General features: G+C 37.7%; 7 protein-coding genes and 7 pseudogenes across 9 annotated transcripts in view; 4 read left to right on the top strand and 10 right to left on the bottom strand.

Moving 5' to 3' along the window:
• Positions 1-15294, top strand: part of LOC110051589 (DNA topoisomerase 3-alpha-like) — an 80366-nt gene extending 65072 nt beyond the window's left edge. Inside the window, exons 17-37 of the mRNA XM_089288630.1 lie at positions 1608-1667; positions 1768-1818; positions 2358-2432; positions 2670-2720; positions 2826-2904; positions 3597-3704; positions 3904-3973; positions 4230-4258; positions 4961-5019; positions 5552-5615; positions 5983-6079; positions 6562-6735; positions 11430-11515; positions 11900-12154; positions 12272-12308; positions 12416-12498; positions 13414-13557; positions 14213-14252; positions 14370-14429; positions 14756-14952; positions 15180-15294. Of these exons, the coding sequence (XP_089144756.1) occupies positions 1608-1667; positions 1768-1818; positions 2358-2432; positions 2670-2720; positions 2826-2904; positions 3597-3704; positions 3904-3973; positions 4230-4258; positions 4961-5019; positions 5552-5615; positions 5983-6079; positions 6562-6735; positions 11430-11515; positions 11900-12154; positions 12272-12308; positions 12416-12498; positions 13414-13557; positions 14213-14252; positions 14370-14429; positions 14756-14952; positions 15180-15214 (1854 nt within the window). The 3' untranslated portion in view covers positions 15215-15294. The remainder of the gene's footprint in view (positions 1-1607; positions 1668-1767; positions 1819-2357; positions 2433-2669; positions 2721-2825; positions 2905-3596; positions 3705-3903; positions 3974-4229; positions 4259-4960; positions 5020-5551; positions 5616-5982; positions 6080-6561; positions 6736-11429; positions 11516-11899; positions 12155-12271; positions 12309-12415; positions 12499-13413; positions 13558-14212; positions 14253-14369; positions 14430-14755; positions 14953-15179) is intronic.
• Positions 1-17724, bottom strand: part of LOC149112819 (adenosine receptor A2a-like) — a 45439-nt gene extending 27715 nt beyond the window's left edge. The window contains exon 1 of one of the 2 annotated variants that reach the window (XM_089288633.1): positions 16972-17724. In XM_089288633.1, coding sequence (XP_089144759.1) covers positions 16972-17597 — 626 coding nt within the window. In that variant the 5' untranslated portion in view covers positions 17598-17724. Of the gene's footprint in view, positions 1-16348 lie in introns of those variants that run through there. The other variant, XM_089288632.1, reaches the window with a different exon arrangement.
• Positions 17725-22775: 5051 nt separating this feature from the next.
• On the bottom strand, positions 22776-24470 carry LOC149112818 (beta-4C adrenergic receptor-like). The gene has a single exon (XM_089288636.1). The coding sequence runs from the start codon at positions 24355-24357 to the stop codon at positions 23500-23502; it is 858 nt and encodes a 285-aa protein (XP_089144762.1). The 5' UTR covers positions 24358-24470; the 3' UTR covers positions 22776-23499.
• A 4671-nt stretch (positions 24471-29141) lies between these two features.
• LOC149112817 (uncharacterized) lies at positions 29142-30368 on the bottom strand (annotated as a pseudogene).
• A 31751-nt stretch (positions 30369-62119) lies between these two features.
• On the top strand, positions 62120-71846 carry LOC149112816 (DNA topoisomerase 3-alpha-like; annotated as a pseudogene). The gene is made up of 21 exons (XR_016206987.1): positions 62120-62444; positions 62545-62595; positions 63139-63213; positions 63457-63507; positions 63613-63691; positions 64401-64514; positions 64714-64780; positions 65037-65067; positions 65766-65824; positions 66369-66432; positions 66800-66896; positions 67379-67552; positions 67928-68011; positions 68393-68647; positions 68762-68798; positions 68906-68988; positions 69905-70048; positions 70310-70349; positions 70469-70528; positions 70858-71060; positions 71288-71846. The product of XR_016206987.1 is annotated as a DNA topoisomerase 3-alpha-like (transcript).
• A 610-nt stretch (positions 71847-72456) lies between these two features.
• Positions 72457-73939, bottom strand: LOC149112815 (adenosine receptor A2b-like; annotated as a pseudogene).
• Positions 73940-79276: 5337 nt separating this feature from the next.
• LOC149112814 (beta-4C adrenergic receptor-like) lies at positions 79277-81107 on the bottom strand. Its single transcript, XM_089289969.1, has one exon. The coding sequence runs from the start codon at positions 81104-81106 to the stop codon at positions 80210-80212; it is 897 nt and encodes a 298-aa protein (XP_089146095.1). The 5' UTR covers position 81107; the 3' UTR covers positions 79277-80209.
• Positions 81108-82649: 1542 nt separating this feature from the next.
• On the bottom strand, positions 82650-83402 carry LOC149112813 (uncharacterized; annotated as a pseudogene).
• Positions 83403-111963: 28561 nt separating this feature from the next.
• Positions 111964-122143, top strand: LOC149112812 (DNA topoisomerase 3-alpha-like). Its single transcript, XM_089288644.1, has 22 exons — positions 111964-112119; positions 112220-112270; positions 112810-112884; positions 113128-113178; positions 113284-113362; positions 114072-114185; positions 114385-114398; positions 114616-114671; positions 114928-114956; positions 115657-115715; positions 116263-116326; positions 116694-116790; positions 117277-117450; positions 117826-117911; positions 118293-118547; positions 118666-118702; positions 118810-118892; positions 119807-119950; positions 120606-120645; positions 120766-120825; positions 121152-121354; positions 121585-122143. The coding sequence occupies exons 1-22, from the start codon at positions 111991-111993 to the stop codon at positions 121665-121667; spliced, it is 1983 nt and encodes a 660-aa protein (XP_089144770.1). The 5' UTR covers positions 111964-111990; the 3' UTR covers positions 121668-122143.
• An 860-nt stretch (positions 122144-123003) lies between these two features.
• Positions 123004-124177, bottom strand: LOC149112811 (adenosine receptor A2a-like). The gene has a single exon (XM_089288643.1). It carries the CDS (start codon positions 123979-123981, stop codon positions 123100-123102), a length of 882 nt encoding a protein of 293 aa, XP_089144769.1. The 5' UTR covers positions 123982-124177; the 3' UTR covers positions 123004-123099.
• Positions 124178-125723: 1546 nt separating this feature from the next.
• Positions 125724-127808, bottom strand: LOC149112810 (adenosine receptor A3-like; annotated as a pseudogene).
• A 2866-nt stretch (positions 127809-130674) lies between these two features.
• On the top strand, positions 130675-135184 carry LOC149112809 (uncharacterized; annotated as a pseudogene).
• Positions 135185-135433: 249 nt separating this feature from the next.
• Positions 135434-137531, bottom strand: LOC149112808 (beta-4C adrenergic receptor-like). Its single transcript, XM_089289704.1, has one exon. It carries the CDS (start codon positions 137399-137401, stop codon positions 136544-136546), a length of 858 nt encoding a protein of 285 aa, XP_089145830.1. The 5' UTR covers positions 137402-137531; the 3' UTR covers positions 135434-136543.
• A 2009-nt stretch (positions 137532-139540) lies between these two features.
• Positions 139541-141276, bottom strand: LOC149112807 (uncharacterized; annotated as a pseudogene).
• Between the last annotated feature and the right edge of the window lie 2903 nt (positions 141277-144179).

Here is a 144179-nt window from a genome sequence, read left to right as displayed (position 1 = left end):
TCAGTTGTGTTGGCATTTTACAGAGCCAAGCCCTGAAAACTGAAGGTGTGAGATGTTTACCAAGATAGGCACGGAAGGCGTGCTCGAACTATTCGGTGACAACACTGGGACTGTACAATTGTGTAAAAGCAAAAAATATAAACATATCAAAAATAATTCTGATAAATGTATTTAACATCAATTCTGTCTTGAATTCAAAACATGATTTGTTTCCCACAATGGAAGGATTTGAGTTAGAGACAAAACTAGAGGTCCAGAACAATGCTTTTCTCTGACTTTCCCTTGATAAAAATAAAATTTCTCTAATCAAATAAATAACAGATATAGTAACGAGTAGTAATAAGAGAATTAACCAAATACCATTTTGTAACTCAGACCATTATTTTCTTGTTTTAACTCCCCCACCGTAATAACCGAACCTCGCTTGCTCGCTTCGGTTATTACGGTGGGAGGGAGTTAAAACAAGAAAATAATGGTCTGGGTTACAAAATTTTATTTGGTTAATCCTGTTATTACTACTCCTCTTATTACTACTGTGAAGAAAAAGGGGAGCGCCCGAACCGAATTAAACGGGATAACCGGGGAGAGGGATTCACTATTTAGACATAACGCGACCTGTGTTATACTGTTCGAACACCGGACATGAGCTGTCAACTTTCCGAGGCCATCCAAAACCCCCCTCCAGAGCTTCGTGAGACAATTTACAAGGAGTATCTCGCAATAAAAAGGAGGCAAAAAAAAGGAAATGGATTGGGATGAGGTACATGATGATATTGAAGAGGCGCCCTTCTGTGAAAAACGATCAAGAATTGTAAAGGTCATGTTTTACCGTAAATGCAACTCCTGTCGCCTAAAAGGACATGTTACGAGTGTTATAAAAATGGAGTAAAACACTATCTCGGCTACCCCATATATGACGAGAACGACTACGCCGAAATCTTTCAGAAATTTTACTGAGCGGCGGCGATATTAACCTTCGTTGGAAGCAAAAGTTTTGTTTTGAAATCTGTGAGTTGCGTGACATTTTTCTCAGAAAGACTGGAACCAAATATAAATATTCCCCAGGCCCTTGGACGAGCAGTACTGAAAACATGGAGGACAACTAACGATTCTTTTGTTTGGGCGGAAAAACGAACCAGAACAGAATCACAAAAATACGCTCAGTCAACGCGCTGTAAGTTATTTTCACCACAGAAGATGTCGAAGTGAATCGAGCAGGAGAAAACGATAAAATAACAAGATTTGATCCCAGCGTTCGATCGATCGTAACATGAAATATTCCTTGAACAAGGGACTCAATCGAGCCCGTTTAAGTTTTCTCTGCTTCTCGCATGGCTTCAACGACTTGATATGTTATGTGTCTGGCCTCTTTCTGCCAAACGGGTGTAGAAAGTTCCATGAAAATAAAGCAAATCGCGTGGAAAAGCACAAGCATTTTGGCCTTCAGAAGTACTGTTGGGATATAATTTATTCAGCCAATCTCTAATTATAGTTCATGATATCTTGTGTTAACTACATGTAGATTATAATATTATGATATGTTATTTCTCTTGTCTACAATATTTATATATTCTGTAACTCAAAGGTACACTCCATTGTATTGGCAGGGTAATGAGAAAAGACTGTACGAGTTTATAGTGAGGCATTTCTTAGCCTGCTGTTCTGAGGTAAGAAATTTCACATTATGCTTTGCTAAAGATACATTAGTATTGCCTGAAGTTGTGAATTGCGAGCCATATCATAAACTGAACTGACTCTTTTTGTCAGGATGCCAAAGGTCAAGAGACAAACGTGGAAATAGAGATTGCTGGAGAAAAGGTGAGTTGACATCCTAACTTGTGAAAACAAATCATTTTGGGTTTACTGTGCCATGCATCCTACCATTACCACTTGAGAAAGTTTTTTCTTAAAGTTTGAATTTTTTTGATAACTTTTTGCTGGCCTCTGTTTGAACCAGCAAATCAAAACATGGGACTGTTGAAGGTAAAGATGTTAAATTGTGAAATTCAACATTTCAAAAGTCTCAATCTGTGAACATTTGAAACCAGCAGGAAGTTGTCACAGTTTGATATGCAGTTTCAAACGAAAGCCATCAGAAGTTTTCAAAAAGATGGCAAAAAGTTGTCAAAATCTAATCAAAAACTTTTTTAGGTGGCATAGTAAGGTGAATAGCATTGTAAAATAGTGCCCTAGTGTCCAGATATGCAGTAGTTGTTTTTTACACATAAAATGCTTCTTAACTCTTACAGTAAATATAGAGATGTACTATATTCAAAATGTACTAAATTAGATCTTATTGTTATTTCAAGTTGAGAATAAACTGATTATTTATGGATCTCTGTACTCCATGCTTTTAGTTCACAGCTACAGGACTCATGATAATTGCAAGAAACTATCTTGATGTTTACCCATATGACAAGTGGAATGCAAAGGTAGGTCAATTTTATTTCAATCGCGTTCTGTTTTTTGAATTCAGATCATTATGTCTGCACACATCAAGCGGTTTTTGTAATCAGGAGTGTGCAATGTAAATTTGTATATTGAGAACTGTTTAGATTGGTTTCATGATTGTGATTTCTTGAGCTTACATACATGTATTACAAACTTCTTTTACATATAAACCTTTTATGATTATCTTAGCATGCTCAAATCTGCTTTTGTCATGTTAGACAATCCCAGTGTACAACCAAGGTGAAGAATTTCAACCAAGTTCAATTGAGGTTTGTAATTACTGAGCTTGACGTCTGTTGATTAACGAGCTGTTGTAGGTCAGTAGTTAACATAGCATGAGTACTTGTGTTCTAATTATTTCAAACTGTTTGCAGATGGTTGATTGTGAAACTAAACCTCCTCCTTTGTTAACTGAAGCTAATCTGATCAGTCTAATGGAGAAACATGGTATAGGTAAATTGCAAAAGCTCAATTTGCAAACTTGTTCAAGATTCAATGTCAACATTTATTTTACCATACATTTTCAATGATAATATTCTCCGTGGATCCTTGAGAGGATTAGTTTGGAGTCATGAGTGATGAAAATTTTTTGATATTACAAGGAACAATCTCATTTTTCTTTATTTTACTTTCTATTGAAATCTAGTGAAATTATATGATTATGCAAAGCATACGTTGAATTTTATTCAAACATTTCTCTTATTTAATGTACAATTTTCCAAATATACACATATTGTAACCATGAAAATTCAAATTAATACAAGTTAACTCCTACCTAGTAACTTTTCAAGTCCATGCACTTAATATTATTTATAATTCACACATCAATGGAGTGGAACCTTGGCTTACGGCCTCCCTGTTATTTATGGCCACTTTATTCTGGCCCAAACAAAAGCTCAGTCAGTCATTTTTGTATTTAAAGAACTCCTTTTACATGTAATACAACCACCCGGTTAATATGACCAGATTTTTGTGGCCCGCTGATGACCGTTTTATCAGGGTTCCACTGTGTCTCTGTTTAGCATAATTAATGATTGTATTTTCTGTCTAAATATTTAAATAAAGGAGAAGAGAATTTTAGCGATGATCCACAGTTACAGACAAGTGAAACATTCTTGTTGTTCACCTTTTGCATACTGGCACAGATGCAACTCATGCAGAACATATAGAGACCGTAAAAAACAGGTGCTATGTGGGAGTGCAGCAAGATGGGACCTTTCTACCAGGCCAGCTTGGAATGGGACTTGTCGAAGGTAATAGCTTCACAAAGAGCTATTGAGTTGTAATTTATGAAGACTAATTAATCCTCAATATGGAATAATCTTCTCAGAAAATGTGCATTATTTTCGTACAACAGTCCTCTGTTACAATGTTGCTACTAGTGCTCTTAACTCTGCTATTTTGACCCAGAATCTGATCATATTTCCTTGCATTTCTCTTGTATTTGAAAAGGTTATGACTTGATGGGATTTGAGCTTTCCAAACCAAGGCTGAGGTCAGAACTTGAAGCTGATTTAAAAAGGTGAGTGAGATATACCGGTTACAGCAGCATTTTCAATAAAAGCTGATTGTCAAATATTTTATTCCCAGCTGTTCTCAAATGTAATCACATGTTGGTAATTCTGTTGGCTGTTAATAAAAGAGCAATTCTGCACACTTGTTTGCTCCATGTCCGCCCATATGATCATCAACATTAGACTATTCTAAATGGTGAATTTTCTTTTATTACTGTATTATTTTATTAAATTTAATGCCTACTTTATGATCTAACTTTGCAGAATTTGTGAAGGAACAAGAAACAAAGATGGTAAGGACAATTTACAGTACTGTGCACCTTATCACTGTCACCTGATCAAGTTTTTGATCAATTTTTACTACTAGCAAACTGGAATCTTTTTAAACAACTATTTGATATCTTCCAGTGAAAGTGTAACATGTGTGATAGGTGCAGTTGTCAAGTTTCTCATTCTCACTCAGTCTGTTGTCAACTGCCTCCCTCACTTGTTGCATTGTGATTGGCTGCTCAACATTTATTTAACAAGATGGCCACCATGAAAAATCACCCCCTTCAAGATTTGTTGCTGCCAAAACGGTCAAGAATACTAAGTAAAAGGGGGGAATAATTGCAACTCCCCAGATAAGAATGGAGATACAAAAACTCATTTATAAACAGATGTCTTTCTAAACTAGTGCAGATTTTAAATTGTTTTTATCTTACTTTTATTCATGATTTCGATTGTAAACTTACTGGTATGTCTGCTGAGTCTGACTTTTTCAGTGAAGACTTCATTAATACATTCATTCATTCAAAATAAGACAGATGTCATCAGAGAGTTCTCAGAGATATGAAACCCTAACCCAAAGTTGTCAAAAAGTAATAAAAAGAACATTGTCAAGTAGCAACAGCGTGGTGGACAGTATTTGAGACATGTGCATGACCAAGAAAACAAGATGTAGTAGACTTGCTTTTGCCATAAAATATCTGACAATTATCTTTCCTGTTGTTTAGATGTACTTGTTGAACAGATAGCCAAATATAAGGAACAGTTTGTTCACGCTGTACAAGAGGTGGGCTTATATGTATTCTTCATTTACATGTATTCAGATCATAATGGGACACAGTTTTCCTGTGATGCTTGAACCTTGTTATTGAATAAATTACCTTGGCCCACATTAGGCTTCATTGTTACAGTAATCAAAATATCATTGTTGGAAATTGTTTGGATACTGTAGGTATGCTTGCAATAAAGGCTGGAGATGAGACGTTTATAACTATTTACAGGTCTAATAGTTACTTCAGATATACAATATATTAAATTTTTTACATTTCCTGTACAATATTTCATGATCTAAAGAGTTCAAACCAATATATTCAGTCTGCACAAACTCTTATTTATTTTTGTGATATAAAGATTATCTTTCAGTGGCTGAAGTGTTTTGTCAAAAAATGGTGAAACTTGCTTCAATGTTACTAATTTGGATTTAATTGTCTTTGGCTGCTCAGTTTATAGTAGGTTAATATTCAAATCAGTATTACAGACTTCTTGGAATTCATCAATTTTGGTGGTTCGTGATTGGTTTGTTTTCTTTCTCCGTATAGGCAGTCAAACTGGATCAAGCCTTATCATCTTATTTTGGAGATCCTCAAGAATTTATCAATGAAGGTAAAACTTACTGTTACATACTGTTGTATGCGTAAATAGAAGGGGAAAAATGTTTGATTGAATGCATTGTTTATGTCACTGAACATCAAGCACAGGATAACTGAATGACAGAGTTTGTGAACCAGGGCATTATGCTCAAAACCGAATTAATGCTGATTACTAACTTTTTATCCTAATGCAGATCTACTCAGTGTGAAACTGAGAATTGATATTTTAATTTACTTTCATTCGCAACGGTTCAAGTATTGTAAGAAATCTTGCTCTTACTGTATAACCAAATTCTTGGTGGAATCTGGACTCTGCTCATGCCTTCCCAAGGTCAATCTAAAAACTTTCCAAACCTTTAGTGATTTTTTTATGATTACAGTTCTTGGTAATGAGGACGAGAGAGGAACAGAACCTCTTCGCCTTTGTCCTAGATGCAAAACTGAACAAATGGTGCTCAAGAAAACTAAAGATGGCAGGTACGCTGAAGTTGTTAAAATAAGTATACAAATACTTATGGCTGATGTACATGTAGTGACTGCAAATATTTACAGTGATTTTCCAAGTTTTGTCATGAAACCATCAGTTTAGAGTGTTTTAATGACTTTTCTCTGCTGCTGCTGTTAGGTGCCAAGTTGACCTTCTTTTTGAAAGTAGTCACCTTGTCCACTTTTACTTTCTTCCAAACTTACTCACAGGGTTTCATTAAGGGCTGGGCACCAAGCAAATTGAGTGGCTGTGAGGATGGTTTTGTCTGCCGGGTTAGGCCATCTGGAAAAAAGTTTTTCTTGGAGAGGAGTTCAGTTCAAAACGTTTTGCCCGCCTGTGAAAACCAGTTGCCTTCCTACTGAAAACATTAATGAAACCCCTGTAGCTTCCCACCCAGGTTTGTAATATTTATAGTGCCTGACTTGTTAAAATGCAACAGCCTTGTTACGTTTTTCTTCTTTTGACTCTGCAGCTTCATGATAGGATGTCAAGGCTACCCAAGATGCCGTGCCAGTGCCTTCTTCCCTAAATTTGTGGTTGAGGCTGCAGTTCATGAGTCTGTGTGTCAGCGGTGTCAACCAGGAGATGTACATAAAATCAGTTTCAAATTCAAGAGAGGTTCTGTTCCACCCATGATGCCTTTAGAGTAAGTTTTGAAATTTGCATTGTTTAAAGGTGGATGGAGGATTTGTGTGATTCACCTGTGTTTGCTGCATGCCTGAGTAGCTTGAAACATCATGCAGAACATGTTGGCTTTGACCCATTTTCCTAATTTACTATGAAAATCCAGCATTTCCTCAAGGCAAGCTAGGTCTGTGTCATCAAAATTTTCCCAAATGCTTATGATGAAATAATTGTTAACCTTTAATGTTGAAAGCGTGACACTATGTTTTCTTTTTGCTAAAACATTCAGTTAAGTGCTTAAGAGCTTCTGCCTGAGAGACCGGGGCAGACTTGGAAATGAAGGTCGGCCGATTTCGCTTAAAATTGGTACACAAAGTGGTTATGTGGACTTATGTAATATGCTAAAGTTTCAGGTTCAACGACCTTCTTTTAGCCGAGTTCTGGATATCAGCCCTTCAGGGTTCCCCAGAGACAGATTTTTAGTGTAATTTTGGCCACTTTTCAATCTCTCTTTTAGCAACGTACAATTAATTTCAGACAAAACCAAAACCATATTTGTAATGCCCTATCCTTAAGCTTCAATGGATAAAAACATTAGCTCACGGAAATATTTCGTGAGCCTGTGGCTGTGATCGTAACTTGCTCCTATTTGAAGCATATGGGAAGTAACCGGAAATGGTCTGTTTTTCAGACCGCATATTTTCCATGCCCATGTTTTATATCGTGAAGTCTTAGTATCCCTGCAAAGTTCAGCCCTTAGTTTAGTAATACCAAGGGAAAAATACTAAGGTTGAGGATTTTTTACTAAGAAAAAACTTACGAGTAGATGACTAACCGGGCCACTTCCGGTTAAAGTTTCAACAAAGCGTGTCTGTAAAAATGAGCCATTTGATTTCGATTAATACCTTTCTTTTCTTCTAAGTTGTGAATTAGAGACTCTGATCATGAAGTTAATTTTAACTGTAAAGACTTACCGTTAATCAGAAATTTTCATGTGATTTTTTTAGGACCGATCAGATTTCGGTCTGGCGGCGGTTATAAATTTTGTGGAAGAAGTCTTGAAAATTACAGATAATGGAGTCGCTGGACTTCTTTGCTGAAGAAAAACAACTTATCAGTCACTCTAAATGCAGTCACAACGTCTCTCATGACACTACTTGAAAATCTCTTTGAACCTTAAGGAAATATTGAATATATTTAAAGCTAATTGTAAAATTAAATGCAGTCTCACTATCCCAGTCTATACGTAAGGTGTCTGGATAAATTCACTTACTATGAATACTTACTTGGCTACTGGTGTAGAGGCATGCCCCTTTCTTATAATCCCTTAAAAGTGAAGCAACATTTAAAACCTTAGCCCCGGCGATAAATTGATCGTGAGTGCGTCGTTGCGAGTAATGAAAATTCAGGTTGATTCATACCGTACGTGACGAGTTCACGACACGCCAACTTATCTGAAGTTTGCTGGCTATGATTGTCTTGAAATTCATTTTTTTCTTGTCTAGATTTGTCTCCTTGATACACAGAGAATGATTAGGTATAGAACTTGCATGAGAACCTGAAGAACGAATGGATATGTTACAGAATATTTATTCATACCCAGTCCCCCGGTGCAAACGGCCTTGGTATTATAAATTGAGGAAGTCCAAGATGGACCGTTTTCCCTGCCAAGTCGCTGAATGTCTGACTAAATTACCAGAAAATTACTCATTGGCACACTTTCCCTTTCTCTATCGGGATTTTCCTTTTGTTGCTTTCTCAGTGCACAGAGATCCAGACTAAGTTGGTGTACTGCATATATCCAAAGATAGGGCAGGGGAGGAGTAGATTTTCCTTCAAAGACTACTGCTTATAGCACCCTAGTTGTAGGATTGCTGGCCCTTAGCTCCGATTTCCATAATAAGAAGCGATAATCCCCAGAACGACCAGTATGCTTGTTGTAGGTGGTATGGTAAGTCGTCACAAAGTCCAGTGCGTCATGCGTGCTGGAGTTTAAATTGGTTATTGCTCTTCTTCCTTGGACAGGATGATAATCACCGGCTTTAATTTATACATCTGGGTGGAGAGAGACTGTGAAAGAAACTTGCCTTGCCCAGGACGACATGACAACGCCCTAGTAACCAGGAGCGCTCGATCCGGATTCCAGCCCGCTAACTATTAGGCCGCGATCGTGCTATGTGCTAGGCAGTTGCCAGTTGTGTATAGAATCCGAACGCGTTACTACGTTAAATGTTTACTTCAGTCTGTCGTAAATTGATAAAATGCAACCGTGAAATGAATATATGGCCAGCACGTGGACATCTTGCTGGCTGGATTGTTTATTTACAAGAAAAGAAACTATCTGCGATCAATTTAATTAAATTTACTAAATCAATTCAGTCTTTAAGCGAATTTGTTTCATTTGAGTGTGCTTGAAAGGCAGAGGAGCGAAAAAGTCTGGCTATTACAATTTAGTCTCCTGGAAAACTGAAAACATGATTATACAGTGTCCCGTTTGGAAAGAAGATGACGTATGCGGGACACGAGATAACAAGGCGCCAGAGCCTGATGTGACTCTCCCATTAGCGACGTTAGATCGAGATGTTGCCCACCTACTGGTCAAATTAAAGTGGGCACTGATGGTAATAGACTGGCCACGTCCCATAGAGTTGAAAATTTCCCTGAATGGAAGTTAAAATATGAATTTAAGAAGATTTCCCACGTCACCGCCGAAAATTCAACCGTTTGAGTGACCAAAGTGGGCCATGTCAGCACCCTTTCCATCAAGGAGAAAAAAGAAATTGAAGACATCAAAGAAGGCTACCGCTGACGTTTCAGATAGCATATTTCAGGCGTTCGGCATTGTAATACCTATTGCATCCATAAATATCCAAGGTTAGAGTGACTGCATGCATGTTCATCAGACATAAATTTATTTTGCACGTTCAAAGATTTTTTTACACGCCTTAATGTCTTTAATTCGTTCCGTTGGCTCAAGGATCGTTGTTCCATCATCATCTGCATGCACATTTGAACATAATATCTCTAACTTAAAGTTGTCTACCCACCCACAATTCAATTTCTAACATTTTCGACGCCATATTGGATGTTGTTTCACTTGAAAAGTCGAAAGGGCTTGGAGATGAATTAAGTAGTTTCACATGCCCAATATCAAATCACAGCGGAGATGCTTCGCGTGTCATGCTCAAACAACGTAATCTCCTGGCGAAAATAGGAAGTAATTTGGCCCTCTATTGTATCACGAGGCTTACTTACTTGCAATCTCTATCGTAACGCTGGTATTCTTATTTAGAATCGATACCAAAGAGGAGCTAGGACGGAAGCTTAAAGGAAAGCACCTCTGGGTGCGTCACAATTAAGTCGGAAATTTCGGTACCACTAGTCACACAGGGTATTTGTGATCTTCTGGCAGGGGAAAGGAGAAAAAAAATCACGGCTTAAAATTCTAATCATGGTGAATAGTCAGCTATGAAGGCACGTGACGTTAGAATGTCATAAATTTCAAAACATCCGTCATATTGAATCCACCGGTGTGGATTTCATGACTATTCCATGAAATCAAAATATCGTTTTTGTCGGGTATAACAAAATTAAAAGAGAAGAGAAAGGGCACTAAAGGAATTAAAAAGGTGCAAAAAAACTATGTTTGTCCCAAGAAACCATGACAACGTCAATAAAAAACAGAGAATCAGATGAGAAAAGTCAAACTTAGGGTAATTATGCCTGACAAAGCAAGGTGGCCATGGAAACAAGGCAGAGTCCCATAAATAAGGCTTTTTTTTTCTCAGCTTTTCTCACCTAACTTATACACTCAGTAAACAACTTGTTTCATTGTATTTTGATTACTTTTCTTCTTATCAACCTATAAAGTTTCCCCTCACCTTCCAGTCCCCTGGGTACAGGGTACAAATGCTACATAAAATTTAGTTTCAAATCCGTCAGTAGGAAAATTAATTTCTAGTTTATGGTTTGAAAATATATATTTCCTTTAAATAATTTACTTTAGGATCATTGATTGTTTGTTAATTGTGCAGCTGGTGTCTAAAAATCTCTCCTAAAAAGTAATTAAGACAGGAAGTGCGTGGTAAGTAATTTCTCTAAAAGTGTTTCGTAGTAAAAAGCCTCAACCTTAGTATTTTTTTCTTGGTATTACTAAACTAAGGGCTGAACTTTGCAGGGATACTAAGACTTCACGATATAAAACGTGGGCATGGAAAATATGCGGTCTGAAAAACAGGCCATTTCCGGTTGCTTCCCATATGCTTCAAATAGGACCAGGTTGTGATCACAGCCACAGGCTAACGAAACGTTCCCGTGAGCTAATGTTTTTACCCATAGAAGCCTAAGGATAGGGCATTACAAATATGGTTTTGGTTTTGTCTGAAATTAATTGTACGTTGTTAAAAGAGAGATTGAAAAGTGGCCAAAATTACACTAAAAATCTGCCTCTGGGGACCCCTGAAGGGCTGATATCCAGAACTCAGCTAAAAGAAGGTCATTAAACCTGAAACTTTAGCATATTACATAAGTCCACATAACCACTTTGTGTACCAGTTTTAAGCGAAATCGGCCGACCTTCATTTCCATCTCTGCCCCGGTCTCTCGAGCAGAAGCTCTTAAGACTCCAGCGAAACCATTGGCTTTGTTGAAGGGGACCCCTCGTGCATGAAGCTTGTTTTGTTGGCCGCTGATGATTGTATCATTCTTACTTTATAGATATACTGGCTGCGTTGGTGGATGTGATGATAGTCTAAGAGAGTTATTGGACCTGAAGGACTTAACAAGGCTGCCGTCAGAGTCAGGTAAAAAGCTCTATCCAGGAAATGTTCTTCTTCATTAAAAGAACTATTGTTTCACCAGATCAGTCGGAAATCCAGGTTCAATAAGGGTAGCGTTTTCTTCTGTTTGTAGCAAAACATAGGGAATGTCTGAAATTCGATAGCAAGTGCTCTGAGCATACACGCAGGGAGAATTTCGGAAACTTAATCAGTTTAAGGTGCTTCTTCTGTATCTGTTGTACTAAAGGTGTAAAATCATGGCTTAAGTCATTCGTTGGTGATAGAAGGATCATGTATTTGCCACTTCTTCTTGCTGTCATACTGTTAGCCGTTTTAACGCAGTAGTTCTTTTTTTGAATTCTTCAACATGCATTCGCCACTGATTCTTATATCTGGATACCTGACCAGGTGGTTCAAATTCAGCTGGAAGAGGGAGACAAACTTCTCAGCCCAGCAACAGAGGAAACAAACATACTTCAGGGCGTGGTCGAGGCATGCCCAGCAAGACCAGAGGGAGCGGCTCTAGATCAGCTGCAACATCTCAAGTTAGAAGACCTTCTGTTCCAAGGGGAGGTATTACCTCCAATCAATCCAATAGGAATGCAGGGCGTGGTTATACACCAGCTGGTCAGAGTTGGGGACTCAGCTCATCATTTTCGGGAGGTACTTCCTCATTTCATTTTCAATTAACGCCAAACTATAAATTAACGATCTACAGTTGCAACATGAGAAGAAGTCAAATCTTCTTCTAAATGTGTGTGCTCCCGTTTTTCTTTTCAGGTTTCAACCAATTTCCTTCAGGTAGCCACACTGGAGGGTAAGTTTTACAGAAATCTTCATTTGCTGCCAGCCCTCTGCTTTAATGCACCATTACCACTATACTGAGGTCATTTTTTCATCCTATTTTGTTAACTTTTACGACAGAGATGACAATGAGAACTGTGTGGTTTGTACCTGTGGGCAACCTGCAACAACATTAACTGTAAAGAAAGATGGACCTAACAAAGGTAAGTAACACGAACACTAGTTCCAGTAGCATATAGATATATGAAGTGGCTCGCAGGAACCCATAAAACAGTGAAAGTCTATCCCATGCTAGGAGAGATCAGTAGAAGTTAATCTTAAATGGCATACTGGTTCTGATTAGCGCCAGGTTCTTTGCATGGAGCAACATACAATGTTATTATTGTATGAATATTGCTACTCCATTTTGGCAAGATGTTAGTCTGTCAGATTATCCTGGCAGTTTGTCTGGTTGCCCTACAAATTTGTTGTTACTCATTTTATGGGCGAATCTTAACTGACGTCTTTGTTTACATTTTTCCTCATTAACATACGACTTTGCGCATAGAGGGCATCATGCTAGACACGATTTTACTAAGAAAACTTAAAGAGCTTGTGAAACTTAGTAAGTGGTGAAATTTTTGGCTCTTTGGGTGTATTATTCGAGGAGAGATTGACTTTCAAAAACATCAAAATTTCTGGATGGCAAAAGCGCTAATGAGCTCATACATTCTTTGTAAAATTTTGAGCTTTTAAACCCTCGTCGCACAAAAAGTATTCAATACATCGCGCTCAAATTCCTTGGGATAGTTAATCGTGCTGTGCCCTTTCAATATTCAGTATTAATCTCTTTGTGGCTCCATCAGAAACTGTATCGCTTATGGTAATGAGGCAAATGTTGTAAACAAAGATTCTCCTATACACCTGGGTAGAGAGAGGCACAGAGAGTAAATTGCATTGCTCAAGGAACACATTACAGCAAACCCAGTCAGTGGTCAAACCTGAAACTCTTTGCAAAGAGTGCGATGGTTAACCTTCAGTAAAACTGAAAGGGACGTCATGTATTTGTCGCATAAGAAGGTTACCTTGATCAGGGAAGAAATAACAGTGCTGGTTTGATTTTAATTATTTACATTCAGGTCGACCGTTTTATAAATGTCCAAACAGAGATAATGGCTGTGGATTTTTCTTGTGGGCTGATGACGATTCAGGGAGTTCATCGTCATTATTTGGCCAAACTGCGCCTCTAATGACATCCAATAACTTCAACAGGAATAATGCAGGTACATGATCACTGTTGGTTGGTCCAGAGTTTTTTGTGCGAATTGAAGCTTTTTTCTATAAAAAAATTACTATCAAATAAACATTTTACGATAACTGCAGAAATTCTCGCGCGCGCATTGGCTAATCTTCATCGTCAATATGCGGACAGACACATGAATTTATAATTTATGCGATGCGTCAACGAGCGAGAGCGGACAATTTGACAATCTGTTATCTAAAAAACAGATTGACGTCAGTTTTTCATACGTCTGTCCTGTTATTGACAATGAATTTCATCATAACATTGTCAAAGTAGTCTGCGGATCCACGAGGCGATAGCCTCGTGGATCCACAGCTGCTTTGACAATGTTATGACGAAATTCATCGTCAATAACAAGACAGACGCATGACGTCAATTTGTTAAGTTTAACCAAAGTGGATAACACGATGAGCTAACGGTTAGATTATCACACGTCTGATTTGGCAGTCTAGGTTTGAGTGCTGGCAGGGGTCAGGATATTGTGTTCTTGGTGAAGGCAATGTAAGTTCCCCTGTGTGTTACTCCCACAATTCATTCCCTCTACTAAGGTGAAAATGGAAAATGTCTGCTTTTGAAAGTGCTCTTGTGTCTACATTGGGATCTTCTACTAATAAGTAAACTTTTCCTTACTTTAGGATTCAACTCTGGAAGAAACACAACTTTTACTGGAGTCAGGTGAGATACGATTTTTGATTAGACCATTTATACACGGGAAGTCAACACAAAATCTGTTCTGTGTCGTTTTTTTCTTTTTTTCTCACAAACTGCCTCATAATGTTTCTTTCATTGCAGTGGATCAATGAGAACAGACAGCTCTAATCCCTCTTGTCGCTGTAGCGAACCAGCTGTAAGGTATTACATTACACACTTAATATCTTTAGTTGTAGCTTACAACTACATGCATATGCGAACGTTCTCTGTTATGAAATACTGATCAACACATCGCCAATTGGACTACTAGTAATAAAGTAAGTAGTCTGGATAATTTATAGCAATTTGGCACGACGACAGATTAAAAATAGAGGTTTAAAGAGATTTGAGCAACATTTTCTTAAGAAAGCTTTTACTCTATTTTCACAGCAGCCTCACAATCATGCAAGTCCATCCATTAGCTTGTTGTATTCAAGTACCAATACTTGCAAGACATAACCAAAACTAACTTTCATTAAATTTCTCAGCCGCACAGTTTCCAAGGAAGGACCGAACAAGGGCCGGCCATTTTACTGTTGTGCTAAGCCGAGAGGGCAGGGTTGCGATTTCTTTGAATGGGGGGACACGTCATCAGGTGGCAGTAACGCATTCCAAACAGGACGATCAGCACCAACAAACAGTGGAGCGACAAAGAAAAGAAAGTGCGGCCTTTGCCACCAGGAAGGTAGGGATTTCTTTAATTTTGTTCAAAGAATTTTGCCTCTGCTCCAAACACAGTGCTTGATTGGTAATAAAGAATTTCTGGCAACCTCAACAGTGGTAACTTTGTGAAAGTTAGAGTGGAAAGACTTGAAAGTGCCTGAACTTCATTTATCTTATAAAAGCAATGAAGAGGCAAAGTGTATTAGCAAACAAAAGCTGTTGCTTCAGTATTTTTTTCCTTATTTGCAGGTCACACCAAGAGGACCTGCCCCATGAACAGATAACACACAGCCGGAGTAGATATTCTGTCGCTAATAATATTGATCTGTTAACGCACAATGCAAATAAATTCTTTTACATCTCATGTCTCTGACATGTGGGATGCCTCGATGAGTTCTTAGAACATTTCAGCTGTGGCTCAAAGCTTGATTCCACGTTTTACATCTTACTTTTATTACAATGTACATCCTGTAACTTCATGAAAGCACCAAGGACACTTATCAAATATGCATTATGCTTCAATGTACTTGCATTTCAATTATTTTAATGAAAACCATGTCTTATTGAACAATGAAAAAATGAGACGTACAAACTGGAGTATTCTTTTGTCTAGGATGAAAAATAAGTCGAGAATTCGGTTTATTGCTGATGCAGGTTAACCAGCAATCTGTAGGTACTAATAACACCTCGACGATGTTCCAATCTTACCTTAGGGACGAGGATTTTATGGCGAGCAAGCTCTATTTATGTCAGTCATGTGTCACGGTTGTATTAAAATGACATTCCTTTTTTTGGCAGATCCAAATAATGCAGGTCTGATTGTTTTACCCAATGGCTCCCATCTAAATGTTCACTTGACACTGATGATTTAGTACTTAGCACGGTCAGACTTTACCCTGATCTTGGGCTTGTCGAGCCAATCTTTGTACCTTTAGATGGTTCGCAAAACTGGGACTGAGTCAACTGTACTCGTCAAACTCTGTCACTCTACTGTGACTGAAATAGATAAGAGTAAGTTTGTCGCACTTGATCTGTTTTTGTTTTTGCAACTGTCAAATTTTAGGTTTATAAATGCGGAGGTCTCCAGCTCTTAAAATTATACGTATTGTAACAACCTCAGTTTCTGGATTAATAGTGATTGTTAATCTTGAGATGTACTCTCAGTCGTAGTTACTCCTGATCATAGGGGTGTACATTTGAGATAAACTTCGGATCAACTTTGACGAATACATCTTCCAACGACTTTCGCATGCGCAACGTAGAATTTCGAGAAATCATTTGGTTGCTACTTACATCCTACACAAATGCAGAGATCTCAATTAGAATGCATAACATTCCGAAAAGTAGCTACTTTTTCGCGCGAAATGGAGTTCTAACCCGCTACCTTTAACATGGAAGCAAAATGTTTCTAAAACACATTTTTGTTCGCAACGTTTATTGTTATTTGGTTATGAATCGGAATACACTGCAAAACGAAGTTACACAAAGATACGCCAGCAATTAATAATTCTGAAAACCATTAAAATTATAATACTTGAAAAAATGTTTGAAAAAAAAACCGAACGTTTTCGACATTATGTGATTGTCATCTTCAATATAATGTCAAACACGTTTGGTTTTTTGCTTTTTTAGTCTGCTAAACATGTTTAGCCTTGTAAAAATTTTTAATCGCAAGTAGATATTATGGACATCACAATACTTCTACATCATGTTTAAAAAGACCAGTTAAATAACAAAAAACCCAAAGGTTAATGTCTCTAGATAAACTGTTGGTGGTGATATCATTTACGAAGTCACTCTTGCGGCAGTCGTGGGATTACAATTTTGTCTTATATTTCGCAGTGTGTCTATGATAGCGTGTCGAATGTGTCTCATCTTCCAGCAGTAAATAACAGGATTCAGAGAGGAATTAAAGAACAACAGGGTCAGTGAGTATAACCACAGACCTTCTAAAGCGGTACTTGGCGCAGAGATCAAACTGGCAACTAGATAATAATAATTTGGCAAACTACAAACTAAAAACACAAGATATACGTAGAATGTACTGACGGCAGATTTTCTCTGCCTCGCAACACTTTCCATTTGGTTATTCTGTGCTACCTGTATTTGCTGGACTTGCATTTGTTTTGCGTGGCGTTGTACAGTGAAATAAATTTTGCAGTAAACAGTTGCTGTAATAATATAGCAAAAACTCATAATGATAATGGTGACGAGCATGGCGATTTCATTTGAGGCCCAAAGCCAAATTGATGTAAGAAATGCACTAAAAACCCAAATTGAGATCACCACAGCAACAACACGCTTGTGAGTCACAAGTTCGTGATATCTAAGATGAAGATGAATAGCCAAGAATCTGTCGACACTTATGGCCAAAACACTAAAGAACGAAGAGTAAATAAATACGTACGAGGCTTCGTGAAGCAGGGTGCTGGTGGAATTAGCAGGACTGACCATCCGTGGGATATACAAAGGTTGGGTCAGCAAACCAACACAAAGATCAGAAACAGCAAGACTCAGGAGCAATGTTTTCAAAGGCTTTGGTACCAACGTAGTTTTCCTCATCGCGTGTATTGTTAAAATGTTCAACATGATGGCGGTGTAGGCTGAGAAAGCGTTGAACACACAGTTAACGATGACCGATGAGTAGAGTGGGTTAGTTTCGTTCATTGTACAGCTTGAACTTTGAAAAATGAGCGCTGAGCAATGTTACAGTGAAGTTGTACCGTGGGCTGAGTTGTAGACGAGACGGTTTGATCAAAAAATGATGTGCTGTGTGATGCTACTTCCGGTCTAGGATTGAATGATATATACGGGTACTAAACTGGCATCTGTTTTAACGTAAGAAAAAACAACAACAACAAAAAAAACACTTTTCTGTTCATTTTGCGCAACACTATGACGGGAAAACGAAGATATCTATAGTAAAGTAATGAATGATACTGAACCTAAGGTATAGTTTAGATGTTCAAGTAGAGAATTTTGCGTTTTCCATAAAAGTTGTACGTTAAAGAAATGTGCTGAATTTGAATTTTCATAACAACGAACGTCACAAAGCTAGCTTCGCACGCTCTTCTCATTTCTGAAATCTGACTAAGTTCCCTTTTACCCAAAGCAGAAATTGCAATTACCAATCGTTTTGAACTTGAAGAAGTTAAACCAATATATTAAAATGGAAAATATCTGAAAGTAAGTCTTCATACAAAACCAAATGACTTTTCTAAACAAGCATCCTAATGATGCTCAGCTGGTGACTTGTTTACTTGTTTCACAAATAAACTTCCCTAACGTTATTCCAGTTTAGCTCAAAAACTGTTTTTGTCTTCTGCTCATCTCTTAATTTATTTTATAATACAAATTGATTATTTCTGCAAGAGAAACTATTTGTTCTTAAAGAAGAACGTGATGAGTAAAGTTCCTTGTTAGTTAATTAAACCTTTCGTGTCGTGTTTCTGTGACAACCTCAGTTGTCTGGGACCTGTCCATTGGTAAATTGCCTCCTTCGAATAGAGTTTTACGGGTCAGAAGTTCATACTATGAGTTAGTTATGGGTGCGTGTATACCTATTAATTAGGAAAACAAGAATTTCGTGCCAAAATGAAAATTATACAAGTTAGAAATTCAGCTGCCCTTTTATTTGCTCATTTCTCGTTCGTGTTTTCCGTATTTTACGAATATTTATATTTGCAAGGGGCGTTCACTTTTGTAAGAAATTGCAAATTGCAATAAAAACGTCGTTTACATTGTCGGTAAGTTTGATTGCCTTATTTAAAACAGGGGAAAAACGCATTTTACACGCAGACCATTTAGTCGCTCGTTTATTACACGCATTCTAATGAAGCTGAGATGGCCAAATATTTCGTTTTAGCCTAACGGAGCAGGCTACGCCGGTTATTTCAATTTTAGTGCAAAAATACTGAATTAATTATTTGAAGCTTTAACATAATTGTAGAGCTGCTTTTCGTGACAGGAGTAAATGCCTCATAAAACGTAAAGATGTTTTGTGTTTGTTTGCTTCTACCTGTCATGTCAAACAATAGTCACGGAACATCTGAAAATAAACTGCTTTAAGAAGAGTTATGCGGTTAAACACCAAAAGTTCGACTAAATTATGATATGATAGCCCTTCGTTCATTTATGCTTTATGAAGAAACTGGGAATTAAACACGATGCGATTACCAAATCTCTTCCAGTCTTGTCTATTCAGTTGCGTGCGAAAATTTCACCGTAACTGTAGTTTCCCTCTTCCACAGATCAGACAGGTGCGTGGATAATTGAAGATCTTTTGATATACTTTTATAACCCTGAAATTCTCAGGACGGTCAACAAAACAAATGCACAACAACGTGTTTGTAGACCCAGATAATACATGCTTGATTGTTAACCTTTAATAGCTTTTAATATATATTTTATTTTAAGAAGTTTTTACAAAGGATCCACGTCCTTAAACTCCCTCTCAGGGTGTCTTTTATTAATCCCTGAATAAAGTCTTGTATGTATAGTGACTATGTATTGTTTTATCCAATGGCTCCCATCTAATGTTTCTCTTTACTAATTACTCACTGATGATTTAGTACTTTTTACAGTCAGACGTCCTATCTAGATGAACTGTTGCTGGCGATATATCATTTATTAAGTTACACTTTACGCAGTCCCGGGATTACAATTTTGTTTAGTTTTGACTTGGAAATATTTGTCGCAGTGTGTCTATGATAGCGTGGCGAATGTGTCTCATCTTCCAGCAGTAAATAACAGGATTCAGAGACGAATTAAGGAATGTTAGTGTCCCTGCGTATAGCAACAGATCAGTTAAAGCGGAGCTCTGAGGAGAAATCACACTGAGCTGGCAACCAGAGCGCAATAGGTTGGCAAACAACAAACTAAAAACACGAGAAATACGTAGAATGTACTGACAGCAGATTTTCTCTGCCTCGCAGCACTTTCCATTTGGCTCTTCTGTATGTGCTACTTGTATTTGTTGGGCTTGCATTTGTTTTTTGTGGCGTCGTACAGTGAAATATATTTTGCAATAAGCAATTCCTGTAATAATGAAACAGACCCCGAAAATAATGACAACTGTGACATCGTTTTCATTTTTTGAACTCAAAAACAAAGATAATGGCCCATAAAGTACACTCAAAGTCCAAAATGCGATGACCACAGCAGAAACTCGCTTGTGAGTCACAAGTTCCTGATATCTGAGATGAAGGTGACGGCCAAGACTCTGTCAACACTTATGGCCACAACACTAAAGAATGACGCAACAGTGAATATAATTTGGCCGACGTTAAACGTAATGTGTGTGAAATAAGTAGGATTTACCATCCTTACGATGAACAAAGGTTGAGGGAGTAAACCAACACCAAAATCAGAAACAGCAAGACTCAGGAGTAATGTTTTCAAAGGCTTTGGTAACGACGAAGTTTTCCGCATCGCATAGATTGTTAAAATGTTCAACATGATGGCGGTGTAGGCTGAGAAAGGGTTGAACATACAATTAACGATTACCGATGAGTAGAGTGGGTGAGCTTCATTTATTATACAGCTTTGAAAAAGAGCGCTAAGCGATGTTATGTACGATGAAATTGTACCGTATGCTAATAGGCTGGCCAAGTTACTGAGCAAGAGATAGCTAGGTGAATATTGAAAGATGTATGGTTGGTTTGAGTGCTTTATTACGACTTACCGTCACAGAAAGCGAATAATATTAAAGCTGGCATATCTGTTTTCATGTAAAAATAAATATCAGTTGAAACCAGGTAATCTTTGGCATTCTTGTTTAAATTAATGAGTCAATTTTCGTTTTACGAAAACGAAGATTTTAGTAAAATGATATGTGCTTTTCAAGGTTTATTGGAAAAATTGAAAGTCTGGTTTTGCGTTTCTCATTAAAATGGAAGTTAGCAAAAGGTGTTGAATTTTAATTTTAATTTTCATAACAACGAGGCGAACTGTTTGTGTAAGTCAACTCGCCACCATTATCCCAAGTTCGTACAAAAATAATTTTCAACACTTTTTATTCTTTTTGCCTACCCCTCATTCCCTAAGTTTTATCATGATACAAATGAACGCTTCCTGCGAGACAAGTCATTTTTGTAAAAAGCATTTCGTGATGAGTAAAGTTCGTTTTTCATTAGTTCATCATGTTTTTATGCGCCATATGTTTTTGTGACAGCCTTTGTTGTCTGTGACCAGTCCTTTTGAAACCTGATTAGCTGCTTTGACTGGGGTTTGACGCATGAAGACAGATGAGTCGGTATTATTTAGCCAGCAGGAGTTACGAATAGACACAAAAAGTAAACAAGGAAAAACAGCAAACAAGCAAATTCCCTGCGGAAATTGGAATCGAACCTTACCAATTTAGACGCTCTTAGAAAAACTTTCCAAGCATATTTTCGCGCCAAATAGAGATTATTGTGATCATAATTTCCAAATATTTTTTCGGAAGACGCGAAATCTTTTCAAAGTTGGGAAATATCACTCGGATATTCCCCAATATTCAGTCACATCATGAGTTTAGACCAATCACCTGCAAGCGAAAATATTTGATGGATTATAATGCATGACAACGTCGAAAATGTCATTAGTATGCGAAACATTCTAAAACATAAAAGGAAAATATTTCTTAAACACATTTAGGGGGACATTACCCTTTTGCAACGTTTATTTTATTTGGTTACGAATTTAGAGGAAGAAACGAAGAAAAAAAGATGAGCCAGCTATAAATTATTCTTAGAAACATAAGCTGGTTATAATCTTTTTACATATCATCTGTGCAAACATACTATAGTTCAATTGATGAACTTACAATATGGAAATTATCTTTACTGACTTCCTCATTAATTTGTATTGCTAATCGTATGAATGCGAGTGGAATTAAGGATTTACACTACAACTGATATTTCAAAATTCTCTCAAAAGTGCACGAGCCTTTAGGCGAGTGTGATTTGAAAGAATTTTAAAATATCACGAGTAGTGTAAATCCTCAATTGCTCGAGCTCATTTATTATACAAGTGGGAAATTGCGAACGAGCGCGCGTTAATTTGGCCTGCTCTCAGCCGATCACAATGAGCTAATTTTCTCAGTTATATAATACATTGTGAAATTAGCTCGGATAACAGGTTGCTCTGCAGTACAATATCCTCCCTAAGATGGTAAGAGAAGAGAAGAGAAGAGAAGAGAAGAGAAGAGAAGAGAAGTGAAGAGGAGAGAAGAAAAGAGAAGAGAAGAGAAGAGAAGAAAAGAGAAGAGAAGAGAATAGAAGAGAAGAGAAGAGAAGAAAAGAAAAGAAAAGAAAAGAAAAGAGAAGAGAAGAAAAGAGAAGAGAAGAGAAGAGAAGAAAATAGAAGAGAAGAGGAGAGAAGAGAAGAGAAGAGAAAAGAAGAGCCTTTTCTTTAAGTCCCATCATCAGGACCTTTAATGAAAGGTAGAAACAAGAAGTACATATTATATATAAACACAGAAGCCGCTACGTCCTGCTGCTCACTATACAAGATCTTCGCGTCTTACTCGTAATTTATATTTTGCAAACTCGTTCATTGATGTTTTGCAAACTCGTTCCATGGCCCTGGAGTAGTTTCATATAGATTTTTCCTTTCACGGTCGTCTCCAATCGGTGTTTCTCAGTAATTCTGGTTCTTTCGTGTATGCCGGTGTAACATCAGTTCAAATACAACGTACTGATGTTCAAATGCAGCTAGTGTGTCTTACAGTTACGAATAAGCGAGTAACTGATTTACATACAGTACTCCGCTACAATTGCGCCTGGTGATTTGCTGATTGATAAGACTTCCGATTACGAGTGAGCGAGTGACTGATTTGCATACAGTACTCCGCTACAATCATCATCATCATCATCATCATCATCATCATCATCATCATTATCTCGACAACAATTCAAAACCGTTGCGTAGGCAATATTTCATTTTTTTGTAATTTAGATGTCATTTGCATTCTTTTAAGTTTATTTTTTCACACGCCTATGGTATTTTAGTTTCTAAATTTTTTCACTCTTTTGGTATTTACTTCTTTTCGCACAGAAACATATTTTATTCGTTAAAGACCATAGACTGATGGCCCGAAAAGTTCCAGGACTTTCGAGAAACAGACCCCTGACTACAGTAAGTTAACCTGGCTTCAGCCTGCGATCCAATAGAAAACCAGTACCTGGGCAGCGGCCAGCTTCTTAAAAAAACGTGTGCCAGACAAGCTTTAAACCTGAGCCCGCGATATCGTCACGTGATACTGGTGAGCGGATACTTTGTTTTGACAGTTGTCAATAGACCATAACATGGATTTCTAATATCAAAGATGTAGCTGTAAACCAAGGCTGCATGTTTCGGTCAACCTGCCAGAGTATGGCCGCCATGTTGCGCCTGCGTCGTCGTCTTACGTAGGCGCCCATGCATGAGCAAACCGCTAGCCATGATGACCATGAAAAAAAAAGCGATTCACGGTTTCCTATGAGTATGGTGCTCCGCTTGCTGGCCCTTCGTGCCGCCGGAGCCCTGCTATAAAGTTACTCTAACAGCAGTGCCATTTTGTTCGATCATTGTCCAGTTTCAATTTTGTTCAGTTTTGTCTTAGAAATATGCCTCGCAATGTGTTTATGATAGCGCGTCGAATGTGTCTCATCTTCCAGCAGTAAATAACAGGATTCAGAGAGGAATTGAGGAAAAAGAGGGTCAGTGAGTAAAAAAGCAAGCCATTTAAAGATGAACTTTGCGGACATATCAAACGGGCGACCCGAGCGCAAAAAAAGTCTGGCAAACAACAAACTAAAAACATGAGATATACGTATAAAGTATTGACAGCAGACTTTCTCTGCCATGCAGCACTTTCTATTTGGCTGTTCTGTGCTACCTGTATCTGTTGGCAATGAATTTGGTCTGAATGGCGTCGTACAGTAAAATAAATTCTGCAATAAATAATTCCCGTAATAATATAGCCAACACTTTGGGTGATGAGGTCGACGAGCAGGATGCCATCAAGGGGGATCCAAAACCCGATTGATGTAAGAAAAGCGCTAAAAACCCAAATTGAGATCACCACAGCTACAACACGCTTGTGAGTCACAAGTTCCTGATATCTGAGATGAAGATGAACGGCCAGGAACCTGTCGACACTTATGGCCACAACACTAAAGAATGAAGCACTAACAAATAAAGGTGAGATCATGTTAAACGCGGTGTTTGTGAAATAGGCAGGATTGGCCATTACAGCGATGTACGAAGGTTGAATCAGTAAACCAACACCAAGATCAGAAACAGCAAGACTCAGGAGCAGTGTTCTCAAAGGCTTTGGCAACGACGAAGTTTCTATCATCGCGTGTATTGTTAAAATGTTCAACATGATGGCGGTGTAGGCTGAGAAAGCGTTGAACACACAGTTAACGACGTACGTTGAGTAAAGTGGGTCAGCTTCGTTCATTTTACAACTTGAACTTTGAAAAAGAGCACCGAGCAATGTTTTAGTGAACTTGTAGCATGGACTGAGTTGAACATGAGATGGTTTGATCGTAAACGATGCAATGTTGGTTTAAGTCCTTTATTAACAAAACAATTCCCGCCTAATGAATACGGGTAATAAACAAATATCTATTTTCATGCAAAAATAAATGTCAGTATAAAACAGGTAAGCGATTGACATTTTTGTTTAACCTAATAACTTAATTTTCGTTTTGTGCATCGCTATTGCCAAGAAAACGAAAATAGCTAGTAAAGTGATAAGTAATACTCAACTTAAGGTATATTTTAGACGTTCAAGTGGAAAAATGGAGAGTCTAACTTTGCATTTCCCATAAAAATGTGAGTTACAAAAAGATGTTGATTATGAACTTGAATTTCCATAACAACAAATGTCATGATTCTTCACCAAGTTTACTTTCGCCTGAAGCAGAAAAAAGATTTTTGTATATAGTTGCATTTCACAGAGAGAAATGTTAAATTTCAATAGACCTTATTACGGTTTTGGAAGCCATCTTAATGGGTAGACAACACGCGTCAGATTTACAGTGTTTGAGAGCGAATCCGATGTAAAATAATTTCTGAACAATTCATGAATAGCAAACTTAAGATACTGGGCAAAGAATTGCATTCACCAAATTTGAGATATGTAGCTATGGTAAAAAAACGCCAACTCCGTTTTTAATTTTATTAAATTTGTTTTTGCAAGTTCGCAGGAAAAAAATATTATAGACAAATGATTGGAAAAGTGACACTGAACGTGACTGGGCGCTGCTACACCCTCAAATTGTTTTGTTTGTTTTGTGAGATAAATGTGCGGGTGTTTACATGTACAGTTATTTTGAGGCTACAGTGTTTCCATTTAACACGTAAGATAGCTTACAGATTAATAGATTAGCCTAATTTTATTTTTTCAAAGAGTAATGCTGTTTCAACAGCACAGCATCAAATGATTCGTTCAATAACAAGAGTCGTCAGACTTCTAGGCTGCAAATTTGTTGAACCTGTCTATCTGAAAATTAATTAACTGCTTTCAAACGCGAGTTTTAGTGATGCGGGCAGAAGGTTGGACCAAATTACAGGCTATAAATTAAGTGCAGTTCAAGGATGAAGGCAAGTTTTTAAAAGAGAAAAACACAATACAATTTGCGTGCGAATATTTTACCTCAACCATGTCTAGTTTCTCCTTACAGATCAAACAATGCTAATCTGACAGGTGCAGAGAAAAAGATACTTAATTGATGTAACACCAAGTTCTCAGAAGTATCATTACAAGAAATGTGCGGCAATCAGCCGGGAGAAAGTTTGGAATTCGAGTTAGTAACTTTTCATGGATTTGAATAAATGGTGAAATATAATTAGCTTTTTATTTTAGAGATGCAGGTAAGGCGAAGAACATAAGAAAACGTCTTTACTTTTCCTTGCGTGAATATGTAGCTGTATATTTATTCAAGGCATTTAAACTACACAGGGCACACTGTTGTTAATTCATTAAGTTAGAAACCTGTCGCGTTCAGTATCATGTTCGAGTCCGAATATACTGCTCTATAATGGATTAGGGCGTTTCTTATTTTTGCGCAAAAAGCCGATAGAACCTTGATATATCTATAGACGCACTACTGAGTTTTTAAAAATGTACATGTTGTAGCAGCAAGTACTCTGCTGTCGCAAAAACGTGTTGTGAAAATGTTATATATATGGAAAAAAGCGATGGGAGTCTAAGAAATGCAATTGTTGCCAAAATCGAGGTAAACAGGTAACGGAAGAACTTTATGTCGAAAAAGCCTACTTGCAAATTAGCTTTTTCTTCAATATCGCCGGGTGAAACATAATTAGTGAAATAGAAAATGTCTTGCATGATTAACGTGAATGCAAACATGACATTTTCCGTTTTGTAAATTGTGAATTCTGGAAACTCAGAAAGCTGCATACCAGCTGCAGTCAAGCACGACGAGTTTATAGAGGAGGTTTTTACTTGTAACAACAAACAAAGAAATTCCACATGAGAATATATCCCGGGAATATATCGTAGTAGTTTGTATGTTATATCTCAAAACTGCCGTTATATAAACAATAGCCTCCATTTGACGCGAAAATATGCTAGGATATTTGTCCCCGGACATCATCTGTTTCGAGAAGCGAACAGTTTTCCGAGAGCGTAGCTCGAGGAAAACTGCGAGCTTCGAACAAGTGAAAATCTAAGTCCAAGAATTTCACGAAAACGTTTTGTGTCCATAACCGTTTTCTCGTCCGAGTTTGCGGGTGGTAAGACCAGACCGGCAGACTGTACTAGGCACGAGAAAGCAAATAGGGGAAGCACGAGTGGGAATTCCTTTCTAACAACCTCCCTCTCTCTCCCCATTTGAGGCGCAGTTTGTTCCAGCCCGTGATTGGTATGTTTCGGTTTCCGACCACCTCGGGTTCTTTTTCGTAACTGAGTGAATAAAAGTGTCTCTGATATAGAAAATTAATTTATCATATGGCTAGCTCCGTGAGCGGGCAAGATGAATCAAATCCTGCGCTGTGATTGGCTACCCAAGCGCGCAAGATGGAGCTATCTTGCCTGCTCGGGACTACCCGCCGTGTCCCGCAAGAAAAATTTCCCCTAAAGCCATATAATAAATCCTTTATTGACCAAGCTTGTTTAATCAAGATGGCTGGATATTGGCCTCGTTCTATTTTTGCGAGTTTATGGACCGAGACGGAGTCAAGGTCCATAAACACGTTAAAAAAAAGAACTTGGCCAATATCCTACCATCTTGACCTCACACTTTATCAATAACCCATACTTATAAATAATAAAGCTTGAAATTAGAGTAATAATGATGCGAGTTAACTGATCATAAACACGAAGCAGCGGTAAGCAACCCGCTCCTTGAGCGAAAATATAACACCAGCTTGTCATTGTTGTGTTGGTTCCACCATTTATTGGAAAAAACAAAAATTTCCAAGTTTCAAAATGAGTGTGTTTTGAAATGTAAATAAAACTGAAAACAGGCGATGGTGAAAGAATTAATGAATGAAAGTGTCAGAAAGAGTATGCCATACATCAACAATTTTTTTTGCAACCATCTTAGTTTAATCAAAGACCTAGACAAAGAAAAAAACGCGATGATCTCTCATGTCCTGATATTAGGAAGCTTAATAAACCACGACGGTGACGCCGAGGACAACGTCTATCAAAAAATCATTTTGTAGTTTATCTCCGAATCTCTCGGTACCTAAAGTCATTTACTTTGTTTATCACTGTCAAAGCTATCCCGAAACTGAATCTGGGACACATCGATAAATTCGAAATAAAAATTTAAAAAATTAGCCGTCGTGGTTCATGTTCTCCAGACAACGCAGAATTAGGTCATTTCACGTTGTTAGGGAGCTTAAGCAACCACGACAACGACGCCGAGGAAGACGCCAAGTAAAAAATGAATTTATATTTTATTTTATTTTATATTTTGTTTAGATCTGTTCGGTACACTAATGGCTCTAAAAACGTGCTAAAGCTAAACACCCAACGACGGCGTTCAATTCCAGTGGAAATATCAGAAATTAGCCGTCTTCGTCCACGTTCCGTAGACGACGCAGAACTTGGTCATTTCCATTTTCCGTTGTTGTTCTGGAGAGGACGGCAAAGAAATGTACGAAGAATTATAACGTACGTGTACAGCCATTGTTCTCCTCATTAAGGTGGCCAAACACAGTTTTGGCGCGCGCTTTTGCTTATGCAATTCAGCGCGCGCACAAGTATTGCAAAAAACAAACATGCCGTCAATAGAGCGATCAATTTACTCAATACTCGCCTTAACTGTGCTATTTTTCTCTATAATTGAACGCAGTGTATTGATGGCTTTAGTCTTTTATTACAAAGATATGTTAGAAAAGGTAGCGATGCAAAGAACCCAGCAATTCTCAGCTTTTTCTTTGTTACCGAAAGAACCCAGTTAAATGCAGCGCATGCGTAGTAAGTCAAAAAATTGCGATTGAATGAAAAATTGCACTCTCGGTCTCTCGGAAATACGCCTATTTCACGAGAACCGCTGATTAGAATTTCACGAAAGTTTGCAAGAGAATACTTTAGGAAATAAGTAACTGGAGTATTGAAAATAATTGAAGTTTAACAAAGGAAATTTGAGATATTCCAGTGAACCTTCAACAAGGGATAATTAAAGATCTCTCTGTTAAATTATTAGCAAAATGGTGTCAACTTGTGAGAATCGTTACAAGCTTGTTGCATGCAAATTATAAAGAAAATCTAATGACTAGTTTTTCTACAAATAAACAAAACCGATTTTAAAGGCCTGTTTATATTTATTCATGTTGCCATGGCAACGGCACATACGTCAGCTTAACCATCAAAAAACCAAAGTTTGTGTTGTTAACTTGCTGCCATTTTTGGCGACCGAGGGATCAAGGGTTTTGGAGAAAAAGGTGAATGAAACACAGGTATCAAAACTGTGTTCAGCCACCTTAAACTTTTTGTTTAGCGACGTTGCCGTTGCCGTTGCCGTCGTGGTTTTCTTAAGCTCCCTAATATACGTGTTTCCCTAGACAATAGCCTCAGTTTTCAGAATAAAACCTAAGGATAAAAAACGACGTTTCGATCTCTCTGAGATCATTTTCAAGTTGTAAAAAAAGCGAATGAAATATACATATATAAGTACAAATTAGGGCGTGAGAACGGTCCAACGATAAAATATGTTAATACAAGCGCTAAAATGTAAGTGTTAAAATAATGAATATAGTACAAAAATACTATATAAATAACTTTGCACGAATTGAATCTGTCTGTTTGTTCAAAGTTGGCTGAAGCTCCTTTATAAAGAGCATTTCGTAGATCAGGCAGTCGAATATACTTTGGCACTGTCTCAAGATCTTAAAATCACGAGTTGCTGGTTAATGGTAGACGGCTTCTTTTCTTTTGGTTTGATCTCGTGTCCGATCTTACGGCTTGTTTACACGGGGCGACTATCAATTCCAATTTTGCGACCTAGTTCCCCAAGTTGCCTTCGCGCGGAATTGACTGAACTGTTATCCTTGAATGGTAATACCATTCTGACAGCGACAGGCGCTTCATTTACGTTACATGCTCGTGTGGAAATTGGATCGCCGGAAACTTTCTTGGTGACAAAATTACTGATGGTCGATTGCAGAAGTTAGGCTGGATACTGAAGTTGGGAGAACGTCTGTTTGAGACGATCAAATTCCAGGTGGAACAGTTGCCAGGTAGACGACACTTTAAAGGCACGATCCAGCATTGTTTTTAGCATTGACTTCTTGTATCTAACATTGACGTGGCTCTTGTAATGCGGTGTCAGTTGGTTTTCTGTACACCCTTGTCTCCAGGCGACCATTGCATTTCCTGATCTCCGTTCACAGGAAAGGAAGTTTACCATATTCGCCAAGTTCCATGGTGAAGTTGGCAGATGGATGGCTTTCATTTAGAGAGGAAAGGAATGCTTCCGCTGTTTCGGTGTCAGGCATTATGCTCAATGTGTTATCGACATAGCGTCTGTAAAACTCGGGTAACTTGCCTTGGTCCCGAAGTCGATCTTCGATACTGCGCATAAATGCGTTGGCCATTAGGGGTCCAATTGGCGAACCCATAGCAACACCATCGGTTTGTTCATACAAACTCCCCTCAAACTGAAAAAGCTGGTTCTTGGTGGCAATATTAAGCAACTCCACCAAGCCTGATTTTGTAATGTTGAGATTATGCTGCTTATTTAACCAGTCGTCCTTAAATACTTTTTCAGCTAGAATTTATATCGTCTCATCAACAGGGACATTGGTAAAAAGTGAAGTTACGTCATATGAAACAAGGATGCTGTTATCGTAAACTTCCATGTCATGGAGAGCATCCACGAAATTAAAAACATTACTGATGGTGTGATCATTGACTGATAGAGGTTTAAGCTTTTCATCAAGCCATTTTGCCAACTTGTAATTATATGTCCCGGTTGCCGAGAGCATTGGTCGCATTGCTAATTGTCGCTTGTGGGTTTTTGGCAGGCCATAAAGATCGGCTAGTCTCGAACCATTCTGGATAACTGTGCCAGCAACTGCCTTGGGAATATTATTTCCACAGTGGCAGGGAGCCTCAGAGAGATCTAAACGTCGTTTTTTATCGCTAGATTTTATTCTGAAATGAGTTTCAAAAAAACTACTTATAAGAATAACCTGAGTTTGTGGATAAGAAGTGATTGTTAAAATGGCGGCACAATGATGTCAAGGAAATATCGTGATTTATTTTTTTCCCAAGAGGGCACGGTAACGAATCCTGCAATCTGATTGGTTCTTAGTGCGGTCCGGATTTTCCTATCTCTGACCACGGTCACGGTACCGGCGGGAAACCGCGCGGGTGAAATTGTCGCGTTGGTCAATTTTCCTGAGTGAACCGGCGGTAATCGTTCATCTTTCGCCCTTTTTATACTTCAATCGACGATTAACCAACGAAAGGTTAGCTCTATTCACTTTTAAATGGCAAGGAAAGTCAGTGTAAGTAAATTCAATTGAGTATTTCGAAGTTGTGAGAATTTGTTTGGTTGTTTGTAGCTCGGCGCTGTAATGGCACTTAATCCTGTAAAAATAAATATGTTATTTGCCGGCTTAGGGTCGGTCCGTATAGTGAAAAACTGTCACCTCGGGCTTGAAACTGCTGCCCTCGGCCTGCGGCCTTAGGCAGCATTTTCAAGACCTCTGTCACGGCTTTTCACCATACGGACCTCCCAGCCGGCAAATAACATGTATGTATTTTCAAGAGAGATCCAGATAAATACCTTGATCTTCTCTTGATTTTCTACCAGAATTACTCCTGATCATGGGGGGTGGGGGGGGGGGGGGGGGAATTGTACTCATGAAATAAATTTGAGATTAATTATACGAATGCATCGACTTTATAGGGACGATAGAGTTCACAATTCCTTAACACGAAAAATCATTTGGTTGTTGAAGATTCACTAACCCGGAGATGCCTACCCCATGCCGCTACCTTAGAAAGGGAACCAAAATATTTCTAAAAAAACGATTTTTCTTGTTACAACAGATATATTTTATTTGATTACCAATAGACTTCAAGAAAGAAGTAAGATAAGAATGAGCTAATTGTTATTCCGACATTAAAAACATTGATATTTTATATTTGTACATCATATATTAACAGGCGTCTACCGGGTGTACACAGATTATGTTCTATCAGTAAAAGCAAAATTCCCAAAAAGTATTTACGTGGTCGAGATGAAAAGTTAGTCATTATAATGCTTCTAAACTTATTCTTACAACAGCACTGTCTAGTAACTACAAGCTTGCTTGGTTATGTCTTTGTAATATATTTCGCAGTGTGTCTATGAAAGCGTGTCGAATGAGTCTCATTTTCCAGCAGTAAATAACAGGATTCAGAGAGGAATTGAGAAATAACAGGGTCAGTGTGTAAAACGACAGACCTTTTAAAACTGAACTTGGTAGAGATATCAAAAAGGTAAATCCAACGTAATACTCTGGCAAACAACAAAACAAAAACATAAGATATATGTATGACGTACAGGCGCGGATCTAGGGAAAATGTTGACCGATTTACTACAAAAGGTTAGGGTTAGCCGAAGGCGCAAGCTCCTAGGGGGGTCCGGGGGCATGCTCCCCCAGGAATTTTTCTCAATTTCAACTACCGAAAGTACCCTTTCCTGGCTTTTTAAGTCACTCAGACAATATATTTGCCAGTTCCATTCTCCTTGGATGAAGCCTTGCAAATCTGCGAATTATTTCGTCAAAGTCAATGTCCATGTTGTAATGAATGTGCAGCAAGGCGAGTCCTGTCAATCTCGTCTGTAACATCGTGCTTCGTAAATATGTTTTCAGTCGCCTCAAAGCTATTGCTAGAACGAGTTTCCACTGCAAAGATAAATCTTTTGTTCAAGTATTAGAAAGAGGAAAAATTTCAGCCCAGACAAACACGTCTGGGTATCACGTTAGCCAGACGTGTGCATACCGAACGAAAATAACTTTTCAGTAAATTAATTTGTCCACTCTCAACCATTATTAACAAAGACCCGAACTGACCTTTTTTCCTGACGTAGTCAGTAACTTGTGACATCTTGACGTTGTTATGTATTCCACAGTCTTGTTGAAGTCGTTGTCCAAAGACGTTGAATGATCATACAGGCTAATCGAGTAGCAGAATTGCATAAATCGCCCGGGGAAATTGAATTTTGGTCTAGACGCCCGCGGCGATGACGTAATGGCGTGACCGCCGTCGGGAGACTAGTGATTTCCCGGCTGTAAAATTTTGCCGCCAGAACGTGCCTATGACCCTTGTCTATTTCCGGTAATTGGCAAAAAAGAATAAATAAAAAATAAATGTCAAAACTATTTTCGAGATTCAACTTGCAGTTTACTTTTATTAAAAATATATACATATCTATTGATTTTTTTTTATTATGAAAATTCTGACCGATTTCCGTAAAACGGTGGAAACAGGTATGGATCCGCGCCTGCTTGTTTACAGTCTATCGAACTTTATCTCTGGCAATCTTTGTTAATCTTTCCTTTGTGTACTTTTGCAGTGAAAAAGCTGGTTCACCGCGTCAAATGGACAGGATAAACCTTCAGATACGGAGGGTTCAGGAAACCTGAAAAATAACAGTTTAATAAGATAGAAAAACACCAAAGACATAATGATAAGCCATAAAGGAACAAGGATGGCTAAGGATAGAGAAGATTAACACGGATTGCAAACGACGAATTTAAAAAATTAAGGCTAAACTTTTCAATATACGCAAACGGTGACGGAGCTCCTTTAAATAAGCTTAAATTTGGCAATTTCCGTAAAAAAAAAATCACGGGAAATTATGAGAAGTAAAGAAAATGTTAAAAAGAAACCGAACAAATGGCTAGATTTAAATTCTACAAAGAAACTGAATTCTAGATATAGAAGCGCTAAATTAAAATACCGTAGTGCAGCACGTTCTTTCCAGCGAACTTCGTCCGCAGGAATTTTTACGGTCAAAATTAAAAATGTTGGTTGTATCGACGGTTAGATCTTCATGCGATTGCGTAAGCTTATTCATTGTCAGAGAAAAGTTTTTCTTCCAAAGATATTTTCCAAAGACGTGAAAAAGAGGTAAGAAAACTGAGTATGCGTCATAATTTGCGTGCGCATAATTTTCGTCATTATTAAAGTCGAATTATGACGCAACTGTAATTACTTAGCTGGACCAAACGTACGTTTTACGACACTTCACCGCGGTGTTCTTGTCTGTGAGAGTTTCGACAGTTAGAGACCAATTTCGATTTATTAAATGTCTTACTTGGCTCCGAGGCTTAGGGGAATAAAACAAAAGAGACCGCCTCGGGTCTAAGGGATGAATAACTAACTTCTTTTTTATTATTAAGCCTCGCGGAGCCAAGTTAGAATTTTAATATATCAAAATTGGCCTATTAACTACAAACATAGCATATTCGGATCAAAATTCCTTTCAGGTGAGTGTTTTCCTCCCAAGTTGCTCATTTTTCACAATTCAAAGCACACAATCTTAACGTGGGATGCATTTCTTTTGTTCAAAGCATATTTCTCGTGGCTGTAATGAATTTTAATGTGGGTATATATAAAAAAGTGTAGAATGACACCCATTTTAGCGTCGGTCGCCGTTGCATCGAAGGCGAGGGCGAAGACATCTTAGTCGCTGTGCTCCCTTCAGGCAAGTCCATATTTTCTTTATTTATTGCCGCCGTTGAATTGAAGGCAAGGGCGAAGATATCTTAGCCGATGTGCTTCCTTCAGGTAAGTCCACATTTTCTCTAGCTAGTTACGTGTTCTAGCTGTTTCCCTCGTCTTTCAATTTGATCATTTAATGGTAAAATTGAAACTTTCCTTAATGCTGTGGAAGCTTCGAGGTGCATGTGGTTTTCCTTGACACCGAAGACCGTATTTAGGCGAAGTTGAAAAACCGAATAGCAAACATTTCTCTTGTGAGCAACTGAATTATTATTTTTAATAAAATGTTTGTTTACGGCTTGATAATCTGCTTGGTTTGCCGTTTGACTTGTCGTTCGCAATTTGTTTCGTCACCTCGGAACGCTACCACGCACACTCTTTTTAACTGTTATAAAAACAGAAAATTCCAACCGCCTTTGCTCTGATACGAAGAGAACAGTTATGTAGTTATATCAAAACCTATAACTAATCTTCAGTTCGTTCCCACTGCAGTGCACCACGTGCACTTTGTTGGTAGTCGTTTAAAAGTGTTGTTCCACATTTTGAGGGCGTTTTGTTAAGTGCAAGGCCGATAGATGTCCGTTAACTGATACTAATACTCATTCAAGTCCGTTTTGCTTGAGCAAACACGCGAAAAACTTAACCAGGACTTTCCTGTTTTTTCACAAGAATTGACCAGAGGCAGCAAATTGACACGTATTATTTATTTCGTACTATTAAATTAAAACATTTTTCATTTATCTTACAAATACAGGAAATCGAGTACCGAGTCTAAGATCTTACGATTTGGTGACACTAAAGTTTTACTGTTTTTTTTTTTTTTTTTTTACATAGTCCATTCGTAGAATGCTTCAGTTTATCGTTCCGCGATCGTGTTTTTCTGTTTTAAAAAACCTTTTTTGAAATCCATAGCAAGAATCTAAGAACTTCTAACTTATTGACTACACTGGCAAATTCGTTTATTAATTCTAAAAAAAAAATTTATCTGAGCTGAAGCCAACTGATGAACCTGTAGGCGTAGTTCAATGAGAAAAATGAACAAAAAATAGAAAAAAATTCTCAGCGCAGGAAAAGATTTGCAAGCTCGTTAGGCTAGCTATATTATTATTTGTTCGCCAACATGAGAGCAGTTGGCTTTTGAAACAAAGAGTTGTTTGGTTGTAGAAAGTTAAATTCAAAACAATTGACGTCAATGTCTGCATGCAGTGAATATTGCTCTTTATCGCTGATCCGTTGACAGAAAAACTTATTGCCAGAATGTTGTCATGGAAATCAAACGCAGATGAATCCGATGGGTTGACCACACACTTTCCAAGGTTGCCTAGAGATGGACACCAACTGGCAACAGCAAACCTGGTTGGCCAAAAACAACCTGACACCTGCCATGAGCTCAATGAGCAACGACATATCGTAAAAAATAGAGATAAATGTAGATGGATTGTGGCTGCTTAGTGTCCCACAGAGAACGAAGAGGATCAATTAAAAAAGTAAGTAAATCTCGTATCAACCTTGCAGCAAGTCTTTTATCGTAAATGGCGGCTATCCTTCATTATAAACTCATTCTTACACTACCAAGTTGAATAGAAATACATGAAAGATGAAGAGTTGTTCCAAATCGATTGTTTTAATTTGAGAGGGCCATTTATTATGGTTCAACTTTCTGACCACAACATGCGAACAGGTTTTTGGGGTGAGCAAGTTATCTGACCATGAAATAATCATAAGTAAACCTAGGTGATTAAATAACTTAAGATGCTGCCGTTTGCTCTGCTATCTCCAGGATGACCAAAGATGGGTTAAAGGACAGTTCACGAGTTTCTGGATTTATTCATCAACCTTAATTATTTGAATTTCATCAACGTTAACTGAATCCTGGATGGCAGTGTGCAGATCTTCACTTCTGGCGTACGATCGATGACTATTGGAAAAACATCTCATCTCAGATAAGTAGATAATGGTATTCCTATCTTTACACTCCAAAAGTGTTAAAAATCGTGATTCCGATTGTAAAATTGATAGATTTTCAAGTTTCGTGCCATTGCTGCATGTAAGCGTACGGTTGTCTTGTTGTCCACAAAATGCCATAATTTATATCAGTACAATACACGTGCACTGTATTATGTTCGATAATGATTGTAATGAGACTACCATTTGTTTGGAAGGACTTTGGGTCGAACTTTTGTTGGCTCAGATCATTTTCGCCTGGGGGGTGGAGTTATTATGTGAAGGAATTGAACATCTTGCGCTTTTCTTTTCATGTTACGTTCTTGGAATTAAGCGTCTGAAAACGTTTAGGTGAAGAGGAGAATACCTCGACGTAAATAGTCATAAAACAGATTCTTTAATAATCATTAAATCCAATTTTAATAGCTAGCTTATATTATTAACCAAGTTAGAAAGCATTATCCTGGATTCTTAGAAGCGCGAACAATACAACCCATCATTCTATTTCATTTTTGAAGGAAATGCTAAAATTCGAAAACACATCAAAACACTACTATTTTCTGCATTTACATAGTTATCAACTGTATCTGACACTGCTGTAAATTTTTTAGTTGACAAGGTAGTGTTGATTAAATATTCTTTTTTCTCTGTCTCTCTCGCTCCATGCGGCTGATATATCATGGTTGACAGAAAGGGCAGCCATCTTGGATCGCAATGTAATGTTGGACTCTGGCACAAGTTGACTATTGGAAACATCAAATCTCAGATAAGTACATTATTTCTACTCTCGTTAACTTTTAACAGTTTCAGTGTAAGAATTATGGAAATCTCAGAAACTGATTAACTAGAAGATATTGTCTTGATGAAGAAGCAAATTCTTAGAATTAATATTAACAACAATATGAGAAAATCAGTAACGAGAATATACATTTTTGAGCATGGGATGTACTTAAGAGTTACCACTTTGAAAAACTAAATTCTCAGAGTTAACATTTAAAACAATATGAGAAAACATTTTGAGCATGGGACGTGTTAAAAGTTACCACTCAGTTCGTTATGCTGAAGGTCAACCTGAAACTATCGAATATTATTTCTCGCAATTCTTGTTTTTTTCAAGGTATTGATGAAGACCATAACCAAAAGTTGCGGAAATGCAGATAAGAGAAAAAATATTTTGCTTAATTGAAATCAATGGTGGTTTCTTTTCGAGAAAAATTTAAATGAAGAGGAAGGGGTAGTAATTAAGACATGACCGCGGCTTGTCAATAAAATCAACTCGTGAATGCTCACTAGTTTTCCCATTAAGCCTGAGATGAATGATACATGGAATTGTTGTTTTGCCTGTATGCATCCTTTACATTTGAGCAGTATTCTCGAGAATATAAAGTGAAGTATCTTAATTAAAAGGTTTTAATCTTCCAGTTCGTCACTTCTCACACATCGCAAACTACTTGTAAGAGTGCTGTTTGAGTACAACCTTATTAAAGTTACTTTTAAAATTTAAAATAAGATCGCTCTAGAAAGGGTTTCTTCTGTTTTGCTTGTGTTTCTGTCGAGTAAAGAAGGATTTTGAATCTTCACAAAAATTTTGGAAAGGCTGTTTTGTTTTTGTCGAGGAAAGAAGGTTTTGAATCTTGAAAAAAATCATGGGCACAACTAGTCAGATATCCGGACTACAATAGATCGTTTTTACTGTCATGTCATAAAAAAAAAACAAACAAGAAAATGCGATCTTATAGAAGATAAATAAAGAAGGTACCTGCGGTTTTAGGTCTATGTGCTATCCCAAACTTCAGATATTCGCGTGAATGTTTTGCGCAAATTTACAGAGCCCAGTATGGTGCCGCCATATTGGTCTACCTACGTGGTACACCAATAAGCGAATCTTTGTTTACAATATTTGCTCCATAAGTGATACAGTTACTGATGGATCTACCAAAACACTAGTTCTGAATATTGAAAGGACATAGCGCGATCAACTGTGTCGAGGAATTTGAACTCGATGTATTGCATACTTTTTGAGCGAGGCGGGTTTAAAGGCTCAAAATTTTACGAAGAATGTATAAGCTCATTAACGCCTCTGCCACCGAGAAATTTTGTAGTTTTTGAAAGCCAATTTCTCCTCGAATATTTCAGCCAAAGAGCCAAAAACTTCACCAGTTATTAAGTTTCACAAGCTCTTTAAATTGTTGTAGTCAGTTCGTGTCTAGCGTGATACCTTCTCCGTGCAAAGTGGTATGTTAATGAGGAAAAATGTCGGCACAGAAGTCAGCAAAGATTCGCCAATATGGCGGCCGGAAAATAGTGCGATAATCTGGAGCTTACTTGGTTATCTAGGCCACTGTTTGCCTGCACTGCACAAACCTATAAATTAACACTTTACTACTACTTTTTTATTGTACGAAGGGCTAACAATCATGAGATAAGTATAAATTTTTCGACAAACGCGATCGTAGCTTTATGTCCCGCACTGCCATAACTCTAAAATTCAAAGTGCATTTGTTTCCAAACGTAGGACGTTATTCTGCTGAAATGTTGCGAAGACATGTACTTTTCGCACCTCTTATGCCTGATGAGGATAGAAACTCAGATGGCTCTTTAGGTTTGGATTTTAAAACTTGATGACGTCCAATGAAAACGTCCCATTGAATTGAGCATAGAATAGAATCTCCTTATTCAGATCTAATCAGTAATTAGTTCTACAATAATAATTAGGACAAAATCCGAGGGGAAATTGACCAATTTCAGTTTTTATTGGACAAAAGGCTTCTTCCAGAATATTTGTAAGTATATTAGTCCTTTTTGCATTTTCTAAAAGTTTGAGGTGTAAATAGTTGCCTGAAATAACACCGAAAACAATTTCCCATGGAGACGTAAGAAAACAAATTTCAAAGTTCAGAGAAGTTGTGCAAACATGTCAACAACAGTTTCATTTCACCAGTAATTTCAAGTGTTTCATATGAACTTCAAAATCTGTTTTGGACATTTGGTGTTGTTAGAAATAACTTCCTTTGAGAAGATATTGAAACAGTCGCACAGAGGTTTGCTATACGATGTGAATAATCTCGGTACAAAGTTGTTTTCCACTTGTTACTCGAACGTCTTGTGGATTCCTTCTTAATTACTTGGAGGGAGATTATTAAATGAACTTGGTAAGCAATTGTAAGAGGATACCATGAAACAACTTTCATACTGTCACTGGACTTTTTTAACACAGGATTTGGCAATATGAATTCTACCAATACCACAGTATACAAGCTTATTGAAGTGCCTTTGAAATTAGTTCCCAACTTATTTTTTACTTGCATAATGTTTACATCTATGGAGCCCTGAGTAAATTTTTTCCCCTAACGTCATGCCTATGAAATCACGTAAGGATACTTTTTTGAATACTGCAACTGACCCTCTCCCGCCACCCTACCCCCAAAAAAGAATGAAAACAGCCAAAATAGTGACCGTTGATGGGGGATTTCAGAATATATTTAGACACTGGCCCTTCAAAATCTGTACTATGCCTTCTATGGAGGATTAAATCTTTCCCAGATTCGTAGATAGATCAGAAAGAGCGAAAAGTTTCAAAAAACATTTTTATGACTTAATTTAGGTCTACAGGTTAAATTTCTCGAGGAGAACGTTTTTTCGCAATTTGCGGCGACGAGTTCTCTTTCTAAGAATAAAGTTTCTCTCATCAAATTTCCGTGATACAATGTTAGCTGAAAACTGAAGTTCATTTCAAAATTTAACAAAAGAAAATTGTACTTACTTGGGAAAAAACGTTTTGACTGACATTCCGATGGGGAAAGGAGCACTGTTGACAGGCCGTATTATCTATCGGAGGGAACTTTGTGCTAAAATATTCAGAAAATATTAATTTTAAAGAATACATCATGAGTTATTATAACTGATCATAGAAAGAAAATTAAAACTGTGTTAATACATCGATATTAAAGACATGATAAAAGGTCAGTTAGACGTGGAACAGTTTATATAATTAATAAATGGAATTTCCGTCGTTTATTGAAATCGACTTAAAAGATCATAATTCTTGGCTGGTTTTAAACTCATTACTTTGTTTTCAATTTCATTAGAAACTGCATGCGAAAACCTGTGTTTTTCATACATGAAAGAATGAATTTTGAGTTGTGGATAGGAAATGAAATAGTTAGCTTAAATAACGACGATACCTACGCCAGGGACGACTCCTGGAAAGAAAAATGATATTTCTAATCTCTTAACAATCTGGATATCTGCTCCGTACGCCAATCAGTACTTAAAACTTGCTCAAACTAAATATGTAATGCCAGCGATCCATTCCAAAAAGAAATACAAAAAATTTGCCATCCCGACCTACGTTCTTCAAAATGCACAGAACCTGTTCATTTCACGTCACGGCTACAAAATGCACAAAGATTTAAAAACGCACGTGCACAGCCATTGTTCTACTCAATAAATCTTTTGTTTGGTGACGTTTTCGTTGCCGTTTTATGTTTTTTTTTCTTCATTTGGGATTTTTTTATTTCCACAATTACATCAATTACAATTCTTTTTTCAACAATTAAGTTACAGAAGAACGAATAAAGTTTGGTTTACAGAAGTTAACAATGACACCATTTTGAATTAATTAAGAAAAAAGATTTTGTCAATTCTTATCTTCATACTTATTTAAAATAACGATTTTCCTTAATAATAGCGTTGTCTACTTTAATTATTAGTTAAAATTGTTTCCTCAAAGATATTCTATTCTTTAAACAAATTCGTTTTATTCGATTTGAAATATGTGTTTTTCGGTTTCATATTTAATTGCCTAAATTCTTATGAAGTGGCTCAAGGAAGGTAATGTTTCTCTACATCGACAAGTCCAAGAAAGATTTTCCTAAAATTACTATATAATTAAATAGATCCATCTCCTGCTCAAAAGACCCAACAATAACATCGCAATATGTAAGCGAGAGGCTCCTGCAACCCTTGATTTTAGTCAACTTTTTTTCATTAACCTCATGCCAAAAAGAATATGAAAAAGAACAACCGAACAAAATATGGGATATTGTTTCCGTTAGCTGATGACAGGTGCAGTTGGGATTAGAAACGTATCCTATTTTACACAGGCGGTCAATAGTATACAGAACAGAATTCAACACTTTGTACCGAAAGGAGCGTAGATACGGTTCATTAGCAGTCCTCACTGGCAGAAGAAATGCCTCTGAAACTTGCTTGTCATCAAGGCTAAATTCTTTCTTTAGCTTGACCCATTTACTTGGCTTTTCCAATTTTTGTTTTATAGGAAAACAATAGTCAAAGTCACATTAGCGCTTGCCTTCACTGTGCTGCGCAATGTAAGAAGGTTCGAAAAAAAAAAAAAGCAATCATTATCAACACAATATTTAGATTAATAAATTTCTACGTGACTTAGACTGCCCTTCCGTCCAAAAGGTTTCGTTGCCGTTGCCGTCGTGGTTTGCTTGAGCTCCCTAATGTCCGGAAAGTTAGAACACACGGGTAACTGGGAGCGTAGGGCGGTGTTTCGTAAGACATTCCGTAAATTCAAATTTATAATCACATTACCTTTGTGAGATAACTGCTTGCAAATGATTTGTTTCTCCGCCTCTTTTAGCGTAATTCCGAGAGCAGTTAACGCAATTTTCCTATGTTATCTTTTTTTCTTTAGTGACATCTGACAATAAGTGTTTCTGATTTTCGTGAGCGGATAATTTCCAGCTAGAGCTGATACGAAAAGTAAGTGTTCCGCCCATGAGTGGTGAATTCAATGTTTGGGCGTTAACAGGGTCTGAAGACAACTGTCAGCGAGGCATCAATTCTAAACCAAACCCGGTTGTTCACTGCATCACATGACTAAAAAATAAATGTATTATGGCTATGTTTGACAAAGGGAAATTGTGACAGGCGAGAGAGTTTACAAAACTGTTTGGTTACGTATATACCAGCAGAAGGGGAAATAAATAGACGGCTTTCTTGCCAATTTAGAGTTGAAAACTGACTCTTCGTACATCACTTGCACAAAAAAGTGACTTGACTCAGCTCGAAAGCTCAATTCAAGGGCACACCTTTAAAAATTGCAAATGAGCCAATGGATAATAAAGTTATAAAATTGACAGTGGATCAGCAATTAAATCTCTTTACTGAATTAAGACATTGCCAAAGTAGTCAGGTGATGAGAATAAATAATACATCAACTATAAGATATTGTCTTGATGTCAAAATTTACAATATTTATTGCCAAATATTCATCTTTTGCATATAAAAATATACGAGAAAGAATGTAGCAACTAAGTATTGAATGTTTCATACTTTTAAGTGGAAAAAATATCAAACGTAAGATTTTGTCAAATCGCTCGCATTGTGGGCTGAAATAGCGCCACAAACACCAGCAGCAGATTGTTTTCAGTCGTGTGTCGTGACGAAACTGGCTCTATGCATTGTTAAAGAGGAGGCTTGGTAGAAGAAATGTACAATTTACAAGCTCTTTGCGGCGTTCTTATTGGAAAAGATCAGAGAAAAGAATTGGAATTACGTGTTTGAAAACTTTGTTTAAGTTCAATCTTGACACCAAAATTGCAGTACATGCTCAAGAAGGGAAATCACTGCTCCCAAAATAACCATTACGTTTGATTTAGGAATTCTGACTTTATAAATTACCCACAGACAGGTTGTAAGAACTGTTCTTGTGGCATATTGTGTAGATTTCATCTTGATACAGTCGTTTTTTAGAGCATTAAATGAAGCGGCTGCAATTTGTGGCAGCTCGACTTAGCATGTTTTTTTTAAAAACTAAATGACGACTAAGATGTTCAACAACAAAATAGGAAAGAAATTCCAAAGTAATACCAGGAGTGCGAATTTAATTCCTTGCATGGTACAGTCACATGAAAAATGATAAGGAAAAACAGTACTTTTGTTTTAAGCGTCCTGTACAAAAAAAGTTAAGGTTGTGAAGTTCTTAACTGGTGATTTGTAGAAGAAAAAGTGTTGAAAAACTGTTGAACTATAATTCAGAGGTGGATTGTTTATAAATTCAAGAGAAAGATATCTTTGCGATTTCGATGCAAACGAAGATGTGATTTTCCAGCATTCTCTCCGCTCCAGTTTTCACTTATTGTTCCTAGAAAGCGATAACAAATTCAAGTTAAAAAGTCGTTCATCGCTGAAACGTGTTATGTCGATTATAGAGATGAACTCTATTATTTCCAAGAAATAGTGATCGACAGCTCATTTCTCCTTTCTGCAGATGATGAGAATTTCAATTAATTTCAGTTAATTACAATAATATTAATTTCAATAAGATGATGAGAAAAAAGGAAGTCATCAACTTTGGATCATTGTCTTGATGGAGCGGTGAATAAACCATTTCCGAGTTTACGTTGTCCTTCTCTTTGAAAACGAGTTGTCGTGCAAAACCACTTTTGCGATGGAAGGAAAATTGCACTCTCGATTTCTGATTTTTTTCTAATTTCTTTGTGTACGATGACAATTAAAAAGTAAGATGTTCAATATGCAGACACGTGAGTTAAGTTATAATTATCCATTTCAAACGTTCAATAGTGCTGCCCACTTTGTTGTAAAGTAAACAAGAAGTAAAGTTATATTATTCCATAATGATGATTAGTTTTCGATTTTCCATTATTTTATTGTAACCACAAATAATTTGGCAACACTCTGTTAGAAATGCTGCGGGATAGCTTAAGGCATTTTAAAATTATTCAGTACCTTTAAGATTCCTGGAAGGAATATAGCCTGGAATAATAAGATATTTCTGTTTGTCGTGAACGGATATTAAATTTTCCAGTTAGTACCGATAAAAAGTAGTAACTCCGTGCATGTTTGGAGCGTTTCTAGCTACGGTCTTGAGAAGAGGTGTCGGTGAGGCATCAAATTCCCCAACAAACCCGTTCTCTGTATAAAATGACTTACTATACACGACAAGTTCAGTGAGAAAATAAACGCAGTCTGTTTAATATGTCTGACAGTGGGAAACTGACAAGCGAGAGTTTACAAATCTGATTTTGCCATCAGTCTCCAAAACGAAATAGAGCTTTTTCTACCAATCTTGAGTTTAAAATATGTTTCTTCACACTTCAGTTACACAAATAAACAGCAATTTGAGGTTCACTTAAAGAATGGCTTGATTTAGCTCGAAAGATCATTTCATGGGCACTTTATAAAATAGTAAATGAGTCAAGTTAAATGCTTTGTCTTACGGATAATAAAGGTTTAAAATTGACAGTGGAAGAGCAATGTGTTTGTCACGTAGAAAACAGCGGCCAGGTAGAACTGAATGAACTTTTCAATTCCCAAGAACTTGAAATCAACATACAATTTCTCCTAGCTGTCTTAAAACATTCTCAAAAGGTCAAGTGATGAGAATGAAGAAATAAAGCAACTGTATAGGACATTGTCTTGATATCAAATCTGACAACATTGCCGAATTTTCTAGTATAAGTTTAGTCAGTGTATGCATAGATACCGTGTGTGTTCCTTGCTGTTTTTAAGGTAGCTGAAGTAGATCTACGGTTCTTGTTCATTTTAGCACAACACGTTGTTAACTTGACTTTCTATAGAATGATAATAGAATCCTGGTTAACGGATTTGGCGATAAAGTAGCACCCAAATATTGATGGCAACTTATCAAACCTAAAAGATACGATTAGCTTGTGTATAGGAAAAGAAATTAAGAAAGAAAAACTTGACATAGAGATTTGAAATTGTTGCGCTCATTCTTGTTAAACTAGTACGGTTGGTAAATTAGCATATAACCTCTCAGGGCACGTATTTTCAATTGTCTAGATAGCACTTACACTTGCCTTCTAACCGATCAATAATGATAATTCTTGTCAACAGGTTCACAGAGATTAGACGGATCCGTTATGAAAATGGGCTGGAGCACTTATCAATATAAAATTCAACCACCTCAAAATAACGTGTTAAAAAAAGGAGGTGAGCAAGTCTTCGAAAAGAATTAAGTGACTTTTTGGGAAAACATTACTGAATTTTTGAAAGCTATTTAATCAATAAACAAGACTTGCAAGGTAGCTTTCATCAGCATTTTCTTCCCTGAAACAATGTGAATCAAAGTACAATACTTAAGTGAAATTTCGCAAAGCCTATCCTAGTGTTAAGAAGGTGTAAGGGCTAATTAAAGGACTCACAACAAAAAGCTCTTGAAACCTTCTGATCCGTTAGAACATTAAGTAACGAAAAAACAGATGTATAAACAAGCCGCAAACTAAGTTTGCAGCCAAATCTTGTGTCCTTGTCCATTAATTAAATACTTAAACAGTATGTTAATAAAAAAAGATCTAAGCCCCTTTAAATGATCGCAACATGTCAACCTCACATATCCCAACATTGTTGTGCGTAACATGTTGCGCGTGCTTGGCTACCCTGTTAAGATGTGTTACGACATATTACGTGCTGGCGGCTCATATTTGACCAAAACACCAAACATGTCGCAACAGGGTGGCCAAACACGCACAACACGTTGGGAGGAGGAGGTAGTCGGGAGCAAGATGACTCTTTTTCCCACCTTCCTCCTCCCCAGAGGAGGTAGTCGGGAGCAAGATGACTCTTTTTCCCACCTTCCTCCTCCCCAGAGGAGGTAGTCGGGAGCAAGATGACTCTTTTTCCCACCTTCCTCCTCCCCAGAGGAGGTAGTCGGGAGCAAGATGACTCTTTCCATGGTTAATTTATTCATTTATTCAATTTAGTTAATGACCCCAGGAATCGTAATAAATAAAGTGCAAATGTTTTTTTTATTAACAGTGATTATCCTCTACCTTGCTTGGAGGGAGAATTACTTTGCTTTTAAATTTAGTTTAATCCAAGGTAGACTTTCTATTCTCAAAGTGGAGCGCAGTGCCTCAAGAAAATTGTCAGTGAGAGATACCCCTACACGATGTTTTGGGCTCAGTGGTTTATCTTTTGGCTAAAATTCCCCACTATCTTACTGGGGAATATTGTTCGAAGAGCATTAATTTCTGTTCCTCAAACCTCCACTCCCCTGAATGAAACAATCACGCGTGAGGAATAAATTTCTTCCATAATCCTTTACTTTCCTAGGAAGGAGATTTGGAGGGAAGTCTTAACCATAATCTCTTAATCTTTCCTTAAAAGTCAAAAGTGGTTACCGGTTTGAGTAAAACTTCCTCCCGAAGTAATTTTCGTTAGGACGGTCAAGGTTTAGGAAATGGCTGTAAGACTAGACTGCTTATTTATGCCCATAGTGTCGACACAGTGTAGTTTAGTCTTACTGCTACTTCTTAACCTTTAACCCTCTCAGAGGAAAGTACTTTGGGAGGAAGTCTAACTCATATTACAACCCCTTTTTGAACTTTAAAGGACTAGTGGAGGATTATAGATGAGAGTTAAACTTCCTCTCCAAATATTTTTTCTAGGGAAGTAAAGGATTATGGACGAGATTTAATCCTCCTTCGCGATTGTTTAATACAGGGGATTGGCGGTTTTGGGGGACAGGAATTAAGACTCTTCGAGCAATCTTCCCCTGTAAGATGGTGGGGGATTTTTGGCCGAAGATAAACTACTGTGCACAATGGGTCGTGTAGGGGTATCTCAGGATTTTTTGATTATCTGATGATTTTTTTCTGGCATTGCCCTCTGCTTTGGGAATGAGCAATGTTCATTGGATTAAACTGAATTTAAATGCAAAGTAAAGGACAACGACACAGGTTTAACCGCATTCACCTTTCTGGTTCTGCGGCATATTTTTTTCTACAGTTATTTTCTAAATAATATTTTATCACAGGAAGGTGTAAGAGCTTATTGGAGTCTAGTCTTTAATTTGCTCTTTGCACCCTCCATACATCAGCTAAGTTTACTTTCGTTATTTGCGAAAATCTCTATCTTTTTATTCTTCCCTCATACAGACTTGATATTATATATATTCACGTCCGCTTCATTTGTTAATCAACTATGAGGATCGACAGATTTACGATAAACGGAGTACAGGTGCTTTTGTTAAAGTTTATTTCCAAGCTCAAAGAGAGTTTATTTGAAAGTGTTGCTGCATTTGTCTTTTTTTAAACCAGTTGTTCGCTGTGGTGTATCATTGTTCACTTTCTTTACTATTCCTCAGGCTACCTGTTGATGGAATCAAATATTAACAGCTCATCAGAATGTGTCACGCTGAATCAACATGTATTATTATGCGATGAACTGTCGAGGGTGCTGCTGCGATACTCTTCTACTTGTTCTATATTTTCTTTCCAAATAAAACTTACGGTGCTTTCATATATGATGAAATGTTCACAAGGTAACGCTAGCTTTTGGCTTCAGAAAAAAATAAACAAATACTAAGCAAAATAAACTAGTTGTTTAAATATAGAACTCTTACTAAATGACTGCCAATTAAATCTCTGCACTTTAAAACGTCACCATAGTGTTATCGAGCGCAGAATGAACTGTCTTTTGAGTCCATCTTTCAGCTTTTTCCGAACGATTATCATTTTTTGCAGACAATCTTCAACCACTGATTAATAATGATCGTACAAGATATACCTTAGCCAATCAGAATGCAGTATTGCATTAGTATAATCCGGTAGATTTGTACTAATGATAAACAGATTACTGTACCGTTGTCAAGCACAAAAACTGTTGGTTATTAATTCTTACATAATGATCAAGAGTGATCACAATAAAACGTTTTCATGAAATCTTTATGAAGACTATTTGATTTTGTGAATTCGTTTGTTAGAAAACATTTTTGGACCTAGAAATTTTAAAGTTAAAATTTTAAATTTAATTTTCAAAGTTAAAACTTTAACTTTGCAGCAACTATTTACTTCTGCTGGCATATTGACACGACCTTGTTTCCTTACTTATGATCAACAACACGCTCTGCCTCGATCTGAACCAGTAGGGAAGAAATGTCTTGCATTTAATGTCTTTTTTCAGGTTTTCTGAACTGCACTTAACAAACCTTAAGAAAGAAACTGACATATTCATTTCCACTTGTCCTATTCGCATCCTTGGATGGGCTGTGGCACAATATTTCTCTGCAAAAGAAGTCGAGTGATACAAAACTTAAGCCCTGCAAAGGATAGACTAACATGGTTAAAATTCAAAAGGTTTGTTCAAAAGTTCCAAAGCAAAAATTAAGGCTAAATGATAATTATGTCTTGAAACCTTTACTCAGTAATACTGCTTGTAAATACTTCTTGTAAAATCACGGTTCCTGTAAGTAAGATTAGTTTTAAGCTTCTGATATATAATAACGTTTTCCAATAACTTCCCTAATCTTCCCTATGTCGAATCGATGTGAAAATTATACACTGATTTGCTAAAATGAGCTTAGATCAGGAGCCATAATCGGGGAGGGAGACCGTAAGCGCCCGCTATTTCCAGTATTGGGGTTGTTCCTATCATATGGGACAATTTTGCTATTTTTAGAACAAATTGAAACATCGCCCGCGGCACACGCGCGTACATGCTGCGAGGTTTTTTGCGGATGTCGCGCGCGCAGGAAATGGCGTCTGAAATTCTCGAAATTTTTAATGCTTTTGGCCCACAACTCAGCGGGTTTATGTCTATTCAAATTTTGCTTAAGTATTGTCGTCGTAAGGTGCACCAATTTGACTGAAGTATTACACACTGTCGAATTTAGGTGTGTCCCGTTTTATATCACCGACCAAGTTGTGTTCCGCTGCTTCTTTTACAAGAGCTCCACATTACTCCACTCTAAACTTCAGATATGTTGAAGATTAATAGCTTTTCCGATGCGTGTTTTGTACAGTCAGTAAACATGGCAAATTGGACTTCCGCACTTTCGAGTGAACATCGAACATCGAACTCATACAATATCTCTAGTTTTTAAATATGTTTCAGGTTGATAAATGTTTAAGAACATATTAAAAGCTTAGCTGAAAATATGTGAATACAGCAGAAATAATCAGCAAAGTTACGATGACGCTTTCTTTAATCAACTCGAACAACGATTTCGATTCAGTGTTGGTTGAGTTATGTATTTTATTTTCGCAGTATAAAATTTCACTATCTTCAAGAAACACACATGATGTTGGTAGCTTTTTGGCGTTGGTGAAAATTGTTGCAGAATCTCAGCACAAAAGATTTGTTGACAAGTGAAAACACCGGCGACTCGGACTTGAAAGTGCACGCCCTGAAGCTACTTGTACGCGTCAGACTTTCCTTCCAAAAAGTTTTGCAAACTTGCCAAACGAGCAGAAACAATAAGAAACTATCAAAAACAGGTTTTGGTTATGATTGTTTGAGAAATTCACAAATTACCTCGATACCAGAGTGGAGAGTTTTCTTACGTAAGCTTTATTCTTAAGTCAGAACAAGCAAAAGCTTACGTGAACAACTAGCACGAGAAAATATTTTTCATTCACAGCGCGAAATTGAAGTCTGATCTTGTTTTCGATCCTGAAAAAAACTCACCTTTTCCATTAGTTCGAACAGAGCATGAAACTACATTTAAGCGCCCTGGTTCTTATTCCCTGTCATCGCTGTGAAAAATCCGCAACAGAATCTCACAACTCTCGCCTTTTGATCACGCAACAAGGCAACATCTGTCACAATATTGCCTTCTATATTCTTTATTTAACAACGCAACGGGTACTACACGACAACACGAGCGGACAATGTGGCGGATACCAGAGGTTCTACTTCAAGCTCCCGAGGCCCGATGGGAGCACGTGGCATGACGTAATATGACAACATCCACGCGAGAACCCACGAAATGTGCGTAGATCCGTACGGATATATGTCGTCAGCTGGCGCAATTTGTTCTAAAAATAGCAAAATTGTCCCATATCATTGGTGCGCGCAGATCCCAATACTATGACTCCTCCTTAGATTGAAGATTGTTTATTTTTACGGAAATCGACATTCCAAGGAAGCGGCAAACTGGGCGCGCATCAATTAACAGACTATGTAAATTCAAAGCTTTCTAAAGTTTTCGATTTTATCTATTTTCCATTTCATTATTACATTTCATATGTATAAAAGTAGCTTTGACACCTTTTGACCTGTGTACTTGTTTTATTTATCTATTTTCTCAGGGTCCATTTTTGTTTGCTGTTTTGTTTTAAAATGTATCGCGACCATTACTTCAATTTATCATTTCAGCTACCCTGTGAGAATAGCGTCACATATTTATTCTAGCTGGAATGTTATTTGTTTGTTGTTTGTTTGAATACCGACACCAAAATTTTATTCACATGGAACAAACTGTTGTTTTCTTGAGAAAATGGAAAATACTCAAACTACACTTTGAAATCCATGTCAGTGAAACATCGCTACATCGAAAACATGACTTTTCTCTCAAGGCTTGAGTGCAGTCGTGCTCGGACACAGGCAAGTAGTGAAACCAAACAACGCTCGTAAATATTTTCAGCCACCTGAAAAATTAATTCTGTTGTGTCTGTTCTAAAAGTTAATGTTCATATTAAATGGTGTAGCAAGACACTGAATTGCCCTAGTCGATGATATTTTTTTCATTCACTTCCATGTTTAGCATTGTACTTATATCAGTTATACAGACGAAAAAGTAGTGCATGTTTATATAGATTTTGGTCAAGCCTCGAACATAAATGACCAAAAAGTGATCGTGTTTACCAAAGCGCAGTTATAATTGTCACGCCGATAAAGTCATGAGCTCTATCAGTCGTTATAAAATTAAGTTGCTGTTCGTTCTTGAAGGTCTGACAATACTATTTTAAAACACAATTGATTTTGAGCAACTCCTTCTCTAAATTAAATGAATCGCCTTTAAAGTTCATTTGCGGCCTCGTATAAGGAAAGCATTGTTCGCATTGCAAATTATCATTGTTCTATTAAACTGGAATTGTTCTCGTAAATTGTCGTCAATGGTTGTCTGTCTGCAGCGTAAGTGGAACACTCCCTTCTTAAATCTTCGTTCGCAAAGCCAAGCCGAGAGTAAGCTGGAATGCTACTTTAGAATCGTTGTTTTTCACAATGTTTATATAGAAGTAATTTTGTAACAGTTACTAGTACCACCAGGTTTTTGTTCTGTTAAATTTGAATTCAAAATGTCAGGAAATAGGACTTCAAATTTGCATTGCGGAGAATATTCGGCCGTTTCAAGTTGTCCCTTAAAATAACAAATTGCGTTGTTCAACCTTTCAATTCAGTCTCAAGCTCAAAATATTAATTTTCCCCGTTGATTGTCACACGTTTCTTTAGTTGTTATTTCTATGAATTTGGTAACATTTTCTTTGGAACAAACTTGACAACGCAGAGAGGTACGTTGAGATTATATTTTGATCACTCTTGGATTGAACCCGTTAATGGTAAACGACTTAGTCTAGAGAAACAAGAAAACGACTTATCTGAAGTGAGATATTTCCAGGGTCCAAGAGCTAGCACACTGCAATCCAAAATGACTACATATTCGTTTGAAAGGACCCTTAACCTGGAAGAAAAAAGGAAATTACACATCAACAAAAAAGCTGGTTGTTATATTGACTGTATCGCTAAACACTTACCGTTTCACAATGTTCTTACGAAAGTTACAATAATTAATGATTTCATTACGTCGTTGGACAAGTCTTCAATCTTCAACAAGTAAATTTAGATACCGTAAATCCTCGAATTAGCGCCTCTCGTAAAATAAGCGTCCCTTCGAATAAGCGCCCCTCCTATCGGCCAAAATAAGCGTCTTTCCTCGAATAAGCACCCCCCCCTGTCTTCTCCTAAATTTGAAATGAGCTCCCCGTTGCGCTAAATCGAGGATTTACGATGAAACAGTTTGGTGGACAGTTGCCGGAGCTCCCGCAAAAATCAAACTGGCGACATTTGCGAGTTCCTGTGTCACTGACAGAAATATCACCTCACAAATTAAATTCTTCTTACTGATTACAATATACCCTGATTCCAGTATTTTCTCCCCAAGATGCTTAACAAGGGTCAGCAAGGCATTGATATAGTCAGACTCTGATCACTCTTTGAACTGAAACCGTTCAATGGTAAACAGAGAAGAAAACGACTTATCTGCAAAAGGGTGTTTCCAATGGCTGGAAACTTGAACCAGGTTTCAAGAGCTCATACACTTTGATCCAGCAAGCTACACTTTCTATTGAAACGGTGTTTGCATTCAACCTGGTGATAAAAAGAGCAAAGAGCAACAAATTACGATACTTTTCAACGATGATCGAATCTCCAGTTGTGTTAATTTCGAATATTTGCCCCTAAATACACATTTACAGTGCTTTTCTAAAGCATTACGTTATTGAAATTAATGAACAAATCTCTCGCAATCGTGTTACTTTTAAGAATTCGTTCGGACATCAGAACAATTCCTCATTGCCCAACCGGTATCTGAGAGTTTATGGGTTCAAATCCCGTCATGGACTGAGATGTTCAATTCTTTGCCACACGCTCACCACAGGATCAAAATTTCATCTTTCAGTACTCCCGATTAGATTTCTCTACAGGATTACAGTTATTAAGGTGGTCAACGACAAATTTAAGTAAAATAAAGAAAGGGTTAACTTATCTGAATTAAAAGATTTTTTCCAATATGTCATAGTGCACCAGCGTCCAAGAATTACACACTGCAATCCAAAATGGCCACACTTTCTCTTCAGTATCCGAGTTCACCTGGCAAAAAGGAGATTAAACATAAAACGAGCTATTTTTTCATGAACAAATGCGAGTCGTGTTTATAAACTTAATAGCAGACAATTCTGCGGTGACTTCTTAAAGCAGGTATCAATACTGTATGATATAATTATTTAAGAAAACACTACATTTTTGTTGGCTGGCAAATCTCAAATAAACTTCCTGGTTCTGCCGAGGACATTAAAATAGTTGAAAATTTTCCCTGCAAGATACTTTGAAATGTACTGACCTGGAAGGAGATTTTATTAACTTTGGACTGAAACCGAAAAAAACGGAAAATTTGAGGTGCTGGACTTATTGTGGAGAAAAAGTAGTTTCCAGCCATTAGCAAGCAGTGAACTACTGATTGAAACCACTGAGTCCAAGAGCCAACGAAGTTGCTTCTCTTGCATTGGAAAATTTTCAGTCCTTCGTTTCATAAATTTGCCAGAAATCAAGAGAGGCAAGTTGAAGATAAATTTCTAAAACCGGCAAAAAATATTTTATGAACGTTACTACTGAGCTTTTGGTGGTACATTTAGACAACATTTCTCAGTTAACGAATAGAAAACTGCGAAGATAATATCTGGTCTATCTGAACCAAGATGTTTGCAATACTTAACTTGTACCAAAGGACATTAGGGCCACGCACTGTCTTACAAAATGGACTTGTTTTCTCTCAGCATATCTTTCTTAAAACCTACATGAAAAAGAAAAGAGGAAGCTTTGATATACTGACTTAAATTGCGTTAGGTTTAGGAATTTGGTCAAAAACAATGCAGAGCTAGCGGTTTACAGAGACATTTAAAGCATAAATGTTACTCAGGCAGCGTTTGAACGCACAAAGCAGTATAAAATTATTATGTTTTTGCTACATTTTCCCTCAGGATGTACTCAACATGATAAAAGAAAATTAATTATTTTCTTTTTTGGACTGAGACTGTAAATGATATACCGGTAAGACAGAAGAGGCTAGATAAGAAAATTATGACGAGCTTACCTGTTCAGATGTCGTCCGCTTGCATCGAAGGGTAACACACTATAATCCAAAATGGCTGCTTTTTCCGGGTTCAATGCATTCTGTGTTCAACCTTGGAAAAAAGAGAGATGTCAATAAAAGAAGTTCTTCTCCTTTTATTCAATAGTACAGTCTTGCAATTATTGTACAATTTTTCTATTTTCAGGCTATTATATTGTATTCGCTAGCCTGAAATCAAGACAATAGAGAAATGCACTTTATAGTGGTTACTGGCTTTCTTTTTGCTTAGAAAATTTACTGCGTACAAACGTGTTAGTTCTGAGACTCTGGGGGTATATTGTATTTCCTGATCAATATTGCTCTGAATTAAATCGTTTACCAGGGAAACGACGAACAAATAACAAAACTACAATGTACTTATCTGAAATCAGTCATTTCCTGTGGTCAACTTCCAGGTTGCGCTAGAGCCCAAGAACCACAACCTACAATCCAAAAAGATTTCGGTTACGTTTTAATTTAAACTACCATACACTAGAACAAAAAAAAAAAAAAAAAAAATAGAATTGTAGCAAGGGTCAAACTGAACCATAACAATACATTTATCGTGATAGCTACTTGTTCTTAGTCAGAATTTTTAAGTCAAACTTTGCTATAAGGTCAGATCATACTTGTAAATTAAAGATAAAGTAAAACCTAGAATTTACCTGAAATTAGAGTTGATCGCAACAAGCATAAAGAGGCTGAGAAGGAGAGAACGGAGCTCCAAAGGTGAACACGGCTGCTCATAATGGTTACATTTCCTTTGGATACCCCTCTGTTCGTTTAGTGCGAGGCGGGAGAGACGAAACTGGCAAAAAATATATTCAGTAGGTCAATCAGTTAGGTAGTTAGAAACCGGCCATACAGCGCCGGTCAATATCGCCTGCATTAACAAACTTCTTAATGTTCTCTTAGAAGTATTTTATTTGGAGTGAGATAGTTTTAATGTTTCCGCCAGAATTCAAAGCAAGTTTGTTGAAAATTGGTTCTATATTCGTCAAGTAATTTCTGATTTCACGCAAATTATGAAAACATGAGGATAAATAAACAATAGCCACAATGCAATTATAACTCAAATCTGCCTTTATGTCTAAAATTCTAACGAAATGTTTTGATATTACTTACCCGAAAGTGTATCAGAAATGAATCCTGGAGAAAAGGACAAGGATGGCTGTATAACATCTCAACAAAGTCGCGCCGAAAGTAAAACCGCCTAAATTAACTCCAGTTAAAAACTTCACGGGGAGTTAGTTCAGCGATTGTATTGAAACAAACTGTTCCTGCATGAGAAAAGAATTTAAATCCTCAGGAAATATTATTGACGTAATTTTAAAACTGTTGATATTAAGTCAGTCAGATCTTCATACCCTTAGCAACTCAGAGCATCGGAGCAATGGACAACAAGCCGGGTCTAAAACACAGGTCACATTCCACAGGTCAAGAGTAGAAATCCCTACTCTACTGATGAATAACTATGCCAAAAGTTTCCCCTCGATCTAAAACAACATTTTCGCAAAGTACTAGGGCTAATTAGGGCTAGGAGACTGAATCTTGGTGCTGTTTATTTATCTGAAGCACAGTGACCTGTACTCTGACCTGTGGAATGTGACCTGTAGTTCAGACCCGCCGTGGACAACATAAAACAGTTACAAAAACGACGAACGAGAGAGCTAGTAAATTAACTTATTTCTGAAATGTGGTATTCAGTAAGAAACTTTCAAACCTACTATTCCGAAGTGCTTGTCTAAACGCACTTGGTAATTCTTTATTCCGAAAGTTTCACACCCTCCCAGTATTCAACAATTTCTTCAATGTGTGGACGTAAAAAATTGCTCATCGAAATGGTTAAAGTGCACCTAACCCCCAAAATTTTTTTTCGCTAAAACGAATCTACTTGTTATTTGAAATAGTTCTGCGAAAAAATTTTTGGATTCCGTTAAATCCTCGATTTTCTGTGCCCCGACGAAATCTCGAAAATAGCTCCAAAACACCGCCATTTTGTTTCACGACCGAGTTTGAGGAGAATGGGTCTAGCGGCTCTTGTGACGTCTACCCAGGAAGGTTGGATATCTCACGTCCTCTCATTTCCTTCAGGATGGTGCAATACACATTCGAAAAGTGCGCAGAAACGCCTTCCAGAGGTGCTATCGGCTGTTGCAGCAATATTCCAGATTTAAAGAAAGATATACTGTACAATTAACTGACGATGATCGGCTAATGGTGCAACAAAGACGTAAACGATGGTTGATTTTGTCGAACCGAAACAAGCGAACTGAATCTGTGAGAACCATTGAAGAACTCTCACTGGAATTTGTTCCGCAGACTTTCGAACGCTATTTTCATAAATTTTCTGCTTAAAGCTAACCAGCAATTTGTAGAAATACTACCTACAACCTATATCTTCCAATCCCGCAGTATTTATAACATACAAAGTTGTGTGATCCGATCATGATCAAGAAGCGTTATACTGATATGTAAATAGATCGCAACTGTACGCCGCTAACCAACACTTATTTCTCTTTCGACTTAGATGAAAGTCGAAGATTAATCCTTTAGAATTACATGATAACAAAATTGTTAGACTCACAGGGTTTTTCGAAGGTTTGGAAATCAGCAGTGCGACAAAGATTCTGTGCAATAGCGTCGAAAATATGACCGCGTAACATTATGTGCGTACCGCTTAGGGAACACATCCTTTTCGCTCATCCTACGAATTTCGCTGCAAACTTTGAGAACAATTTACATTGGTTATTTGGAGTTACGACTTAAAACGTGTGACAATGTGAAATCGGTAATTGTATGAAATGTTTCTTTCCGCCTTGCTTCCCGCAGCTTCAAAAATACAGGTCCAAACAATACGATTTTCAATCGATCGAGGCCAATGTTTTGGAGGTCATCAAGTCTCGAAAACTGCGACACGTACGTCGCTCTTATAAACATGAAGCATTCAACTGAAAGTAAAACACAAGCTGGATTTAACAGAACAATCACACCTTGATAAAATACATTCTCGCTAAGGACAAATGTAAACGGGCTATAAACACGCGTGGGAATCTTATGTTTAGTTGACGAAATTACCATCCAAAGCAGTCCTTGAGTTTTCTTTCCTGCTTTTCGTTTGCCTGCTCCTCCACTTCGTATCTAGCTTTCCATTCCTAATGTACAAGCAGCTCGTCCGCAAAGAAGTCTTCCCCTTCGTCGCTTGAAATATTGTAAATTGCTCTCAAAGCTCTAAGCAGTGAGTTCACAGTTGTCGAACGTGCTCGATCGAAGTTTATTTCGGAGTCTTCCGAATCGAAACTTAACTCTGACTCCAGTGACGAAAAAGAAATGATTCTGAGACAAAACTTGGACGTTTTAGTCCCAAAATACATCGGAACGATTACTTTTGTGTTCCATTTTCTCCAGCAAATACAGAGAGTTGACTGAGGCGCCACTGTGTTTGGTTCCTGGGTAGACGTCATCAGGTACCGCCGCCCCAGATTCCCTGAAACGCGGTCGTGAAACACTTCAAGCGCGACTTTGAAAGGGCATAGAAAATCGAGGATTCGACCAAATTCAAAAGTTTCTTCGCCCAAATGCTTCAAATAAAGTCTAGATTCGTTTTAGCGAAAAAAAATTTTGGGGTTAGGTGCACTTTAAACTAAACCACTAAACTGCGGATAAGTGCAGGCGTAGCGAAAAACGAACAAGGACATGAAAAGAGAAAACGAAAGCGTAGACTTATCTGCGAAGGGGAGTTCGTACATCCACGAAGATGCTGCTTCACCTCTACATCACACGACGGTTTCTGACACTAAAATGAACGGGATGTCCTTTGAGACTTCCTTAAATACGCGATTGAAATTCATTCCACCTACTAGAAAAGTGTTTGCTGCATCAGAATATTTCATTGAGATTTCTGTGCGTCAAACAATAGAGCATACAGTGATATCATTAAAAGTATCGAATAAAGCACGCACTCAGTCGTAAGTTATTTTCTTCTAAAAAAGCACAGGTATTTCAAATGAAATTCGTTGAATAGTTTTCAAGAAGTTGACTCTTGAAGTCGTGTGTGATATCTTTAAAAACCCCAAGGAAAGACTGAACATGTGTCTTCGGGAGCTTGAAATTCATCGCCGCGTTTTAAATGCACAACGTGTCTTATTCTCAGTTGTGTTGGCATTTTACAGAGCCAAGCCCTGAAAACTGCAGGTGTGAGATGTTTACCAAGATAGGCACGGAAGGCGTGCTCGGACTATTCGGTGACAACACTGGGACTGTAAAATTGTGTAAAAGCAAAAAATATAAACATATCAAAAATAATTCTGATAAATGTATTTAACATCAATTCTGTCTTGAATTCCAAACATGATTTGTTTCCCACAATGGAAGGATTTGAGTTAGAGACAAAACTAGAGGTCCAGAACAATGCTTTTCTCTGACTTTCCCTTGATAAAAATAAAATTTCTCTAATTAAATAAATAACAGATATAGTAACGAGTAGTAATAAGAGAATTAACCAAATACCATTTTGTAACCCAGACCATTACTTTCTTGTTTTAGCTCCCCCACCGTAATAACCGAACCTCGTCTGCTCGCTTCGGTTATTACGGTGGGAGGGAGTTAAAACAAGAAAATAATGGTCTGGGTTACAAAATTTTATTTGGTTAATCCTGTTATTACTACTCCTCTTATTACTACTGTGAAGAAACAGGGGAGCGCCCGAACCGAATTAAACGGGATAACCGGGGAGAGGGATTCACTATTTAGACATAACGCGAGCTGTGTTATACTGTTCGAACACCGGACATGAACTGTCAACTTTCCGAGGCCATCCAAAACCCCCCTCCAGAGCTTCGTGAGACAATTTACGAGGAGTATCTCGCAATAAAATGGAGGCAAAAAAAGGAAATGGGTTGGGATGAGGTACATGATGATATTGAAGAGGCGCCCTTCTGTGAAAAACGATCAAGAATTGTAAAGGTCATGTTTTGCCGTAAATGCAACTCCTGTCGCCTAAAAGGACTATGTTACGAGTGTTATAAGAATGGTGTAAAACACTATCTCGGCTACCCCATATATGACGGGAAGGACTACGCCGAAATTTTTCAGAAATTTTACTGAGCGGCGGCGATATTAACCTTCGTTCGAAGCAAAAGTTTTGTTTTGAAATCTGTGAGTTGCGTGACATTTTTCTCAGAAAGACTGGAACCAAATATAAATATTCCCCAGGCCCTTGGACGAGCAGTACTGAAAACATGGAGGACAACTAAAGATTTTTTTGTTTGGGCCGAAAAACGAACCAGAACAGAATTACAAAAATACGCTCAGTCAACGCGCTGTAAGTTATTTTCACCACAGAAGATGTCGAAGTGAATCGAGCAGGAGAAAACGATAAAATAACAAGATTTGATCCCAGCGTTCGATCGATCGTAACATGAAATATTCCTTGAAGAAGGGACTCAATACACCGATTCCAGAAAAAACCGGAAGTTGCACGTAAGCGAGGCTTAATAGCCCTCGAGCTTTCAAAATGGCGGACGAAATGCTGGGGAAGAACGAAAAAATTCGAATGTATGTAAGTTAGAGCTACTTGTCTGGAGCAAATGTGGTAAAGAAAACGAAAAGAGTTGGATACAAGTGTTGTGCGGCTGCAAACTCTGATAATCGAAGCAAAAACCGACCTGATTTATCATTTCCACGACTGAGTTTCCTTCGGACAAGCTAGGCAGGTAAACAAAGAAGAAAAAAGTGGGAAATACTTATGCAAAGGGGAGATATCTATTTTACCTCGGTAGGAAATAATTTTTGTTGTTCCGAGCACTTCTTGCAAAGTGATTTTAAAGTGAGTACACTTCTTGAAACTGGAAGCCGTACCCTCGGCTTTCCCAACGGCAAAAGTTGATGAGGAATCTCTGTGTAGAGCGAAATATGTGATGCATCTGAGTCTGGCATATGAATACCCATCAGCTTCAATCAACTTAGGAATTAATCAGTTTTCATGTCTCTGAGGTAAACAAAAAACGTTTCCCAAAAACAATGTTGAATGTGGAAGAACATTAGTGATTTAAATACAGCCATTGATGAATTTTGAATATTTTTTACTCGCTTAATATTTCAGCAAGATCTGGCTTTTAGGTTTAATGTTTAAGAACTAGCAGTGTCAGATAAATTATTGCATGGGCCAATTTCCTGCACTTGATGTTGCGGAGCCAGCCCATTAATTATTTACCTGAAGTTTTTTTAGGCTGAATTTTAAAACATAAGGTGCAGAATAGACTGCAGAGAGACAAAAGGTCAGACACCCAAGACCTGGACAGCCAAAAGTAAACTTCACTCTGAATTTAAGTCTCACAACACATTTTAAGGCCTTGTAAGAATTTTCCTTAATGTTGTAGATTTGATAGACAGCTTGTACTGGCAAGCAGGAAGGTTATAATCTTCATCCCTTCTATGCAACCAAGTAAATCAGAACTGACTATAATTTTAATACCAATTTTCTAAGGAAGACTGTTTTCCAACCATGAACCAGAACTGCAAATGTAAGAATACAAGCTTAAATGGCTATTAGGAGAATAAATTTGATGGCATATATTTGAGGGTGTAACTCCACTAAGGTTGTGTACAGTTGTTAATCAACCCTGGATAGTGAGCTATTTGCTTGTAAACTGGCAGAAAAAAACGTTATCTGATGTTTATTTTTCATTTGGTAGTGACTTTAAACAGAGTACATGATATTGTTCATCAGTGGTAAATAAATATTTGGTGATTTCCACCGTACTGAAATTGTGCATTATGTGGCTTCATGTTCTATTTTATGGCACAGGGTGTAACATAGAAGGACACATGGTAGAGCTGGTGTATAATTTTGACCTCATTGAGAATTTCCTACATTGTATGATCTTATAGATTCCCAATTGTTTTGAACTATTTTGAAATATTCATTCAAATATTCATTACCACAGAAAAACTAGAAGTAGCTGAATTCTCTCATATTAGATGCTGGACAAACTTTTTGGACCTTTGATATACATTATTTATTCTGGCTTTAGCAATAATCACATCGTGTAAGGCCATCTCTAAGCATTAGGTAAGCCAATTCATGTATAATATATTTATCATAAATTGTTCAATATTCTTTAGCATCTCCTTCCACCATTCTATGTCCAAGGCAATTTGCTCATTAAAAATTCGCAGTTACTTCCAATTTATAGCCAGGAAATTCCAAAGTCTGTTCACAACAAAGAGTAGTTGTTGTACACGGTACATCATAAACTGAAGTTCATATGACTCTTGTTTACTTTTAAACCAGTGACAAACATTTTGCATATTGAGTTTATAAGGCAGTCTTTCATGGTCTCACTATCCATAACAATGACATTCCTAGCCTAAATTATTTCATGGAGATTGCTCTAACTTGGGTCTGTAACCTGAGTCCAGCTGGGGGACCTTGGGGAGGCCCCCAAAATTTCCCTTTTCTCTTGAACAAAAAGAAAAGCATTTTGTTACTTGCACCTTCGTCTATCCCTGTTGATGCATTATTTCGGTGTACTTGTCCATTACTAGTTGCTAGTTTTCTAGGCCATCTTTCATGGCATGTGACCGATAGTCTTTGTTACACTGTAGTACACTTCACTGATAATTTCATTAGTGATTTGACTGATGAATCAGCTTTGTGATTGCGTCCTACCCTGTAACACAATGATGCTGTCACTCTACCGAACCCTTGCTTATACCATTCTTGGCGAGTAGATCGCGGTCTTGTTTGATACTCTGATTAGCATCTTTTGAACTGAAGGATTTCCCTTTATTCTCCAACACCGATTGTTAATTTATGAAGAGAGATTGGATGTTCTCTAACTTGAGAAGACTGAAGTCGTCAGTGAAAAATGAATCAGCCGTAGGAAATTTGTTCAAGTGTTTTGTTGCAATGTTCCCGATATCCGGCACAATTTTTAAAATTACTTCCCTATGTTCTTTCGAGCTCTTGCTTCATCAGTTTTACTACTTTAAGCTACTTTAGCTTTAGTAAAGTATTCTTCGGGTCAGGGTCGTAAACTTTTACAATTTTCAATTCATTGAGATTCTTTTTCCTAAACCAACCATGAACAAAGTTCTTTTAGGCAATAAAAATGGTGAGAACAGGTTGTTTTTGCGCATATTGGAGATCGAGACAATCGAAGGATGGGAAACATACCCGTCTAAAAGTTCCTTTATTTTGCCCCTTTGATTTATACGGCGACTTTTAAGCCAGAATTTCGATTGGCTGAGTGTCAATTTTTCAATGTTCTTCGCTCACACTGACGCCGGGAATATCATCAGAAGAGAGATTGGCCTTTCTTCTTCGTTCGCCATGTTGCTTTATTTACCGCAAGGGCTACTAAGCCTCGTTTCGGTGCAACTTCCGGTTTTTTTCTGGAATCGGTGTATTGAGCCCGTTTAAGTTTTCTCTGCTTCGCGCATGGCTTCAACGACTTCATATGTTATCTGTCTGGCCTCTTTCTGCCAAACGGGTGTAGAAAGTTCCATGAAAATAAAGCAAATCGCGTGGAAAAGCACAAGCATTTTGGCCTTCAGAAGTACTGTTGGGATATAATTTATTCAGCCAATCTCTAATTATAGTTCATGATATCTTGTGTTAACTACATGTAGATTATAATATTATGATATGTTATTTCTCTTGTCTACAATATTTATATATTCTGTAACTCAAAGGTACACTCCATTGTATTGGCAGGGTAATGAGAAAAGAGTGTATGAGTTTATAGTGACGCATTTTTTAGCCTGCTGTTCTGAGGTAAGAAATTTCACATTATGCTTTGCTAAAGATACATTAATACCGCCTGAAGTTGTGAATTGCGAGCCATATCATAAACTGAACTGACTCTTTTTGTCAGGATGCCAAAGGTCAAGAGACAAACGTGGAAATAGAGATTGCTGGAGAAAAGGTGAGGTGACATCCTAACTTGTGAAAACAAATCATTTTGGGTTTACTGTGCCATGCATCCTACCATTACCACTTGAGAAAGTTTTCTCTTAAAGTTTGAATTTTTTTGACAACTTTTTGCTGGCCTCCATTTGAACCAGCAAATCAAAACATGGGACTGTTGAAGGTAAAGATGTTAAATTGTGAAATTCAACATTTCAAAAGTCTCAATCTGTGAACATTATTTTGAAACCAGCAGGAAGTTGTCACAGTTTGATATGCAGTTTCAAACGAAAGCCATCAGAAGTTTTCAAAAAGATGGCAAAAAGTTGTCAAAATCTAATCAAAAACTTTACTAGGTGGCATAGTAAGGTGAATAGCACTGTAGAATAGTGCCCTAGTGCCCAGATATGCACTAGTCTTTTTTTACACATAAAATGCTTCTCAATTCTTACAGTAAATATAGAGATGTACTATATTCAAAATGTACTAAATTAAATCTTATTGTTATTTCAAGTTGAGAATAAACTGATTATTTATGGATCTCTGTACTCCATGCTTTTAGTTTACAGCTACAGGACTCATGATAATTGCAAGAAACTATCTTGATGTTTATCCATATGACAAGTGGAATGCAAAGGTAGGTTAATTTTATTTCAATCACGTTCTGTTTTCTGAATTCAGATAATTATGTCTGCACATATCAAGCAGCTTTTGTAATCAGGAGTGTGCAATGTAAATTTGTATATTGAGAACTGTTTAGATTGGTTTCATGATTGTGATTTCTTGAGCTTACATACATGTATTACAAAGTTGAACTTCTTTTACCTGTAAACCTTTTATGATTATCTTAGCATTCTCAAATCTGCTTTCTTCATGTTAGACAATCCCAGTGTACAACCAAGGTGAAGAATTTCAACCAAGTTCAATTGAGGTTTGTAATTACTGAGCTTGACGTCTGTTGATTAACGAGCTGTTGTTGGTCAATAGTTAACATAACATGAGTACTTGTGTTCTAATTATTTCAAACTGTCTGCAGATGGTTGATGGTGAAACCAAACCTCCTCCTTTGTTAACTGAAGCTGATCTGATCAGTCTAATGGAGAAACATGGTATAGGTAAATTGGAAAAGCTCAATTTACAAACTTGTTCAAGATTCAATGTCAACGTTTATTTTTACCGTACATTTTCCATGATAATATTCTCCTTGGATCCTTGAGAGGATTAGTTTGGAGTCATGAGTGAAGACAATTTTTCAATATTGCCAGGAACAGTCTTATTTTTCGTTATTTTACTTTTTATTGAAATCTAGTGAAATTATATGATTATGCAAAACATTGATTGAATTTTATTCAAAGATTTCTCTTATTTAATGTAATTAATATGTTTTTCCAAATATACACTTATTAAAACCATGAAAATTCAAGTTAATACAAGTTAATTCCTACCTAGTAACTTTTCAAGTCCATTGACTTAATATTATTTATAATTCACACTCCAATGGAGTGGAACCCTGCCTTACGGCCACCCTGTTATTTATGGCCACTTTAGTCTGGCCTAAACTAAAGCTCAGTCAGTCATTTTTGTATTTAAAGAACTCCTTTTAATATGGCCACCCGGTTAATATGACCAGATTTTTGTGGCCCGCTGGTGACCGTTTTAACAGGGTTCCACTGTGTCTCTGTTTAGCGTAATTAATGATTGTATTTTCTGTCTAAATACTTTTGTCAGTAGTAACAGCAAATAACTAAAGGAGAAGTGAATTTTAGTGATGATCCACCTTTACAGACAAGTGAAATATTCTTGTTGTTCACCTTTTACATACAGGCACAGATGCAACTCATGCAGAACATATAGAGACCATAAAAAACAGGTGCTATGTGGGAGTGCAGCAAGATAGGACCTTTCTACCAGGACAGCTTGGAATGGGACTTGTTGAAGGTAATAGCTTCACAAAGATCTATTGAATTGTAATTTATGAAGACTAATTAATCCTCAATATGGAATAATCATCTCAGAAACTCTGCATTATTTTCATACAGCAGTCTTCTGTTACAATGTTGCTACCTGTTTTCTTAACTCTGCTATTTTGACCCAGAATCTGATTGTATTTCCTTGCATTTCTCTTGTATTTGAAAAGGTTATGACTTGATGGGATTTGAGCTTTCCAAACCAAGCTGAGGTCAGAGCTTGAAGCTGATTTAAAAAGGTGAGTGAGATATACTGGTTACAGCAGCATTTTCAGTAAAAGCTGATTGTTAAAAAATTTATTCCCAGCTGTTCTCAAATGTAATCACATGTTGGTAATTCTGTTAGCTGATAATAACAGAGCAAGTCTGCACACATGTTTATTCCATGTCCGCCCATATGATCGTCAACATTAGACTATCCTTAGTGGTGAATTTACTTTTATTACTGTGTTATTTTATTAAATTTAATGCCTACTTTATGATCTAACTTTGCCGAATTTGTGAAGGAACAAGAAACAAAGATGGTAAGGACAATTTACAGTACTGTGCACCTTATCACTGTCACCTGATCAAGTTTTTGATCAATATTTACTACTAGCAAACTGGAATCTTTTTAAACAACTATTTGATATCTTCCAGTGAAAGTGTAACGTATGTGATAGGTGCAGTTGTCAAGTTTCTCATTCTCACTCAGTCTGTTGTCAACTGCCTCCCTCACTTGTTGCATCGTCATTGGCTGCTCAACATTTATTTAACAAGATGGCCACCATGAAAAATCACCCACTTCAAGATTTGTTGCTGCCAAAATGGTCAAGAATACTAAGTAAAAGGAGGGAATAATTCCAACTTCCCAGATAAGAATGGAGATACAAAAACTCATTTATAAACAGATGTCGTTCTAAACTAGTGCAGATTTTAAATTGTTTTTATCTTACTTTTATTCATGATTTCGATTGTAAACTTACTGGTATGTCTGCTGAGTCTGACTTTTTCAGTGAAAACTTCATTAATACATTCATTCAAAATAAGACAGAAGTCATCAGAGAGTTCTCAGAGACATGAAACCCTAACCCAAAGTTGTCAAAAATTAATAAAAAGAACATTGTCAAGTAGCAATAGCGTGGTGGACAGTACTTGAGACATGTTTATGACCAAGAAAACAAGGTGTAGTAGACTTGCTTTTGCCATAATATATCTGATAATTATCATTCCTGTTGTTTAGATGTACTTGTTGAACAGATAGCCAAATATAAGGAACAGTTTGTTCAAGCTGTGCAAGAGGTGGGCTTATATGTATTCTTCATTTACATGTGTTCAAATTTATTTACAGATTATAATGGGACACAGTTTTCCTGTGATGCTCAAACCTTCTTATGGAATAAATTACCTTGGCCCACATTAGGCTTCATTGTTACAGTAATCAAAAGATCATTGTTGGAAATTGTTTGGATACTGTAGGTATGCTTGCAATAAAGGCTGGAGATGAGACTTTTATAACTATTTACAGGTCTAATAGTTACTTCAGATGTACAATATATTAAATTTTTTACATTTTCTGTACAATATTTCATGATCTAAAGAGTTCATACCAATATATTCAGTATGCACATACTCTTATTTATTTTTGTGATATAAAGATTATCTTTTAGTGGCTGAAGTGTTTTGTCAAAAAATTGTGAAACTTGCTTGAGTGGTACTAATTTGGATTTAATTGTTTTTGGCTGCTCAGTTTATAGTGGGTTAATATTCAAATCAGTATTACAGACTTCTTGGAATTCATCAATTTTGGTGGTTCATGATTGGTTTGTTTTCTTTCTCTGTATAGGCAGTCAAACTGGATCAAGCCTTATCATCTTATTTTGGAGATCCTCAAGAATTTATCAATGAAGGTAAAACTTACTGTTGCATACTGTTGTATGCGTAAATAGAAGGGGAAAAATGTTTGATTGAATGCATTGTTTATGTCACTGAACATCAAGCACAGGATAACTGAATGACAGAGTTTGTCAACCATGGCATTATGCTCAAAACCGAATTAATGCTGATTACTAAGTTTTTATCCTAATGCAGATATACTCAGTGAGAAACTGAGAATTGATATTTTAATTTACTTTCATTCGCAACGGTTCAAGGATTGTAAGAAATCTTGCTCTTACTGTATAACCAAATTCTTGGTGGAATCCGGACTCAGCTCATGCCTTCCCAAGGTCTATCTACAAACTTTCCAAACCTTTAGTGATTTTTTTATGATTACAGTTCTTGGTAATGAGGACGAGAGAGGAACAGAACCTCTTCGCCTTTGTCCTAGATGAAAAACTGAACAAATGGTGCTCAAGAAAACTAAAGATGGCAGGTACGCTGATATTGTTAAAATAAGTATACAAATACTTATGGCTGATGTACATGTAGTGACTGCAAATATTTCCAGTGATTTTCCAAGTTTTGTCATAAAACCATCAGTTTAGAGTGTTTTAATGACTTTTCTCTGCTGCTGCTGTTAGGTGCCAAGTTGACCTTCTTTTTGAAAGTAGTCATCTCGTCCACTTTTACTTTCTTCCAAACTTACTCACAGGGTTTCATTAAGGGCTGGGCACCAAGCAAATTGAGTGGCTGTGAGGATGGTTTTGTCCGCCGGGTTAGGCCATATGGAAAAAAGTTTTTCTTGGAGAGGAGTTCAGTTCAAAACGTTTTGCCCACCTGTGAAAACCAGTTGCCTTCCTACTGAAAACATTAATGAAACCCCTGTAGCTTCCCAGCCAGGTTTGTAATATTTATAGTTCCTGACTTGTTAAAATGCAACAGCCTTGTTACGTTTTTCTTCTTTTGACTCTGCAGCTTCATGATAGGATGTCAAGGCTACCCAAGATGCCGTGCCAGTGCCTTCTTCCCTAAATTTGTGGTTGAGGCTGCAGTTCATGAGTCTGTGTGTCAGCGGTGTCAACCAGGAGATGTACATAAAATCAGTTTCAAATTCAAGAGAGGTTCTGTTCCACCCATGATGTCTTTAGAGTAAGTTTTAAAATTTGCATTGTTTAAAGGTGGGTGGAGGATTTGTGTGATTCACCTGTGTTTGCTGCATGCCTGAGTAGCTTGAAACATGATGCAGAACATGTTGGCTTTGACCCATTTTCCTAATTTACTATGAAAATCCAGCATTTCCTCAAGGCAAGCTAGGTCTGTATCACCAAAATTTTCCCAAATGCTTATGATGAAATAATTGTGAACCTTTAATGTTGAAAGCGTGACACTATGTTTTCTTATTGCTAAAACATTCAGTTAAGTGCTTAAGACTCCAGCGAAACCATTGGCTTTGTTGAAGGGGACCCCTCGTGCATGAAGCTTGTTTTGTTGGCCGTTGATGATTGTATCATTCTTGCTTTATAGATATACTGGTTGCGTAGGTGGATGTGATGATAGTCTAAGAGAGTTATTGGACCTGAAGGACAACAAGGCTGCCGTCAGAGTGAGGTAAAAAGCTCTATCCAGGAAATGTTCTTCTTCATTAAAAGAACTATTGTTTCACCAGATCAGTCGGAAATCCTTCAATAAGGGTAGCGTTTTCTTCTGTTTGTAGCAAAACATAGGGAATGTCTGAAATTCGATAGCAAGTGCTCTGAGCATACACGCAGGGAGAATTTCGGAAACTTAATCAGTTTAAGGTGCTTCTTCTATATCTGTTGTACTAAAGGTGTAAAATCATGGCTTAAGTCATTTGTTGGTGATGAAAGGATCATGTATTTGCCACTTCTTCTTGCTGTCATACTGTTAGCCGTTTTAAGGCAGTAGTTCTTTTTTTGAATTCTTCAACATGCATTCGCCACTGATTCTTATACCTGGATACCTGACCAGGTGGTTCAAATTCAGCTGGAAGAGGGAGACAAACTTCTCAGCCCAGCAACAGAGGAAACAAACATACTTCAGGGCGTGGTCGAGGCATGCCCAGCAAGACCAGAGGGAACGGCTCTAGATCAGCAGCAACATCTCAAGTTAGAAGACCTTCTGTTCCAAGGGGAGGTATTACCTCCAATCAATCCAATAGGAATGCAGGGCGTGGTTATACACCAGCTGGTCAGAGTTGGGGATTTAGCTCATCATTTTCGGGAGGTACTTCCTCATTTCATTTTAAATTAACGCCAAACTATAAATTAACGATCTACAGTTGCATGAGAAGAAGTCAAATCTTCATCTAAATGTGTGTGCTCCCGTTTTTCTTTTCAGGTTTCAACCAGTTTCCTTCAGGTAGCCACATTGGAGGGTAAGTTTTACAGAAATCTTCATTTACTGCCAGCCCTCTGCTTTAATGCACCATTACCACTATACTGAGGTCATTTTTTCATCCTATTTTGTTAACTTTTACGACAGAGATGATAATGAGAACTGTGTGGTTTGTACCTGTGGGCAACCTGCAACAACATTAACTGTAAAGAAAGATGGACCTAACAAAGGTAAGTAACATGAACACTAGTTCCAGTAGCATATAGATATATGAAGTGGCTCGCAGGAACCCATAAAACAGTGAAAGTCTATCCCATGCTAGGAGAGATCAGTAGAAGTTAATCTTAAATGGCATACTGGTTCTGATTAGCGCCAGGTTCTTTGCATGGAGCAACTTACAATGTTATTATTGTATGAATATTGCTACTCCATTTTGGCAAGATGTTAGTCTGTCAGATTATCCTGGCAGTTTGTCTGGTTGCCCTACGAATTTGTTGTTACTCATTTTATGGGCGAATCTTAACTGACGTCATTGTTTACATTTTTCCTCATTAACATACGACTTTGCGCATAGAGGGCATCATGCTAGACACGATTTTACTAAGAAAACTTAAAGAGCTTGTGAAACTTAGTAAGTGGTGAAATTTTTGGCTCTTTGGGTGTAATATTCGAGGAGAGATTGACTTTCAAAAAACATCAAAATTTCTGTGTGGCAAAAGCGCTAATGAGCTCATACATTCTTTGTAAAATTTTGAGCTTTTAAACCCTCGTCGCACAAAAAGTATTCAATACATCGCGCTCAGATTCCTTGGGATAGTTAATCGTGCTGCGCCCTTTCAATATTCAGTATTAATCTCTTTGTGGCTCCATCAGAAACTGTATCGCTTATGGTAATGAGGCAAATGTTGTAAACAAAGATTCTCCGATACACCTGGCTAGAGAGAGGCACAGAGAGTAAATTACATTGCTCAAGGAACACATTACAGCGAACCCAGTCAGTGCTCAAACCTGGAACTCTTTGCAAAGAGTGCGATGGCTAACCTTCAGTAAAACTGAAAGGGACGTCATGTATTTGTCGCATAAGAAGGTTACCTTGATCAGGGAAGAAATATCAGTGCTGGTTTGATTTTAATTATTTACATTCAGGTGGACCGTTTTATAAATGTCCAAACAGAGATAATGGCTGTGGATTTTTCTTGTGGGCTGATGACGATTCAGGGAGTTCATCATCATCATTTGGCCAAACTGCGCCTCTAATGACATCCAAAAGCTTCAACAGGAATAATGCAGGTACATGATCACTGTTGGTTGGTCCAGAGTTTTTTGTGCGAGTTGACGCTTTTTTCCATAAAAAAATTACTATCAAATAAACATTTTACGATAACTGCAGAAATTCTCGCGCGCTCATTGGCTAATCTTCATCGTCAATATGCGGACAGACTCATGAATTTATAATTTATGCGATGCGTCAAAGAGCGAGAGCGGACAATTTGACGATCTGTTATCGTAAAAAACAGGTTCCACTAATAAGTAAACTTTTCCTTACTTTAGGATTCAACTCCGGAAGAAACACAACTTTTACTGGAGTCAGGTGAGATACAATTTTTGATGAGATCATCTATACACGGGAAGTCAACACAAAATCTGTTCTGTGTCGTTTTTTTTTCTTTTTTTCTCACAAACTGCCTCATAATGTTTCTTTCATTGCAGTGGATCAATGAGTACAGACAGCTCTAATCCCTCTTGTCGCTGTAGCGAACCAGCTGCAAGGTATTACATGACACACTTAATATCTTTAGTTGTAGCTTACAACTACATGCATATGCGAAAGTTTTCTGTTATGAAATACTGATCAACACATCGCCAATTGGACTACTAGTAATAAAGTAAGTAGTCTGGATAATTTATAGCAATTTGGCACGACGACAGATTAAAAATAGAGGTTTAAAGAGATTTGAGCAACATTTTCTTAAGAAAGCTTTTACTCTATTTTCACAGCAGCCTCACACTCATGCAAGTCCATCCATTAGCTTGTTGTATTCTTCAAGTACCAATACTTGCAAGGCATAACCAAAACTAACTTTCATTAAATTTCTCAGCCGCACAGTTTCCAAGGAAGGACCGAACAAGGGCCGGCCATTTTACTGTTGTGCTAAGCCGAGAGGGCAGGGTTGCGATTTCTTTGAATGGGGGGACACTCCAGAGTCATCAGCTGGCAGTAACGCGTTCAAAACAGGACGATCAGCACCAACAAACAGTGGAGCGACAAAGAAAAGAAAGTGTGGCCTTTGCCACCAGGAAGGTAGGGATTTCTTTAATTTTGTTCAAAGAATTTTGCCTCTGCTCCAAACACAGTGCTTGATTGGTAATAAAGAATTTCTGGCAACCTCAACAGTGGTAACTTTGTGAAAGTTAGAGTGGAAAGACTTGAAAGTGCGTGAACTTCATTTATCTTATAAAAGCAATGAAGAGGCAAAGTGTATTAGCAAACAAAAGCTGTTGCTTCAGTATTTTTTTCCTTATTTGCAGGTCACACCAAGAGGACCTGCCCCATGAACAGATAACACACAGCCGGAGTAGATATTCTGTCGCTAATAATATTGATCTGTTAACGCACAATGCAAATAAATTCTTTTACATCTCATGTCTCTGACATGTGGGATGCCTCGATGAGTTCTTAGAACATTTTAGCTGTGGCTCAAAGCTTGATTCCACGTTTTACATCTTACTTTTATTACAATGTACATCCTGTAACTTCATAAAAACACCAAGGACACTTATCAAATATGTATTATGCTTCAATGTACTTGCATTTCAATTATTTTAATAAAAACCGTGTCTTATTGAACAATGAAAAATTAAGACGTACAAACTGGAGCATTCTTTTGTCTAGGATGAAAAATAAGTCGAGAATTCGGTTTATTGCTGATGCGGGTTAACCAGCAATCTGTAGGTACTAATAACACCTTGACGATGTTCCAATCTTACCTTAGGGACGAGGATTTTATTGCGAGCAAGCTCTATTTATGTCAGTCATGTGTCACGGTTGTATTAAAATGACATTCCTTTTTTTGGCAGACCCAAATAATGCAGGTCTGATTGTTTTACCCAATGGCTCCCATCTAAATGTTCACTTGACACTGATGATTTAGTACTTCGCACGGTCAGACTTTACCCTGATCTTGGGCTTGTCGAGCCAATCTTTGTACCTTTAGATGGTTCGCAAAACTGGGACTGATTCAGCTGTACTCATCAAACTCTGTCACTCTACTGTGACTGAAATAGATAAGAGTAAGTTTGCCGCACGTGATCTGTTTTTGTTTTTGCAACTGTCAAATTTTAGGTTTATAAATGCGGAGGTCTCCTGCTCTTAAAATTATACGTATTGTAACAACCTCAGTTTCTGGATTAATAGTGATTGTTAATCTTGAGATGTAGTCTCAATCGTAGTTACTTCTAATCATAGGGGTGTACATTCGAGATAAACTTCGGATCAACTTTGACGAATACATCTTCCAACGACTTTTGCATGCGCAACGTAGAATTTCGAGAAATCATTTGGTTGCTACTTACATCCCACACAAATGCAGAGATCTCAATTAGAATGGATAACATTCCGAAAAGTAGCTACTTTTTCGCGCGAAATGTAGTTCTAACCCGCTACCTTTAACATGGAAGCAAAATGTTTCTAAAACACATTTTTGTTCGCAACGTTTATTGTTATTTGGTTATGAATCGGAATACACTGCAAAACGAAGTTAAACAAAGATACGCCAGCAAGTAATAATTCTGAAAACCATTAAAATTATAATACTTGAAAAAATGTTTGGAAAAAAAAAAAAAACTCAACCGTTTTCGACATTATGTGATTGTCATCTTCAATATAATGTCAAACACGTTTGGTTTTTTACTTTTTTAGTCTGTTAAACATGTTTAGCCTTGTAAAAATTTTAAATCGCAAGCAGATATTATGGACATCACAATACTTCTACATCATGTTTAAAGAGACCACTTAAATAACTAAAAACCCAAAGGTTAATGTCTCTAGATAAACTGTTGGTGGTAATACCATTTACGAAGTCACTCTTGCGGCAGTCGTGGGATTACAATTTTGTCTTATATTTCGCAGTGTGTCTATGATAGCGTGTCGAATGTGTCTCATCTTCCAGCAGTAAATAACAGGATTCAGAGAGGAATTAAAGAACAACAGGGTCTCTGAGTATAACAACAGACCATCTAAAGCGGTACTTGGCGCAGAGATCAAACTGGCAACTAGAGCGCAATAATCTGGCAAACTACAAACTAAAAACACAAGATATACGTAGAATGTACTGACGGCAGATTTTCTCTGCCTCGCAGCACTTTCCATTTGGTTATTCTGTGCTACCTGTATTTGCTGGACTTACATTTGTTTTGCGTGGCGTTGTACAGTGAAATAAATTTTGCAGTAAACAGTTGCTGTAATAATATAGCAAAAACTTGCAATGATAATGGTGACGAGCATGGCGGCGACATTATCTGAGGGCCAAAGCCAAATTGATGTAAGAAATGCACTAAAAACCCAAATTGAGATCACCACAGCAACAACACGCTTGTGAGTCACAAGTTCCTGATATCTAAGATGAAGATGAATAGCCAAGAATCTGTCGACACTTATGGCCAAAACACTAAAGAACGAAGAGTAAATAAATACGCATGAGGCTCTGTGAAGCAAGGTGCTGGTGGAATTAGCAGGACTGACCATCCGTGTGATATACAAAGGTTGGGTCAGCAAACCAACACCAAGATCAGAAACAGCAAGACTCAGGAGCAATGTTTTCAAAGGCTTTGGTACCAACGAAGTTTTCCTCATCGCGTGTATTGTTAAAATGTTCAACATGATGGCGGTGTAGGCTGAGAAAGCGTTGAACACACGGTTAACGATGACCGATGAGTAGAGTGGGTTAGTTTCGTTCATTGTACAGCTTGAACTTTGAAAAATGAGCGCTGAGCAATGTTACAGTGAAGTTGTACCGTGGGCTGAGTTGTAGACAAAACGGTTTGATCAAAAAATGATGTGGTGTTTGATGCTACTTCCGGTCTAGGATTGAATGATGTATACGGGTACTAAACTGGCATCTGTTTAAATGTAAAAAAAAAAAAAGAAAAGAAAAAAAAAAAAACACTTCTCTGTTCATTTTGCGCAACACTATGACAGGAAAACGAATATATCTATAGTAAAGTAATGAATGATACTGAACCTAAGGTATAGTTTAGATGTTCAAGTAGAGAATTTTGCGTTTTCCATAAAAGTTGTACGTTATGGAAATGTGCTGAATTTGAATTTTCATAACAACGAACGTCACAAAGCTAGCTTCGCACTCTCTTCTCATTTCTGAAATCGGACTAAGTTCCCTTTTACCCAAAGCAGAAATTGCAATTAACAATCATTTTGAGCTTGAAGAAGTTAAACTAATATATTAAAATGGAAAATATCTGAAAGTAAGTCGTCATACAAAACCAAATGACTTTTCTAAACAAGCATCCTAATGATGCTCAGATGGTGACTTGTTTACTTGTTTCACAAATAAACTCCTCCAACGTTATTCCAGTTTAGCTCAAAAACTGTTTTTGTCTTCTGCTCATCTCTTAATTTATTTTATAACACAAATTGATTATTTCTGCAAGAGAAACTATTTGTTCTTAAAGAAGAACGTGATGAGTAAAGTTCCTTGTTAGTTAATTGAACCTTTCGTGTCATGTTTCTGTGACAACCTCAGTTGTCTGGGACCTGTCCATTGGTAAATTGCCTCCTTTGAATAGAGTTTTACGGGTCAGAAGTTTATACTATGAGTTAGTTATGGGTGCGTGTATACCTATTAATTAGGAAAACAAGAATTTCGGGCCAAAATGAAAATTATACAAATTAGAAATTCAGCTGCCCTTTTATTTGCTCATTTCTCGTTCGTATTTTCCGTATTTTAAGAATATTTATATTTGCAAGGGGCGTTCACTTTGTCGGTAAGTTTGATTGCCTTATTTGAAACAGGGGAAAAAACGCATTTTACACGCAGACCATTTAGTCGCTCGTTTATTAGACGCATTCTAATGAAGCTGAGATGGTCAAATATTTCGTTTTAGCCTAACGGAGCAGGCTACGCCGGTTATTTCAATTTTAGTGCAAAAATACTGAATTAATTATTTGAACCTTTAACATAATTGTAGAGCTGCTTTCCGTGACAGGATTAAATGCCTCATAAAACGTAAAGATGTTTTGTGTTTGTTTTCTTCTACCTGTCATGTCAAACAATAGTCACGGAACATCTGAAAATAAACTGCTTTAAGAAGAGTTATGCGGTTAAACACCAAAAGTTCGACTAAATTATGATATGATAGCCCTTCGTTCATTTATGCTTTATGAAGAAACTGGGAATTAAACACGATGCTATTACCAAATCTCTTCCAGTCTTGTCTATTCAGTTGCGTGCGAAAATTTCACCGTAACTGTAGTTTCCCTCTTCCACAGATCAGACAGGTGCGTGGATAATTGAAGATCTTTTGATATACTTTTATAACCCTGAAATTCGCAGGACGTCCAACAAAACAAATGCACAACAACGTGTTTGTAGACCCAGATAATACATGCTTGATTGTTAACCTTTAATAGCTTTTAATATATATTTTATTTTAAGAAGTTTTAACAAAGGATCCACCTCCTTAAACTCCCTCTCAGGGTGTCTTTTATTAATCCCTGAATAAAGTCTTGTGTGTATAGTGACTATGTATTGTTTTATCCAATGGCTCCCATCTAATGTTTCTCTTTACTAATTACTCACTGATGATTTAGTGCTTTTTACAGTCAGACGTCCTATCTAGATGAACTGTTGCTGGCGATCATATCATTTATTAAGTTACACTTCACGCGGTCCCGGGATTACAATTTGTTTAGTTTTGACTTGGAAATATATGTCGCAGTGTGTCTATGATAGCGTGGCGAATGTCTCATCTTCCAGCAGTAAATAACAGGATTCAGAGACGAATTAAGGAATGTTAGTGTCCCTGCGTATAGCAACAGATCAGTTAAAGCGGAGCTCTGAGGAGAAATCACACTGAGCTGGCAACCAGAGCGCAATAGGTTGGCAAACAACAAACTAAAAACACGAGAAATACGTAGAATGTACTGACAGCAGGTTTTCTCTGCCTCGCAGCACTTTCCATTTGGCTCTTCTGTATGTGCTACTTGTATTTGTTGGGCTTGCATTTGTTTTTTGTGGCGTCGTACAGTGAAATATATTTTGCAATTGGCAATCCCTGTAATAATGAAACAGACCCCGAAAATAATGACAACTGTGACATCGTTTTGAACTCAAGAACAAAGATAATGGCCCATAAAGTACACTCAAAGTCCAAAATGCGATGACCCCAGCAGAAACTCGCTTGTGAGTCACAAGTTCCTGATATCTGAGATGAAGATGACGGCCAAGAATCTGTCAACATTTATGGCCACAACACTGAAGAATGACGCAACAGTGAATATAATTTGGCCGACGTTAAACGTGATGTGTGTGAAATAAGTAGGATTTACCATCCTTACGATGAACAAAGGTTGAGCGAGTAAACCAACACCAAAATCAGAAACAGCAAGACTCAGGAGCAATGTTTTCAAAGGCTTTGGTAACGACGAAGTTTTCCGCATCGCATAGATTGTTAAAATTTTTCAACATGATGGCGGTGTAGGCTGAGAAAGAGTTGAACACACAATTAACGATTACCGATGAGTAGAGTGGGTGAGCTTCATTTATTATACAGCTTTGAAAAAGAGCGCTAAGCGATGTTATGTACGATGAAATTGTACCGTATGCTAATAGGCTGGCCAAGTTACTGAGCAAGAGATAGGTGAATATTGAAAGATGTATGGTTGGGTTGAGTGCTTTATTACGACTTACCGTCACAGAAAGCGAATAATATTAAAGCTGGCATATCTGTTCTCATGTAAAAATAAATATCAGTTGAAACCAGGCAACCTTTGGCATTCTTGTTTAAATTAATGAGTCAATTTTCGTTTTACGAAAACGAAGATTTTAGTAAAATGATAAGTGCTTTTCAAGGCTTATTGGAAAAATTGAAAGTCTGGTTTTGCGTTTCTCATTAAAATGGAAGTTAGCAAAAGGTGTTGAATTTTAATTTTAATTTTCATAACAACGAGGCGAACTGTTTGTGTAAGTCAACTCGCCACCATTATCCCAAGTTCGCACAAAAATAATTTTCAACACTTTTTATTCTTTTTGCCTATCCCTCATTCCCTAATTTTTATCATGATACAAATGAACGCTTCCTGCGAGACAAGTCATTTTTGTAAAAAGCATTTCGTCATGAGTAAAGTTCTTTTTTCATTAGTTCATTATGTTTTTATGTGCCATATGTTTTTGTGACGGCCTTTGTTGTCTGTGACCAGTCCTTTTGAAACCTGATTAGCTGCTTTGACTGGGGTTTGACGCATGAAGACAGATGAGTCGGTATTATTTAGCCAGGAGTTACGAATAGACATAAAAAGTAAACAAGGAAAAGCAGCAAACAAACAAATTCCCTGCAGAAATTGGAATCGAACCTTACCAATTCAGACGTTCTTAGAAAAACTTTCCAAGCATATTTTCGCGCCAAATAGAGATTATTGTGTTCATAATTTCCAAATATTTTTTCGGAACACGCGAAATCTTTTCAAAGTTGGGGAATATCACTCGGATATTCCCCAGTATTCAGTCACATCACGAGTTTGGACCAATCACCTGCAGGCGAAAATATTCGATCAATTATAATGCATGACAACGTCGAAAATGTCATCAGTATGCGAAACATTCTAAAACATAAAAGGAAAATATTTCTTAAATATATTTAGGGGGACATTATCCTTTTGCAACGTTTATTTTATTTGGTTACGAATTTAGAGGAAGAAACAAAGAAAAAAAGATGAGCCAGCTATAAATTATTCTTAGAAACATAAGCTGGTTATAATCTTTTTACATATCATCTGTGTAAACATATTATAGTTCAATTGATGAACTTACAATATGGAAATTATCTTTACTGACTTCCTCATTAATTTGTATTGTTAATCGTATGAATGCGAGTGGAATTAAGGATTTACACTACGACTGATATTTCAAAATTCTCTCAAAAGTGTACGAGCCTTTAGGCGAGCGTAATTTGAAAGAATTTTAAAATATCACGAGTAGTGTAAATCCTTAATTGCTCGAGCTCATTTATTATACAAGTGGGAAATTGCGAACGAGCGCGCGTTAATTTGGCCTGCTCTCAGCCGATCACAATGAGCTAATTTTCTCAGTTATATAATAAATTGTGAAATTAGCTCGGATAACAGGTTGCTCTGCAGTACAATATCCTCCCTAAGATGGTAAGAGAAGAGAAGAAAAGAGAAGTTAAGAGAAGAGAAGTTAAGAGAAGAGAAGTTAAGAGAAGAGAAGTTAAGAGAAGAGAAGAAAAGAGAAGAGAAGAGAAGAGAAGAGAAGAGAAGTTAAGAGAAGAGAAGAGAAGAGAAGAAAAGAGAAGAGAAGAGAAGGGAAGAAAAGAGAAGAGAAGAGAAGAGAAGGAAAGAGAAGAGAAGAGAAGAGAAGAGAAAAGAAGAAAAGAGAAGAGAGGAGAAGAAAAGAAAAGAAAAGAAAAGAGAAGAGAAGTGAAGAGAAGAGAACAGAAGAGAACAGAAGAGAAGAGAAGAGAAGAAAATAAAATAGAAGAGAAGAGAAGAGAAGAGAAAAGAAGAGCCTTTTCTTTAAGTCCCATCATCAGGACCTTTAGTGAAAGGTAGAAACAAGAAGTACATATTGTTAAATAAACACACAAGTCGCTACGTCCTGCTGCTCACTATACAAGATCCTCGGGTCTTACTCGTAATTTATATTTTGCAAACTCGTTCATTGATGTTTTGCAAACTCGTTCCATGGTCCTGGAGTAGTTTCATATAGATTTTTCCTTTCACGGTCGTCTCCAATCGGTGTTTCTCAGTAATTCTGGTTCTTTCGTGTATGCCGGTGTAACATCAGTTCAAATACCGCGTACTGATGTTCAAATGCAGCTAGTGTGTCTGACAGTTACGAATAAGCGAGTAACTCATTTGCATACAAAACTCCGCTACAATTGCGCTTGGTGATTTGCTGATTGATAAGACTTCCGATTACGAGTGAGCGAGTGACTGATTTGCATACAGTACTCCGCTACAACTGCGCCTGGCGATTGGCTGATTGACCAAGTGAGTGAGTGAGTGATTTGCATAAAAATCCCTGCTATATCTCAATTATCATCATCATCATCATCATCATCATCATCATTATCTCGACAACAATTGAAAACCGTTGCGTGGGCAATATTTCATTTTATTGTAATTTAGATGTCATTTACACTCTTTTAAGTTTATTTTTTCACACACCTACGGTATTCTAGTTTCTAAATTTTTTCACTCTTTTAGTATTTACTTCTATTCGCAGAGAAACATATTTTATTCGTTAAAGACCATAGACTGATGGCCCGAAGCTTATGTATTTAATCTTTTCAACCAGACAACGTTTATACTTCTTTTAACATCGTGTATTAAGAGACTTAAGTCTATCTGATGTTCGCAGATTTTGCTTCCATCAAAAAGTTAAATTACTAAAAATTAGTTTCTTGGTCGAGATAAACTGCTAGTAGTCGTTATGACGTTTCTAAACTTACTCTTATAGGAGAACTGTCTAGTTTTGTCTTAATAATATGCTTCGCAGCTCGTCTATCACAGAGTGTCGAATGTGTCTTATTTTCCAGCAGTAAATAACAGGATTCAGAGAGGAATTAAGAAACATCAGAGTAAAAGCTTCGTTTTATTCACATATTCTTAATATGAAGAGAGGTTCTCTTCATACAGAAAGTTTCAGGCGTATACAACTTTCTGCTTTTAGATACTCATTAATTAAAAACTGCTTTGCGGGCCCGAGAAGTTCCAGGACTTTCGAGAAACAGACCCCTGACTACAGTAAGTTAACCTGGCTTCAGCCTGCGATCCAATCGAAAACCAGTACCTGGGCAGCGGCCAGCTTCTTAAAAAAACGTGTGCCAGACAAGCTTTAAACCTGAGCCCGCGATATCGTCACGTGATACTGGTGAGCGGATACTTTGTTTTGACAGTTATCAATTGACCATAACATGGATTTCCAATATCAAAGATGTAGCTGTAAACCAAGGCTGCATGTTTCGGTCAACCTGCCAGAGTATGGCCGCCATGTTGCGCCTACGTCGTCGTCTCACGTAGGCGCCCATGCACGAGCAAACCGCTAGCCATGATGACCATGAAAAAAAAAAGCGATTCACGGTTTCCTATGAGTATGGTGCTCCGCTTGCTGGCCCTTCGTGCCGCCGGAGCCCTGCTATAAAGTTACTCTAACAGCAGTGCTATTTTGTTCGATCATTGTCCAGTTACAATTTTGTTTAGTTTTGCCTTAGAAATATGCCTCGCAATGTGTTTATGATAGCGCGTCGAATGTGTCTCATCTTCCAGTAGTAAATAACAGGATTCAGAGAGGAATTGAGGAAAAAGAGGGTCAGTGAGTAAAAAAGCAAGCCATTTAAAGCTGAACTTTGCGGACATATCAAACGGGCGACCCGAGCGCAAAAAAAGTCTGGCAAACAACAAACTAAAAACATGAGATATACGTACAAAGTATTGACGGCAGACTTTCTCTGCCACGAAGCACTTTCTATTTGGCTGTTCTGTGCTACCTGTATCTGTTGGCAATGAATTTGGTCTGAATGGCGTCGTACAGTAAAATAAATTCTGCAATAAATAATTCCCGTAATAATATAGCCAATACTTTGGGTGACTAGGTCGACGAGCAGGATGCCATCAAGGGAGATCCAAAACCCGATTGATGTAAGAAAAGCGCTAAAAACCCAAATTGAGATCACCACAGCTACAACACGCTTGTGAGTCACAAGTTCCTGATATCTGAAATGAAGATGAACGGCCAGGAACCTGTCGACACTTATGGCCACAACACTAAAGAATGAAGCACTAACAAATAAAGGTGAGATCATGTTAAACGCGGTGTTTGTGAAATAGGTAGGATTGGCCATTACAGCGATGTACGAAGGTTGAACCAGTAAACCAACACCAAGATCAGAAACAGCAAGACTCAGGAGCAATGTTCTCAAAGGCTTTGGCAACGACGAAGTTTTTATCATCGCGTGTATTGTTAAAATGTTCAACATGATGGCGGTGTAGGCTGAGAAAGCGTTGGGACCGGCAGACTGTACTAGGCACGAGAAAGCAAATAGGGGAAGCACGAGTGGAAATTCCTTTCTAACAACCTCCCTCTCTCTCCCCATTTGAGGCGCAGTTTGTTCCAGCCCGTGATTGGTATGTTTCGGTTTCCGACCACCTCGGGTTCTTTTTCGTAACTGAGTGAATAAAAGTGTCTCTGATAGAGAAAATTAATTTATCATATGGCTAGCTCCGTGAGCGGACAAGATGAATCAAATCCTGCGCTGTGATTGGCTACCCAAGCGCGCAAGATGGAGCTATCTTGCCTGCTCGGGACTACCCGCCGTGTCCCGCAAGAAAAAATTTCCCCTAAAGCCATAGAATAAATCCTTTATTGACCCAGCTTGTTTGGTCAAGATGGCTGGATATTGGCCTCATTCCTTTTTTGCGAGTTTATGGACCGCGACTCCGTCTCGGTCCATAAACACGTAAAAAAAAGCACTTGGCCAATATCCTGCCATCTTGAGCTCACACTTGATCAATAACCCATACTTCTAAATAATAAAGCTTGAAATTAGAGTAATAATGACGCGAGTTAACCGATCTTAAACACGAAGCAGCTGTAAGCAACCCGGTCCTTGAGCGAAAATATAACACTGGCTTGTCATTGTTGTGTTGGTTCCACCATTTATTGGAAAAAACAAAAGTTTGCAAGTTTCAAAATGAGTGTGTTTTGAAATGTAAATAAAACTGAAAACAGGCGATGGTGAAAGAATTAATGAATAAAAGTGTCAGAAAGAGTATGCCATACATCAACAATTTTTTTTTTGCAACCATCTAAGTTAAATCAAAGACCTAGACAAAGGAAAAAACGCGATGATCTCTCATGTCCTGAAATTAGGGAGCTTAATAAACCACGACGGCGACGCAGAGGACAACGTCGATCAAAAAATCATTTTGCAGTTTCTCCCCGAATCTCTCGGTACCTAAAGTCATTTACTTTGTTTATCACTGTCAAAGCTATCCCGAAACTGAATCTAGGACTCATCGATAAATTCGAAATAAAAATTTAAAAAATTAGCCGTCGTGGTTCATGTTCTCCACACAACGCAGAATTAGGTCATTTCACGTTGTTAGGGAGCTTAAGCAACCACGACAACGACACCGAGGAAGACGCCAAGTAAAAATTGAATTTATATTTTACCAGCGAAATTCGCGATTGTTTAGATCTGTTCGGTACACCAATGGCTCTAAAAACGTGCTTAAGCTAAACATCCAACGACGGCGTTCAATTCCAATGGAAATATCAGAAATTAGCCGTCTTCGTCCACGTTCCGTAGACGACGCAGAACTTGGTCATTTCCATTTCCCGTTGTTATTTTGGAGAGGACGGCAAAGAAATGTACGAAGAATTATAACACACGTGCACAGCCATTGTTCTCCTCATTAAACTTTTTGTTTAGCGACGTTGCCGTTGCCGTCGTGGGTTTGTTAAGCTCCCTAATATACGTGTTTCCCTAGACAATAACCTAAGTTTTCAGAATAAAAACTAAGGATAAAAAACGACGTTTCGATCTCTCTGAGATCATTTTCAAGTTGTAAAAAAAGCGAATGAAATATACATATATTAGTACAAATTAGGGCGTGAGAACTTACTTTGGGACTGTCTCAAGATCTTAAAATCACGAGTTGTTGGTTAATGGTAGGCGGCTTCTTTTCTTTTGGTTTGATCTCGTGTCCGATCTTACGGCTTGTTTACACGGGGCGAATATCAATTCCAATTTTGCGACCTAGTTCCCCAAGTTGCCTTCGCGCGGAATTGACTGAACTCTTATCCTTGAATGGTAACACCATTCTGACATCGACAAGCGCTTCATTTACGTTACATGCGCGTGTGGAAATTGGATCGCCTGAAACTTTCTTGGTGACAAAATTACTGATCGTCGATTGCAGAAGTTAGGCTGGGTACTGAAGTCGGGAGAACGTCTGTTTGAGACGATCAAATTCCAGGTGGAACAGCTGCCAGGTAGACGACACTTTAAAGGCACGATCCAGCATTGTTTTTAGCATTGACTTCTTGTATCTAACATTGACGTGGCTCTTGTAATGCGGTGTCAGTTGGTTTTCTGTACACCCTTGTCTCCAGGCGACCATTGCATTTCCTGATCTCCGTTCCCAGGAAAGGAAGTTTACCATGTTCGCCAAGTTCCATGGTGAAGTTGGCAGATGGATGGCTTTCATTTAGAGAGGAAAGGAATGCTTCAGCTGTTTCGGTGTCAGGCATTATGCTCAATGTGTTATCCACATAGCGTTTGTAGAACTCGGGTAACTTGCCTTGGTCCTGAAGTCGATCTTCGATACTGCACATAAATGCGTTGGCCATTAGGGGTCCAATTGGCGAACCCATAGCAACACCATCGGTTTGTTCATACAAACTCCCCTCAAACTGAAAAAGCTGGTTCTTGGTGGCAATATTAAGCAACTCTACCAAGCCTGATTTTGTAATGTTGAGATTATGCTGCTTATTTAACCAGTCGTCCTTAAATACCTTTTCGGATTTTCCTATCTCTGACCACGGTCACGGTACCGGCGGGAAACCGCGCGGGTGAAATTGTCGCGTTGGTCAATTTTCCTGAGTGAACCGGCGGTAATCGTCAATCTTTCGCCCTTTTTATACTTCAATCGACGATTAACCAACGAAAGTTTAGCTCTATTCACTTTTAAATGGCAAGGAAAGTCAGTGTAAGTAAATTCAATTGAGTATTTCGAAGTTGTGAGAATTTGTTTGGTTGTTTGTAGCTCGGCGCTGTAATGGCACTTAATCCTGTAAAAATAAATATGTTATTTGCCGGCTTAGGGTCGGTCCGTATAGTGAAAAACTGTGACCTCGGGCTTGAAACTGCTGCCCTCGGTCTGCGGCCTTGGGCAGCATTTCCAAGACCTCTGTCACGGTTTTTCACCATACGGACCTCCCAGCCGGCAAATAACATGTATGTATTTTCAAGAGAGATCCAGATAAATACCTTGATCTTCTCTTGATTTTCTACCAGAATTACTCCTGATCATGGGGGGTGGGGGGGGGGGGGGGGGGGGGGAATTGTACTCAAGAAATAAATTTGAGATTAATTATACGAATGCATCGACTTTATAGGGACAATAGAGTTCACAATTCCTTAACAGGAAAAATCATTTGGTTGTTGAAGATTCACTAACTCTGAGATGCCTACCCCATGCCGCTACCTTAGAAATGGAACCAAAATATTTCTAAAAAAACGATTTTTCTTTTTACAACAGATATATTTTATTTGATTACCAATAGACTTCAAGAAAGAAGTAAGATAAGAATAAGCTAATTGTTATTCTGACATTAAAAACATTGATATTTTATATTTGTACATCATATATTAACAGGCGTCTACCGGATGTACACAGATTACGTTCTATCAGTAAAAGCAAAATTCCCAAAAGTAGTTTCGTGGTCGAGATGAAAAGTTAGTCATTATAATGCTTCTAAACTTATTCTTACAACAGGACTGTCTAGTAACTACAAGTTTGCTTGGTTATGTCTTTGTGATATATTTCGCAGTGTGTCTATGATAGCGTGTCGAATGTGTCTCATTTTCCAGCAGTAAATAACAGGATTCAGAGAGGAATTGAGAAACAACAGGATCAGTGTGTAAAACGACAGACCTTTTAAAACTGAACTTGGCAGAGATATCAAAAAGGTAAATCTAACACAATACTCTGGCAAACAACAAAACAAAAACACAAGATATACGTATGACGTACAGGCGCGGATCTAGGAAAAATGTTGACCGATTTACTGCAAAAGGTTAGGGTTAGCCGAAGGCGCAAGCTCCTAGGGGGTCCGGGGGCATGCTCCCCCACGAAATTTTTTCAATTTTAACTACCTAAAGTACCCTTTCCTGGCTTTTTGAGTCACTCAGACAATATATTTGCCAGTTCCATTCTCCTTGGATGAAGCCTTGCAAATCTGTCAATGTCCATGTTGTAATGAATGTGCAGCAAGGCGAGTCCTGTCAATCTGGTCTGTAACATCGTGCTTCGTAAATATGTTTTCAGTCGCCTCAAAGCTATTGCTAGAACGAGTTTCCACTGCAAAGATAAATCTTTTGTTCAAGTATTAGAAAGAGGAAAAATTTCAGCCCAGACAAACACGTCTGGGTATCACGTTAGCCAGGCGTGTGCATACCGAACGAAAATAACTTTTCACTAAAATTAATTTGTCCACTCTCAACCATTATTAACAAAGACCCGAACTAACCTTTTTACCTGAAGTAGTCAGTAATTTGTGACATCTTGACGTTGTTATGTATTCCACACTCTTGTTGAAGTCGTTGTCCAAAGACGTTGAATGATCATACAGGCTAACCGAGTGGCAGAATTGCATAAATCGCCCGGGGAAATTAAATTTTGGTCTAGACGCCCGCGGCGATGACGTGATGGCGTGACCGCCGTCGGGAGACTAGTGATTTCCCGGCTGTAAAATTTTGCCGCCAGAACGTGTCTATGACCCTTGTCTATTTCCGGTAATTGGCAAAAAAGAATAAATAAAAGATAAATGTCAAAACCATTTTCGAGATTCAACTTGCAGTTTACTTTTATTAAAAATATATACATATTTATTGATTTTTTTTATGTTATGAAAATTCTGACCGATTTCCGTAAAACGGTGGAAACCGGTATGGATCCGCGCCTGCTTGTTTACAGTCTATCGAACTCTATCTCTGGCAATCTTTGTTAATCTTTCCTTTGTGTAATTTTGCAGTAAAAAAGCTGGTTCACCGCGTCAAATGGACAGGATAAACCTTCAGATACGGAAGGTACAGGAAACCTGAAAAATAACAGTTTAATAAGATAGAAAAACACCAAAGACATAATGATAAACCATAAAGGAACAAGGATGGCTAAGGATAGAGAAGATTAACACGGATTCCAAACGACGAATTTGAAAAATTGAGGTTAAAATTTTCAATATGCGCGAACCGTGACTGAGCTCCTTTAAATAAGTTTAAATTTGGGTATTTCCGTAAAAAAAAATTACGAGAAATTATGAGAACTAAAGAAAATGTTAAAAAGAAACCGAACTAATGGCAAGATTTAAATTCTACAAAGAAACTGAATTCTAGATATAGAAGCGCTAACTTAAAATACCGTAGTGCAGCACGTTCTTTCCAGCGAACTTCGTCCGCAGGAATTTTTATGGTCAAAATTAAAAATGTTGGTTGTATCGACGGTCAGATCTTCATGCGATTGCGTAAGCTTATTCATTGTCAGAGAAAAGTTTTTCTTCCAAAGATATTTTCCAAAGACGTGAAAAAGAGGTAAGAAAACTGAGTATGCGTCATAATTTGCACGCGCATAAATTTCGTCGTTATTAAAGTTGAATTATGACGCAACTGTAATTACTTAGCTGGACCAAACGTACGTTTTACGACGCTTCACCGCGGTGTTCTTGTCTGTGAGGTTTTCGACAGTTAGAGGCCAATTGCGATTTATTAAATGTCTTACTTGGCTCCGAGGCTTAGGGGAATAAAACAAAAGAGACCGCCTCGGGTCCAAGGGATGAATAATTAACTTCTTTTTTTATTATTCCGTTAAGCCTCGCGGAGCCAAGTTAGAATTTTAATATGTCAAATTTGGCCTATTAACTACAAACATAGCATATTCGGATCAAAATTCCTTTCAGGTGCGTGTTTTTCTCTCAAGTTGCTCATTTTTCACAATTCAAAGCACACAATCTTGACGTGGAATGCATTTCTTTTTTTCAAAGCATATTTCTCGTGGCTGTAATGAATTTTAATGTGGGCATATATAAAGAAGTGTAGAGTGACACACCCATTTTAGCGTCGATCGCCGTTGCATTGAAGGCGAGGGCGAAGACATCTTAGTCGCTGTGCTCCCTTCAGGCAAGTCCATATTTTCTTTATTTATCGCCGTTGAATTGAAGGCAAGGGCGAAGATATCTTAGCCGATGTGCTTCCTTCAGGTAAGTCCACATTTTCTCTAGCTAGTTACGTGTCCTAGCTGTTTCCCTCGTCTTTCAATTTGATCATTTAACGGTAAAATTAAAACTTTCCTCAATGCTGTGAAAGCTTCGAGGTGCATGTGGTTTTCCTTGACACCGAAGACTGTATTTAGGCGAAGTTGAAAAAACCGAATAGCAAACATTTCTCTTGTGAGTAACTGAATGATTATTTTTAATAAAATGTTTGTTTACAGCTTCATAATCTGCTTGGTTTGCCGTTTGACTTTGTCATTCGCAATTTGTTTCGTCACCTCGGAGCGCTACCACGCGCACTCTTTTTAACTGTTACAAAAACAGAAAATTCCAGCCGCCTTTGCCTTTACTCTGATACGAAGAGAACAGATATGTAGTTATATTAAAACCTATAACTAATCTTCAGTTCGTTCCCACTGCAGTGCACCACGTGCACTTTGTTGGTAGTCGTTTAAAAGTGTTATTCCACATTTTGAGGGAGTTTTGTTAAGTGCAAGGCCGATAGACTTCCGTTAACTGATACTAATAGTCATTCAAGTCCGTTTTGCTCGAGTTAACAAGCGAAAAACTTGACCATGACTTTCCTGTTTTTTTTCACAAGAATTGACCAGAGGCAGCAAAGTTGTATCCAAAGGAATTGAATTGGAGTGACAGGCGTCATTCGCCAATTCAAATGAAGTGTAGCACGACCAGCTATGGACTCCTGGCAAGTTTCATGTTGACGACAACTCCGTTGAAGTTCAGATAAGTGAATCACAGTTGTCGCTAGATTTCATTTAATATAATCCTTTTAAGTTTTGCAGCTAAGTCCAGTTTAGGGGCATTCAGACGTAACATTAGAACCGGTTTGCAACTTAATAAAGAATGTTATAGATTTCAAAATGAGTGCATGTCGCTGGTAATTTTGTATACCTTGGTGCTGAATGTTTCGTAATTTTAGTGGACGAGTCTCGTGTTTGGACGTATTTTTGCTTAAAATTAACCCACAGACAAAATTGACACGTATTATTTATTTCGTACTATTAAGTTAACACATTTTTCATTTATCTTAAAAATACAGGAAATCTAGTACCGAGTCAAAGATCTTACGATTTGGTGGCACTAAAGTTTTACTGTTTTTTTTTTTTTTTTTTTTTACATAGTCCATTCGTAGAATGCTTCAGTTTATCGTCCTGCGATCGTGTTTTTCTGTTTTAAAAAACCTTTTTTGAAATCCATAGCAAGAATCTAAGAACTTCTAATTTATTGACTACACTGGCAAATTCGTTTCTTAATTCTAAAAAAAAAAATTATCTGAGCTGAAGCTAACTGACGAGCCTATAGGCGTAGTTCAATGAGAAAAATGAACAAAAAAAATAGAAAAAATTCTCAGCGCAGGAAAAGATTTGCAAGCTCGTTAGGCTAGCTATATTGTAATTTGTTCGCCAACATGAGAACAGTTGGCTTTTGAAACAAAGAGTTGTTTGGTTGTAGAAAGTTAAATTCAAAACAATTGACGTCAATGTCTGCAAGCAGTGAATATTGCTCTTTATCTCTGATCCGTTGACAGAAAAACTTATTGCCAGAATGTGGTCATGGAAATCAAACGCAGATGAATCCGATGGATTGACCACACACTTTCCAAGGTTGCCTAGAGATGGACACCAACTGGTAACAGCAAACCTGGTTGGCCAAAAACAACCTGACGCCTGCCATGAGCTCAATGAGCAACGACATATCGTACCAAATAGAGATAAATGTAGATGGATTGTGGCTGCCGAGTGTCCCACAGAGAACGAAGAGGATCAATCAAAAAAGTAAGTAAATCTCGTTATCAACCTTGCAGCAAGTCTTTTATCGTAAATGGCGGCTATCCTTCATTATAAACTCATTCTTACACGACCAAGTTGAATAGAAATACATGAAAGATGAAGAGTTGTTCCAAATCGATTGTTTTAATTTGAGAGGGCCATTTATTAAGGTTCAACTTTGTGACCAGAACACGCGAACAGGTTTTTGGGGTGAGCAAGTTATTTGACCATGAAATAATCATAAGTAAACCTAGGTGATAAAATAACTTAAGATGCTGCCGTTTGCTCTGCCATCTCCAGGATGACCAAAGATGTGTTAAAGGACAGTTCACGAGTTTCTGGATTTATTCATCAACCTTAATTATTTGAATTTCATCAACGTTAACTGAATTCTGGATGGCAGTGTGCAGAGCTTCACTTCTGGCGTACGATCGATGACTATTGGAAAAACATCTCATCTCAGATAAGTAGGTAATGGTATTCCTATCTTTACACTCTAAAAGTGTTAAAAATCGTGATTCCGATTGTAAAATTGATAGATTTTCAAGTTTCGTGCCATTGCTGCATATAAGCGTACGGTTGTCTTGTTGTCCACAAAATGCCATAATTTATATCAGTACAATACACGTGCACTGTATTATGTTCGATAATAATTATAATGAGACTACCATTTGTTTGGAAGGACTTTGGGTCGAACTTTTGTTGGCTCAGATCATTTTCGCCTGGAGGGTGGAGTTATTATGTGAAGGAATTGAACATCTTGCACTTTTCTTTTCATGTTACGTTCTTGGAATTAAGCGTCTGAAAACGTTTAGGTGAAGAGCAGAATACCACGACGTAAATAGTCATAAAAAAGATTCTTTAATAATCATTAAATCCAATTTTAATAGCTAGCTTATATTATTAACCAAGTTAGAAAGCATTATCCTGGATTCTTAGAAGCGCGAACAATACAACCCATCATTCTATTCCATTTTTGAAGAAAATGCTAAAATTCGAAAACACATCAAAACACTACTGTTTTCTGCATTTACATAGTTATCAATTGTATCTAACACTGCTGTAAATTTATTAGTTGACAAGGTAGTGTTGATTAAATATTCTTTTTTCTCTGTCTCTCTCGCTCCATGCGGCTGATATATCACTGTTGACAGAAAGGGCAGCCATCTTGGATCGCAACGTGCTGTTGGACTCTGGCACAAGTTGACTATTGGAAACATCAAATCTCAGATAAGTACATTATTTCTACTCTCGTTGACTTTTAACAGTTTCAGTGTAAGAATTATGGAAATCTCAGAAACTGATTAACTAGAAGATATTGTCTTGATGAAGAAGCAAATTCTTAGAATTAATATTAACAACAATATGAGAAAATCAGTAACGAGAATATACATTTTTGATCATGGGATGTACTTAAGAGTTATCACTTTGAAAAACTAAATTCTCAGAGTTAACATTTAAAACAATATGAGAAAACATTTTGAGCATGGGACGTGTTAAAAGTTACCACTCAGTTCGTTATGCTGAAGGTCAACCTGAAACTATGGAATATTATTTCTCGCAATTCTTGTTTTTTTCAAGGTATTGATGAAGACCATAACCAAAAGTTGCGGAAATGCAGATAAGAGAAAAAATATTTTGCTTAATTGAAATCAATGGTGGTTTCTTTTCTAGAAAAATTTAAATGAAGAGGAAGGGGTAGTAATTAAGACATGACCGCGGCTTGTCAATAAAATCAACTCGTGAATGCTCACTAGTTTTCCCATTAAGCCTGAGATGAATGATACATGGAATTCTTGTTTTGCCTGTATACATCCTTTACATTTGAGCAGTATTCTCGAGAATATAAAGTGAAGTATCTTAATTGAAAGGTTTTAATCTTCCAGTTCGTCACTTCTCACACATCGCAAACTACTTGTAAGAGTGCTGTTTGAGTACAACCTTCTTAAAATTACTTTTAAAATTTAAAATAAGATCGCTCTAGAAAGGGCTTCTTCTTTTTTGTTTGTGTTTCTGTCGAGTAAAGAAGGATTTTGAATCTTCACAAAAATTTTGGAAAGGCTGTTTTGTTTTTGTCGAGTAAAGAAGGTTTTGAATCTTGAAAAAAATCATGGGCACAGCTAGTCAGACATCCGGACTACAATAGATCGTTTTTATTGTCATGTCATTAAAAAAAACAAACAAACAAGAAAATGCGATCTTATAGAAGATAAATAAAGAAGGCACCTGCGGTTTTAGGTCTATGTGCTATCCCAGACTTCAGATATTCGCGTAAATGTTTTGCACAAATTTACAGAGCCCAGTATGGTGCCGCCATATTGGTGTACCTACATGGTACACCAATAAGCGAATCTTTGTTTACAATATTTGCTCCATAAGTGATACAGTTTCTGAATATTGACAGGACATAGCACGATCAACTGTGTCAAGGAATTTGAACTCGATGTATTGCATACTTTTTGAGCGAGGCCGGTTTAAAGGCTCAAAATTTTAGGAAGAATGTATAAGCTCATTAACGCTTCTGCCATCGAGAAATTTTGTAGTTTTTGAAAGCCAATTTCTCCTCGAATATTTCAGCCAAAGAGCCAAAAGCTTCACCAGTTACTAAGTTTTACAAGCTCTTTAAATTGTTGTAGTCAATTCGTGTGTAGCGTGATACCTTCTCCGTGCAAAGTGGTATGTTAATGAGGAAAAATGTCAGCAAAGAAGTCAGCAAAGATTCGCCAATATGGCGGCCGGAAAATAGTGCGATAATCTGGAGCTTACTTGGTTATCTAGGCCACTGTTTGCCTGCACTGCACAAACCTATAAATTAACACTTTACTACTACTTTTTTATTGCACGAAGGGCTAGCAATCATGAGATAAGTATATATTTTTCGAAAAACGCGATCGTAGCTTTATGTCCCGCGCTGCCATAACTCTAAAATTCAAAGTGCATTTGTTTCAAACGTAGGACGTTATTCTGCTGAAATGTTGCGAAGATATATACTTTTCGCACCTCTTATGCCTGATGAGGATAGAAACTCTGATGGCTCTTTAGGTTTGGATTTTAAAACTTGATGACGTCACATAAAAACGTCCCATTGAATTAAGCATAGAATAGAATCTCCTTATTCAGATCTAATCGGTAATTAGTTCTCCAATAATAATTAAGACAAAATCCGAGGGGAAATAGACCAATTTCAGTTTTTATTGGACAAAAACCTTCTTCCAGAATATTTATAAGTATATTACAGTCCTTTTTACATTTTCTAAAAGCTTGAGGTATAAATAGTTGCCTGAAATAACACCGAAAACAATTTCCCATGGAGACGTAAGAAAATAAATTTCAAAGTTCAGAGAAGTTGTGCAAACAAAGGTAACATGTCAACAACAGTTTCATTTCACCAGTAATTTCAAGTGTTTCATATGAACTTCAAAATCTGTTTTGGACATTTGGTGTTGTTAGAAATAACTTCCTTTGAGAAGATATTGAAACAGTCGCACAGAGGTTTGCTATACGATGTGAATAATCCATTTGTTACTCGAACGTCTTGTGGATTCCTTCTTAATTACTTGGAGGGAGATTATTGAATGAACTTGGTAAGCAATTGTAAGGGGATTCCATGAAACAACTTTCATACCGTCACTGGACTTTTTTAACACAGGATTTGGCAATATGACTTCTACCAATACCACAGTATACAAGCTTATTGAAGTGCCTTTGAAATTAGTTCCCAACTTGCTTTTTACTTGCATAATGTTTACATCTATGGAGCCCTGAGTAAATTTTTTTCCGTAACGTCATCCTTATGAAATCACGTAAGGATACTTTTTTGAATACTGCAACTGACCCTCTCCCGCCACCCCACCCCCAAAAAAGAATGAAAACAGCCAAAATAGTGACCGTTGATAGGGGATTTCAGAATATATTTAGACATTGGCCCTTCAAAATCTGTACAATGCCTTCTATGGGGGATTAAATCTTTCACAGATTCGTAGATAGATCAGAAAGAGTGAAAAGTTTCAAAAAAACATTTTTATGACTTAATTTAGGTCTACAGGTTAAACTTCGCAGAGAGAACGTTTTTTCGCAATTTGCGGCGATTAGTTCTCTTTATTAGAATAAAGTTTCTCTCATCAAATTTCTGTGATACAATGTTAGCCGAAAACTGAAGTTCATTTAAAAATTTAACAAAAGAAAATTGTACTTACTTGGGAAAAAACGTTTTGAATGACATTCCGATGGGGAAAGAAGCATTGCTGACAGGCCGTATTATCTATCGAAGGGAACTTTGTGCTAAAATATTCAGAAAATATTAATTTTAAAGAATACATTATGAGTTATTTTAACTGATCATAGAAAGAAAATTAAAACTGTGTTAATACATCGATATTAAAGACATGATAAAAGGTCAGTTATACGTGGAACAGTTTATATAATTAATAAATGGAATTTCCGTCGTTTATTGAAATCGACTTAAAAGATCATACTTCTTGACTGGCTTTAAACTCATTACTTTGTTTTCAATTTCATTAGAAACTGCATTCGAAAACCTGTGTTTTTCATACATGAAAGAATGAATTTTGAGTTGTGGATAGGAAATGAAATAGTTAGCTTAAATAACGACGATACCTACGCCAGGGACGGCTCCTGGAAAGAAAAATGATATTTTTCGGTTTCATATTTAATTGCCTCAATTCTTATGAAGTGGCTCAAGGAAGGTAATGTTTCTCTACATCGACAAGTCCAAGAAAGATTTTCCTAAAATTACTATATAATTAAATAGATCCATCTCCTGCTCAAAAGACCCAACAATAACATCGCAATATGTAAGCGAGAGGCTCCTGCAACCCTTGATTTTAGTCAACTTTTTTTCATTAACCTCATGCCAAAAAGAATATGAAAAAGAACAACCGAACAAAATATGGGATATTGTTTCCGTTAGCTGATGACAGGTGCAGTTGGGATTAGAAACGTATCCTATTTTACACAGGCGGTCAATAGTATACAGAACAGAATTCAACACTTTGTACCGAAGGGAGCGTAGATACGGTTCATTAGCAGTCCTCACCGGCAGAAGAAATGCCTCTGAAACTTGCTTGTCATCAAGGCTAAATTCTTTCTTTAGCTTGACCCATTTACTTGGCTTTTCCAATTTTTGTTTTATAGGAAAACAATAGTCAAAGTCACATTAGCGCTTGCCTTCACTGTGCTACACAATGTAAGAAGGTTCGAAAAAAAAAAGCAATCATTATCAACACAATATTTAGATTAATAAATTTCTACGTGACTTAGACTGCCCTTCCGTCCAAAAGTTTTCGTTGCCGTTGCCGTCGTGGTTTGCTTGAGCTCCCTAATGTCCGGAAACTTAGAACACACGGGTAACTGGGAGCGTAGGGCGGTGTTTCGTAAGACATTTCCGTAAATTCAAATTTATAATCACATTACCTTTGTGAGATAACTGCTTGCAAATGATTTGTTTCTCCGCCTCTTTTAGCGTAATTCCGAGAGCAGTTAACGCAATTTTCCTGTGTTATTTTTTTTTCTTTGGTGACATCTGACAATAAGTGTTTCTGATTTTCGTGAGCGGATAATTTCCAGCTAGAGCTGATACGAAAAGTAAGTGTTCCGCCCATGAGTGGTGAATTCAATGTTTGGGCGTTAACAGGGTCTGAAGACAGATGTCAGCGAGGCATCAATACTAAACCAAACCCGGTTGTTCACTGCATCACATGACTAAAAAATAAATGTATTATGGCTATGTTTGACAAAGGGAAATTGTGACAGGCGAGAGAGTTTACAAAACTGTTTGGTTACGTATATATCAGCAGAAGGGGAAATAAATAGACGGCTTTCTTGCCAAGTTAGGGTTGAAAACTGACTCTTCGTACATCACTTGCACAAAAAAGTGACTTGACTCAGCTCGAAAGCTCAATTCAAGGGCACCGCTTTAAAAATTGCAAATGAGCCAATGGATAATAAAGTTATAAAATTGACAGTGGATCAGCAATTAAATCTTTTCACTGAATTAAGACATTGCCAAAGTAGTCAGGTGATGAGAATAAATAATACATCAACTATAAGATATTGTCTTGATGTCAAAATTTACAATATTTATTGCCAAATTTTCATCTTTTGCATATAAAAATATACGAGAAAGAATGCAGCAACTAAGTATTGAATGTTTCATACTTTTAAGTGGAAAAACTATCAAACGTAAGATTTTGTCAAATCGCTCGCATTGTGGGCTGAAATAGCGCCACAAACACCAGCAGCAGATTGTTTTCAGTCGTGTGTCGTGACGAAACTGGCTCTATGCATTGTTAAAGAGGAGGCTTGGTAGAAGAAATGTACAATTTACAAGCTCTTTGCGGCGTTCTTATTGGAAAAGATCAGAGAAAAGAATTGGAATTACGTGTTTGAAAACTTTGTTTAAGTTCAATCTTGAAACCAAAATTGCAGTACATGTTCAAGAAGGGAAATCAATGCTCCCAAAATAACCAATACGTTTGATTTAGGAATTCTGGCTTTATAAATTACCCACAGACAGGTTGTAAGAACTGTTCTTGTGGCATATTGTGTAGATTTCATCTCGATACAGTCGTTTTTTAGAGCATTAAATGAAGCGGCTGCAATTTGTGGCAGTTCGACTTAGCATGTTTTTTTTAAAAACTAAATGACGACTAAGATGTTCAACAAAAAAATAGGAAAAAAATTCCAAAGTAATACCAGGAGTGCGAATTTAATTCCTTGCATGGTACAGTCACATGAAAAATGATAAGGAAAAACAGTACTTTTGTTTTAAGCGTCCTGTACAAAAAAGTTAAGGTTGTGAAGTTCTTAACTGGTGATTTGTAGAAGAAAAAGTGTTGAAAAACTGTTGAACTGTAATTCAGAGGTGGATTGTTTATAAATTCAAGAGAAAGATATCTTTGCGATTTCGATGCAAACGAAGATGTGATTTTCCAGCATTCTCTCCGCTCCAGGTTTCACGTATTGTTCCTAGAAAGCGATAACAAATTCAAGTTAAAAAGTCGTTCATCGCTGAAACGTGTTATGTCGATTATAGAAATGAACTCTATTATTTCCAAGAAATAGTGATCGACAGCTCATTTCTCCTTTGTGCAGATGATGAGAATTTCAATTAATTTCAGTTAATTACAATAATATTAATTTCAATAAGATGATGAGAAAAAAGGAAGTCATCAACTTTGGATCATTGTCTTGATGGAGTAGTGAATAGGCCATTTCCGAGTTTACCTTGTCCTTCTGTTTGAAAACGAGTTCTCGTGCAAAACCACTTTTGCGATGGAAGGCAAATTTCACTCTCGATTTCTAATTTTTTTCTAATTTCTTTGTGTACGATGGCAATTAAAAAGTAAGATGTTCGATTTGCAGACACGTGAGTTGAGTTATAATTATCCATTTCCAACGTTCAATAGTGCTGCCCACTTTGTTGCAAAAGTAAACAAGAAGTAAAGTTATATTATTCCATAATGATGATTAGTTTTCGATTTTCCATTATTTTATTGTAACCACAAATAATTTGGCAACACTCTGTTAGAAATGCTGCGGGAGAGCTTAAGGCATTTTAAAATTATTCAGTACCTTTAAGATTCCTGGAAGGAATATAGCCTGGAATAATAAGATATTTCTGTTTGTCGTGAACGGATATTAAATTTTCCAGTTAGTACCGATAAAAAGTGGTAACTCCATGCATGTTTGGAGCGTTTCTAGCTACGGTCTTGAGAGAGGTGTCGGCGAGGCATCAAATTCCCCAACAAACCCGTTCTCTGTATAAAATGATTTACTATACACGAAAAGTTCAGTGAGGAAATAAACGCACTCTGTTTAATATGTCTGACAGTGGGAAACTGACAAGCGAGATAGTTTACAAATCTGATTTTGCCATCAGTCTCCAAAACGAAATAGAGCTTTTTCTACCAATTTTGAGTTTAAAATATGTTTCTTCACACTTCAGTTACACAAGTAAACAGTAATTTGAGGTTCACTTAAAGAATGGCTTGATTTAGCTCGAAAGATCATCTCATGGGCACTTTATAAAATAGTAAATGAGTCAAGTTAAATGCTTTGTCTTACGGATAAGAAAGGTTTAAAATTGACAGTGGAAGAGCAATGTGTTCGTCACGTAGAAAATAGCGGCAAGGTAGAACTGAATGAACTTTTCAGTTCCCAAGAACTAGAAATCAACATACAATTTCTCCTAGCTGTCTTAAAACATTCTCAAAAACTCGAGTGATGAGAATGAAGAAATAAAGCAACTGTATAGGACATTGTCTTGATATCAAATCTGACAACATTGCCGAATTTTCTAGTATAAGTTTAGTCAGTGTATGCATAGATACCATGTGAGTTCCTTGCTGTTTTTAAGGTAGCTGAAGTAGATCTACGGTTCTTGTTCATTTTAGCACAACACTTTGTTAACTTGACTTTCTATAGAATGATAATAGAATCCTGGTTAACGGATTTGGCGATAATTTAGCACCCAAATATTGATGGCAACCTATCAAACCTAAAAGATACGAATAGCTTGTGTATATGAAAAGAAATTAAGAAAGAAAAACTTGACATAGAGATTTGAAATTGTTGCGCTCATTCTTGTTAAACCAGTACGGTTGGTAAATTAGCATATAACCTCTCAGGTCACGTATTTTCAATTGTCTAGATAGCCCTTACACTTGCCTTCTAACTGATCAATAATGATAATTCTTGTCAACAGGTTCACAGAGATTAGACGGATCCGTTATGAAAATGGGCTGCAGCACTTATCAATATTAAATTCAACCACCTTAAAATAGCGTGTTAAAAAAAGGAGCTGAGCAAGTCTTCGAAAAGAGTTAAGTGACTTTTTGGGAAAACATTACTGAATTTTTGAAAGCTATTTAATCAATAAAAAAGACTTGCAAGGTAGCTTTCATCAGCATTTTCTTCCCTGAAACAATGTGAATCAAAGTACAATACTTAAGTGAAATTTCGCAAAGCCTTTCCTAGTGTTAAGAAGGTGTAAGGGCTAATTAAAGGAGTCACAACAAAAAGCTCTTGAAACCTTCTAATCCATTAGAACATTAAGTAACGAAAAAAAGATATATAAACAAGCCGCAAACTAAGTTTGCAGCCAAATCTTGTGTCCTTGTCCATTACTTAAATACTAAAACAGTATGTTAATAAATAAAGATCTAAACCCCTTTAAATGATCGCAACATGTCAACCTCACATATCCCAACATTGTTGCGCGTAACATGTTGCGCGCGCTTGGTCACCCTGTTGAGATGTGTTACGACATATTACGTGCTGGCGGCTCATACTTGACAAGAAAAACCAAACATGTCGCAACAGGGTGAGCAAACAGAGGAGGTAGTAGGGAGCAAGATGACTCTTTTTCCCTCCTTCCTCCTCCCCAGAGGAGGTAGTAGGGAGCAAGATGACTCTTTTTCCCTCCTTCCTCCTCCCCAGAGGAGGTAGTAGGGAGCAAGATGACTCTTTTTCCCTCCTTCCTCCTCCCCAGAGGAGGTAGTAGGGAGCAAGATGACTCTTTTTCCCTCCTTCCTCCTCCCCAGAGGAGGTAGTAGGGAGCAAGATGACTCTTTTTCCCTCCTTCCTCCTCCCCAGAGGAGGTAGTAGGGAGCAAGATGACTCTTTTTCCCTCCTTCCTCCTCCCCAGAGGAGGTAGTAGGGAGCAAGATGACTCTTTTTCCCTCCTTCCTCCTCCCCAGAGGAGGTAGTAGGGAGCAAGATGACTCTTTTTCCCTCCTTCCTCCTCCCCAGAGGAGGTAGTAGGGAGCAAGATGACTCTTTTTCCCTCCTTCCTCCTCCCCAGAGGAGGTAGTAGGGAGCAAGATGACTCTTTTTCCCTCCTTCCTCCTCCCCAGAGGAGGTAGTAGGGAGCAAGATGACTCTTTTTCCCTCCTTCCTCCTCCCCAGAGGAGGTAGTAGGGAGCAAGATGACTCTTTTTCCCTCCTTCCTCCTCCCCAGAGGAGGTAGTAGGGAGCAAGATGACTCTTTTTCCCTCCTTCCTCCTCCCCAGAGGAGGTAGTAGGGAGCAAGATGACTCTTTTTCCCTCCTTCCTCCTCCCCAGAGGAGGTAGTAGGGAGCAAGATGACTCTTTTTCCCTCCTTCCTCCTCCCCAGAGGAGGTAGTAGGGAGCAAGATGACTCTTTTTCCCTCCTTCCTCCTCCCCAGAGGAGGTAGTAGGGAGCAAGATGACTCTTTTTCCCTCCTTCCTCCTCCCCAGAGGAGGTAGTAGGGAGCAAGATGACTCTTTTTCCCTCCTTCCTCCTCCCCAGAGGAGGTAGTAGGGAGCAAGATGACTCTTTTTCCCTCCTTCCTCCTCCCCAGAGGAGGTAGTAGGGAGCAAGATGACTCTTTTTCCCTCCTTCCTCCTCCCCAGAGGAGGTAGTAGGGAGCAAGATGACTCTTTTTCCCTCCTTCCTCCTCCCCAGAGGAGGTAGTAGGGAGCAAGATGACTCTTTTTCCCTCCTTCCTCCTCCCCAGAGGAGGTAGTAGGGAGCAAGATGACTCTTTTTCCCTCCTTCCTCCTCCCCAGAGGAGGTAGTAGGGAGCAAGATGACTCTTTTTCCCTCCTTCCTCCTCCCCAGAGGAGGTAGTAGGGAGCAAGATGACTCTTTTTCCCTCCTTCCTCCTCCCCAGAGGAGGTAGTAGGGAGCAAGATGACTCTTTTTCCCTCCTTCCTCCTCCCCAGAGGAGGTAGTAGGGAGCAAGATGACTCTTTTTCCCTCCTTCCTCCTCCCCAGAGGAGGTAGTAGGGAGCAAGATGACTCTTTTTCCCTCCTTCCTCCTCCCCAGAGGAGGTAGTAGGGAGCAAGATGACTCTTTTTCCCTCCTTCCTCCTCCCCAGAGGAGGTAGTAGGGAGCAAGATGACTCTTTTTCCCTCCTTCCTCCTCCCCAGAGGAGGTAGTAGGGAGCAAGATGACTCTTTTTCCCTCCTTCCTCCTCCCCAGAGGAGGTAGTAGGGAGCAAGATGACTCTTTTTCCCTCCTTCCTCCTCCCCAGAGGAGGTAGTAGGGAGCAAGATGACTCTTTGCATGGTTAATTTATTCATGTATTCACTTCAGTTAATGACCCCAGGAATCGTAATAAATAAAGTGCAAATGTTTTTATTTTTAACAGTGATTATCGTCTACCTTGCTTGGAGGGAGAATTACTTTGCTTTTAAATTCAGTTTAATCCAAGGTACATTTTCTATTCCCAAAGTGGAGCGCAGTGCCTCAAGAGAATTGTCAGTGAGAGATACCCCTACACGATGTTTTGGGTCAGTGATTTATCTTTTGGCTAAAATTCCCCACTATCTAACTGGGGAATATTGTTCGAAGAGCATTTATTTCTGCTCCTGAAATCTCCACTCCCTTGAATGAAACAATCACGCGTGAGGAATAAATTTCTTCCATAATCCTTTACTTTCCTAGGAAGGAGATTTGGAGGGAAGTCTTAACCATAATCTCTTAATCTTTCCTTAAAAGTCAAAAGTGGTCACCGTGTTGAGTAAAACTTCCTCCCAAAGTAATTTTCGTTAAGACGGTCAAGGTTTAGGAAATGGCTGTAAGACTAGACTGCTTATTTATGCTCATAGTGTCGACACAGTGTAGTATAGTCTTACCGCTACTTCTTAACCTTTAACCCTCTCAGAGAAAAGTACTTTGGGAGGAAGTCTAACTCATATTACAACCCCTTTTTGAACTTTAAAGGACTAGTGGAGGATTATAGATTAGAGTTAAACTTCCTCTCCAAATATTTTTTCTAGGAAAGATTTAATCCTCCTTCGCGATTGTTTAATACAGGGGATTGGGGGTTTTGGGGGACAGGAATTAAGACTCTTCGAACAATCTTCCCCTGTGAGATGGTGGGGGATTTTTGGCCGAAGATAAACTACTGTGCACAATGGCTCGTGTAGGGGTATCTCACGATTTTTTGATTATCTGATGATTTTTTTCTGGCATTGCCCTCTGCTTTGGGAATGAGCAATGTTCATTGGATTAAACTGAATTTAAATGCAAAGTAAAGGACAACGACACAGGTTTAACCGCATTCACCTTTCTGGTTCTACGGCATATTTTTTTCTACAGTTATTTTCTAAATAATATTATATCACAGGAAAGTGTAAGAGCTTATTGGAGTCTAGTCTTTAATTTGCTCTTTGCACCTTCCATACATCAGCTAAGTTTACTTTCGTTATTTGCGAAAATCTCTATCTTTTTATTCTTCCCTCATACAGACCTGATATTATATATATTCACGTCCGCTTCATTTGTTAATCAACTATTCCATCGTAACTTACTATGAGGATCGACAGATTTACGATAAACTGAGTACAAGTCATTTTCTTAAAGTTTATTTCCAAGCTCAAAGAGAGTTTATTTGAAAGTGTTTCTGCATTTGTCTTTTTTTTAACCAGTTGTTCGCTGTGGTGTATCATTGTTCACTTTCTTTACTATTCCTCAGGCTACCTGTTGATAGAATCAAATATTAACAGCTCATCAGAATGTGTCACGCTGAATCAACATGTATTATTATGCGATGAACTGTCGGAGTCAGGGTGCTGCTGCGATACTCTTCTACTTGTTCTATATTTTCTTTCCAAATAAAACTTACGGTGCTTTCATATATAATGAAATGTTCACAAGGTAACGCTAGCTTTTGGCTTCAGAAAAAAATTAAACAAATACTAAGCAAAATAAACTAGTTGTTTAAATATAGAACTCTTACTAAATGATTGCCAATTAAATCTCTGCACTTTAAAACGTCACCATAGTGTTATCGAGCGCAGAATGAACTGTCTTTTGAGTCCATCTTTCAGCTTTGTCCGAACGATTATCATTCTTTGCAGACAATCTTCAACCACTGATTAGTAATGATCGTACAAGATATACCTTAGCCAATCAGAATGTAGTATTGCATTAGTATAATCCGGTAGATTTGTACTAATGATAAACAGATTACTGTACCGTTGTCAGGCACAAAAACTGTTGGTTATTAATTCTTACATAATGATCAAGAGTGATCACAATAAAACGTTTTCATGAAATCATAATAAAGACTGGTTGATTTTGTGAATTCTTTTGTTAGAAAACATTTTTGGACCTAGAAATTTTAAAGTTAAAATTGTAAATTTAATTTTCAAAGTTAAAACTTTAACTTTGCAGCAACTATTTACTTCTGCTGGCATGTTGACACGACCTTGTTTCCTTACTTATGATCAACAACACGTTCTGCCTCGATCTGAACCAGTAGGGAAGAAATGACTTGCATTTAATGTCTTTTTTCAGGTTTTCTGAACTGCACTTAACAAATCTTAAGAAAGAAACTGACATATTCATTTCCACTTGTCCTATTCGCATCCTTGGATGGGCCGTGGCACAATATTTCTCTGCAAAAGAAGTCGAGTGATACAAAACTTAAGCCCTGCAAAGGATAGACGAACATGGTTAAAATTCAAAAGGCTTGTTCAAAAGTTCCAAAGTAAAAATTAAGGCTAAATGATAATTATGTCTTGAAACCTTTACTCAGTAATACTGCTTGTAAATACTTCTTGTAAAATCACGGTTCCTGTAAGTGAGATTAGTTTTTAGCTTCTGATATATAATAACGTTTTCCAATAACTTCCCTAATCTTCCCTATGTCGAATCGATGTGAAAATTATACACTGATTTGCTAAAATGAGCTTAGATCAGGAGCCATAATCGGGGAGGAAGACCGTAAGCGCCCGCTATTTCCAGTATTGGGGTTGTCCCTATCATATGGGACAATTTTGCTATTTTTAGAGCAAATTGAAACATCGCCCGCGGCACACGCGCGTACATGCTGCGAGGTTTTTTGCGGATGTCGCGCGCGCAGGAAATAGCGTCTGAAATTCTCGAAAGTTTTAATGCTTTTGGCCCACAACTCAGCGGGTTTATGTCCATTCAAATTTTCCTTAAGTATTGTAGTCGTAAGGTGCACCAATTTGACTGAAGTATTACACACTGTCGAATTTAGGTGTGCCCCGTTTTATATCACCGACCAAGTTGTGTTCCGCTGCTTCTTTTACAAGAGCTCCACATTACTCCACTCTAAACTTCAGATATGTTGAAGATTAATAGCTTTTCCACAACTCAGCAAAAACTAGTTGGATATATTTGGATATAGCAGCGTTTTAGGACTTCAAAGTTTCCCTCCTCTTGCCACACGCTGGCGGCGATTTCGCCAGATTCTATCGCGACCGAAAGCAATAAAAAATTGCAAGTTTACGTTTAGCCTGAATTGTAAGCAACGCTTGATGTTTCATCAAGGTCCAATTATCTTACGACTGTAGATACTGCTAAGCTTTGTTTGTGTAAAAATCCAATAAATTGTCTGTTGTCGATGAATAAGAGCGTCCGCCGATGCGTGTTTTGTACAGTCAGTAAACATGGCAAATTGGACTTCCGCACTTTCGAGTGAACATCGAACATCGAACATCGAACTCATACAATATCTCTAGTTTTTAAATATGTTTCAGGTTGATAAATGTTTAAGAACATATTAAAAGCTTAGCTGAAAATATGTGAATACAGCAGAAATAATCAGCAAAGTTACGATGACGCTTTGTTTAATCAACTCGAACAACGATTTCGATTCAGTGTTGGTTGAGTTATGTATTTTATTTTCGTAGTATAAAATTTCACTACCTTCAAGAAACACACATGATGTTGGTAGCTTTTTGGCGTTGTTGAAAATTGTTGCAGAATCTCAGCACAAAAGATTTGTTGACAAGTGAAAACACCGGCGACTCGGACTTGAAAGTGCACGCCCTGAAGCTACTTGTACGCGTCAGACTTTCCTTCCAAAAACTTTTGCAAACTTGGCAAACGAGCAGAAACAATAAGAAACTATCAAAAACAGGTTTTGGTTATGATTGTTTGAGAAATTCACAAATTACCTCGATACCAGAGTGGAGAGTTTTCTTACGTAAGCTTTATTCTTAAGTCAGAACAAGCAAAAGCTTACGTGAACAACTAGCACGAGAAAATATTTTTCATTCACAGCGCGAAATTGAAGTCTGATCTTGTTTTCGATCCTGAAAAAAACTCACCTTTTCCATTAGTTCGAACAGAGCATGAAACTACATTCAAGCGCCCTGGTTCTTATTCCCTGTCATCGCTGTGAAAAATCCGCAGCAGAATCTCACAACTCTCGCCTTTTGATCACGCAACAAGGCAACATCTGTCACAATATTGCCTTCTATATTCTTTATTTAACAACGCAACGGGTACTACACGACAACACGAGCGGACAATGTGGCGGATACCAGAGGTTCTACTTCAAGCTCCCGAGGCCCGATGGGAGCACGTGGCATGACGTAATATGACAACATCCACGCGAGAACCCACGAAATGTGCGTAGATCCGTACGGATATATGTCGTCAGCTGGCGCAATTTGTTCTAAAAATAGCAAAATTGTCCCATATCATTGGTGCGCGCAGATCCCAATACTATGACTCCTCCTTAGATTGAAGATTGCTTATTTTTACGAAAATCGACATTCCAAGGAAGCGGCAAACTGGGCGCGCATCAATTAACAGACTATGTAAATTCAAAGCTTTCTAAAGTTTTCGATTTTATCTATTTTCCATTTCATTAGTACATTTCATATGTATAAACAGTAGCTTTGACACCTTTTGACCTGTGTACTTGTTTTATTTATCTATTTTCTCAGGGTCCATTTTTGTTTGCTGTTTTGTTTTAAAATGTATTGCGACCATTACTTCAATTTATCATTTCAGCTACCCTGTGAGAATAGCGTCACATATTTATTCTAGCTGGAATGTTATTTGTTTGTTGTTTGTTTGAATACTGACACAAAAACTTTATTCACATGGAACAAACTGTTGTTTTCTTGAGAAAACGGAAAATACTCAAACTACACTCTTAAATCCATGTCAGTGAAACATCGTTACATCGAAAACATGACTTTTCTCTCAAGGCTTGAGCGCAGTTGTGCTCGGACACAGGCAAGTATTGAAACCAAACAACGCTCGTAAATATTTTCAGCCACCTGAAAAATTAATTCTGTTGTCTCTGTTCTAAAAGTTAATGTTCACATTAAATGGTGTAGCAAGACACTGAATTGCCCTAGTCGATGATATTTTTTTCATTCACTTCCATGTTTAGCATTGTACTTATATCAGTTATACAGACGAAAAAGTAGTGCATGTTTATATAGATTTTGGTCAAGCCTCGAACATAAATGACCAAAAAATGATCGTGTTTACCAAAGCGCAGTTATAATTATCACGCCGATAAAGTCATGAGCTCTATCAGTCGTTATAAAATTAAGTTGCTGTTCGTTCTTGAAGGTCTGACAATACTATTTTAAAACACAATTGATTTTGAGCAACTCCTTCTCTAAATTAAATGAATCGCCTTTAAAGTTCATTTGCGGCCTCGTATAAGGAAAGCATTGTTCGCACTGCAAATTATCATTGTTCTATTAAACTGGAATTGTTCTCGTAAATTGTCGTCAATGGTTCTCTGTCTGCAGCGTAAGTGGATCACTCCCTTCTTACATCTTCGTTCGCAAAGCCAAGCCGAGAGTAAGCTGGCATGCTACTTTAGAATCTTTGTTTTTCACAATGTTTATATAAAAGTAATTTTGTAACAGTTACTAGTACCACCAGGTTTTTGTTCTGTTAAATTTGAATTCAAAATGTCGGGAAATAGGACTTCAAATTTGCATTGCGGAGAATATTCGGCCGTTTCAAGTTGTCCCTTAAAATAACAAATTGCGTTGTTCAACCTTTCAATTCAGTCTCAAGCTCAAAATATTAATTTTCCCCATTGATTGTCACACGTTTCTTTAGTTGTTATTTCTATGAATTTGGTAACATTTTCTTTGGAACAAACTTGACAACGCAGAGAGGTACGATGAGATTATATTTTGATCACTCTTGGATTGAACCCGTTAATGGTAAACGACTTAGTCTAGAGAAACAAGAAAACGACTTATCTGAAGTGAGATATTTCCAGGGTCCAAGAGCTAGCACACTGCAATCCAAAATGACTACATATTCCTTTGAAAGGACACTTAACCTGGAAGAAAAAAGGAAATTACACATCAACAAAAAAGCTGGTTATTATTGACTGTATCGCTAAACACTTACCGTTTCACAATGTTCTTATGAAAGTTATAATAATTAATGATTTCATTACGTCGTTGGACAAGTCTTCAATCTTCAACAAGTAAATTTAGATACCGTAAATCCTCGAATTAGCGCCTCCCGTAAAATAAGCGTCCCTTCAAATAAGCGCCCCTCCTATCGGCCAAAATAAGCGCCTCTCCTCGAATAAGCGCCCCCCCCCCCCCCCCTCCTGTCTTCTCCTAAATTTGAAATAAGCGCCCCGTTGCGCTAATTCGAGGATTTACGATGAAACAGTTTGGTGGACAGTTGCCGGAGCTCCCGCAAAAATCAAACTGGCGACATTTGCGAGTTCCTGTGTCACTGACAGAAATATCACCTCACAAATTAAATTCTTCTTACTGATTACAATATACCCTGATTCCAGTATTTTCTCTCCAAGATGCTTAACAAGGGTCAGCAAGGCATTGATATAGTCAGACTCTGATCACTCTTTGAACTGAAACCGTTCAGTGGTAAACAGAGAAGAAAACGACTTATCTGCAAAAGGGTGTTTCCAATGGCTGTAAACTTGAACCAGGTTTCAAGAGCTCATACACTTTGATCCAGCAAGCTACACTTTCTATTGAAACGGTGTTTGCATTTAACCTGGTGATAAAAAGAGCAAAGAGCAACAAATTACGATACTTTTCAACGATGATCGAATCTCCAGTTGTGTTAATTTCGAATATTTGCCCCTAAATACACATTTACAGTGCTTTTCTAAAGCATTACGTTATTGAAATTAATGACGGAACAAATCTCTGGCAATCGTGTTACTTTTAAGAATTCGTTCGGACATCAGAACAATTCCTCATTGCCCAACCGGTATCTGAGAGTTTATGGGTTCAAATCCCGTCATGGACTGAGATGTTCAATTCTTTGCCACACGCTCACCACAGGATCAAAATTTCATCTTTCAGTGCTCCCGATCAGATTTCTCTACAGGATTATAGTTATTAAGGTGGTCAACGACAAATTCAAGTAAAATAAAGAAAGGGTTAACTTATCTGAATTAAAAGATTTTTTCCAATATGTCATAGTGCACCAGCTTCCAAGAATTACACACTGCAATCCAAAATGGCCACACTTTCTCTTCAGTATCCGAGTTCACCTGGCAAAAAGGAGATTAAACATAAAACGAGCTATTTTTTCATCAACAAATGCGAGTCGTGTTTATAAACTTAATAGCAGACAATTCTGCAGCGACTTCTTAAAGCAGGTATCAATACTGTATGATATAATTATTCAAGAAAACACTACATTTTTGTTGGCTGGCAAATCTCAAATAAACTTCCTGGTTCTGCCGAGGACATTAAAATAGTTGAAAATTTTCTCTGCAAGATACTTTGAATGTATTGACATGGAAGGAGATTTTATTAACTTTGGACTGAAACCGAAAAAACCGGAAAATTTGAGGTGCTGGACTTATTGTGGAGAAAAAGTAGTTTCCAGCCATTAGCAAGCAGTGAACTACTGATTGAAACCACTGAGTCCAAGAGCCAACGAAGTTGCTTTTCTTGCACTGGAAAATTTTCAGTCCCTCGTTTCATAAATTTGCCAGAAACCAAGAGAGGCAAGTTGAAGATCAATTTCTAAAACCGGCCAAAAATATTTTATGAACGTTACTGCTGAGCTTTTGGTGGTACATTTAGACAACATTTCTCAGTTAACGAATAGAAAACTGCGAAGATAATATCTGGTCTATCTGAACCGAGATGTTTGCAATACTTAACTTGTACCAAAGAACATTAGAGCCACGCACTGTCGTACAAAATGGACTTGTTTTCTCTCAGCATATCTTTCTTAAAACCTACATGAAAAAGAAAAGAGGAAGCTTTGATATACTGGCTTAAATTGCGTTAGGTTTAGGAATTTGGTCAAAAACAATGCAGAGCTAGCGGTTTACAGAGACATTTAAAGCATAAATGTTACTCAGGCAGCGTTTGAACGTACAAAGCAGTATAAAATTATTATTTTTTTTCCAAACATTTTCCCTCAGGATGTACTCAACATGATAAAAGAAAATTAATTATTTTCTTTTTTGGACTGAGACTGTAAATGATATACCGGTAAGACAGAAGAGGCTAGATAAGAAAATTATGACGAGCTTACCTGTTCAGATGTCGTCCGCTTGCATCGAAGGGTAACACACTATAATCCAAAATGGCTGCTTTTTCCGGGTTCAATGCATTCTGTGTTCAACCTTGGAAAAAAGAGAGATGTCAATAAAAGAAGTACTTCTCCTTTTATTCAATAGTACAGTCTTGCAATTATTGTACAATTTTGCTATTTTCAGGCTATTATATTGTATTCGCTAGCCTGAAATCAAGACAATAGAGAAATGTACTTTATAGTGGTTACTGGCTTTCTTTTTGCTTAGAAAATTTACTGCGTACAAACGTGTTAGTTCTGGGACTCTGGGGGTATATTGTATTTCCTGATCAATATTGCTCTGAATTAAATCGTTTACCAGGGAAACGACGAACAAATAACAAAACTACAATGTACTTATCTGAAATCAGTCATTTCCTGTGGTCAACTTCCAGGTTGCGCTAGAGCCCAAGAACCACAACCTACAATCCAAAAAGATTTCGGTTAAGTTTTAATTTAAACTACCATACACTAGAACAAAAAAAAAAAAAAAAAAAAAAAAAAAAAAAAATAGAATTGTAGCAAGGGTCAAACTGAACCATAACAATACATTTATCGTGATAGCTACTTGTTCTTAGTCAGAATTTTTAAGTCAAACTTTGCTACAAGGTCAGATCATACTTGTAAATTAAAGATAAAGTAAAACCTAGAATTTACCTGAAATTAGAGTTGATCGCAACAGGCATAAAGAGGCTGATAAGGAGAGAACGGAGCTCCAAAGCTGAACACGGCTGCTCATAATGGTTACATTTCCTTTGGATACCCCTCTGTTCGTTTAGTGCGAGGCGGGAGAGACGAAACTGTCAAAAAATATATTCAGTAGGTCAATCAGTTAGGTAGTTAGAAACCGGCCACACAACGTCGGTCAATATCGCCTGCATTAACAAACTTCTTAATGTTCTCTTAGAAGTATTTTATTTGGAGTGAGATAGTTTTAATGTTTTCGCCAGAATTCAAAGCAAGTTTGTTCAAAATTGGTTCTATATTCGTCAAGTAATTTCTGATTTCACGCAAATTTTGAAAACATGAGGATAAATAAACAATAGCCATAATGCAATTATAACTCAAATCTGCCTTTATGTCTGAAATTCTAACGAAATGTTTTGATATTACTTACCCGAAAATGTATCAGAAATCAATCCTGGAGAAAAGGACAAGGAAAGCTGTATAATATCTCAACAAAGTCGCGCCGAAAGTAAAACCGCCTAAATTAACTCCAGTTAAAAACTTCACGGGGAGTTAGTTCAGCGATTGTATTGAAACAAACTGTTCCTGCATGAGAAAAGAATTTAAATCCTCAGGAAATATTATTGACGTAATTTTAAAACTGTTGACATTAAGTCAGTCAGATCTTCATACCCTTAGCAACTCGGAGCATCGGAGCAATGGACAACAAACGGGTCTAAAACACAGGTCACATTCCACAGGTCAAGAGTAGAAATCCCTAGTCTACTGATGAATAACTATGCCAAAAGTTTCCCCTCGATCTAAAACAACATTTTCGCAAAGTACTAGGGCTAATTAGGGCTAGGAGACTGAATCTTGGTGCTGTTTATTTATCTGAAGCACAGTGACCTGTACTCTGACCTGTGGAATGCGACCTGTAGTTCAGACCCACCGTGGACAACATAAAACAGTTACAAAAACGACGAACGAGAGAGCTAGTAAATTAACTTATTTCTGAAATGTGGTATTCAGTAAGAAACTTTCAAACCTACTATACCGATGTGCTTGTCTAAACGCACTTGGTAATTCTTTATTCCGAAAGTTTCACACCCTCCCAGTATTCAACAATTTCTTCAATGTGTGGACGTAAAAAATTACTCATCGAAATGGTTATACTAAACCACTAAACTGGGGAAAAGTGCAGGCGTAGCGAAAAGCGAACAAGGACATGAAAAGAGAAAACAAAAGCGTAGACTTATCTGCGAAGGGGAGTTCGTACATCCACGAAGATGCTGCTTCACCTCTACATCACACGACGGTTTCTGACACTAAAATGAACGGGATGTCCTTTGAGACTTCCTTAAATACGCGATTAAAATTCATTCCACCTACTAGAGAAGTGTTTGCTGCATCAGAATATTTCATTGAGATTTCTGTGCGTCAAACAATAGAGCATACAGTGATATCATTAAAAAAATATCGAATAAAGCACGCACTCAGTCGTAAGTTATTTTCTTCTAAAAAAGCACAGGTATTTCAAATGAAATTCGTTGAATAGTTTTCAAGAAGTTGACTCTTGAAGTCGTGCGTGATATCTTTAAAAACCCCAAGGAAAGACTGAACATGTGTCTTCGGGAGCTTGAAATTCATCGCCGCGTTTTAAATGCACAACGTGTCTTATTCTCAGTTGTGTTGGCATTTGACAGAACCAAGCCCTGAAAACTGAAGGTGTGAGATGTTTACCAAGATAGGCACGGAAGGCGTGCTCGGACTATTCGGTGACAACACTGGGACTGTAAAATTCTGTAAAAGCAAAAAATATAAACATACCAAAAATAATTCTGATAAATGTATTTAACATCAATTCTGTCTTGAATTCCAAACATGATTTGTTTCCCACAATGGAAGGATTTGAGTTAGAGACAAAACTAGAGGTCCAGAACAATGCTTTTCTCTGACTTTCCCTTGATAAAAATAAAATTTCTCTAATCAAATAAATAACAGATATAGTAACGAGTAGTAATAAGAGAATTAACCAAATACCATTTTGTAACCCAGACCATTATTTTCTTGTTTTAACTCCCTCACCGTAATAACCGAACCTCGCTTGCTCGCTTCGGTTATTACGGTGGGAGAGAGTTAAAACAAGAAAATAATGGTCTGGGTTACAAAATTTTATTTGGTTAATCCTCTTATTACTACTCCTCTTATTACTATTGTGAAGAAACAGGGGAGCGCCCGAACCGAATTAAACGGGATAACCGGGGAGAGGGATTCACTATTTAGACATAACGCGACCTGTGTTATACTGTTCGAACACCGGACGTGAACTGTCAACTTTCCAAGGCCATCCAAAACCCCCCTCCAGAGCTTCGTGAGACAATTTACAAGGAGTATCTCGGAATAAAAAGGAGGCAAAAAAAGGAAATGGGTTGGGATGAGGTACATGATGATATTGAAGAGGCGCCCTTCTGTGAAAAAAGATCAAGAATTGTAAAGGTCATGTTATGCTGTAAATGCAACTCCTGTCGCCTAAAAGGGCTATGTTACGAGTGTTATAAAAATGGAGTAAAACACTTTCTCGGCTACCCCATATATGACGAGAATGACTACGCCGAAATCTTTCAGAAATTTTACTGAGCGGCGGCAATATTAACCTTCGTCGGAAGCAAAAGTTTTGTTTTGAAATCTGTGAGTTGCGTGACATTTTTCTCAGAAAGACTGGAACCAAATATAAATATTCCCCAGGCCCTTGGACGAGGAGTACTGAAAACATGGAGGACAACCAAAGATTTTTTTGTTTGGGCCGAAAAACGAACCAGAACAGAATTACAAAAATACGCTCAGTCAACGCGCTGTAAGTTATTTTCACCCCAGAAGATGTCGAAGTGAATCGAGCAGGAGAAAACGATAAAATAACAAGATTTGATCCCAGCGTTCGATCGATCGTAACATGAAATAGTCCTTGAACAAGGGACTCAATCGAGCCCGTTTAAGTTTTCTCCGCTTCTCGCATGGCTTCAGCGACTTGATATGTTATCTGTCTGGCCTCTTTCTGCCAAACGGGTGTAGAAAGTTCCATGAAAATAAAGCAAATCGCGTGGAAAAGCACAAGCATTTTGGCCTTCAGAAGTACTGTTGGGATATAATTTATTCAGCCAATCTCTAATTATAGTTCATGATATCTTGTGTTAACTACATGTAGATTATGATATTATGATATGTTATTTCTCTTGTCTACAATATTTATATATTCTGTAACTCAAAGGTACACTCCATTGTATTGGCAGGGTAATGAGAAAAGACTGTACGAGTTTATAGTGAGACATTTCTTAGCCTGCTGTTCTGAGGTAAGAAATTTCACATTGTGCTTTGCTAAAGATACATTAATATTGCCTGAAGTTGTCAATGGTGAGCCATATCATAAGCTGAACTGACTCTTTTTGTCAGGATGTCAAAGGTCAAGAGACAAACGTGGAAATAGAGATTGCTCGAGAAAAGGTGAGTTGACATCCTAACTTGTGAAAACAAATCATTTTGGGTTTACTGTGCCATGCATCCTACCATTACCACTTGAGAAAGTTTTTTCTTAAAGTTTGAATTTTTTTGACAACTTTTTGCTGGCCTCTATTTGAACCAGCCAATCAAAACATGGGACTGTTGAAGGTAAAGATGTTAAATTGTGAAATTCAACATTTCAAAAGTCTCAATCTGTGAACATTTGAAGCCAGCAGGAAGTTGTCACAGTTTGATATGCAGTTTCAAACGAAAGCCATCAGAAGTTTTCAAAAAGATGGCAAAAAGTTGTCAAAATCTAATCAAAAGCTTTTCTAGGTGGCATAGTAAGGTGAATAGCAGTGTAAAATAGTGCCCTAGTGTCCAGATATGCAGTAGTTGTTTTTTACACATAAAATGCATCTCAATTCTTACAGTAAATATAGAGATGTACTATATTCAAAATGTACTAAATTAAATCTTATTGTTATTTCAAGTTGAGAATAAACTGATTATTTATGGATCTCTGTACTCCATGCTTTTAGTTTACAGCTACAGGACTCATGATAATTGCAAGAAACTATCTTGATGTTTATCCATATGACAAGTGGAATGCAAAGGTAGGTTAATTTTATTTCAATCACGTTCTGTTTTCTGAATTCAGATAATTATGTCTGCACATATCAAGCAGCTTTTGTAATCAGGAGTGTGCAATGTAAATTTGTATATTGAGAACTGTTTAGATTGGTTTCATGATTGTGATTTCTTGAGCTTACATACATGTATTACAAAGTTGAACTTCTTTTACCTGTAAACCTTTTATGATTATCTTAGCATTCTCAAATCTGCTTTCTTCATGTTAGACAATCCCAGTGTACAACCAAGGTGAAGAATTTCAACCAAGTTCAATTGAAGTTTGTAATTACTGAGCTTGACGTCTGTTGATTAACGAGCTGTTGTTGGTCAATAGTTAACATAACATGAGTACTTGTGTTGTAATTATTTCAAACTGTTTGCAGATGGTTGATGGTGAAACCAAACCTCCTCCTTTGTTAATTGAAGCTGATCTGATCAGTCTAATGGAGAAACATGGTATAGGTAAATTGGAAAAGCTCCATTTACAAACTTGGTCAAGATTCAATGTCAACGTTTATTTTTCCTGTACATTTTCCATAATAATATTCTCCTTGGATCCTTGAGAGGATTAGTTTGGAGTCATGAGTGAAGACAATTTTTCAATATTGCCAGGAACAGTCTTATTTTTCGTTATTTTACTTTTTATTGAAATCTAGTGAAATTATATGATTATGCAAAACATTGATTGAATTTTATTCAAAGATTTCTCTTATTTAATGTAATTAATATGTTTTTCCAAATATACACTTATTATAACCATGAAAATTCAAGTTAATACAAGTTAAATCCTACCTAGTAACTTTTCAAGTCCATTCACTTAATATTAGTTATAATTCACACTCCAATGGAGTGGAACCCTGCCTTACGGCCACCCTGTTATTTATGGCCACTTTATTCTGGCCTAAACAAAAGCTCAGTCAGTCATTTTTGTATTTAAAGAACTCCTTTTAATATGGCCACCCGGTTAATATGACCAGATTTTTGTGGCCCGCTGGTGACCGTTTTAACAGGGTTCCACTGTGTCTCTGTTTAGTGTAATTGATGATTGTATTTTCTGTCTAAATACTTTTGTCAGTAGTAACAGCAAATAACTAAAGGAGAAGTGAATTTTAGCGATGATCGACCTTTACAGACAAGTGAAATATTCTTGTTGTGCACCTTTTACATACAGGCACAGATGCAACTCACGCAGAACATATAGAGACCATAAAAAACAGGTGCTATGTGGGAGTGCAGCAAGATGGGACCTTTCTACCAGGACAGCTTGGAATGGGACTTGTTGAAGGTAATAGCTTCACAAAGATCTATTGAGTTGTAATTTATGAAGACTAATTAACTCTCAATATGGAATAATCATCTCGGAAACTCTGCATTATTTTCATACAGCAGTCCTCTGTTACAATGTTGCTACCTGTTTTCTTAACTCTGCTATTTTGACCCAGAATCTGATTGTATTTCCTTTCATTTCTCTTGTATTTGAAAAGGTTATGACTTGATGGATTTGAGCTTTCCAAACCAAGGCTGAGGTCAGAACTTGAAGCTGATTTAAAAAGGTGAGTGAAATGGAATAATCATCTCGGAAACTCTGCATTATTTTCATACAGCAGTCCTCTGTTACAATGTTGCTACCTGTTTTCTTAACTCTGCTATTTTGACCCAGAATCTGATTGTATTTCCTTTCATTTCTCTTGTATTTGAAAAGGTTATGACTTGATGGATTTGAGCTTTCCAAACCAAGGCTGAGGTCAGAACTTGAAGCTGATTTAAAAAGGTGAGTGAGATATACTGGTTACAGCAGCATTTTCAGTAAAAGCTGATTGTTAAAAAATTTCTTCCCAGCTGTTCTCAAATGTAATCACATGTTGGTAATTCTGTTAGCTGATAATAACAGAGTAATTCTGCACACTTGTTTACTCCATGTCCGCCCATATGATTGTCCACATTAGACTATTCTCAATGGTGAATTTTCTTTTATTACTGTATTATTTTATTAACTTTAATGCCTACTTTATGATCTAACTTTGCAGAATTTGTGAAGGAACAAGAAACAAAGATGGTAAGGACAATTTACAGTACTGCGCACTTTATCAATGTCACATGATCAAGTTTTTGATCAATATTTGCTACTAGCAAACTAGAATCTTTTTAAACAACTATTTGATATCTTCCAGTGAAAGTGTAACATATGTGATAGGTGCAATTGTCAAGTTTCTCATTCTCACTCAGTCTGTTGTCAACTGCCTCCCTCACTTGTTGCATTTTCATTGGCTGCTCAACATTTATTTAACAAGATGGCCACCATGAAAAATCACCCCCTTCAAGATTTGTTGCTGCCAAAACGGTCAAGAACATACTAAGTATAAGGGGGGAATAATTCCAACTCCCCAGATAAGAATGGAGATACAAAAACTCATTTATAAACAGATGTCTTTCTAAACTAGTGCAGATTTTAAATTGTTTTTATCTTACTTTTATTCATGATTTTGATTGTGAACTTACTGGTATGTCTGCTGAGTCTGACTTTTTCAGTGAAGACTTCATTAATACATTCATTCAAAATAAGACAGAAGTCATCAGAGAGTTCTCAGAGATATGAAACCCTAACCCAAAGTTGTCAAAAATTAGTAAAAAGAACATTGTCAAGTAGCAATAACGTGGTGGACAGTACTTGAGACATGTGCATGACAAAGAAAAGAAGATGTAGTAGACTTGCTTTTGCCATAAAATATCTGATAATTATCATTCCTGTTGTTTAGATGTACTTGTTGAACAGATAGCCAAATATAAGGAACAGTTTGTTCAAGCTGTACAAGAGGTGGGCTTATATGTATTCTTCATTTACATGTATTCAAATTTATTTGCAGATTATAATGGGACACAGTTTTCCTGTGATGCTTGAACCTTGTTATTGAATAAATTACCTTGGCCCATATTAGGCTTCATTGTTACAGTAATCAAAAGATCATTGTTGGAAATTGTTTGGATACTGTAGTTATGCTTACAATAAAGACTGAAGATGAGACTTTTATAACTATTTACAGGTCTAATAGTTACTTCAGATATAAAATATATTAAATTTTTTTTTACATTTTCTGTACAATATTTCGTGATCGAAAGAGTTCATACCAATATATTCAGTCTGCACAAACTCTTATTTATTTTTTTGATATAAAGATTATCTTTTAGTGGCTGAAGTGTTTTGTCAAAAAATGGTGAAACTTGCTTCAATGTCACTAATTTGGATTTAATTGTCTTTGGCTGCTCAGTTTATAGTAGGTTAATATTCAAATCAGTATTACAGACTTCTTGGAATTCATCAATTTTGGTGGTTCATGATTGGTTTGTTTTCTTTCTCTGTATAGGCAGTCAAACTGGATCAAGCCTTATCATCTTATTTTGGAGATCCTCAAGAATTTATCAATGAAGGTAAAACTTGCTGTTGCATACTGTTGTATGTGTAAATAGAAGGGGAAAAATGTTTGATTGAATGCATTGTTTATGTCACTGAACATTAAGCACAGGATAACTGAATGACAGAGTTTGTCAACCAGGGCATTATGCTCAAAACTGAATTAATGCTGATTACTAACTTTTTATCCTTATGCAGATCTACTCAGTGAGAAACTGAGAACTGATATTTTAATTTACTTTCATTTGCAACGGTTCAAGGATTGTAAGAAATCTTGCTCTTACTGTATAACCAAATTCTTGGTGGAATCCGGACTCTGCTCATGCCTTCCCAAGGTCTATCTACAAACTTTCCAAGCCTTTAGTGATTTTTTTATGATTACAGTTCTTGGTAATGAGTACGAGAGAGGAACAGAACCTCTTCGCCTTTGTCCTAGATGCAAAACTGAACAAATGGTGCTCAAGAAAACTAAAGATGGCAGGTACGCTGATGTTGTTAAAATAAGTATACAAATACTTATGGCTGATGTACATGTAGTGACTGCAAATATTTACAGTGATTTTCCAAGTTTTGTCATAAAACCATCAGTTTAGAGTGTTTCAATGACTTTTCAATGACTGCTGCTGCTGTTAGGTGCCAAGTTGACCTTCTTTTTGAAAGTAGTCACCTCGTCCCCTTTTACTTTCTTCCAAACTTACTCACAGGGTTTCATTAAGGGCTGGGCACCAAGCAAATTGAGTGGCTGTGAGGATGGTTTTGTCCGCCGGGTTAGGCCATCTGGAAAAACGTTTTTCCTGGAGAGGAGTTCAGTTCAAAACGTTTTGCCCGCCTGTGAAAACCAGTTGCCTTCCTACTGAAAACATTAATGAAACCCCTGTAGCTTCCCAGCCAGGTTTGTAATATTTATAGTTCCTGACTTGTTAAAATGCAACAGCCCTGTTACCTTTTTCTTCTTTTGACTCTGCAGCTTCATGATAGGATGTCAAGGCTACCCAAGATGCCGTGCCAGTGCCTTCTTCCCTAAATTTGTGGTTGAGGCTGCAGTTCATGACTCTGTGTGTCAGCGGTGTCAACCAGGAGATGTACATAAAATCAGTTTCAAATTCAAGAGAGGTTCTGTTCCACCCATGATGCCTTTAGAGTAAGTTTTAAAATTTGCATTGTTTAAAGGTGGGTGGAGGATTTGTGTGATTCACCTGTGTTTGCTGCATGCCTGAGTAGCTTGAAACGTCATGCAGAACATGTTGGCTTTGACCCATTTTCCTAATTTACTATGAAAATCCAGCAGTTCCTCAAGGCAAGCTAGGTCTGTGTCACCAAAATTTTCCCAAATGCTTATGATGAAATAATTGTTAACCTTTAATGTTGAAAGCGTGACACTATGTTTTCTTATTGCTAAAACATTCAGTTAAGTGCTTAAGACTCCAGCGAAACCATTGGCTTTGTTGAAGGGGACCCCTCGTGCATGAAGCTTGTGTTGTTGGCCGCTGATGATTGTATCATTCTTGCTTTGTAGATATACTGGCTGCGTTGGTGGATGTGATGATAGTCTAAGAGAGTTATTGGACCTGAAGGACTTAACAAGGCTGCCGTCAGAGTCAGGTAAAAAGCTCTATCCAGGAAATGTTCTTCTTCATTAAAAGAACTATTGTTTCACCAGATCAGTCGGAAATCCTTCAATAAGGGTAGTGTTTTCTTCTGTTTGTAGCGAAACATAGGGAATGTCTGAAATTCGATAGCAAGTGCTCTGAGCATACACGCAGGTAGAATTTCGGAAACTTAATCAGTTTAAGGTGCTTCTTCTGTATCTGTTGTACTAAAGGTGGAAAATCACGGCTTAAGTCATTTGTTGGTGATATTAGGATCATGTATTTGCCACTTCTTCTTGCTGTCATACTGTTAGCCGTTTTAAGGCAGTAGTTCTTTTTTTGAATTCGTCAACATGCATTCGCCACTGATTCTTATACCTGGATACCTGACCAGGTGGTTCAAATTCAGCTGGAAGAGGGAGACAAACTTCTCAGCCCAGCAACAGAGGAAACAAACATACTTCAGGGCGTGGTCGAGGCATGCCTAGCAAGACGAGAGGGAGCGGCTCTAGATCAGCTGCAACATCTCAAGTTAGAAGACCTTCTGTTCCAAGGGGAGGTATTACCTCCAATCAATCCAGTAGGAACGCAGGGCGTGGTTATACACCAGCTGGTCAGAGTTGGGGACTCAGCTCATCATTTTCGGGAGGTACTTCCTCATTTCATTTTCAATTAACGCCAAACTATAAATTAACGATCTACAGTTGCAACATGAGAAGAAGTCAAATCTCCATCTAAATGTGTGTGCTCCCGTTTTTTCTTTTCAGGTTTTAACCAATTTCCTTCAGGTGGCCACATTGGAGGGTAAGTTTTACAGAAATGTGCATTTGCTGCCAGCCCTCTGCTTTAATGCACCATTACCACTATACTGAGGTCATTTTTTCATCCTATTTTGTTAACTTTTACGACAGAGATGACAATGAGAACTGTGTGGTTTGTACCTGTAGGCAACCTGCAACAACATTAACTGTAAAGAAAGATGGACCTAACAAAGGTAAGTAACATGAACACTAGTTCCAGTAGCATATAGATATATGAAGTGGCTCGCAGGAACCCATAAAACAGTGAAAGTCTATCCCATGCTAGGAGAGATCAGTAGAAGTTAATCTTAAATGGCATACTGGTTCTGATTAGCGCCAGGTTCTTTGCATGGAGCAACTTACAATGTTATTATTGTATGAATATTGCTACTCCATTTTGGCAAGATGTTAGTCTGTCAGATTATCCTGGCAGTTTGTCTGGTTGCCCTACAAATTTGTTGTTACTCATTTATGGGCGAATCTTTGCTGACGTCTTTGTTTACATTTTTCCTCATTAACATACGACTTTGCGCATAGAGGGCATCATGCTAGACACGATTGTACTAAGAAAACTTAAAAAGCTTGTGAAACTTAGTAAGTGGTGAAATTTTTGGCTCTTTGGGTGTAATATTCGAGGAGAGATTGACTTTCAAAAACATCAAAATTTGTGGATGGCAAAAGCGCTAATGAGCTCGTACATTCTTTGTGAAATTTTGAGCTTTTAAACCCTCGTCGCACAAAAAGTATTCAATACATCGCGCTCAGATTCCTTGGGATAGTTAATCGTGCTGTGCCCTTTCAATATTCAGTATTAATCTCTTTGTGGCTCCATCAGAAACTGTATCGCTTATGATAATGAGGCAAATGTTGTAAACAAAGATTCTCCGATACACCTGGGTAGAGAGAGGCACAGAGAGTAAATTATATTGCTCAAGGAACACATTACAGCGAACCCAGTCAGTGCTCAAACCTGGAACTCTTTGCAAAGAGTGCGATGGCTAACCTTCAGTAAAACTGAAAGGGACGTCATGTATTTGTGGCATAAGAAGGTTACCTTGATCAGGGAAGAAATAACAGTGCTGGTTTGATTTTAATTATTTACATTCAGGTCGACCGTTTTATAAATGTGCAAACAGAGATAATGGCTGTGGATTTTTCTTGTGGGCTGATGACGATTCAGGGAGTTCATCATCATCATTTGGCCAAACTGCGCCTCTAATGACATCCAATAACTTCAACAGGAATAATGCAGGTACATGATCACTGTTGGTTGGTCCAGAGTTTTTTGTGCGAATTGAAGCTTTTTTCCGTAAAAAATTACTATCAAATAAACATTTTACGATAACTGCAGAAATTCTCGCGCGCTCATTGGTTAATCTTCATCGTCAATATGCGGACAGACTCATGAATTTATAATTTATGCGATGCGTCAACGAGCGAGAGCGGACAATTTGACAATCTGTTATCGTAAAAAACAGATTGACGTCAGTTTTTCATACCTCTGTTCTGTTATTGACTATGAATTTCATCATAACATTGTCAAAGTAGTCTGCGGATCCACTCGGCTATCGCCTCGTGGATCCACAGCTGCTTTGACAATGTTATGACAAAATTCATCGTCAATAACAAGACAGACGCGTGACGTAAATTTGTTAAGTTTAACCAAAGTGGATAACACGATGATCTAACGGTTAGATTATCACTCGTCTGATTTGGCAGTCTAGGTTTGAGTGCTGGCAGGGGTCAGTATATTGTGTTCTTGGTGAAGGCAATGTAAGTTCCCCTGTGTGTTACTTCCACAATTCATTCCCTCTACTAAGGTAAAAATGGAAAATGTCTGCTTTTGAAACTGCTCTTGTGTCTACATTGGGATCTTCCACTAATAAGTAAACTTTTCCTTACTTTAGGATTTAACTCTGGAGGAAACACAACTTTTACTGGAGTCAGGTGAGATACAATTTTTGATTAGACCATCTATACACGGGAAGTCAACACAAAATCTGTTCTGTGTCGTTTTTTTTTTCTTTTTGTCTCACAAACTGCCTCATAATGTTTCTTTCATTGCATTGGATCAATGAGTACAGACAGCTCTAATCCCTCTTGTCGCTGTAGCGAACCAGCTGTAAGGTATTACATTACACACTTAATATCTTTAGTTGTAGCTTACAACTACATGCATATGCGAAAGTTTTCTGTTATGAAATACTGATCAACACATCGCCAATTGGACTACTAGTAATAAAGTAAGTAGTCTGGATAATTTATTGCAATTTGGCACGACGACAGATTGAAAATAGAGGTTTAAAGAGATTTGAGCAACATTTTCTTAAGAAAGCTTTTACTCTATTTTCACAACAGCCTCACACTCATGCAAGTCCATCCATTAGCTTGTTGTATCCAAGTACCAATACTTGCAAGACGTAACCAAAACTAACTTTCATTAAATTTGTCAGCCGCACAGTTTCCAAGGAAGGACCGAACAAGGGCCGGCCATTTTACTGTTGTGCTAAGCCGAGAGGGCAGGGTTGCGATTTCTTTGAATGGGGGGACACTCCAGAGTCATCAGCTTGCAGTAACGCGTTCAAAACAGGACGATCAGCACCAACAAACAGTGGAGCGACAAAGAAAAGAAAGTGCGGCCTTTGCCACCAGGAAGGTAGGGATTTCTTTAATTTTGTTCAAAGAATCTTGCTTCTTCTCCAATAACAGTGCTTGATTGGTACCTAAAGAATTTCTGGCAACCTCAATAGTGGTAACTTTGTGAAAGTTAGAGTGGAAAGACTTGAAAGTGCCTGAACTTCATTTATCTTAAATAAAAGCAATGAAGAGGCAAAGTGTATTAGCAAACAAAAGCTGTTGCTTCAGTATTTTTTTCTTTATTTGCAGGTCACACCAAGAGGACCTGCCCCATGAACAGACAACACACAGTCGGAGTAGATATTCTGTCACTAATAATATTGATCTGTTAACGCACAATGCAAACAAATTCTTTTACATCTCATGTCTCTGACATGTGGAATGCCTCAATGAGTTCTTAGAACATTTCAGCTGTGGCTCAAAGCTTGATTCCACGTTTTACATCTTACTTTTATTACAATGTACATCCTGTAACTTCATAAAAACACCAAGGACACTTATCAAATATGCATTATGCTTCAATGTACTTGCATTTCAATTATTTTAATAAAAACCATGTCTTATTGAACAATGAAAAATTAAGACGTACAAACTGGAGCATTCTTTTGTCTAGGATGAAAAATAAGTCGAGAATTCGGTTTATTGCTGATGCGGGTTAACCAGCAATCTGTACGTACTAATAACACCTCGACGATGTTCCAATCTTACCTTAGGGACGAGGATTTTATTGCGAGCAAGCTCTATTTATGTCAGTCATGTGTCACGGTTGTATTAAAATGACATTCCTTTTTTTGGCAGACCCAAATAATGCAGGTCTGATTGTTTTACCCAATGGCTCCCATCTAAATGATGAGTTAGTACTTAGCACGGTCAGACTTTACCCTGATCTTGGGCCTGTCGAGCCAATCTTTGTACCTTTAGATGGTTCGCAAAACTGGGACTGATTCAACTGTACTCATCAAACTCTGTCAATCTACTGTGACTGAAATAGATAAGAGTAAGTTTGCCGCACGTGATCTGTTTTTGTTTTTGCCACTGTCAAATTTTAGGTTTATAAATGCGGAGGTCTCCTGCTCTTAAAATTATACGTATTGTAACAACCTCAGTTTCTGGATTAATAGTGATTGTTAATCTTGAGATGTACTCTCAGTCGTAGTTACTTCTAATCATAAGGGTGTACATTCGAGATAAACTTCGGATCAACTTTGACGAATACATCTTCCAACGACTTTTGCATGCGCAACGTAGAATTTCGAGAAATCATTTGGTTGCTACTTACATCCCACACAAATGCAGAGATCTCAATTAGAATGCATAACATTCCGAAAAGTAGGCGAAATGTAGTTCTAACCCGCTACCTTTAACATGGAAGCAAAATGTTTCTAAAACACATTTTTGTTCGCAACGTTTATTGTTATTTGGTAATGAATCGGAATACACTGCAAAACGAAGTTAAACAAAGATACGCCAGCAAGTAATAATTCTGAAAACCATTAAAATTATAATACTTAAAAAATGTTTGAAAAAAAAAAAAAACCCAAACGTTTTCGACATTATGTGATTGTCATCTTCAATATAATGTCAAACACGTTTGGTTTTTTACTTTTTTAGTCTGTTAAACATGTTTAGCCTTGTAAAAATTTTAAATCGTAAGCCGATATTATGGACATCACAATACTTCTACATCATGTTTAAAAAGACCAGTTAAATAACTAAAAACCCAAAGGTTAATGTCTCTAGATAAACTGTTGGTGGTAATATCACTTACGAAGTCACTCTTGCGGCAGTCGTGGGATTACAATTTTGTCTTATATTTCGCAGTGTGTCTATGATAGCGTGTCGAATGTGTCTCATCTTCCAGCAGTAAATAACAGGATTCAGAGAGGAATTAAAGAACAACAGGGTCTTTGAGTATAACAACAGACCCTTTAAAGCGGTACTTGGCGCAGAGATCAAACTGGCAACTAGATAATAATAATTTGGCAAACTACAAACTAAAAACACAAGATATACGTAGAATGTACTGACGGCAGATTTTCTCTGCCTCGCAGCACTTTCCATTTGGTTATTCTGTGCTACCTGTATTTGCTGGACTTGCATTTGTTTTGCGTGGCGTTGTACAGTGAAATAAATTTTGCAGTAAACAGTTGCTGTAATAATATAGCAAAAACTTTCAATGATAATGGTGACGAGCATGGCGGTATTACCTAAGTCCCAAAGCCAAATTGATGTAAGAAATGCACTAAAAACCCAAACTGAGATCACCACAGCAACAACACGCTTGTGAGTCACAAGTTCCTGATATCTAAGATGAAGATGAATAGCCAAGAATCTGTCGACACTTATGGCCAAAACACTAAAGAACGAAGAGTAAATAAATACGTATGAGGCTTCGCCAAGCAGGGTGCGGGTGGAATTAGCAGGACTGTCCATCCATGTAATATACAAAGGTTGGGTCAGCAAACCAACACCAAGATCAGAAACAGCAAGACTCAGGAGCAATGTTTTCAAAGGCTTTGGTACCAACGAAGTTTTCCTCATCGCGTGTATTGTTAAAATGTTCAACATGATGGCGGTGTAGGCTGAGAAAGCGTTGAATACACAGTTAACGATGACCGATGAGTAGAGTGGGTTAGTTTCGTTCATTATACAGCTTGAACTTTGAAAAATGAGCGCTGAGCAATGTTACAGTGAAGTTGTACCGTGGGCTGAGTTGTAGACGAGACGGTTTGATCAAAAAATGATGCGGTGTTTGATACTACTTCCGGTCTAGGATTGAATGATGTATACAGGTACTAAACTGGCATCTGTTTTAATGTTAAAAAAAAAACAAGAAACAAACAAAAAACACTTGTCTGTTCAAAGAGAGCGATCTTTTGACATTGTTGCTTAAATTGATTATTCAATGTTCATTTTGTGCAACACTACGACAGGAAAACGAAGATATCTATAGTAAAGCAATGAATGATACTTAATCTAAGGAATAGTTTAGGCGTTCAAGTAGAGAATTTTGCGTTTTCCATAAAAATTGTTCGTAACAGAAATGTGCTGAATTTGAATTTTCATAACAATGAATGTCACAATGCTAGCTTTGCACGCTCTTCTCATTTCTGCAATCAGACTAAGTTCCCTTTTCCCCAAAGCAGAAATCGCAATTAACAATCATTTTGATCTTGAAGGAGTCAAACTAATATATTAAAATGGAAAATAACTGAAAGTAAGTCTTCATACAAAACCAAATGGCTTTTCTAAACAAGCATCCTAATGATGCCCAGATGGTGACATGTTAACTTGTTTCGCAAATAAACTCCTCCAACGTTATTCCAGTTTAGCCCAAAAACTATTTTTGTCTTCTGCTCATCTCTTAATTTATATTATAATACAAATTAATTATTTCTGCAAGAGAAACTATTTGTTCTTGAACAAGAACGTGATGAGTAAAGTTCCTTGTTAGTTAATTAAACCTTTCGTTATGTCATGTTTCTGTGACAACCTCAGTTGTCTGGGACCTGTCCATTGGTAAATTGCCTCCTGTGAATAGCGTTTTACGGGTGAAGTCAGAAGTTCATACTATGAGTTAGTTATGGGTGCGTGTATACCTAATAAGAAGGAAAACAAGAATTTCGTGCCAAAATGAAAATAATTATACAAATTAGAAATTCAGCTGCTCTTTTATTTGGTCATTTCTCGTTCGTCTTTTCCGTATTTTACGAATATTTATATTTGCAAGGGGTGTTCACTTTAGTAAAAAATTGCAAATTGTAATAAAAACGTCGTTTACATTGTCGGTAAGTTTGATTGACTCATTTAAAACACTGGGAAAACGCATTTTACACGCAGACCATTTAGTCGCTCGTTTATTACACGCATGCTAATGAAGCTGAGATGGTCAAATATTTCGTTTTAGCCAAACGGAGCAGGCTATGCCGGTTATTTCAATTTTAGTGCAAAAATACTGAATGAATTATTTGAACCTTTATCATAATTGCAGAGCTGTTTTTCGTGACAGCAGTAAATGCGTCAATAAACGTAAAGATGTTTTGTGTTTGTTCGCTTCTACTTGTCATGTCAAACAATAGTCACGGAACATCTGAAAATAAACTGCTTTAAGAAGAGTTATGCGGTTAAGCACCAAAAGTTCGACTAAATTATGATATGATAGCCCTTCGTTCATTTATGCTTTATGAAGAAACTGGGAATTAAACACGATGCAATTACCAAATCTCTTCCAGTCTTGTCTATTCAGTTGCGTGCGAAAATTTCACCGTAACTGTAGTTTCCCTCTTCCACAGATCAGACAGGTGCGTGGATAATTGAAGATCTTTTGATATACTTTTATAACCCTGAAATTCGCAGGACGTCCAACAAAACAAATGCACAACAACGTGTTTGTAGACCCAGATAATACATGCTTGATTGTTAACCTTTAATAGCTTTTAATATATATTTTATTTTAAGAAGTTTTAACAAAGGATCCACCTCCTTAAACTCCCTCTCAGGGTGTCTTTTATTAATCCCTGAATAAAGTCTTGTGTGTATAGTGACTATGTATTGTTTTATCCAATGGCTCCCATCTAATGTTTCTCTTTACTAATTACTCACTGATGATTTAGTGCTTTTTACAGTCAGACGTCCTATCTAGATGAACTGTTGCTGGCGATATATCATTTATTAAGTTACACTTTACGCAGTCCCGGGATTACAATTTTGTTTAGTTTTGACTTGGAAATATATGTCGCAGTGTGTCTATGATAGCGTGGCGAATGTGTCTCATCTTCCAGCAGTAAATAACAGGAATCAGAGACGAATTAAGGAATGTTAGTGTCCCTGCGTATAGCAACAGATCAGTTAAAGCGGAGCTCCGAGGAGAAATCACACTGAGCTGGCAACCAGAGCGCAATAGGTTGGCAAACAACAAACTAAAAACACGTGAAATACGTAGAATGTACTGACAGCAGATTTTCTCTGCCTCGCAGCACTTTCCATTTGGCTCTTCTGTGCTACTTGTATTTGTTGGGCTTGCATTTGTTTTTTGTGGCGTCGTACAGTGAAATATATTTTGCAATAAGCAATTCCTGTAATAATGAAACAGACCCCGAAAATAATGACAACTGTGACATCGTTTTCATTTTTTGAACTCAAAAACAAAGATAATGGCCCATAAAGTACACTCAAAGTCCAAAATGCGATGACCACAGCAGAAACTCGCTTGTGAGTCACAAGTTCCTGATATCCGAGATGAAGGTGACGGCCAAGACTCTGTCAACACTTATGGCCACAACACTAAAGAATGACGCAACAGTGAATATAATTTGGCCGACGTTAAACGTAATGTGTGTGAAATAAGTAGGATTTACCATCCTTACGATGAACAAAGGTTGAGGGAGTAAACCAACACCAAAATCAGAAACAGCAAGACTCAGGAGTAATGTTTTCAAAGGCTTTGGTAACGACGAAGTTTTCCGCATCGCATAGATTGTTAAAATGTTCAACATGATGGCGGTGTAGGCTGAGAAAGAGTTGAACACACAATTAACGATTACCGACGAGTAGAGTGGGTGAGCTTCATTTATTATACAACTTTGAAAAAGAGCGCTAAGCGATGTTATGTACGATGAAATTGTACCGTATGCTAATAGGCTGGCCAAGTTACTGAGCAAGAGATGGGTGAATATTGAAAGACGTATGGTTGGTTTGAGTGCTTTATTACGACTTCCCGTCACAGAAAGCGAATAATATTAAGCTGGCATATTTGTTTTCATGTAAAAATAAATATCGTTTGAAACCAGGCAACCTTTGGTATTCTTGTTTAAATTAATGAGTCAATTTTCGTTTTACCAAAAGGAAGATTTTAGTAAAAAGATAAGTGCTTTTCAAGGTTTATGTAAGACGTTTGATTAGAAAAATTGAAAGTCTGGTTTTGCGTTTCTCATTAAAATGGAAGTTAGCAAAAGGTGTTGAATTTTAATTTAAATTCTCATAACAACGAGGCGAACTGTTTGTGTAAGTCAACCTCGCCACAATTATCCCAAGTTCGCACAACTTAAAATAGTTTTCAACACTTTTTATTCTTTTTGCCTACCCCTCATTCCCTAATTTTTATCATGATACAAATGAACGTTTCCTGCGAGACAAGTCATTTTTGTAAAAAGCATTTCGTGATGAGTAAAGTTCTTTTTCATTAGTTCATTATGTTTTTCTCTGCCATATGTTTTTGTGACAGCCTTTGTTGTCTGTGACCAGTCCTTTTGAAACCTGATTAGCTGCTTTGACTGGGGTTTGACGCATGAAGAGAGATGAGTCGGTATTATTCAGCCAGGAGTTACGATTAGACATAAAAAGTAAACAAGGAAAAACAGCAAGCAAACAAATTCCCTGTGGAAATTGGAATCGAACCTTACCAATTCAGACGCTCTTTCAGTCTTTTCCCTTTCGTATAAACAAATAATGTCTAAGAAAAACTTTCCACGCATAATTTCGCGCCAAATAGAAATTATTGTGTTTATAATTTCCAATATTTTTTCGGAACACGCGAAATCTTTTCAAAGTTGGGGAATATATATCATTCGGATATTCCCCAGTATTCAGTCGCATCACGAGTTTAGACCAATCACCTGCAAGCGAATATATTTGATGGATTATAATGCATGACAATGTCGAAAATGTCGTTAGTATGCGAAACATTCTAAAGCATAAAAGGAAATTATTTCTTAAACACATTTAGGGGGGACATAATCCTTTTGCAACGTTTATTTTATTTGGTTACGAATTTAGAGGAAGAAACGAAGAAAAAAAGATGAGCCAGCTAGAAATGATTCTTAGAAACATAAGCTGGTTGTAATCTTTTTACATATCATCTGTATAAACAGACTATAGTTCAATCGTTGCACTTACAAGATGGAAATTATCTTTACTGACTTCCTCATTATTTCGTATTGCTAATCGTGTGAATGCGAGTGGAATTAAGGATTTACACTATGAGTGATATTTGAAAATTCTCTCAAAATTGCAGGAGCCTTTGGGCGGGTGTTATTTGAAAGAATTTTAAAATATCACGAGTAGTGTAAATCCTTAATTGCTCGAGCTCATTTATTATACAACTGAGAAATTGCGAACGAGCACGCGTTAATTTGCACTGTAATTTAAATTAAGAATTAACGATAAACTGGCCTGCTCTCAGCCGATCACAATGAACTAATTTTCTCAGTTATATAATAAATTGTAAAATTAGCTCGGGTGACAGGTTGCTCTGCTGTACAATATCCTCCTTAATATAGTAAGAGAAGAGAAGAGAAGAGAAGAGAAGAGAAGAGAAGAGAAGAGAAGAGAAGAGAAGAGAAGAGAGGAGAAGAAAAGAGAAGAGAAGAGAAGAGAAGAGAAGAGAAGAGAAGAGAAGAGAAGAAAAGAGAAGAGAAGAGAAGAGAAGGGAAGAGAAGTGAAGAGAAGAGAAGAAAAGAGAAGAGAAGAGAAGAGACAAGAAGAGAAGAAAAGAGAAGAGAAGAGAAGAGAAGAGAAGAGAAGAGAAGAGAAGAAAAGAGAAGAGACAAGAAGAGAAGAAAAGAGAAGAGAAGAGAAGAGAAGAAAAGAGAAGAGAAGAGAAGAAAAGAGAAGAAAAGAGAAGAGAAGAGAAGAAAAGAGAAGAGAAGAGAAGAGAAGAGAAGAGAAGAAAATAGAAGAGAAGAGAAGAGAAGAGAAGAGAAGAGCCTTTTCTTTAAGTCCCATCATCAGGACCTTTAATGAAAGTTAGAAACAAGAAGTGCATGTTATATATAAACACATAAGTCGCTACGTTCTGCTACGCACTATACAAGATCTTTGCGTTTTACTCGTAATTTATATCTTGCAAACTCTTTCCATGGTCCTGGGGTAGTTTCATATAGATTTTTCCTTTCACGTTCGTCTCCAATCGGTGTTTCTCAGTAATTCTAGATCTTTCGTGTATGCCAGTGTAACATCAGTTCAAATACAACGTATTGATGTTCAAATGCAGCTAGCGTGTCTTATAGTTACGAATGAGCGAGTGACTCATTTGCATACAAAACTCCGCTACAATTGCGCCTGGTGATTGGCTGATTGATAAGTCTTCCGGTTACGAGTGAGCGAGTAACTGATTTGCATACAATACTCCGCTACAATTGTGCCTGGTGATTGGTTGATTGATAAGACTTCCGATTACGAGTGAGCGAGTGACTGATTTGCATACAGTACTCCGCTACAATTGTGCCTGGTGATTGGCTGATTGATAAGACTTCCGATTACGAGTGAGCGAGTGACTGATTTGCATACAGTACTCCGCTACAATTGCGCCTGGTGATTTGCTGATTGATAAGACTTTCGATTACGAGTGAGCGAGTGACTGATTTGCATACAGTACTCCGCTACAATTGCGCCTGGTGATTTGCTGATTGATAAGACTTTCGATTACGAGTGAGCGAGTAACTGATTTGCATACAGTACTCCGCTACAATTGTGCCTGGTGATTGGCTGATTGATAAGACTTTCGATTACGAGTGAGCGAGTAACTGATTTGCTTACAGTACTCCGCTACAATTGCGCCTGGTGATTGGCTGATTGATAAGACTTTCGATTACGAGTGAGCGAGTAACTGATTTGCATACAGTACTCCGCTACAATTGCGCCTGGTGATTGGCTGATTGATAAGACTTTCGATTACGAGTGAGCGAGTGACTGATTTGCTTACAGTACTCCGCTACAATTGCGCCTGGTGATTGGCTGATTGATAAGACTTTCGATTACGAGTGAGCGAGTGACTGATTTGCATACAGTACTCCGCTACAATTGTGCCTGGTGATTGGCTGATTGATAAGACTTTCGATTACGAGTGAGCGAGTAACTGATTTGCATACAGTACTCCGCTACAATTGTGCCTGGTGATTGGCTGATTGATAAGACTTTCGATTACGAGTGAGCGAGTAACTGATTTGCATACAGTACTCCGCTACAATTGTGCCTGGTGATTGGCTGATTGATAAGACTTCCGATTACGAGTGAGCGAGTGACTGATTTGCATACAGTACTCCGCTACAATTGCGCCTGGTGATTGGCTGATTGATAAGACTTTCGATTACGAGTGAGCGAGTAACTGATTTGCATACAGTACTCCGCTACAATTGTGCCTGGCGATTGGCTGATTGATAAGACTTTCGATTACGAGTGAGCGAGTGACTGATTTGCATACAGTACTCCGCTACAATTGCGCCTGGTGATTGGCTGATTGATAAGACTTCCGATTACGAGTGAGCGAGTGACTGATTTGCATACAGTACTCCGCTACAATTGCGCCTGGCGATTGGCTGATTGATAAATATATTTTTTTTAACGTTTCGCTAATTACACTGGAGTATGTTCACTATGTATGGTTCGTGTTAACTGTAGAAGTATTTTAGGCGTGAATCCCTAAGGGGCTAGTAGGCTATTTAAGAATTTGTAAGTTATGCAAGAGCCACTCGAAGGCATCTCTTTCAACTTTGCTTTTGCTGTTATGTCGCCGGATACTGAACGAGCGAGCGTTCCCGCTTCGATCGCGCAATCCTTCACTGAGGGAGATCTTTTTCATGAGACTGCTTCACGAACATTGTTTCCTCGTCTTTTGGACGTTAAGTTTGATCAGAAGTTCGCTGCATTCAAACGCGGTCTCGACGAGAAACAAGCTGCCACTCAGTCTCAACTGTAGAGGCTAAAAACGGTATCCAAGGCTTCGAGTTCTTTTAACTCAAGTACAATACGAGTTCAGCAACTCTCTGCTGGATGCAACAGACGGGACAAGCAAGACCATCTCAAAAGGAAACCTTTCAGCAGTCAAGTTATTTCGTTCCGCGGACAAGAACCCCGCTGTTTGGGCAGCAGTGCAAGTACGAATCGAGGAACTCGCCGAAGATTCAGAGGAAGATAAAAAGCTCTGATCAGCCGAAATGCGAACGCTAGCTAAGATCCGGGAGAAAAAGCGGAAAAATGCGTCTAGCTGGCCAACTCTACAGCTACCCGCTCTACATCCAGTGAAGCTCCATCCACTCATGGCCTGTCCACCGGCAATTATTTTTCTTCTAATCAGCCTTTTTGTTTTTTTCGCATGCAGTCCTTTCGTGGACGTCAGCCTCAACTAGCAGACAAGTGTTTCAGATGCGGCCAAAGAAGCCACTGAGCAAATCCATCTTCCTGCCCAAGCCGTTTTAGAGGAGCCGCTGCAGCCCCTCCAAGCAGTAAAAATACATACTTATGGCAAATACCAAGCTGCATTGAAGAGAATGGGATAAGATGAGTATATAATTTTTTCAATTTAATCAAATGATTGGGAGACCCGGTTGAACTTATTGATAATTTTGTCGAACCATGTGATTCAAGGTTTTTTGGAAGTCTTGAAAAGACAATTTACTCTAAGGGGCTGAAAAATTTCCTTAGCTGTTCATTCATCGTTCGCGTAAATTTTGGTTATGTCAATTGTGTCCATTACTTTTGACTTTGTCATGGCAACCGCAAACTTCGTATAGGTTTGGACAAAAATCAACTTTTTCGACATACTTCTGTATTTTTTTTTTCCAGCTTTGTTCATCATTTTGCTGAATTTCACTAAATTGTACATTTCATAAGCATTCTGGCTTCATAAGCATTCTAGATTATTTTTTGACTTTTTAAGAAAATAGTATTATCCAAGATGGTGGGTCAAATGACGTCATGCGACGTCACAACCAAAAAATATGTCATTATTTTATAGAGCAAGCTCAGGGCTTCCTGTACCTTAATAGAACGAAAACCCAAGGAGAGGGTTTCATCCCCCTTGTGCCACGATGGGGGTGTTAGTCCGATGGTTAACAATTGTACTAGCCCTGATGACTGAATGAATGAATAAAAGACTGATTATCAGGACAGAACGCATTATATTTAAGTTAAAGGCAACCTTATGGTTAATGTAGATTTTTTAAATCATATAGGTGCTTCTTGCTTTATTCGCGATACTATTTTTGATGGGTATTAGATTCTCTTGATTTACATTCCACCCTCAGCTCAGTTTTCTAATAATCACTCAGCCATCCAGTCCAGTATAGTGATTTGTCGAGCAGGCTATTTCTGATCTTCTGGCCATAGGTTCAGTGGTCGAGTGCGCGTGTGCTCCTGCTGTTGTTAACCCGTTGTCAGTTTCCATACAGTTGGAGTTCTGGAAGAATAATGTTTCGTATCTCAATTCCAGTGTTTTGCAGACGTTGCTCGCAGACTATCTTGCATTGTATGCTCGGATGTTAGCGCTATTGGATTGGCTGCTTTTATTGCCATTGGTAACATTGCCTGTTTTCGCACAAAAACTGAGATTCTATGTAGATACCAGATCGAGTACCACGTGGAGAGAACTCCACTGTGTTTGTTTTGCTTTGAAAAGTTTGCACATCTTCTTTCAGGGTGCTCTGTTAAGTGGTTTACTGACAACCAATCTGTACCTTTGATCGTCGATTCTGGTAGTATGAAACTGTGTTCGCTTCAATTCGCCGGTGATATATTTGATACCGCCAAAGAAAGTAATATCAAAATCGAGGCTGAGTTGATACCTCGTTCATTTAACGAGAAAGCTGATTACTTATGCAAGATCGTCGATTGATGACTGGTCAGTTAAAGATAGCTATTTTCATGAAGTAACCTCTTATCGGGGTCGCTGTTCAATTGATTACTTTTCCAGTTAAAAAAAAAAAAAAAAAATCAAGTTTTTCCCAGTTTCTATTCGAAGATTCTCTAGCATTTAGTTGGGTAGGAGAAACCTGTTGGCTGGTGCCACCTGTTTCGTTAGTTGAAAATGTCATCCGCCACATATGTTTTTGTCAATAGAACTGGTTACTCTTTATTGGCCTTTCAGCTCCCTTTTGGCCTTTTTGGTGGACCGTAGGTGGGGTTTCAGATCTTTTGTTATTGATTTTCTCTACGTTGAGAACGGTAAAGATGTTTATCTCCATGGGGCAAATAACAGTTCCCTTTTGACTCGGAGGATTTTAGTTGCTTGTCGGTGCTGTACAGTCCAGTGTCCAGTGGAATCTGTCTATGGAGAAGTCATGCCGCGCGGTCACGATTACGCTGTTTTAGGCCGTTGGGCCATGTCATCTTTGTGCGGGACTGCCCGTTTATCATGTGTTGATCTTAGGTGATTGCACTGTTTTAGGCCATTGGGCCATGTCATTTTTGTGCGGGACTGCCCGTTTATCATGTGTTGATCTTAGTGATTACACTGTTTTAGGCCGTTGGACCATGTCATCTTTGTGCGGGACTGCCCGTTTATCATGTGTTGATCTTAGGTGATTACACTGTTTTAGACCGTTGGGCCGTGTCATTTTTGTGCGGGACTGCCCGTTTATCACGGGTTGATCTTAGGTGATTACACTGTTTTAGGCCGTTGAGCCATGCCATTTTTGTGCAGGACTGCCAGTATATAGTGTGCTGAATGCAAGATTTAGGCCTCTGGGCCTTCCTTATGTTCTGATCTGCGTGTTGTTGCATTTTTTTTTCTAATTGTTCTCACATTTCTTTTCTTATCTTTCAAGTCTACAAAGTGGATGTGTGTTTACTTCAAAGGTTGCCCACTCAAGAGATCCAGACGACTTCGCAAGTCAGCGGAAGGTCTTCCCTTGCGTGCCTGTGAAGCAAAGGCCCCTTCAACAACAGAGCGTTATTCAAGTGACTTTCAAACATTTAGAGAATGGTCTTCGCGCTTTGAGGAAGTCGCTTGTTTGCCGTCTGATGAGACGTCTTTTGCTCCTTATTTGGAGTATTTTGCTGCAGCAGAGTTCCCTCTACTCCACACTTGGTTCTGCCTGTTATGGCATAAATTGGGCACACCATCGGTATGGCTTTCCGACTTGTGATTTGACTTGTGATAGAAGTTTTCTCGAGGCGGCTAAAATTGAGCTTGCAAAACCTGTTTCCATAAAAAGGGGGGCGCTGTTACTCCCGAGATGATCTTGAGGATATATAATAGGTTTGCGGGCGCCAAGGCTAATCCTGCTAATCTTCGCTTAGCCGCAATTTGCGTGACTGCCTAGTGGGCTTTTCTCCGCGGCAACGAGTTAGCTAGCCTTCGTTGCTGTAACGTTAGTTTTTGCGATGCATTTGTCAAGATTTATATATGTAAGAGCAAAACAGATGTTTATTATATGAAATTTTTAGTTTTAATTTTATGAATTTATTTTCTTCGGAGATGTAGCATATTTTGCTCTCAAAAAATTCGTATTAAAATAAAGTTTTAGACTTGGCATGCGTTTGCGGAACGAGGATATCATATACACTTGTTTAACTGATCTACATAGCTTAAGAACATGGGCCGCTAAGGAGCAGGCATCAGCAATCTACACTTTTTATGTCACGGCAGATAGAAGACTGATCGAGCCAAGGACGGCTAGTCACAGCTATATTACGATAGGTTAGAATCTTTACTTTCAGTGTCTAGAAATTTGCACACTTAGATTCCTTTGTTCTCTTTCTTTATTTTCGAAAGCGGGCATCAATAAACGAGATGCCCGCCCCTGATGCTGTGTTTGTGTTTATTAAGATTAGTTACAAAATATTTTATAATCGTTTCAGGGTGATTAGAGTATAAATATATTTTGTAACGTTTCGCTAATTACACTGGAGTATGTTCACTATGTATGGTTCGTGTTAACTGTAGAAGTATTTTAGGCGTGAATCCCTAAGGGCTAGTAGGCTATTTAAGAATTTGTAAGTTATGCAAGAGCCACTCGAAGGCATCTCTTTCAACTTTGCTTTTTAATTTTCTGTTTATTCACTGCTGTGTTTTCTTTATGATGATGTAACGCTCGCTGTATCCTGCATCAATAAACGAGATGCCCGCCCCTGATGCTGTGTTTGTGTTTATTAAGATTAGTTACAAAATATTTTATAATCGTTTCAGGGTGATTAGAGTATAAGACTTCCGATTACGAGTGAGCGAGTGACTGATTTGTATACAGTACTCCGCTACAATTGCGCTTGGCGATTGGCTGATTGACAAAGTGAGTGAGTGACTGATTTGCATAAAAATCTCTGCTATATCTCAATCATCATCATCATCATCATTATCTCGACAACAATTCAAAACCGTTGCGTGGGCAATATTTCATTTTATTGTAATTTAGATGTCATTTACATTCTTTTAAGTTTATTTTTTCACACACCTATGCCATTTTAGTTTCTAAATTTTTTCACTCTTTTGGTGTTTATTTCTATTTGCACAGAAAAGTATTTTATTCGTTAAAGACCATAGACTGATAGCCCAAAGCTCATGTTTTTAATCTTTTCAACCAGACAACGTTTATACTTCTTTTAACATCGCGTATTAAGAGACTAAAGTCTATCTGATGTTCGCAGATTTTGCTTCCATTAAAAAGTTAAATTACTAAAAATTAGTTTCTTGGTCGAGATAAACTGTTAGTAGTCGTTATGACGTTTCTAAACTTACTCTTATAGGAGAACTGTCTAGTTATGTCTTAATAATATGCTTCGCAGCTCGTCTATCACAGCGTGTCGAATGTGTCTTATTTTCCAGCAGCAAATAAAAGGATTCAGCGAGGAATTAAGAAACATCAGGGTAAAAGGGTAAAACAACAGAGCTGTTTTATTCACGTATTCTTAATATGAAGAGAGGTTCTCTTCATACAAAAAGTTTCAGGCGTATACAACTTTCTGCTTTTAGATACTCGCTAGTTAAAAACTGCTTTGCGGGCCCGAAAAGTTTCCAGGACTTTCGAGAAACAGATCCCTGACTACAGTAAGTTGACCTGGCTTCGGCATGCGATCCAATCGAAAACCAGTACTTGGGCAGCGGTCAGCTTCTTAAAAAAAACGTGTGCCATACAAGCTTTAAACCTGAGCCCGCGATATCGTCACGTGATACTGGTGAGCGGATACTTTGTTTTGACAGTTGTCAATTGACCATAACATGGATTTCCAATATCAAAGATGTAGCTGTAAACCAAGGCTGCATTTTTCGGTCAACCTGCCAGAGTATGGCAGACATGTTGCGCCTACGTCGTCGTCTTACCTAGGCGCCCATGTACGAGCAATACCGCTAGCCATGATGACCATGAAAAAAAGCGATTCACGATTTCCTATGAGTAGGTGCTCCGCTTGCTGGCCCTTCGTGCCGCCGGAGCCCTGCTATAAAGTTACTCTAACAGCAGTGCTATTTTGTTCGATCATTGTCCAGTTACAATTTTGTTTAGTTTTGCCTTAGAAATATGCCTCGCAATGTGTTTATGATAGCGCGTCGAATGTGTCTCATCTTCCAGTAGTAAATAACAGGATTCAGAGAGGAACTGAGGAAAAAGAGGGTCAGTGAGTAAAAAAACCAGCCATTTAAAGCTGAACTTTGCGGACATATCAAACGGGCGACCCGAGCGCAAAAAAAGTCTGGCAAACAACAAACTAAAAACATGAGATATACGTATAAAGTATTGACAGCAGACTTTCTCTGCCACGCAGCACTTTCTATTTGGCTGTTCTGTGCTACCTGTATCTGTTGGCAATGAATTTGGTCTGAATGGCGTCGTACAGTAAAATAAATTCTGCAATAAATTAGTCCCGTAATAATATAGCCAACACTTTGGGTGATGAGGTCGACGAGCAGGATGCCATCAAGGGAGATCCAAAACTCAATTGACGTAAGAAAAGCGCTAAAAACCCAAATTGAGATCACCACAGCTACAACACACTTGTGAGTCACAAGTTCCTGATATCTGAGATGAAGATGAACGGCCAGGAACCTGTCGACACTTATGGCCACAACACTGAAGAATGAAGCACTAGCAAATAAAGGTGAGATCATGTTAAACGCGGTGTTTGTGAAATAGGTAGGATTGGCCATTACAGCGATGTACGAAGGTTGAACCAGTAAACCAACACCAAGATCAGAAACAGCAAGACTCAGGAGCAATGTTCTCAAAGGCTTTGGCAACGACGAAGTTTTTATCATCGCGTGTATTGTTAAAATGTTCAACATGATGGCGGTGTAGGCTGAGAAAGCGTTGAACACACAGTTAACGACGTACGTCGAGTAAAGTGGGTCAGCTTCGTTCATTTTACAGCTTGAACTTTGAAAAACAGCACTGAGCAATGTTTTAGTGAACTTGTACCATGGACTGAGTTGAACATGAGATGGTTTGATCTTAAACGATGCAATGTTGGTTTAAGTCCTTTATTAACAAAACACTTCCTAATGAATACGGGTAATAAACAAATATCTATTTTCATGTAAAAATAAATGTCAGTATAAAACAGGTAAGCTATTGACATTTTTTGTTTAACCTAATAACTTAATTTTCGTTTTGTGCATCGCTATTGCCAAAAAAAAGGAAAAAGCTAGTAAAGTGATAAGTAATACTCAACTTAAGGTATATTTTAGACGTTCAAGTGGAAAAATGGAGAGTCTAATTTTGCATTTCCCATAAAAATGTGAGTTACAAAAAGATGTTGATTATGAACTTGAATTTCCATAACAACAAAATGTCATGATTCTTCACTAAGTTTACTTTCGCCTGAAGCAGAAGAAAGATTTTTGTATATAGTTGCATTTCACAGAAAGAAATGTTAAATTTCAATAGACCTTATTACGGTTTTGGAAGCCATCTTAATGGGTAGACAACATGCGTCAGAATTACAGTGTTTGAGAGCGAATCCGATGTAAAATAATTTCTGAACAATTCATGAATAGCAAAGTTAAGATACTGGGCAAAGAATTGCATTCACCAAATTTGAGATATGTAGCTATAGTAAAAAAGCGCCAACTCCGTTTTTAATTTTATTAAATTTGTTTTGCAAGTTCGCAGGAAAAAAATATTATAGACAAATGATTGGAAAAGTGAAACTGAACGTGACTGGGCGTTGCTACATCCCGCAAATTGTTTTGTTTATTTTGTGAGATAAATGTGCGGGTGTTTACATGTACAGTTATTTTAAGGTTACAGTGTTTCCATTTAACACATAAGATAGCTTACAGATTAATAGATTAGCCTAATTTTTTTTAATCAAAGAGTAATGCGGTTTCAACAGCACAGCATCAAATGATTCGTTCAATAACAAGAGTCGTCAGACTTCTAGGCTGCAAATTTGTTGAACCTGTCTATCTGAAAATTAATTAACTGCTTTCAAACGCGAGTTTTAGTGATGCGGGCAGAAGATTGGACCAAATTACAGGCTATAAATTAAGTGCAGTTCAAGGATGAAGGCAAGTTTTTAAAAGAGAAAAACACAATACAATTTGCGTGCGAATATTTTACCTCAACCATGTCTAGTTTCTCCTTACAGATCAAACAATGCTAACCTGACAGGTGCAGAGAAAAAGATACTTAATTGATGTAACACCAAGTTCTCAGAAGTATCATTACAAGAAATGTGCGGCAATCAGCCAGGAGAAAGTTTGGAATTCGAGCTAGTAACTTTTCATGGATTTGAATAAATGGTGAAATATAATTAGCCTTTTATTTTAGAGATGCAAATAAGGCGAAGAACATAAGAAAACGTCTTTACTTTTCCTTGTGTGAATTTGTAGCTGTATATTTATTCAAGGCATTTAAACTACACAGGGCACACTGTTGTTAATTCATTAAGTTAGAAACCTGTCGCGTTCAGTATCATGTTCGAGTCCAAATATACTGCTCTATAATGGATTAGGGCGTTTCTTATTTTTGCGCAAAAAGCCGATAGAACCTTGATATATATATAGACGCACTACTGAGTTTTTAAAAATGTACATGTTGTAGCAGCAAGTACTCTGCTGTCGCAAAAACGTGTTGTGAAAATGTTATATATATGAAAAAAAGCGATAGGAGTCTAAGAAATCCAATTGTTGCCAAAATCGAGGTAAACAGGTAACGGAAGAACTTTATGTCGAAAAAGCCTACTTGCAAATTAGCTTTCTCTTCAATATCGCCGGATGAAACATAATTAGTGAAATAGAAAATGTCTTGCATGATTAACGTGAATGCAAACATGACATTTTCCGTTTTGTAAATTGTGAATTCTGGAACCCCAGAAAGCTGTGACAAGCAGCATACCAACTGCAGTCAAGCACGACGAGTTTATAGAGGAGGTTTTTACTTGTAACAACAAACAAAGAAATTCCACATGAGAATATATCCCGGGAATATATCGTAGTAGTTTGTATGTTATATCTCAAAACTGCCGTTATATAAACAATAGCCTCCATTTGACGCGAAAATATGCTAGGATATTTGTCCCCGGACATCATCTGTTTCGAGAAGCGAACAGTTTTCCAAGAGCGTAGCTCGAGGAAAACTGCGAGCTTCGAACAAGTGAAAATCTAAGTCCAAGAATTTCACCAAAACGTTTTGTGTCCATAACCGTTTTCTCGTCCGAGTTTGCGGGTGGTAAGACCAGACCGGCAGACTGTACTAGGCACGAGAAAGCAAATAGGGGAAGCACGAGTGGGAATTCCTTTCTAACAACCTCCCTCTCTCTCCCCATTTGAGGCGCAGTTTGTTCCAGCCCGTGATTGGTATGTTTCGGTTTCCGACCACCTCGTGTTCTTTTTCGTAACTGAGTGAATAAAAGTGTCTCTGATATAGAAAATTAATTTATCATATGGCTAGCTCCGTGAGCGGGCAAGATGAATTAAATCCTGCGCTGTGATTGGCTACCCAAGCGCGCAAGATGGAGCTATCTTGCCTGCTCGGGACTACCCGCCGTGTCCCGCAAGAAAAATTTCCCCTAAAGCCATAACTTTGCACGGATTGAATCTGACTGTTTGTTCAAAGTTGGCTGAAGCTCCTTTATAAAGAACATTTCGTAGATCAGGCAGTCGAATATACTTTGGCACTGTCTCAAGATCTTAAAATCACGAGTTGCTGGTTAATGGTAGGCGGCTTCTTTTCTTTTGGTTTGATCTCGTGTCCGATCTTACGGCTTGTTTACACGGGGCGACTATCAATTCCAATTTTGCCACCTAGTTCCCCAAGTTGCCTTCGCGCGGAATTGACTGAACTCTTATCCTTGAATGGTAACACCATTCTGACATCGACAGGCGCTTCATTTACGTTACATGCTCGTGTGGAAACTGGATCGCCAGAAACTTTCTTGGCGACAAAATTACTGATGGTCGATTGCAGCAGTTAGGCTGGGTACTGAAGTCGGGAGAACGTCTGTTTGAGACGATCAAATTCCAGGTGGAACAGTTGCCAGGTAGACGACACTTTAAAGGCACGATCCAGCATTGTTTTTAGCATTGACTTCTTGTATCTAACATTGACGTGGCTCTTGTAATGCGGTGTCAGTTGGTTTTCTGTACACCCTTGTCTCCAGGCGACCATTGCATTTCCTGATCTCCGTTTCCGGGAAAGGAAGTTTACCATATTCGCCAAGTTCCACGGTGAAGTTGGCAGATGGATGGCTTTCATTTAGAAAGGAAAGGAATGCTTCAGCTGTTTCGGTGTCAGGCATTATGCTCAATGTGTTATCGACATAGCGTTTGTAAAACTCGGGTAACTTGCCTTGGTCCTGAAGTCGATCTTCGATACTGCACATAAATGCGTTGGCCATTAGGGGTCCAATTGGCGAACCCATAGCAACACCATCGGTTTCTTCATACAAACTCCCCTCAAACTGAAAAAACTGGTTCTTGGTGGCAATAGTAAGCAACTCCACCAAGCCTGATTTTGTAATGTTGAGATTATGCTGCTTATTTAACCAGTCGTCCTTAAATACCTTTTCAGCTAGAATTTGTATCGTCTCATAAACAGGGACATTGGTAAAAAGTGAAGTTACGTCATATGAAACAAGGATGCTGTTATCGTAAACTTCCATGTCATGGAGAGCATCCACGAAATTAAAAACATTACTGATGGTGTGATCATTGGCTGATAGAGGTTTAAGCTTTTCATCAAGCCATTTTGCCAACTTGTAATTATATGTCCCGGTTGCCGAGAGCATTGGTCGCATTGCTAATTGTCGCTTGTGTGTTTTTGGCAGGCCATAGGGATCGGCTAGTCTCGAACCATTCTGGATAACTGTGCCAGCAACTGCCTTGGGAATATTATTTCCACAGTGGCAGGGAGCCTCAGAGAGATCTAAACGTCGTTTTTTATCGCTAGTTTTTATTGTGAAATAAGTTTCAAAAAAACTACTTATAAGAATAACCTGAGTTTGTGGATAAGAAGTGATTGTTAAAATGGCGGCACAATGATGTCAAGGACATATCGTGATTTATTTTTTCCCAAGAAGGCACGGTGACGAATCCTGCAATCTGATTGGTTCTTAGTGCGGTACGGATTTTCCTATCTCTGACCACGGTCACTGTACCGGCGGGAAACCGCGCGGGTGAGATTGTCGCGTTGGTCAATTTTCCTGAGTGAACCGGCGGTAATCGTCAATCTTTCGCTCTTTTTATACTTCAATCGACGATTAACCAACGAAAGTTTAGCTCTATTCACTTTTAAATGGCAAGGAAAGTCAGTGTAAGTAAATTCAATTGAGTATTTCGAAGCTGTGAGAATTTGTTTGGTTATTTGTAGCTCGGCGCTGTAATGGCACTTAATCCTGTAAAAATAAATATGTTATTTGCCGGCTTAGGGTCGGTCCGTATAGTGAAAAACTGTGACCTCGAGCTTGAAACTGCTGCCCTCGGCCTGCGGCCTTGGGCAGCACTTTCAAGACCTCTGTCACGGTTTTTCACCATACGGACCTCCCAGCCGGCAAATATGTATGTATTTTCAAGAGAGATCCAAATACCTTGATCTTCTCTTGATTTTCTACCAGAATTACTCCTGATCATGGGGGGGGGGGGGGGGGAGGGGGGGAGGGGGGGAAATTGCACTCAAGAAATAAATTTGAGATTAATTATACGAATGCATCGACTTTATAGGGACGATAGAGTTCACAATTCCTTAACACGAAAAATCATTTGGTTGTTGAAGATTCACTAACCCGGAGATGTCTACCCCATGCCGCTACCTTAGAAATGGAACCAAAATATTTCTAAAAAAACGATTTTTCTTTTTACAACAGATATATTATATTTGATTACCAATAGACTTCAAGAAAGAAGTAAGATAAGAATAAGCTAATTGTTATTCTGACATTAAAAACATTGATATTTTATATTTGTACATCATATATTAACAGGCGTCTACCGGATGTACACAGATTATGTTCTATCAGTAAAAGCAAAATTCCCAAAAGTAGTTTCGTGGTCGAGATGAAAAGTTAGTCATTATAATGCTTCTAAACTTATTCTTACAACAGCACTGTCTAGTAACTACAAGTTTGTTTGGTTATGTCTTTGTGATATATTTCGCAGTGTGTCTATGATAGCGTGTCGAATGGGTCTCATTTTCCAGCAGTAAATAACAGGATTCAGAGAGGAATTGAGAAACAACAGAATCAGTGTGTAAACGACAGACCTTTTAAAACTGAACTTGGCAGAGATATCAAAAAGGTAAATCCAACACAATACTCTGGCAAAAAACAAAACAAAAACACAAGATAAACGTATGACGTACAGGCGCGGATCTAGGAAAAATGTTGACCGATTTACTGCAAAAGGTTAGGGATAGCCGAAGGCGCAAGCTCCTAGGGGGGTCCGGGGGCATGCTCACCCAGGAAATTTTTTCAATTTTAACTACCTAAAGTACCCTTTCCTGGCTTTTTGAGTCCCTCAGAGAATATATTTGCCAGTTCCATTGTCCTTGGATGAAGCCTTGCAAATCTGCGAATTATTTCGTCAAAGTCAATGTCCATGTTGTAATGAATGTGCAGCAAGGCGAGTCCTGTCAATCTGGTCAATCAGTCGCCTCAAAGCTATTGCTAGAACGAGTTTCCACTGCAAAGATAAATCTTTTGTTCAAGTATTAGAAAGAGGAAAAATTTCAGCCCAGACAAACACGTCTGGGTATCACGTTAGCCAGGCGTGTGCATACCGAACGAAAATAACTTTTTAGTAAAATTAATTTGTCCACTCTCAACCATTATTAACAAAGACCCGAACTAACCTTTTTTCCTGACGTAGTCAGTAATTTGTGACATCTTGACGTTGTTATGTATTCCACACTGTTGTTGAAGTCGTTGTCCACAGACGTTGAATGATCATACAGGCTAATCGAGTAGCAAAATTGCATAAATCGCCCGGGGAAATTAAATTTTGGTCTAGACGCCCGCGGCGATGACGTGATGGCGTGACCGCCGTCGCGAGACTAGTGATTTCCCGGCTGTAAAATTTTGCCGCCAGAACGTGTCTATGACCTTTGTCTATTTCCGGTAATTGGCAAAAAAGAATAAATAAAAAGTAAATGTCAAAACTATTTTCGAGATTCAACTTGCAGTTTACTTTTATTAAAAATATATACATATCTATTGATTTTTTTTATTATGAAAATTCTGATCGATTTCCGTAAAACCGTGGAAACAGGTATGGATCCGCGCCTGCTTGTTTACAGTCTATCGAACTTTATCTCTGGCAATCTTTGTTAATCTTTCATTTGTGTACTTTTGCAGTGAAAAAGCTGGTTCACCGCGTCAAATGGACAGGATAAACCTTCAGATACGGAGGGTACAGGAAACCTGCAAAAATAACAGTTTAATAAGATAGAAAAACACCAAAGACATAATGATAAACCATAAAGGAACAAGGATGGCTAAGGATAGAGAAGATTAACACGGATTGCAAACGACGAATTTGAAAAATTGAGGCTAAACTTTTCAATATACGCAAACAGTGATGGAGCTCCTTTAAATAAGCTTAAATTTGGCAATTTCCGTAAAAAAAAAATCACGGGAAATTATGAAAACTAAAGAAAATGTTGAAAAGAAACCGAACAAATGGCAAGATTTAAATTCTACAAAGAAAC

This window comes from Orbicella faveolata, unplaced genomic scaffold (genome assembly GCF_042242905.1).
Source record: "Orbicella faveolata isolate gen_17 unplaced genomic scaffold, um_ofav_v1 contig_2, whole genome shotgun sequence".
Classification (NCBI taxonomy): Eukaryota; Metazoa; Cnidaria; class Anthozoa; order Scleractinia; family Merulinidae; genus Orbicella; species Orbicella faveolata.
Note: the sequence above shows the minus strand (reverse complement) of the source record. Positions and strands in the feature narration are given on the sequence as shown.

Excerpts from the sequence above, each read along its gene's own strand:
- LOC149112818 (XM_089288636.1), bottom strand. The coding sequence starts at position 24,357 with ATGAACGAAGCTGACCCACTTTACTCAACGTACGTCGTTAACTGTGTG.
- LOC149112814 (XM_089289969.1), bottom strand. The coding sequence starts at position 81,106 with ATGGGGAGAGAGAGGGAGGTTGTTAGAAAGGAATTTCCACTCGTGCTT.
- LOC149112808 (XM_089289704.1), bottom strand. The coding sequence starts at position 137,401 with ATGAACGAAGCTGACCCACTTTACTCGACGTACGTCGTTAACTGTGTG.
- LOC149112812 (XM_089288644.1), top strand. The coding sequence starts at position 111,991 with ATGTTATTTCTCTTGTCTACAATATTTATATATTCTGTAACTCAAAGG. Across the intron at positions 118,703-118,809 it reads TCAGGTGGCCACATTGGAGG|AGATGACAATGAGAACTGTG; the intron begins GTAAGTTTTACA and ends CTTTTACGACAG. Across the intron at positions 119,951-120,605 it reads CTTCAACAGGAATAATGCAG|GATTTAACTCTGGAGGAAAC; the intron begins GTACATGATCAC and ends TCCTTACTTTAG.
- LOC149112811 (XM_089288643.1), bottom strand. The coding sequence starts at position 123,981 with ATGAACGAAACTAACCCACTCTACTCATCGGTCATCGTTAACTGTGTA.